Consider the following 141,473-nt stretch of genomic DNA (forward strand, 5'->3'; position numbering starts at 1 on the left):
CATTGAGTGAGGGTAGAGGTGAGAGTGGGGATGATTTTTCCGTTTGGAATGGTTTATTTCTGGAACGCGTTGGAGCGCGTGTTTTATTTTCCCCAGCACGTGCAAGTAGGAAAGTTGAATGCTCAATAATGCAGGAAGAAGTGAGCTAACGTAAAGCGGTATTAAATTTGAAGAGACCACGCGAAAACGTTGCATAGAGGGGGGATGATTTTAGCGAGGAAAAGTGCACTTTTGCTTGTCTATTTATTGATTATCTGGACTTATATTGGATTTTGTTTGCAGGAATATACATAGAAAAGATTTATAGGTGTATTTTTCTATACATTTTCTATAAGATTTTCTTCGTATAAGGTGCTTTTTTTATTCAATTTACATTTACATCAATTTTTTATGTTTATTATGCAGATTCAAACTAAGCCGCTTCTTTTGTGTCGTTTGATTTTTTACATTATTTCCTTATATGAATGGGATATTTCCCTATATGAATTTTCTGTACATGAAAAAGGTTTGTTTTCATGTTATTGCCCGGTTTGGTTTTTTCTTACACTTCAAATAAATGAGTAAAGTTTAATATATTTGTTTTGGATTTTATTTTACTTTCTAATTGTTTGATGGCAACTTTATTTAACTATTTATATCGTTTAGTACTTTAAGTAAAAACATAAATCAAAACCATTCATAAACGATAATTTGAGCGTTTTTTACGTTTTAGCAACAAAACATACTGCTACCATCACTGTTTTGCTGAAATAAAACACAAATCTTCAAAAAAAATCTTCAAAATCTCTACAATCCATCGCTTGTTTCCATTTTAATTGGACCAATGAAGTAGATGGTGAGAAAATCCCTTTCCGTGTTTTTAAACTCTAGAGACTGGAGTGAGAAAAAAGGAAGCACACACACAAACACATACCTAAAAGAAGTGCTAAAAATACTTGGTGCAAAATAAATTACTCGAAAGCGCGAAACGAGGGTTTTCCATTAAATCCTTTAGCGTGAAAGTGGGCAAAAAAAAGAATAACTGGGAAGCTGAAGAGAGAGAAAAAAACACATTCACAGGAGAACGCTTGAAGCCTAGCGCTATCTAATTCCGTACCATGTACCCTGTCCGGCAAGAGGGGATTCTGGTGGGATTTGTTGGAATATTTTCGACATGCTATTGAAGTGGTACCGTCCTTTTTTTTCAAACTTCACTTTTCCTTTTCCTTGTACTCTATCGGGCTTTCGGCTTCCAGTTTAGTGAGTTGCTATTTTAAGGTGGGCGAGAGTTTCAAATGAACAAATGTCCGTTTTGGTAGTGAACAGAAGAGAGGAAAAAACTGCAATGACGTGTACTGCAGGGAAAGTGTCGGAGTGATAAAAGTGAGCAGTAGTAATGGAAGCAAATATCAAGATTAAAATCAGTTCATTTAGCTGACTGGACGGGGGGCTGAAGGTGGATGCAGAGGTAGAAGGTAAAGGAAATAGATCGTCCATCAGTTGCAGCAGCTACTGTGACGGTTGTATTAGTCGGCGCTCTGACAGCTAGCGAACAAGGCATGCAAACAAGACTTTTGTGCGATATGTGCTCATTCATCTGTTTCTTGTCTTATAGAACTGCATTGATGCTATTTAACACACATTTCCGGTGGTTTATGAAAAATTTGCCTGGTTTATACCATCATTCATGTATACCATCATTCGAGTAAATCAACTATAATTCAACAAATAATTTGTTGAATATTGCAAAAAAATTAACAAAGTCACATACACGTGTCAAAATGTGTAAAAAAATATTTAATATAGCACCCAGCTGTAGCTAATCGAAAGTCAAATTATGCTCAGAAAGAGCGATGCCATACTTCACAGACAAATTGACCTATTTGAGACAAGGTTTGTTTTGTTTGTTCAAGATTGTCTGACATAGAGGGCCTTCACGATTCTAGTCAGTTTTTTGTATGGAGTTTGACAGTTGGAGGCTGAAATCATGTAAACACGCCATACAAAACCACACAAAAAACTAGCCTGCAATTTTCAGTCTAGATTATTCTAGCCACAAAGCAAGAATTGGATTCGAGTACCTGCTCAAAAACACGGTGTTGTTTACATTTATCCCAAGGTGCATTAAAGAAATCAGGTGATCGAATCTGGAATCAAAGTGTATGTAGTCCAGGTGGTCTCATAGCATTTTTTTATAACCATATTTGAATATCACTTTTTGACAGAACGAGTGAAAACTTTTGCTCCAACGAGCTTTCTGGAGGCTTGACAAATACACAAAACACTCTTAAAATCTTTAATCAGAAGCAGAAGTGATAAAAAACTTCTCTTCTAAATTCATACACCTTGGGATAAGCCTGTATATGGCCGCGGGGCGATGGGGCTTTCTCAAGCTGAGAAATCATTCTCAAACATTCATTTAAGTTTCTCAAGCACTCAAATCTTGTTCTCAGACGCGAGCCCGTGGCCGTCATCAGTTTTTCTCACTTTGAGAAACTGATATTGCCACTCATGCTTTATTTGGAGCTTTAAATTCAAAAAAAATATATTTTTGATTTTTTTATTTTTGTTTCAATTATAAACATTGAATACATTTTCCAAAGTGTTTACCGAAAAACAAATAGCTCATATTTCAGTTGGCCGATCGCTGCATCGTCAACTTTCTCAAAGATTCTCAAAAATTCTCAAAACCGATTTTGTTCCGATTCGACAAACGCTGAGAACGAGGATTTCTCAAAAGCAGTCATGAGTGCTTGACAAAGTGAGTGTTGAGAATCCTCATGGCCCCGCGGCCTATTATACCCACTTAGATAGTTGCTCGAAAACTGCTATGCAATGCAAACAGCTAACAGGCTGAAATTTCACCCTACGAACTTACAACGGAAAGGGCCCCATAAACGGTTTTCCGGGTAAGTTTATATTGTGAACGGCATTATTCAACAATCGCGAGAGGTTTTTTTAACAGCCTAGCTGTCACAAATAATGACAGCTGATGAAAAACATCTTGCATGTTTTTAATAGTGCTGTTCCCATTGAAAACTGAGCCGAAAAACAGTGTAATACCATACGATTGTTCGAGTCTTATAACTATCGACAGCTGACAGAGCATCGCCTTAGTTACGAAGGGGACGTCAAGGCTAATGGAAGCGGACGAACGAAAAAAAATGTTAAAAATAACACCAAGTTGAAGTTGGAGGAGAGTGCACAAAAAAAAACAACCATTACCGAAAGATCCTGATTCTGGGACAGTTTCTGTTTTCATGAATGCATAGGAATTTAAAGAGAAAACAGAATGAAAAAGCACAACCCATCATGCCATCAGAAAGGGTAGTCTGGATGGAATTTGCTGTGTTCGTTTGGGAGCGATGAAGATCAGAGCAAAAGAGGGTCCAGCCTTTTTTCTTCTTCGATTTTAGTTCCTATCGGGTTTTCTGATGGACAAAAATCGACGCAAAGATTTAGTTCCTCATCAACAGCGGTGGCTAAGGGATGGGAAATGCAGTAGAACGCTGTAAACTTCTCAAGCAAAGGAACCGATAGAATAAAGCATTCCAGGCAAAATAAAGTAAAATGCAAAAAAACCGGTGCCCATTCTATTCCAATCGCTGCATACCGAGAGGAGCGGGCAAAAAGCTCGATAACCGTTGATCGAGGAAAATCGATTCTGTCGTTTTCGGTTAGAGCATAATTTACCGTATCAGATTAGTGAGGGAGAATGAAGGAAAAGAGAGAGAGAGAGGAGAGGCAAATGAAAAAATAAAGGAAGACGAAGAAAATGACATCCAATTCTCTAGTGTTTGGGTCGTCCTTACTTCGGTTTCGGACCTTCGTCGTTGGGAAGAGTACAGCCCAGCCATGTTCAACCATCTACCGCTTCGCTGTAGCCCACTTTGTTGTCAGGATAATTCCTCTTCAACTATATTCCAACATCCAGAGGCCCCGGAGGAGGTTAAAGCCCTCTGCATGCTGCCAGATAATTCCGGGTTTCTGCCCGAACTTCTGTAGCTCCAACCAAAAAAAAAAGGGAATTACCCAATGTGCTACGATGGTGTAATGATGCTGGTGTGCTGGTGATGCCCATTGCAAGGGAGAGCTGCAAAAGGAGGCCCTTTTTTGGGCGTCCCTTCATTTTACGATTTTCATTCGCACGATAATCTCGCCTGCATTGGAAATTCCGGCAGGAGGAGGACGAGTGCATGAGCTGCCGTTATCCATTGGTCATTGAGGAACCGGCCCAAGAACACCAAAAAATACCGATGAGTAACAACATACACACACACACACCCCAAAGTAAATGCAATCAGGAAAAAGTGGACACACACACACATTTGCCTTTCACGTGCAGGAAATGAAAATCCTTTCAAGCCTAGCTTGACCTCAGCCTGTGGTGCGAAGGGCCTGCAGGGATTGAATATTTGGAGCGAGGATATTTGCCGCTTGTTAACAAACGGTTCGACATATGTAAAGTAGAATACCAGTTGATTTAAAGTTATCCCCTAGTGGCGGGGATGCCACTGGCTGACCTCGGGGTCTGAAAGGCTTTCGGATGGACGACAGGATAGGCTTTAAGCATGATCGAATGGTGCACCTAGCCTCAGCTCAGCAGCTCGGAGATACAAGGCTGGTCGATGGTGTAATTAGAGATACAGCTGCAGGTGGAGCAGTGTGGTTGGATGATATGGATGAATGTTCAGATTAGTGGCATGTTTTAAGCAGAAAAGATACATTTTTTACAGAGTTCTTTATTGGATTTATACAACCAGAGATACGAATATTAATTACAAAATACTTTTTTATACATCTTTGTTGCAAGGACTGAGGAAATGAATATCTTCATACACTACTGCTAATACACTGAAGTCGATCTACTCCACAATTTCAACGAAAGCTTCTCGAAACATCAACACCTAACTCGTTTATCAAAACTCATTCCCACCTGTTCCTCCTCAGTGATTAAAATGCTCCCTCCGTCACACTGTGTGATAGTGGCATTAATTTTCGCATTTGTGCTGATTACGCCATTGCTAGATGATGAATTATTCCGTAGCTCATCCATCTAAGGTTGCTTCATTAGAGAGGCACACAACACACACACACAGACAGACACCTGCTCAAACGCAGTCCTTACCGGGTGAAGGATTTCATAAGAAAGGAAAAGACAACCAACACTCTACGCTTTCCCAGATCTGTATCAATGTTTGTGTAATGCAACGCATCACTAATGAATCCAATTTCAAGCTCTACGCTCTTTTGGCTTTGCCGCTTCGGTGTGCTTTCTTGTGCGCAAAACTACATAACCAAATCACAAAACTCCGTTTCCTATTTTGCTTCTCCAGCTTGAAAGGACAGTCTCTTTGCCTCTGCAGTGTTATGCTTTGCTGCAAATGAGAAAAATGCCACAAGAATAGATTGCCATTCATTTTCTTCTCGTTCGTTTAGTCACTGGGCGGTGCTGCGGTGTGATGAAAGCTGTATTACGCTGGACTTAATCCTGTACAAACGCTCTTGCCGACACTTGTGCGCGATGGGCGACGTCTTGAGGGGAGGCGGTTGGTTGCTAAATTGTTTCATCACCTCCGAAAGGCAATGCCGGAAGCCAGTGGGACTTCAAGCTGGTCGAGGACACTGGAACCGTCCACTGGCTTGATAAATTGGTCAACAACCGAAACGACGACCCAAGGGCAGCTTTTCTAGCAGCCTTTCCTACACACTGGACGCACTGAACCTCTCAACTTTTCCAAGTGGAAACGAACAGATAATTGTGTTTGTCTGTTTGTCCCTCGACAGAGCACCAAGGTGGGCAAGTGTGTGCCACTCTTGCACCACACAGCCACTCACACAGGAAACGCTTGACTCATCATGAAAAATGGATCCCATTACGGATCCTGCGGACTGTAGTAGGCCTGCTCGCGGACGCCCCGGCAAAGGTCAACCGTCAAAGGCCGTCCGATAATGATAAGCTATTTGGCCCATGCTGTCAGCTGGTGTGCAAAAGGTTTCAACAACCGGCGGGAGGATGCGAAATTTGTCCCAAAATCAACTGTCCGCCGCTTTTCTTCCCTTATGGGGGGAAGGATAGAAGTCACCATAAAACTTCACGTCAACTTAACGGGTCGGTCGGTGAAATGTGACCAAACAAAAGTACAACTTCCCAACCACCACCTTCACAGCGAAATTAAAGGAAAAGTGAAAAGTTATGAGCCGCAACCCGTCGCCAGTGGCGGTGAAACTGGCAAACTGACTAACAAACCTTTTTGAGGGTCGACACACAGTGCACGGTGTGATAAATGCTACGGTATGATACCGGCAACTTTATCACGTCCTTTGCGATTTGTCGCATCTTTTGCAAAGGAATCCGTTTCGGGGCTTTATTCCTTGACTTGTGATAAGAAAAAGCGCACAACGCAAGGAATTAAATTCACCCGAAAAAGGAAAGGAAGACTAAAAGTGGCCCGCACAAACGTCACACGCATCTCAATTGCAGAGATTCAGGCGCCGACCAACGGAAAAAGGGTAAATCTGTCATCGTTGAGCGTTTTTTCTTCTCTATTTTGAAAGGATTTGCTTTTTTTGTCTGTGTGTTTGAAATATTTACAAACCGACGGAACGGAAGCGGTTTGTAGTTGTGGAATCTTCTCGAGGGATGTTTCGCTTGGAAGAATTCATCCCATCGTCCGGTTCCACTTGAAAACGCTTCTCCAGGCGTGTGTGTGTCAAGTGCAGGTGAATGAAGATGATTCAAGAGATTGGGATTTAACGCGAACGGCACACAAACACACACAGATGATGGGATGGATCCAAAAAGGAAAAAATACCAAAAAAACATCATCACAATCCTTCAAACAGCAGTCTCAAGGTAAGCTATTTTCCTACTTTCCGCTTCCTGTTGCAGGTTTCAGGCTCGGGTTTAATGGCACACCATGTGGATCGTGAACAGATTTGGTTGCCCACGGTGTGTCCGCACGAGTCCCACGAGGGGTTCCACTTCTAGTCCAGGGTCGGAATGCTCATTCTTCTTTCTTGCGTCAGGGAAATGGACCGTAAATTGGATTGGATTTTATACGTTCCGAGTACGGGTTTCGTTCTTGTGTATGGGTGATTTTGGCGATGCCATGCTGTGTGATCCTCGGCAAATGATCGGATGCGAGCAGATAAGGATGGTCCCCCCAAAACGCTGTCCCAGTTCTTGCGCAGCGCGTGATTGTTCGAATGAAATCGATTGAAAATAATGAAGCAATGACCGGTGGCGGTGGCGGAAAGATGAATAACAAAAGCGGAAGGAATGTGTTTTGTTATCGTTTGCTCCTGTCACTGGACATAGCCGTGCTATGCTTATCTGTGGATAGCGGAGAAGGCAAAAGGGCAAACAAAATCGTTCCACTTTCAAAATGACGGGACAAAGAATTGGGCTTTTCTTTAGGAGTAGAGAGCGAGGAATGGGAAAAAAATGGACATGGGCAGAATGGATTTTATTCATTTAGGAAATAAATCGTCAGGTCGAATCAGGTGAATGAATACGAATCAAGCGGATCTGGATGTAAGAAAATAGGAAAATCAAATAGAAAGTTGGAATACTATGGACTGGCTTTTTTTTGGTCTAAAAATTTAACTTTGTTTGCCTTAAATTAGCTCTAATTACTAGAATCTGGAATGCTTTTCTTCGTTAACATCATTTCAACCTACCAGCTCGGACAACGGCTGTCAGTCCGTGCGCTTAATTCACTCAAAACAGCGTTAATCTCATCAGTAATCCAACATAATTCAGTAAACCATCTTGCATCAAACGACGCGTGGACGTTGTTTTCCTTTCTTTCTCTCTCGCGCGCGTTAAATGATTAACGACGTTGCTCACTGCGCCCTACGTGAAACCGTTCGCCTACGCCACTGCATGGAAGGCCCGAAGTTTTTTGATTAATTCAATAAAACGTAAGCTCACCGGTTGCGTACGCATCCGCATTTGTTGTCGGTGCTACGGTGAGAAAATTAAAATTATTCCTACCTTTTCACCCCGGTATTTCCCCTATTTCCGAAGGAACCATGAAAGCTTCTTGAAAGCTTACAGGAGACTTTCGGCATTCTTTTGCTTTTTCCACCACTTTGTTGCCGCCTGTAGGGAAAATCCTTTGTGTACGGTTTTCCCAGCGGTAAATGGCGATGTGGTAAGCAGGGAAGCGCGATGCTCCCTGGGCAGAGCGCGTTGGCGCTAAGCCAGGGGCAAATTAAAACAAAATTAAAGGAACCGTAAACTTGCGCGCATGGTGCGCTTGCTGCTTTCCCGTTTTCTTTTTCGCTCACAACACAGCCTCAACCTACCCCGGGAAAGGGCTTTACTTCCACGAGCTGAATCCTCCGGCCGGGTGGCACAAAGGCCATCGCCGCCAGCTTGCACAACTTCACCAATATTTCAAACCCCCCAGTCTCGGCAGCCGAGGAATGGGGGATGTTTCCTGCTGAGCTGGCTTCTTGCAACGCTTAGCAGAAACAGCAGTAGCCAAGAAGAAGGAGCGCGTGCTGTGTCTTCAGACATTGGTTACCGTCGCTACTCATCGCTCGCACTGCTCGCCGTACACTCTGGACGGATTTCGCGGCCCGGTTACTCGGATTACGGATGATTATCTCCGGGACGCGCGATACGCGATGGCTCATCTGTATGATAATTTAATCATCGTAAGAAAAGATTTTTATCCAACGCCCCGAAGGGAAAGATTTGAGTGAGCAAAGCACTCGGAGCTTCTTGGGGAGAGCACCGGACAGACGACTAGACGCGATTTAGGTATTTATGGGTGGGGTAGCAAGCACGCCATACGCTTCGAGTACAGTAGTGAGTTCAGCAAAAATGCAGAGATTTAATGGTTCTGAGAACGGTTTTGCTGAATTGACGGAATTGCTTCTAATGCTAAACGTATACAAAGTGGATAGTTTACTTGATTTAAAACTCCTTTTCAATTTCAACGTCACATGTAAGTCACATATGTTAAAGCCATCGAAATGTCACACACAGCCAGGCAGCAGTTCTGGGTCATTTACTAGCGTCAACTCCTTCCATACAGGGCGGCAGTATCCTTCCGTCTTCCCGTGAAAAAAAAACGCGATGGATCATGACAGAACGCCCTGAGCAAGTGCTTCAATCTCGTACCGCGAACGACCCAACACATCCGTACCAAACACACACACAAACGCCATTCAACCAAGCACTCCCAGAATGTCGCCCAAAAATAATGCAACGTAACGTTCCGCCATACCTCACACTTCAACCTGGCACACATGTCATGTGCCATCACAGGCACCCTTTTGCTTGTGATAGGTTGCCCTAAAGCAACTGCTTTCCTGCCAGCTCCTGTGCAGCCAATTCGGGCGATAGCTTGTTGTGATACGTGATACGTTGATTTCGTTACACCGAATAAAGACGGAAAGCTGTTTGCCTTGCCCCGGAGGTTTTCGCGCCGTTTTGCCATTTGCCCACCGTTCGTTCCGAAAGCGATCCAGTGCTCCCGAAAGTGCTGCGAGCAAGTCGCAATGATATTGCTTTCCCGCGAGCTTTTCCGCGGGAATGGTTCGAAATTGCAATACCATGTACGGAGCGCGCGCGCGATTTTGGAGACGTCAGGAAACTGAGCGTCTTTACGTTTGTGTAAACGAAATCGTAGATGTGCTTTTTTGTCGTTTTTCCTTTCCGTTGAAGGTGTTTGGAAATGTTGCAATTTGTGATGGTTTTAGAGGGCATTCTGGTTTGGGTTGTATGAGGTACGATTCAATTATGGTTGCAATGTTGTAACTCGATTCAGGTTTGTTGCAACAGATGACACTCGTTGTAAGGACGATGGGGAAATGAATAGGGAAGAGCTAGGGACAATTTGTACAATGGAATCATCTGATTTTGATGTGATCATTTTATCGTTTGGAATTTATTTATAACATGAAAATCGAGGCCTTTCACGATACTAGCCACCTTTTTAATATGAAGTTTGACAGTTGGCGGCTGAAATCATGTAAACATTCCATACAAACCCACACACAAAACTAAACTGCGATTTTCAGCCTAGATTATTTCAGCCTCAAAGCTAGAATTAGATTCGAATACCTGCTCGAAAACATGGCAAAAAGTGTTTTCATTGATCCAAAGGTGCATTAACGAGATTAACGAGGTGGAGGAGTCTAGAATCAATGTGTTTGTAGACTAGGTGATCTCATCCCATATAGTTTAACACCTAATTTCTGAATAAGAAAAGGTCTTTTTGACAAAACGGGTGAAATGAATTTCCATAAGAACGGATCGTGTTTCATAGTACCACATACGTCGCAGAAATTGGTCTCTTCATCGTAGATGTTATATCGAAACAAAAATGAATGTTTAGTCGTTCTGATTTGATGTAGCTCACAATTAGCAGTATTTCAGGCGTTTGAGGAACTTATAATGAATAGAACGAAGGTTTTAAGAGTGTTTTGTGTCTCAAGTTATCAAAGTCGTCAAGTTACCAAAAAGCCTGTTTGAGTAAAAGTTTTCACCCGTCCTTTGCAAAAGGTTACATTAAAATTTGGTTATAAAAAATCACCTGGTCTACATACAATTTGGAAATGTGTATGCATGGAATGACAGATGTCTCCCACAATGTCGTCCAACAGAAGCGTTTAAAATCAACCTTCTACATACCTTGGGATAAGCCAACCTGTATATTATACCCACTTTGATAGCTGCTCGAAAACTGCCGAAAGCTGCACAACAGCTGACAGGCTGATTTGAGCCTACGATTTTAAAAGCGAAAAGGACCCAATAACAGTTTCAAACCTACCTGAATGATCCGAAGTGTTGTCATTTCTTCGCTATACAGGGGATAATTTGTCTACTATCAACCTTAAGCTTAAAACGCTTTAAATATTCCAAATCGCAGGAAAAGATCAACACATTCTCACGCTTTGCCTTGACCATGAAACATGCCAACGTTCTTCGCTGCATTAAAAATGGCACAATAAAAAGGGACGAAAAGCAACTTCCTTCCATTTAGCTTTACACTCGTATCACGAACACAGCTATACTGCATGTAAAGGAGCAATAATTATGTTACAGCGAGAAGCAATCCACACTCCCACACTTTCAGTTCTTTTCAAAGCTTCCGTTCGCACTCGGTTGTTTGTTTTTATTGAAAGCAATTTCATTAACACAACGGCAGCGAAGCGCTCTCTTGCTCTAGAATTAATAGCAATGCGAAAATAAGACTCCCCGCACCACTATCCCCCAAACCAGCCTGCAAGTCCGAGCCAGAGCCATCACCGTCGTTGGCATAAAACCTTATTACCCGTTACGTTACATCGCAATACTTTATCCTGTTTATGTGCCAAACAAAAAACAAACCCCGTGTGTAAAGAAAGAAGTTACGCAGTGGAATGAAACGGAAGCGAGCTTTTCGTGGTCGTGTCATTTGACTCTGGGGGTTGCTTTTTGCTCCCCTCTATGGTAGGAGGGTTTTATTTCAAAAACAAACTGAAAAAGAAGTTGTAATGACGATAATACACATGTTTAGCTGGAGTGCATAAGATTGGGGCGCGAAGTTCTTGCAAGAGCAGAACGAGGAGAAGCGCGACATATGAGCGTAGTAAGTGTGTTAAAAGAGCAGGGAAATTCAGTAAATCTGATAAAACAATCACGTACAGATTTACGTACACACAATGACGTTCTTTTGAAGCAAGTTTCATACCTATATGCCGCTATCCATTTTCAAGTCCCTCAAAGCAACCAAAAGAGCACGAAAGCGTGGAAAGAAGCCAAAAACATTATGTATCGTGATCCCAGAGAGAAAAACTTCCCCAAAAGCCTCCTGTCTCCTTATAGCCTTTGGGTAAGGGGCCCGCAAAACACGTTCCCGAGATTGTTCTCATCAATTATGAGATAATTATGAATTTGTCAGGCGCTAAATGGACAAAAGTGTTGTCCCGCCCTCGTAAGGATGGGTCGTCGGATGGGACGGCCGCAAACTGAGTACTTGTTGTTATATGGTTTTTGCTTTCGTTTTCATTTTTGCCCGTGTTTTCACTTTTGCCCCCTCGGGCGTGACTTCCAAACTGGGATCTTCCAAACCGTTGTGCCTTAAGTAGCACGAAAATGTCGGTTGAAGCTATCGCTTCAAGTAGATGACACTGATAACGTGTTCAAGGAGGGAAGAATTTAATGGGGAAGTGTTTGGGTAAGGAAATTGAACTAGAGGCTGAGGGTGATTTTGTTGTGTAAAGTATACTTTTGATTTGCGATTTACTTCTTCTCCTAAAAACGATTTCAAGGATATTATTCCTTTTTTAGCATTCATTTTTGAATCGTCCATTAACACCAGAAATTGTTTTTCAAGGTGATATAGAGAGCTTTAACTGAAGAAGCAGCATTTCAGTACTTTAAAATGGATAATTAAAACTTTTTCTATCCTGTTCGCTGTATGCTACATCAATACACTTTTCTGTATTTGAAACCAAATACAGCGTTTTATGCTGTTTAATCGTGTCATTTTTACGACACTTTCCATCATAACCTGCTCAACACCCATTTTTATCGTTATCGTTGCCATCGAGCAAAATTTACTTCCAATTTCATTGCAATCGAAATTGATTAACATAAAACTCGGCCGCTCGTAAAACGAGCCAAATTAATTTAAATAACGCAATTCGTTAAGCAACCACTACAACTCAACTCAAAAGTATCGTTTTTTTTGTGTTGTTGTGTTGTTCGTCTACCTCTTAGGCATCATTAATGCGTAACGGTAGCAGATATTGCGGGAGGGTAAAAAATCAATTAATACATTAAATTATTTATCACATTTAGCTTCCGGGACTGATGCTGACCAGCTGACCGACCGGTAGCCGCTCGGCTAACTCAATTAGGCGTATCGAACCTGCAATGACAACCGGAAAACCACGCACACACGCGCGCGTTGTGTCCTTGTTGCCTTTTTGCGTGTTCAACCCATGTTGAAACCTTGCACCCTTTTTCCTGTTTTTTTTATTTAAACCATGTGAGGGTCGGATTTTGTGCCGTTACGTGGTCAGTTTTTACGCTCGAATTAATGTTTCGTTCACATTCCCTTCATCATCCCATTCCAATTGCTTTATCGGGTATGTTTTGAAACAAAACAGCTACGCTGTACTTATTATGTGCTAAGTTTTGAAATGCGATCGTACCAAGTGTGGATTAAACTCCCCAAAAAACCCACTTCTACGAACCTTCCCGCGGCAAAGCGGAATATGGGGAAGGATTTTCGCTGGGAAGCTTTATGAAAGCTTTTGGGAAACTTTCGAAACCACCGCGGGGAAGAGTGGAACAGATCCGTTTTTACCCAACCCCCCCCCCCCCCCCCCGTTGCCGAGCGGGAGATTATGTTTTAATGCACTTTCGATAAATAATTCAGCCAATAATTCAGCGAACCGTGAAATGAGTGCATTTTCATGTTGGTCCCCTGTGCCGCCCTGTCCTGCCATTGCACTCGGTTCGATTCGGTTATCATTTATTTCGGGGATGGTTGAAAATGCATCGAAGTAAGGAAGAGCGGTATGGCTGTCGAAAATACATTTTAAATGCATTTTAAGTGTAGCAATAGTGCAGCTTCCCGAACTGGCTAGGATAAGGTATATTGCTTCTGGGAAGTCTATGTTCAGTCTATTGTTCGGAACAGGAGATCACTGTGTAACGCTATTGCTTTTAGGCCACATTTGCATACAATAGACGATGGCACTTGTTGTTTCATTTCGTCTAAAATTGGCGCTTTGAGCGATATACTCTGTTTCTAAGAATAGAAAATCAATTGATACCATTGCTTTTCTCAGAAAGCGTTTAAAATTCACTTGAAAAGCAAGAGAAGTACCTACAAAATGCTTCCTTCTTCACTTTACTGTTTAACTACTTTGCTCTCTTTTCTGATCGATCAACCGATAATCTCCCCGAATCTTGTTTCGAGCAAATATTTTACGGGTTTGGCTTTCAAAAATTCATCTTCAGCTTGCATTTTCCCGGTGGAGTTTCTATACAAAAAAAAACTAAAAAGGAACTACAGTCCGCAGTACCACAAGCACCACCGAAAAAAGCGCATCTGAAAGCATGAAAAATGCTTCAGAAATAAACGCAAACCACAACCGCAGCCCCGTATTCATGTGGCTGTGGTCGTTGGCGTAAACCGAAACGGTGCAAATACCAAAAGATGATTGGGAAATTTCAATCATTTTTTTCGGGAGAAGCAACAAAAAAATGTATACTGCACCGAAGTGATAGATAAATGCATCTGTCGAATTGGTAACGATAGCTTTGGAAGTTTTTCCTTTGATGCCAATCGACCGAGAGGAAGGAAGTGGTGGAGCAAATCGATCCTAACAGAATGAATGATGAAAGTAAACGATTTATTTATGGTGTAACATTCAACAGAAAATGATGGGAAAGTTTTGATGGATGGATGGATGTATAGTGGAGTGTTTTGTGTATTAATAATTCCTTTTAATGAATAAACTTCTTGTTCGTCTGTTACTGCAGAATAAATACACAATTTCATCAACCATTATGCAATTTGGAACATTTTTTCCACGTACCGTTCCTTTGCTGACCTTTTGAACTTTCCCACCTCATTCGGTCATGGAGGGCCGTACGGAATACCACATGATCAAAGTTATTCCCAAGTGCTCCCAAGTGCTGGTTATGCTATCTCGTACGTTGTTGTTTGCACGTACTTTCGCTCGCGTGAGATAGAGTTTTCATTCAGCAGCAAATATAAAAACAACCAAACACTCCCGCATGTGGTTAGGAAACAGCTCGTGCTGGAATGATTGGAAAGGTGAAAACGTGGCAATGCAGTAGTTTAACATGGCGAAAACAGTCGTACAATTCAATGTTTGTTCTAGCCGCTTCGGTGTTGTTCAACCAGCTGTTAGTAAATGAAACGTTGTGGTGTAGAAAGGTAAAGGAAAACACTTTTCTGGGGTGTTATGCTGTGTTCGGTTGTTGTATGATCTGTTAAATGAATTAAAATGAAACAGCTAGGGAGGATTGTGCATGCTTTTTTTTTACAGTAGATCATACAATTTTTCGTTCGAAATAGTTTGTACAAAATGTGCAAAAATGAGAGACTGAAAAATGCTCTTAACTATAATTTTATCTGAATTTTCTCCAATATTTTAGAGAAAAATACATGACCTGTTTCGCATCCTCCGTGTAGTAAGCTTGCTAACACAGTTTAAATAATCAATTGCATCGTGCTGTGTGCTGTCGCTAATAGCATTACCACCGTTTTGCAAAAGCACACAAAACGCCTCGTCGAAAGTTTTCACTTTTATCTCGTTGAAAGTTTAACATAAACTACCCCCGACACGTGTCTTTTGCAATTTTCCTCGCTTCAAAAACTCTCCACGTTGATGTTGAACTTGACCTCATTACATTAGATTCGTGCGCCTTCTTGCGCCTCCTTGCAAAACATGTAGAAGCTCCCTTTCCACCATTACCGCCCGAGCGATACTATGCTTTTATGAAGATTAAAGTTTCATAAAATTTTAATACCCCCGTCGTAAAAGTACATCGTCATCCAGGTACGTCAATAGCGGGTACTGGACTAGTGAGTGCCGCTTAATACATTACCTATTTGCCTCCCGGGAGTCGTTCCGTGAAGGTGAGCTTAGGTCGACGGGATAATATCTGCACCTGAGAGAGCTGCATTATGTGGCAAAAGGAACAGAAAACAACAACAACAAACAACCTACCTTCCCAAGAATTTACCGAACGAATCTGTCAATCTCCGGGATGCGCCTCGTGCCACGCTGGCATAAGTTAATTATGTTCTCGATTTTAATGTTTAATTTGGCAGTTTAATTAAAATTGTTTCCCGTATCCCTTGTATCGGGCGCTGGGTGTGCGCTGGATGACCTGTTCCGGCCCACCGACCGGAAATCTCCACTTTCATGCGCATTCATCGCACCTCGGCCTGTGCGCTGCTGGTAAAGGTGGAAATACAGCAGCTTCTGGAACGTGGCCAAACTTTTTTTTTAACCCCATCAAACCGATCACAGGGAACCTGTCGTGGTATTTGTTAGCGAGTTTTAGCTTTTCCAGGCCGGACCCATAGCGAGCGGTTTGAACGGAACTGCCCGTTAGCTGTTTGCGATGCTTGTCGCATTTGCGCGGGATTTCGATATTGATTTTGAAGCGGTGAGCTTCGATCTTTCCTATCGAAATTGCCCGGCCCTGGTGCTGACTGGTGGTTGCACCGAATGTACGCGCTGCACATTTGCGTATGAATGCGTGAATTGCGCCAAAGCAAATCGAGTTTGTCAACAGCGGGAAAGTTGCAGAGCGAGCGGGTAGCTGCATCAAATTTGGGTAGCCAGAAGTTTGCCCCATCACCACCACCATCACCACCCACAGCTACACTAACGTCAACCAGCTAACGAATGTTAATGGAATGAACGTCATTTGAATATGAAACAATTTGAAAATTGCCACACCGCAACACAACCACGAGATGTGTGTGTCGTATGGGGGTTAGTCTGGGGCTGCAGGCTCATTAGCGGGATGCTGGGCCGCCGCCCGGTAGCGGCAGTGGTTGCGGTACAAGTAGATGGTGCAGTTTGTGTTGATTTCGCCCTTCTCTTACCCGCATCTCTGTCGTGTTTAGCCGTGTTAGGACAGATTTGGATTGACTGTCAAACAATTTGGGTCGCATTGAAAGGTTAAGCGATCGATTCGGGTTTTGGCAAGCTTGTGGTTATGCTCATTCCTTAATAAGGGTAGCAGCAATGATTAATCCGATTCAAAGTAATGATTGGCAAAAGAAACATGTATGCAGAATAAGGGGAATCAGACTTCAATGAAATTATTTATATAAAGATAATTATGACGAATCAGATCACTAAATTTTAGCCACACCTTCATCAAATCGAAGAGAGTTGAATTATTGAAAATATTGTGTATAAAATAAAAGTGTAGTAGAGATCCCGTGATATCATCATATCATCTGCATGTTGTTAAATGATTGTTGGTTGAGTTAATGATACCAACAATGTTAATGAGGACCACTACTACTTAAAACTTCGCAGGTTTAAGCCTAATATGGACCTTTCTCCCGTACAAGGGCTGCCTATCCGGCTGCGTGGTATTATATATGTCCCGAAAGCCTGTATAATCCAATGAGAAGAAGAAGATTGCAGATGAGAAGAAAAAGAAGAAAAAAATGACGTTGGAGTCTCATGGATTTACTCTGAGATGATTATTTTAACAAAAACCTCAAGAACATATTACTCTCTGGAGTGCCTTGCCATACGTAGATTTTTTTGGGTTAATAAATGAACTTAAAATCCATCAAACCATGGACAGGCAACTTATATCAAACAATTTCAATATCTTAACCGGTTCAAAGTTAGGGGAAAGTGGGGCAAAATGAACCTGTTAAGGATCTGTATCTTATTGATTAAACCCCTTTACACTGTTATTTTGACGGACATGGTCGGAACGGATCTTACACGAAATGTCAAATGGCATCAAAACAAAGGGGCAAAATGGACCACAACATTGGACTTTAGGCTTTGGTTTAAGCTCTTGCATCATGGTAGAATTGTGAGAGTACTGATTTATGTTTAGTATTAAAGCGTTTTGTTGAATTGAACTTATTAAAATGCTGGAATACTTCAATAATTCACGTATGCTTAGAAATTTTTCTTCACAATTGTAAAACCTCGAATTTTATCAATTTGAATTAAACGTTCAAGTTATAACAAAGGCACAAAATCGCAAAGTAGAAGAATAAACAGAAGGCTGAAGGTGTTGTCAGTACAACGATCCGTAAACGAATGATCTTTATTTTGACATTCAGATTATCGCACAGTTGTCACGGTGATGGTCATATTCCGATCCGGCATATTGGGCACTATGGTCTTATCAGGGGTCAAATCTCCAGGATATTACAGCTCGGCTATCCTGACCAACAAATTGACCTCAATTTGAGCGGCTTTACTGTAGAAATCTTCAATACTTATTGAACAGAGCTGAGAATGAGAATAACTCACATACTTTCAATCACAACTGCTTTTCTGACCAACATCTCCTCCGGAAGTCTTGCTGAAGTTTACGAAAGTTACAGCCAAGCATAAGGACGATGATGATATCGAAAGGTGTTGATCCTGAATGATGTCGTCATATGATGCGTAAAGTTGGGTCAATTTCAATCACAGCTGCTTTTCTGACCAACATCTCCTCCGGAAGTCTTGCTGAAGTTTACGGAAGTTACAGCCAAGCATGAGGACGATGCTGATATCGAAAAGAACTGATCCTGAATGATGTCGTCATGTGATGCGTGCGGTTGAATCAATCTCATAGTGGGTGTAAGTACTGCTGCCGCTGATCGGCATCTCCTCCAGAAGTCTTGCTGACGTTTACAGAAGTTACAGCCAAGCATAAGGACAATGTCGATCAGGATGAACCTGAATACTGAACGACACCACGATGATTGTTGTTCAACAGCTCAGCATGCTACAACTGATGCCACAGCACTCGAACATGACGCGGCGGTAGAGGGTGGTAGCGGGGTCAATCCATTAAGTGGCGGAAGGCAATACACACGATGAATCGGAGGCGATGACAACACGGCGTGCGGTGCACATGCAATAACAGAAGTGATGCGCGAAGCTTTTCCAGTATTCCAAGTATGAGCGATGATAAAAGAATAGCCAGCGGCCGTATTCATACTAAATGGCGGTGTCGTCATTGTCGTGCAAGATGAACAAGATGGCGGCCACACTAAATGCAAGGCTGGTGTCTTTGGGGTTGCAGGGATCGATATCGTTGTGGCTGGTGAATCTGGCGTAATCTGGTCTAGCCATGAGGCAAATCGTTGCCTAAACATCGAATTGGCTGCCTATACCGGCAAGCACACACAGAAGCTTCTCGTTTTTGCGCATTGCAATGGCAGGTGGTAGCGTCATCTCACACACAAACAAACAAACTCTTCGATACACAATCTTGTGCCGTGCTGGATTGGACAGCAAAGCAGGTGCAGGCGATAAGACGTATCCCACTTCTGAGATGTAAAACCTCGAATTTTATCAATTTGAATTAAACGTTCAAGTTATAACAAAGGCACAAAATCGCAAAGTAGAAGAATAAACCTTAGCTTATATTACAGCCTCATCGTATTGCTCCTGTCAAAACATAAAGACCATTTTTCCCCAAACTGGCACGACCATTTAGCTCCAAGTGAAACATTTTACAAACTTTAACATTTTTTTATTAATTTTTTTTCACATAAATCGTAGATAAATATCATGTGCTTGGATACACATTCTGTATTGCTCTAATTATATGTAAAAAAAATACAAAAGCTTATTCTGAATAAAATCTTATGTTGTGAAACGTTCATGTTTGGCTTTAAACATTGAATTTGATGTTTTTCAATCATAAGAAATCATTATAAACGTTTTAATATGCCAATAATGCAGGAACCATTTAGCCCCAGGTTTACTTGTATTCAACAACTCGTACAAAATAACAACATCCCCGTCATGGGTTCAAGCCTTGTCATGCGACAGACTATCCTGCTATGGGTAAACCAGTAGATCACTGATAGCAAATCCCATTCATGATATAAACGGGCCTAGACCGACTACGATTGTTACGTCTAATAAGAAAAATCAATATCTATTTCCACAACACGACAACCTCAACCATAAACAAGACCAGTAATGTTACATTTAATAAACGAAAAACTGGTAACGTTATTCATTATCATTCAAAAACTGGTAACGTTATTCATTATCATCTATTGAATTCGTTTGAAACATTGTAATGCTATTCGTTGTCTATACACAAAATTTTAATCAGCAACCATTTGGCTCACGTTCTTCACAAATCGGTGAAACTTAATCGACTACAGACAGTTTAAAATCAATACATAAAATCACCCCAGAAAGGGTATGTTAAGTATTTCCCTCACAAGAGGAACATGTTTCACTAGTTCCCGCATTATAGACCGAACGTCCACCGTATGGTCAAATCACAGCCTCGCTATCGTTTGGTAGAAAGTCAACGATCAATGCTTAGCAGCAGCACCGCTAGTACGGTAACGTTCCACCATTGGACATAAAACCAGAGCAACCTTTTTCCATTCTCGAACACCTACACACAAACGGCAGACGAGCAATCACGCTCTGAACCACGCGGTGCGGTGTGCTGTCTTCAACCATGTTTGGCCGGTAAATCCCTTCTTGTTGCAAAAACCCAACCCAGCCCGGACATGAAACAGGGGCCGATTTTCCCACCGTGAAACTCAAACACAGTCAAATGAGGGGGGGGAGGAGGGGGGGTAGGCAATCCCGTTTAAATTTCGATCGGCAAAAGGTGACAACGCACATAACTAGCTGCCGGAGGTCCGTGTTTCGATGGCGGGTAGGCGGAAACTCCGTGCAAAGGATACTGAAGATCCTTCGCTAAACCACAACCATCCTCTGGCAAAGCGTACGACTTGCTGGCTTATGATAGCGGTGTATCGTTGGACGGTGTTTGGAACGCGTGCCTTTTTTGTCGCCCCTTCTCCACCAGCGGAACAGCTTCGACCAAACGAACAGCTCATTTAAGTTGGGAGGGTTTGTTTCGTGCCAGTTCCACCGGAAGACGATCGACAAGAGCCAATTGTCGCGTCGCAGTGATTCCGTGCAAAACGGGTTGAAACATCCTGCCCATTGGAACTGTCTCCGGGGGGTATGGGGAGGGTTTTTTTTCAGGACAGTGAAATTGCAGTAATCATCGGCGAACGAGCCAAGGTCTGCCCTGGGAGCGTTGTTGGTGTTCCGGGGAAACATTCGACATCCATGTGGCGGGTTTTGGTCGCGCAAGATGACACACAGGTTCTGCGAAATGATGATTGTTCTACAGCATGGTGCACGTCCGGGAAGTTTGCACCATGCAGTTGCTACACCTGTGCTTGCGAGTCATTGCCATTGAGAGCATAGCAGGTTGTACTATCATAAGGTTTTATGGTGGAAAAGATATGCTCCATTTGATGGTATACAACTGCAGCTTTTCATTTCATTCAGCTTGAAAACGGAATTCCTTTAATTTCATTAGATAAATTAGTCATATTTGCTCAACTGATTAAACTCATAATCTATCAAGAAACAAATAACACTCTTTTGCTTTTTCTTAAACTCATTCGGGAACCAATTTTTGAATTTGGACGTATTTATCAGAACGATCCTAAAGTCTTTTTCCGCCTGCTTTATTCCACCGGAAGAGGCAAACAAAAGCCGAACTTAATTTTGCTGACACTTTTCAAAGTTCACCCAAAAGCTAATCGAAGCTAATGCGAAAAGGAAAGGTCGCTGGAAGAAAGGTGGAGCCAGAAAATCAAGTGCTGACAATGACAGGAAAAGCTTCATACACACAAAGACATTTATGAAAAAAATCCCTCCCAAACCGCCATCCCTCCGAAGAAGCTTGCAACGCTCCAGCAAGACGGCATTAGCATAATGATCTGAGAAAATTAAAATAATTAGGCACGAATTTTCCGACAAATCGGTAACACAGGGCACGGTACCGGAACGATCAGCGATTCAAGCAGCGGTAGTTGACTGGCAACACGCCCGCCCTACCCAGGAGTGGGATTGAAAAAGACATTGGCTTGCGTCTTGCGCGTAACACCAAACCATAACGGTAAGAGCAATGAACGCACACCAATGGAATCAGCAAAAGGTTGGCAGTGAAACGTACATAAGCATAGCGGTAGAACGGTGGATGAGTAAGGACGAAAGGCTCCCAACCAGTACCGTCGTCTTCTGCTTCGTGCTTAAGTTTCCGGCCTTCTGTCTGGCTGCCCGACTGTGCCTGCTGCTTGTGTGCTTTCGTGCGTTTTCGTCGCTCTCAGCGGATGCTGTAATGAGTATGCTCCATTTTCAATTGCCGTTATCGTCCCGAGGGGGAAGAAACGATCCTTTTAATACCCGCAGGATGCTTCCAAAACGGGATCCCGTCGGGTGGTGGCACATGGGTGATGATATGTTTATGTTTGTCTTTGATTTCATTTCAACCCGAGCTCGGCAAGTGATGAAATAATTTTGAAGTTTTAAAGGCATGATAGGCGAAAAGTTCAAAGGTTCGCAGATGGTGCGAATAAAATCGGGTGAAATAATGATTTTACTTTGCGAGTCAATTTGACTGTTGTAGAGTCAGTTTAGTATTTCTTTTTATACTGAATAAGTCGACCCGAAACGTTATCGAAATAATTAAAATGTGTTGGTGGCCTGAGATATTTAAATTTTAAATACTAAACCAGCGTTAGTTCCGCTATGAACAAGAAAATACTCCTAAATGTATGCAATCTGTATCACAACCGATCGTTTTCTTACAACTCATTAAAAAACATCCAAGATCCCATAGAATTACTGCAAATATTTATGATCTTAGTTCTTATAAAAGTTACACCATTAAATTATTTATAGTTGTAACCCAATTATTCTCTGCTTCAACTTCTTCCCGCTGCGCGAATACTTGCTAACAAGTCGCCAATGCTTTTATCATCTCTGTGGCCAACAAATAGCCAGCAGCAAACATGTGTACGAAACTTCTAATGGCGAAAAGATCTAACAAAACGCAAAAGCAAATATCGTAACCTTCCGACCCCACAGCATTTGCTTTCCTGATCAAGATTCCTCCTAATCCTTCCCAAACCCCCAAATTCCACGGAAAACGAGCACCCAGCAGCAAGACAAACATCCAGCACAGCGCACACCACACCCTAATGTGGAGAGCAAACTTTTATTAATGATAACTCGTCCCCATTCGTCATTAATGGACTCGAATTGAATAAATATCATTCCGAGAAACTATCGCTGGCACGCTAAACTTTTTCCCAGCGTTACCACATTCTCCTTTTCGTGTATCGATGCAAGGCATATCGAAAACCGATCATCCAAAGCACATTTACTTACATTTACCCTGTGGGAGGGAAACTTTGGCTTTAGCACACACACACAGCATATCCTTCTACTGGATGGGAAAGCACTCTGGGTGGAGAAAGTGCGAAGATGTGGTTGAGAGTGACGTGAATAAAGCGTCGGGTAAACCCCCATGTCCTTGGTTCGAAGGGAGTGGAGGAAGTTTTCCTTCCACCCTTACACTTCTTCGCTAGCAGCATACACAACCGTACGCGTCGGGTTTATCCCATGAGGTAGGCCGGGTCGATGGTGTGGTGGCTTACGCCAAAACTTTGATACTTCATTTACATCATTAGAGTGAATTTTTGGACTATCGCTGGCTAGAACGCTTCATCCATTCGTGTGGGGGAATGAAGATCGCGAGCGCCCCGGCCAGGATGCAAAGCATTTAAACCTACGGAAGGAGACGGAAGGAGGACGTGACGGGTGAAATGGGGAATAGGGGATGAAAAATCGACTCTGTCCGGTTCACCAATCAATCATCTCAAGATGCGTTACGAGAGGGCTTCTGAACGATATGAAGCTACTTAAAGTGGTGGGCCCATCGTTAGCGTTTCGGTCTCCGGTCACGAGAGCGTGCTGTAGCGATTTCCCCGCCAAACGTGGCTCTCTCCGGTTTGCTGGCGTGCGGTATTGTGCTTCTCACGCACCCGCACGAGCGCAATGCCATGAGCGAGAGAACCGGTTCGGCAATCGGAACAACGTCGGGAAAGCATTCGCGTACGAGACCGATTGGCTGAATACCGACTGCATTAGATGATTCGGATTAAAACCGTTTTCTATGATAATTTTGCCGTTTTTTTTAAATTAAATTTACTGTACAACTTCTAGAATGATCTATAAAAACTAGAAATAACAACGTAATCTTAAAATGAGAAAACAAATATTTTAAATGGAAAATTCTGAAAAGGTTTGAGTGTTTAATTAGCATCTAAGGAAAGAACTAAGTATTCCAAAAATAATTTTGTATTTGCCAATCCTATTCACTATTAAATTAACATTTAAAGGATTTTTGGTCCAGAAGTGTAAATAAAATGTAAAACATTTTTTTCTCATTCATTCATTCTCATACCATATTTTTTTAAACTACTTAAGAAACTGTTAAAGCATAATTATGCTTCATAATTATATCATTTAGTTCTTCTAATTAATTATTCAATTCTTACACGTCAAAACACCCGTCAACCCTTATTTCAAAAATGCTCCGTGTACATTACAACCCCAGTGTGTACACTGCCAATCGAGGCAACCGAGCACGAACGCACACAAAACCGGACCGACCGACCGAAATTGCGTCGCTAGTGGTTACACTTAGTGCATCTCTGCGCGTCGTCCCGTACGGCCGTGTCTGTGAAGGTGTGTGCTTTACGTAGCGAAGCGTTTCGCTTTTCGGTGTGTGTTGTAGCGTAGACCGTCTTGGCGTCGCTAACCCATCAGTGTGGCAAAGGTGTGTGTTTCGGTGGGCCATCTAATTAGCTTTGCATTTAATTACAACCTGTAAACAAGTGTTTCCTGCGTACAAAAGCAGGGTGACAGAATCCAGGTGATTTTTAAACCGTTTTATGTAGGAAAAAAGCCACTTCTTTCTGTGTACAGTCAGTCCAGTCAGTACAGAGCAGTCAGTGCCTTTTATGGGAGGATTCGAATGCCAGATGTGACACAACGGTCGGTCGAGAGGCCACCGTAGCCACTCAAGCCGTCCTTGATTGTTTTCTCACAAAACCCGCACAAACGGGCGAACGAAGGAAACCGCGTGCACCGGAAGGAAGCGTCACGCTTCCGGTAACTGTGGAGGAAAATAATAGCACGCGTGCATTGTGCCCGCGAGGACACACACTGAATTCCTTCGACATTTGTGATCGTGTGGTACGTTTTGGTGGGGCGAAACTTTCGGAACTTTGCACCCCCACCACCCCGGTCACGGCTTTATGATTTATTAGACGTTGTGTACTCTGCACTAGTGTGTGTATGTGTGTGTGCGTGAGTGTATGTGTGAAAGGCTGTGTGTGAGCAATGAAGTGCGTGTGCATGATTGTGAGCATTTATTGGCATTGAATTGTGTGTTCCAGCACACAATGGGAATTGATGTTGTTGTGATTGTGTGAGTTCGCGACACCGGTGTAAATAAATAAGCAAGCAGAAGCCAAGTCGCAAGTTGCGAACGGGAATGAAGGTTGGCCCAACTATGCAGGCTATTTGTTGCTGATGCCGTATTGTGCGCCAATGAAAGAAATTACAAACAAGTGGAATATGAAGCGATGAAGCTGCAGTGAATACAATCGGACGCACACTTCTTTTGTAGCAATCACGAGGAATACAAGGGAGTTACAATTGTTACCATTTTTGTTCTGTTTCGTTTTCGTTTCTGTCACAGCTGCATCAGAAGTAAGCGTTTTGGAGTGTGTGTATAGCTGAAAAAATATATAAACAACTTTGAACATTAAGGTAAGCCGAGCAGTCGTTTTAAATTAATAATATTTAAGCTACTCACGAAAGTTGTTCTTCTAGATTTTTAGTCATACTAAACACGCTACAGTTACCAAAAGAATTATTTTTATCATAACACGCATACTTCTACATTGAATCATTTTGAGTAAAAAGTTTTTAAACTTTAAAATAATCTACTACTATCCTACACCAAGTCAAATGAGTTTCGCCATCACCTACAGTGGAAAGTTCCGCATAATCTCTGGCGTGCAGATGTTGGTCTGTTTTTTAGTGTTCTCACTTTCCATTTGTCTGCGCTTCCCCGGTGCACGTGTCTGTTTTGCTCGTCGGGCTTTGCCCTTAATGTGAGTTTGATTTGCATCCTTTTTGGCAGTGTGAAAATACACCGAGACAAACATCCTGTCGTCGGTTACGATATGCTACCACCCCACACGTCATCGCGCATCGTGACACAACGGTCGGTCGAGAGGCCACCGTAGCCACTCAAGCCGTCCTTGATTGTTTTCTCACAAAACCCGCACAAACGGGCGAACGAAGGAAACCGCGTGCACCGGAAGGAAGCGTCACGCTTCCGGTAACTGTGGAGGAAAATAATAGCACGCGTGCATTGTGCCCGCGAGGACACACACTGAATTCCTTCGACATTTGTGATCGTGTGGTACGTTTTGGTGGGGCGAAACTTTCGGAACTTTGCACCCCCACCACCCCGGTCACGGCTTTATGATTTATTAGACGTTGTGTACTCTGCACTAGTGTGTGTATGTGTGTGTGCGTGAGTGTATGTGTGAAAGGCTGTGTGTGAGCAATGAAGTGCGTGTGCATGATTGTGAGCATTTATTGGCATTGAATTGTGTGTTCCAGCACACAATGGGAATTGATGTTGTTGTGATTGTGTGAGTTCGCGACACCGGTGTAAATAAATAAGCAAGCAGAAGCCAAGTCGCAAGTTGCGAACGGGAATGAAGGTTGGCCCAACTATGCAGGCTATTTGTTGCTGATGCCGTATTGTGCGCCAATGAAAGAAATTACAAACAAGTGGAATATGAAGCGATGAAGCTGCAGTGAATACAATCGGACGCACACTTCTTTTGTAGCAATCACGAGGAATACAAGGGAGTTACAATTGTTACCATTTTTGTTCTGTTTCGTTTTCGTTTCTGTCACAGCTGCATCAGAAGTAAGCGTTTTGGAGTGTGTGTATAGCTGAAAAAATATATAAACAACTTTGAACATTAAGGTAAGCCGAGCAGTCGTTTTAAATTAATAATATTTAAGCTACTCACGAAAGTTGTTCTTCTAGATTTTTAGTCATACTAAACACGCTACAGTTACCAAAAGAATTATTTTTATCATAACACGCATACTTCTACATTGAATCATTTTGAGTAAAAAGTTTTTAAACTTTAAAATAATCTACTACTATCCTACACCAAGTCAAATGAGTTTCGCCATCACCTACAGTGGAAAGTTCCGCATAATCTCTGGCGTGCAGATGTTGGTCTGTTTTTAGTGTTCTCACTTTCCATTTGTCTGCGCTTCCCCGGTGCACGTGTCTGTTTTGCTCGTCGGGCTTTGCCCTTAATGTGAGTTTGATTTGCATCCTTTTTGGCAGTGTGAAAATACACCGAGACAAACATCCTGTCGTCGGTTACGATATGCTACCACCCCACACGTCATCGCGCTTATCTAGCGCTCTACACCTGCTCACCGTACTGTGCGCGACAGTTCTCTCTTCACGCTGATATCTGCAAAGAGGACGACTATCACAGAAACATAGATACAGAGAGAGCAAAAAAAACAATTTTGTAATAAATCGCATTCCATCCTATCGCTTGTTCGGGGTCGGTAAATCGAGAATGTCGTAGAAGTTACCGCCGTCGGTCCCATAATTGTCTTGCGATGGCCCGCGGCAGTACGGCAGTACGAAAAAGCACTCGAGGTTATCAACAAACGGGCTCCGTGGTACACCAACACCGATACGATTCAGTGCGCTGTGCTGTGCGTGAGGGCACCAACACCACCACTCTACGCACACCGTATTGAATGTCGATCGGTCGTTTGATCATGCTCGAGCCGTAATCATTGCTGAGGCGAGATGTTGATGGTTAGGAGCTACTAACCCTTGGAGGTGTATCAGCTTCTTTGCTACGTCAATGGTGATAGTTTATGTTGATGTGAAATTGTTCATGCATCATATTATTACTGTTTGTGTTATTTTTATAGATTTTGGATCCTTTGAGTCTCTCATTGCCTCTTAATTGTTGTAGTCGTTTAAAAAATCTTTGTATAAGATGGACAAGGCAGAGACTGAAATTAATGGATGAATTTGCCGAAAATTCTGTTTGTCTGATTAGAATATATATCTGTCATTATATCTGTCAAGTGTAATGTTACTTATGAAATGAGAGCTTCCCTAAGCAAAAGCCTCATCTTTTTTTTGTAACTCAAAGAACTAATATTTTCCAAAATTTTAATGCCTAATTGACAGTTTCTTTGTCGTCATAGATTTCGTTGAATTCGACAATGAAATAACTAAATATTGTCCTATTTTTCGTTTTCCGAGTGTTGTAAAACATAGTTTAAATAGTTTTAACATTTTTTGACATTTAATATTTTAGTAAAAATAATATTGAAAAATGTATCGACAATATATTTGTACTTAAACAGAATATTTATAAACAGAAATTAACTAACCTGATCGAGCACGAAAGGTTCACTGATTTAGGCTGAGATTTTTGACATAGAAATTGTTTGACAGAAGTTCTTCCAATCCTTTCATATCGTAAAAACGTTCAATGGTACATTCAACGTTCATTTTAATTTTAATGATAGTAAAAAGATAATGAATATTAAGTAGTAAAAAGATAGTAAAAAGATAATGAAGCGTTTGAAGTGACACTTACGTTTTAAAAAAATAAGGAAATAAAGTAAAATTATGATTGCCACAAAAGACAAGCGAGCAACTAAAAACACATTTAAAAAATCCAAGCTAATAACGCTCACACATTGTTCGCACAATTGTATTACATATAATTGTTACAATCATCTAATTTTGTATTTTGGATACTTGGTTAAGACTTATTTGCCTTCACAACGATGAAATGACAACGAAGGGTTTATACGAGATTTGTGCATTACTGCTACTTTTAGCCGCTAGGTTCCATCCGAATGAATCGCTCGTTTCTTGGCTCGCGCTCTGTGTTTGTTAGTGTGCGTGTGTATTGAGTGTTGGTGATGGAGATGGCGTTTTATGTTTTTTTTTTGCGCGTTGCCGTTGTCTCTTGCTTTGCCCCCACCATGCCATGTATTCCATTTACGGCCTGATGCGCTCGAAGCTCCGGTAACCTTCCGTAAGGCCCACCTCCCTAACCGGATTCTCCCTCAGGCACTCCTCCCGCACGCCATTAAATCTGAATCGGCGATCGACGTAAAAGCATTCCCTCCACCACCTCCGTCATCATCATCATCATCGTCATCATCCCCTATTCTACCACCTTTGAAATCGAAACGGTCTTCAAAGAGAGACGGACCGAGAGAGCGAGCGCACAGAAGAAAAAAAACGTTGGGGCCGCAATTTTGGGAGTGCGCGAAAATGGTTTGTGCGGTGTTTGTTTGGGTGTTGTTTGTATCCATCATCGGTTGGGGAGTCATCGAGCAGCCGTTGTTTGGGTGGCCCCACCATCACCACCAACGTTTCGACGTTCACCCCCCCCCCCACGCCCGTGTACGCTCTGTGGGCCCGGAACAAGTTTTGGCCCAGGTTTCACGCGCGAATTGTGCGAACGGTAAGGCCTCAACCAAACTGTCAAAAAGTGATTAGCCAGGAAAGTTTAGAAAACCCCAAAAACCACAACCGCGCAGCGAATGAACGGAACAGGGCCGAATGAACGGAAAACTTTATTGCCAACAAGATAAGCAGAAGGGCTGGCAGCAATGAATCACTCAATGAAAATGGTGCATTGCAATAATGGGTTTACGTCATCGAACGCCGCGATCGAATGATCGTATGGTTTGAATTGCTCGGGGGTGTAACGAACGCTTGTTTTGTTCTGATATATTTCAATCGAACGCTTGTCAATGCTTGCAACCAGAATGAAGTAATTTTGCAAAATATCCCTTGTGTGTTATAAGTATTTTTAGTATATTTAGCTTTTTTATAACAACTTGCATACGTATGACTTTAATTTAATTAATTATAACTCCCCCCATTATACTCCCGCGGTTCGCTGTGCTTCGTCTGCAGCCCGCTAGCGAATAATTATTTCATATTTTCTTGTCCAGCCAAACAAAAGCACCTTCCCCGTGGGCAGCCATTTTAATTTATTTGTTTAATATACCAATTAGTGGATTATGGGCTTAAATGAGTAATCATCAAACGGTTCGCTCGGTGGGCGGGTGCCCCTATGCGGCATGGGTAACCTCGAAATTAACACCATGAACTACGGTTATGTTTTACCGCCCGTTTACTGCCTCATCCACCTCAACAGAGTGGGTGGCAACAAAACTAACCCTCCCATCTTGCCGGACTCGAGCGTCATAATTTCATGCCGATCGGTATGGAAAAAAGCGCCCTTTTCACTCTCTCTCTCTCTCTTGTTTCCTATTACACGTTCCCCACCATCCAGGTTGCATATAAAACTGGATTATAAACTTGCCACGTGTTTCTAATTCGATTAGTTCTGGCGGAGCTACTGCATAAGCGTAAACAGCCCCAGTGGGAGAGAGAGTGTATGTGGGTTGAAAAGTTGATCACTCATAAGCGGGAAGCAGATGGGAATGATGATGCAGCGAGAGTAAAATTAGATCGACATTGCATACGATTTTGGGAGAGGGGGGATTGTTTACTCTTCAGTGCGACAGTAAATAAATTTGTACCGATTGGAAAATCGTGGGAAACTGTTTAATAAGTATTTGCATTTTAATGATTCGTAAAACGCTTTTGGCACAGAAATACATAAGTTAGAAAATTGTGCCTGTTATACAGCTTTATAATTCTGATATTTACTTCACAATATCGGAAGGAATATTGTTACTATCAATTTCACTTTAAAATATTTAAATGGCTAATTTTGAACCTGAAACAGTACTAAAAGCATACTCGAACATGTATCTAAAGGTGAAGCATTTAGGTAAAAGTATACTGGAACCATTTCCATCTAACTAAATGCCCCTTTTTGTCTAACGCTTTCATTAGCTTAGCGTTTTTTGTTGTCGTTTGTCTATCTTCCATTGACCAAAACTCTAAACAGCTCACAAAAAAGCCCTGCTCGGTGGAAACTCTGCTCTGCATGGTACACCAGCAAACACCTGCTTCCGAGAGTGTCGCAAGAAAACCGGCGCAAGATTCCTCACCAGAAACCGTGTCCCCTCACCCCATCCGGGTGTGTAGATGCATGCATATTTGATGCACCTTTTTATGAGCACTAGCAGCAGCACTAGCAGCAGTAGCAGCAGAACGAAACCACGTACCTAACAGTGGCAGTCGTCCGTGTCCGTGTGACTGGGGCTGGGGGAAACTTTACTTTTCGGGGCAAAAAGCACAACCACAGCACTGTGGGAGAGCAGCAGAGTTTCGGTACGTCCCACCCGGGTTTCAGTAAACGTGAGAAGTGTTTGCGCTGTGGCTCGAGCGATGCTGTTTGGATGCTTGGCTGGTTGCTTTAAGTGCATTATGCAGGTGTTTAAATGTTTATATTTGTCGAGTGATGATGCTGATGTGCGAGTGATCAAAGAGAGGCAACCAGGACCACCAGGGTGGTGGTTTCTTGTTTGTCTGGGAATGCTTTATAGCACTTGGAAAACGGGGCCGGGCGCGTGGTCCGCTGTCGTCGTAGAAGTATCCTAATGTTTGTAGTCAATTAAATAATCTTGTGCAAATCGGTTACGCGAAGTAGGGTGGATTATTTATGTTTAATAATAACTCAAACTGTAAGGCAGAGCTGTCTGTACACCATCGAAATCGTTTCTTTGTACAACTCTATTATCTTCTTTGTACGAACAATGCCTAACATTTCGAAGCCGTTCGGTCATCCGCTTGTCTGAGGCATTCGCTGTTCACTCGTGACTCCGCTGTGGCTTGAGAAACTTGTGGCTTGAAAGGGTGATGCTTGTGGTGATTACAACGAGCTAGAATTAATTGCGCTTGCAACCAGTCTAGTACAACGCGCTGTCTCACGTGGCTTCGTGTGTTGGGTCATTATGTGATGACGCCTTGGCAATAATTCAGCGCTCTGTCAAGGCTGGAAAGCTGAAGTCATTCAACCGACTCGACTCTCCGCGCTAATTGTATGCTAAACGTTTCGTGAATGCTAAATGCGTTGTGGTGTGGTTTTCAGAGCAGAGGATCTTTAACTGAGAAAATGTTTGGTTTGTGATGATGCTGTGAGTTTAGAAGATGTTTTATAGAATATCTGAATCTGAAAATATTGAACAAAACCTAACAATTTAGACAAGACGTATAAAAATTTGTTGTTCCTTTCATATCCAGTGACTATGTCAATCAAAACTCAAAACATGTTAAAACATTCTTCATCATTTGTTTGACACAGCATTCTCACATTCATGTTCATCACTCCCACACGGTGGTCGGAAATCGTTGGCCGAGCTGACGAGCTGTGGTTCTGTTCGAGCAAAAGTGACACATGAACATCTAAAAATAAAAATAGTGCCACATGTTGTCCACTCCTCAGCACTGCTGCTGTGTGCCATGCCGTTTATGCCGGCCACGTCCCTGGGTGCGACCAAAACCAAGCGTGCAAATAATTAATACACATACTGCGTCAACATTTTCCTTCCTACCCTGAAAAGCAAACGAAAAACAGCAATAAAAACACACAAAATAAGCAGATGTTTGAACTTGAAATTTCATTCCTTGAGCTTGAGCGCGCCTGTCTGTTTCCTTTTCTGTGTTTTACGATACGCAAACATTGCAACCAATCTGCCTCTGCCAGAGACGAGCACCGGAATTTGTGTCTCCAAGCGACATATTGATTTTTCTGTACGCTACGCTGTAATTCTTCTCCCTCTTTTTCAGCTTCCTTCTGTTGATCCAACATCTCTTACTCCAATTCTTTTCCTTTCCACTTCAGGGTCGTCCGAACAAGAGTTCGTTGTCCGAGATGGGCTCACGGTTTACGCTTCCCACCGGTGAGCCGGTGTGTGTTTGTTCCCTTTTTGGCAAAGGTGCACAGTCCCGGAACTGGGTAGTGTCCACATTTAAAACGAATGGAAATGGGCAACGAACTCAATCGATGGGAGAAGACCCATTCTGTACCGCTTTTCAGTGGTGTAGTAGTATGCGTCGTTCCGTCGCACGGCAACGGCCCATCATGGGGCTGAAATTTCCCGGTTACGGGTATTAAATGTGTTTGTGTATCAACAATCGCTGTTGACAGCTGTCATTACCACCATTGCGTGGTTTGATAGAGACGCTGGGCTGGGCTGCATTTGTCTTAATCTCTGGCTAATCGCATCAGTTCGTCTTCTCCAATGGTCGGATTTGTGGCACTGGCTAGAGTGTGTAGCTATTTATTCTAAGCGATTAGCTCGTTCGCCGAATGGAATTCATTGCTATCTCGGGAGATTTTGTTTGCGCTCAGCGCTATGTTTGCCCTTGGGAAAACAGACCCAGCGGCTTATCAACCGTTTGCGGTAGAGATGAACATTCAATGATTACCCCTGTAATGTAGCATTATTTGATTAGTGGATTGATTGAGTTTCTCGTAATCTGTAAGGCGATTCAATGTAAACTTGAAGACAAAATGACAGGCAGTAGTGTAGAAATAGAACTCATGTTCTAATGCTTTCTTAATCATGTTTTATCAACCCTTTCTTTGACGTTGTAACAGCATCAGAGCTCTCCAATTTCACTCTATTAGCAGGCAACAGCATTCCATTTCGATTTCCAGCGTGTTACGTGCTAATGCGTATGTTTACAGCACTGGGCCTCCTTTAGGGCCGTTAAGTTGTTTCCCCCATTCCCGAACTCTAAACCGGACGCAGCTGAACCGGGTGACACATGAATCATATTTATGATACTATAAGCATCCTCAAAATAGCTCACCATTTGCGTTTTGCCCGGGCTGGTGAAATATCTCCTGCTAGAGTTTTCTTTTTTTCCCATTCCCGCTAGTCTCTGTGCACAAAATGTGATGAAATGTGTCAAATAAAGTGTAGCGAGATGCTTAGAGGTATGAAATGTATTATAAACACCGGGTGAAATATGAGACACAATGTTTGCAATTCTCGGGCACGGTTTTCCATATTTTGTTGTTGTTTTCAATGCATTCCCAGCAGCGCATGATGAGCAGCGCTAACACTCTCCCGCTCGATTTTTGCGCAATTTTATTACCATACGGCGTGTCATTAGAATGGAAACACTCCCACCGGTGAGCCATTCATCATCCATCTAATTTATGACACATATCATGGCATATCACAATCTCTATAATGTAGCCTTTTCTAGCTCCAGTTCCAGTAGGCTGACATTTCGGCCGGGGGCAGGGAGGCCTTCGAGAAGCATTATTATTTTCACATACTTCTGTCTGCTGAGCTGATCGGCGATCGAGTCCGTGAGCGATACACAATTGAATGAGTGGTGGGAAGCAGGAAAGGTAGCTGCTCAATTACACGTCCAATCATCATCATCATTCCAACTGGTATCACACAGTACGACCAACCAGACGGATGTTAATATTTATTGTTTCATTTTATTTGCGCTTGTCCTTCGGATGACTTTCGGTTGACACTGAAAAGCGGAAGCTGAATTATTGATTGTGTACGCTTTTTAGCTACAGGGTAGGTGACTTGACTACTCTGAATGACATTTTAAGCTCTGCAACGATAAAGCTATTGATTAGAAATTAATTGGAGATACAGGAAATGGTTAAAGTAGCCTTCAGACTGCTTTAGTTGTAATGAAAAATGTATAAGTTTAGTTATTAGACAATGTATTTTAGAATTGAGGAAATCTCTCATCACAAACTACCTTACGATGGTCTTTCGTTGTGTCCAAATCTGATATCTTTTCGGACATTTTTCTCTTTACAGGGTTTTCCTGGAGTGCTCAAAGCTATAAGACACTTTATTGACTCTGTCATAAGTGATATGAACTTAATGTAAAGGGACTCTATAACACCCTTGTTGAACGAATCCAATAAGTATTTTCCAATAGTAACCTGTCCAAATAGGGTACCATAGAGTCCAATTTCTATGAAATGAAGTTCACTTCTAATCAGAAAGAGTCAAGTATATGTCCTACAATTATGAGAACCCCTGAAAAATTCTGTGTTACTTGAGAATTAAACTCTGTAAGGCATATTGTAATAAATTCAATTATTCATATGTTGCCTGGTACATCAGTACACTTTGACAATGATCACAGCAATACTAACAACCACCCACAATCCATTCCCTTCCATTGGATAGCAATGTCCTCTTTTTTGCAATGTAATAATCTGCGGCAGCCACGGCCGTAACAAAATCCCAGTTTTATTTAACAATTAAACTCAAACAACCCAACGCCAAACATATCGCTTACCTCATCGGACAAACCATCCCAGCATCAAGATTGACACACTCACCACAACCACCCGACACACACACAAATCATTTGTTTGATGTCTTTGTAGTCTGCGGTACAGAGGACAGAGGAAAAATGAGAAGTAAACTCCCAACAAATCCCAACATCCCAGCAAAAAGTTGTCCTTGGTTGCCAAATAATTCGTGTCATGCTGCCTACAAAAGGTGGACCAAACCTTGGCACACACTGTGTGAAGTGAAATTCGAAAAGAGCAAAACTTTTTCCCACAATTTCTCCAACCCACACCACGGGCTGAGTGTGTTCATTCAACGCGCAAAGGGAAGCAACAGCAGTAGCAAAACAACAAGAAAAAATTGGTTCAACAAAGTCAAACAAACGCATGCCGTTCAGTTTGAGGTTTGGCTAAGGTTAAGCTAACAAATCGTTCTGCTAAGGTTTCCTGTCCGTTCGCCCGCCGACAGTTTGCTGTTTACATCGCCTCATCACACATGGGGCGGACTCCCGAGGTTTTTGTGTGTACATGTGTGTATGTTTGCTACCGGAGGAGGAAACAAATGAATCATGCAGACTGGAAGCGCTGAGAAGCAAAATCAACCACTTCCAACCCAAACGCGTTGGGAAAGTGTACATAATTTTCCTACTGGACAAACACACGCATCCGGGGTAGAGGAGTGGACCAACAAATGACCCACCAACACAGAAGAAGAAAAAAACTCACCGCAAAGAACGAAACGCTCGATCCCAAACTGTCTGGCCCGTATGCAGCTGCGTGGTGGTGGTGAGCGCCACCACAAACAATCAAACAGAACTAATGATGTAAACATTCCATCATTTGGAAGGAACGATCGCTTTCCTTTCGTGGCCACGTCTCCACTTGCACAAGGCGAGGCACGGGCACTCGCTCAAAACACACAAAAAAAAACGCCAACACCACTCCTCTTACGTACGTACGATGGGTTCCGGGACGAGCCAAATGAAGAAGATCATCGTTAATTAATGGCAATTGTCGGTTGACATGCGTCACGCGCAAACGTGGGCGTGCGGTGGGTTTTTTCTCTTTATTTCCGTACAAACACTGCGCTGCGCTTTGCCGGTAGAACAACACGGCGTGAAGCGTGGAAAGAGTCGTTCCATGCCTCCATGCCGAAATGGTGTTTGGAAGGCAACAGTTTGTCACATGGTAAGCTCTGTGGGGGAGCTGGTTTTGTTGGTTCGCTTCTTCGCTTGATGTGTGTTTTCTTTTTTGTACGTTAAAAGCATAAAATAATGTCACCGCGTTGTAACGGACAGGATCACACTGATCTGATGCGTTCCTGCTCGGTGGGTAACCAGTGGCTTTCGACTCTGACTGCTCCAGGGTTACCATGTTGAGCACAGCACCACTTCACTCCATTCCACTCCGAAGCCAATTCATGTTTTATTCAGTGTGACCGTTGATATGGTGATGGTGGTGGTACGGCTTGCTTGGATTTGCTTTGTTTCTTTCTTTCCCAGTTGCGCCCAAACACCACGACCACGGTTCGTTTTTATTTACGGTCCCGATGGTGATGGTGGTGATGGTGGTGTCCTGCTAAACATATCCCGTGGAATAATGTTGATGTTAGTTGTTAAATTTAGCCTTGATTTACTCCCGTTCCGTGTGGAGGTTTTGACTTTGTTCCTTCTTTTTTCTCACTCACATTTACATTTTTTGTTTGGTTTATCTCTCCACCGTGCTTTGGACGTTGGACGGTTGCTCCCCAGGTGGACACGAGAATGAATATCCTGACGTAACGCATCCATCGTAACGCCAGGGAAGTCGGGGATGATTTGAAGCGTTGCGTCATATTACAGGAACCCCAAGAGTGTCCTGAACTTTCGTCCGCACAGGCCAATATGTCCTGTGTGGTTGTGTGGTGTATGTGTGCATAATTTAGCAATGCGGGAACGTACGCGTGGCGTCATAATTCGTTCCGACCTTTGCTCCCGGCCCGAACGCTCAGACAACAAACATCAAAAACCACTGCCCTGATCCATCCTGTCGTGTGATCGCTCGACCCCTCGAAAGCCAAAGTGGAATTGCAAACATTGCCCCGCCAGGGGGGGGGGGGGCATTGTGGTGAAACCCGGAAAAGAGCAAACAAAAACTAAGGGAAACGCGACCGGTAAAGATATCCGGAAGTTTATGAAATCATTTCCCCACCGAGGAGGGGAAGCTCTCCCTTTCGCTGTTTGCTATCGGGCGATGGCGTAAAGTGATTCATTAATCTTTTCACACCATTATCAAGAGCGCTCATAATCGTTGCGTTTCATTATTGGCACCTACGAGTTTGGTGGATTTTGCGCGTTTTTTTGCTTGTTGAGAGGATCATTCAATTTCATCCTCCCTGTTTTCTGCTTGATGCTGGTGGTAGTGGTGGGTGATTTAATGTTGGTGCAGGTACGTTTGATTTTTTACCGCAGTGTACACGGGCAGCAACCCCAAAAAAAAAAAACAGTCGAAAACGAAGAAACGGAAAATTCCAATTTTCTCGTCATTATGACTTTGGGCGGTGGGGAACCCTCCGGTAGCGGCGGTTGCCTTAATTTTGATTAATGATGAGTGATTTTATTGGAAAATGAAAATCTTTTCCATCTTTGCACAGTGGGGACGAAATGTGGAGTTCGGCACAAAAAGGAAGCAAATTGGTGGGAAATTAAATGTTTCTTTCCATGGGGGGGTTATGATTTAAAAAAGAGCAATTTGATGAATTTTTATTTTGCTTGAAATTATAAACCGTCGTCTTTGCTTTCGTAATTCCTCATACATGAAACATTTCACAAAATTTGATGTCAAATATGAACTTCAAAATGACCTATAAAATCGGTTTTCCTTTCAAAAGTGCCTTGCTTGAACAGCTGCAGTCGTCGTTTAATCCGTCAGCGCTTATTGCATATACGCGTTTGCCTAGCGATCAATGCCGTTTCTACTAAACACACACACGCTCACATTCCCTCATTCAAATGATGTCCAAAGAGTGGATGCACATTTCACACACTTGCTTGTTCGTTCCGTTTCCTGGGAAAGCAGTGTTTTTATTTACTCTAGCATTTCATAATCCACCACCCAATTTAATCTCAATTTCGGTCCGAATCTAGCCCGTGCGCGCGCGTTCGATCTACTAAACACAACGCCAAATGTACGTGAAACCCCTGGCAACCCTTCCTGGTGTATCTTTGTGTGGGTATGTGAGCCAATCATCCCCCACGGGTAAGATACAAGCGCACGATGCGCGGGAGGGGTCCCTCGGTTTTTATAGTGCCACACGCTCTACGCCACGCTGCGGAACGATGTGCGAGATACATTTTTCATGGCGGCCACTAATAAAAGATCATCGCAAGGGCTTCCGAGTGCGAGGGCTGGCAACCGGCCCGATGATGACGATCATAACGGTTGCGCGTTTGCCTTTTGACGCCAAGACGTCACCGTTTGCGTAAAAGAAAAGGTTAAACTGAACGCTAGAATGGATTTGTTTTCAGTACACACACACACGCTCACATACCCATTCAAATGCTCTCCTCCCATGAGAATTTGGATGGTTTATCGTTTACATTTTCCGGCAGCAACAACGACAAATATTCCCCGACACACAAAATCAGCATCGTAATAATGCATATTTGGTTTTGTTATTACGCATTCCACGCGTTGCTGTTTTTCACGCAACACACTGCTTTCCGCACACAAATGCGCGCACGCTGGAGAACGAGGATAGCCCATGGAAACGGGCCGTATGGTTGTAATTTTTTTATTTTGTTTTGTTTTATTTCGATCCTTATTCGCCATCTTCCGGAGCAGAGGCATACGATAACGGTCGGAGAAGGATCTCAACAGTACGGGAAGGTCGCTGAGGAAGTGACGTGGTGTGTGCGTGTGTGTGTGTGTGCTATGCCTCTAAATTTACAGCGCAAACATGCAAATAAAGATGGATCGCTGTCGACATTACGTGCACGGCCGTATAAACACTAGCGCCGAGTGCCGAATTTGAACGTGAAGGCACACGCACTCTCTCTGTCTCTCTTTCTTTCTACGGTACCAGTTCCGCGTGGACGACAACGACAATGAATGCGTAGGAAATTATGCCACGGATCATGTGTCGCGTGGTGCGTGCGCGGCAAAAACCCCGCGGCAACAACGAGATTCGTACCACTTTATTGCGGTGAATTTGCTGAGGTTATGGTGCCGGTTTTGTTGCGCCCAGCGATGGTGGTGGTGGTGATGGCGGCACAATAATCGTAAATACTGTGAAATTGGTAGCATGGTTTCAAAAAATCCTTCTACGGGCGGCGCTCTCGCGCGCGTAATTGTCAATTTTATGCTGTGGTGCGGCACGGGCGCATGGTTGTCACGCGTGTTTTGTTCTTTTGTTTTGGGGGTGGGACATTTGTTGGTTGAGATGGTGGAAAAGAATGGATTGATTTAACGCTTGCTTACGCAAATTTTCATGGTAATTTTGAAGAGAAGGAGCGTAGGAGTGATTGGCCCAAACATTCAACTATTTGCTGAATTATTGAATTATTTCATACAAAATACAACAGCAACATATTAATTAAATTAACGATGGATGACACAGATTTAATGAAAAATTAAATTTATGGCCGTATTTTTCATCAATTTTTCTTTCTTATCTTTCCCTCCATTAGGTACGTATCATCGTCAGCTTTAAAACATCCACCAACTCTCTGACCCCCATCGTCCTCCCATCAACGAGCCCGCGGACACTCACCATCCAACCAGTAAGAATGAATCATTTTGTCCGTCCCCAAAACCGCTGTCACTTGCAGAACGCCGTAGCGTTAAAATAAATTGTACCATCTTCCTTCCAAACTGTCACTCAGCATTAAAGGGAGTGGCATGATTGAGATTGGAATTTGCGACTTCATCACCAGCAGCACAGTGCGCCTCCATAAGTCGAGCGCGTAATAAGTTTCACCATAGCAACCCGGTGCCCGGTGTACCAGGCGTTTCCATCGCGCGCGAAAAACCACCATCACCACCACCACCACCACGTGGGTTTTCTTTCGGGGGACATTTTGCGCAGATTTGGCCCAGCTTGTGCACGATTGGAATGTGAGCATGTCGCATTTCAGGCTCAAATTTCAAGTCAATTTCGGCCTCAATCGCAAACGAACACAACAGAACCAGTTCGCGTTCGCGTCAAGCGTTGCTCGCTGAGGCTCGCTGTTGACGCTCGAGTCGAACGCGAACTGGAAGCTTGTCGTTATTTTCTCATAATTTCAATTATTCAAATTGCCATCTAAATCTTTTCCCCTGCACCGCACGACACGACTAGTGCTGGCGCAAGAGATTTGCGGCGCGCTCGTGTTACGACCGCTTCGTTATTACGCTTACGCAGACAGTAGTTGTTCCCTTCGCTTTGCATTGGCTGTGTGCTGTGCTTGGTGGGCGGTTGCACTGTTGTGTTGCCGGGATTTAAACGAATCTTCGGCCGTAATCTTCGGCCCAGTTTTGCGCCCATGCTCCACACGTGTACGCGCGGTTCGTGAGCATAAATTGATAAATATGAAAATGAGCTTAAAAATCCTGCTCCAACCACCAGCGCACGGCCGAGGCAGATTGGTCGATTGTGGGGACGTAAGCAAGAAAGAGCGAGAGTAAGAGAGAGAGAACGATGGTGTTAAAGTGGTAGGATAGACTGAACTCGTGTGTAAAGCTCCAACTGATGATAGTTGCTTACTTTTAGCCGGCTTGCTCCCAATCATCAGTATAATCTTCTCAATTGGCACGAGCCGACGATGTTTTCCGAGAATTAAGGTCGTTTGCATGAAGGTCGCGTGTAGCCGCAGACGCTTCGATTTATTTTATGGAAGCGATCAAACATACAACTTTTCAAAACAGTAACATTAAGTTTCTCTTTAAAACTAGTTTACATATTCTAGCCAAATAATGTGAAGGAAAAACCTTTTTCCGTATGAAACGAAATAGGATTTCCGAAACCCATCCATTTGCATCGTTTTCTGTTTGTCGATAGTCCCGATGGAGGAACCAGCTTACCGCTTACCGTCATAAATAGCATTCAATTTAATGAACATGCACGCAATATTCCCACGCTGGAGCCTACATTCCAATGTCCCTGCGCACACACACACACGCACGAACACAGGACAAAGCCATCGGTAGTAGATTCATTAGCAAAATGGACGAATGCCCATAAAATTAGCCAAAGTGAGTCTTGCCCCGCACGCACGCATAGCAAATCCATTTTGTATCTGGGCCTGTGGCCGCTTCCGGGGTCGGTCTCGCTGTTAACCGTCGCCGCCCGGCTGAAATCTGCTCTTTTGCTCTCGTTAGTTTTAAAACTGCAACCATAAAACGACCAACCAACCGACCGACCGGTCCTAGTTTTCGGGTACTCCGGGGAGATACAAATTGCGACCGAACAATGTGCGCCATCGGTGTGTTGTCGGTGGTCGTAAAAAGGGTTTGTTGTTTTGTGGCAGTCTTTTTTTTCAGTCTCTGCCTCTTCTCCCGTTTTATTAGCACAATATATATTTTTGTCATATTTCGCACGGAGACGAAGCATAACAATTGCTCGTATTCTCTTTTAAACGACTTATGCCACACTTATTAAGCGATAAACCCGTGTGTTTATTGTTATCATAAAGCATGCATCTTTTCAAAATTAACGATATACAAGTGTGAGTGGGTTTCTATTGAGTTTTGCGTCGGTTTAAATCGGTAAGGTCGCAGTAAAATATTAAAATATTGCCTCACCATAAACAATTCCAGCGGTGAATGGAAAAAGGGAAGCATTGCATCAAACCAGTTTGTTAATTAAATAAATCAATTAGCGGAAACCATTCATCATCTCCAATGTTTGCAGACGCAAACACGACCGTCTTGTCTCATTTTTCATCAGTCTATTAATCGTTGTAATTAAGAGCGCCCCAAGGTCCAGCGCCGGGAACCACTTTCAACTCGCCAATAAAACTTTTCATCTTCCAATTTTCTTTCATAAAACAACCCCCGTTATAAATAGAACAAACTTTCGAACCAATACCACTTAGGAGACACTTTCCTTCTCACTTGTTGGAAACGTTCTGCCTAGTCTAACACGGCCGCACCAAGATGAGTTAATTTTGCCACGTGGTAAAACTTTTCACCGAAGGTAACCGGAGGCGTTGAAAAGGAACACAACTTTTGTGTGGCAACAACCTCGCAACCCGCAAGGATTAACCTCATCGAACGGAGTGCTGGAGGTGCTGAATTCGGTTAACTTTTCGAGCATCTCCTTTGTACAAAAGGTGACTGCTTAGAGGCGTGCCATACTTTAGCCGGTTACCATGCCTGCGGATCAAATTATGACAACGCCAACGGTAGCAGGCTGAGAGTTTCCAGGGTTTTTCCAATTTTGTGGTCACGTCTCCAGCTAGGTTAAACTTTTCGCTGGCTCGGGAAAAGTTGTCACGCGGGATAGAAATTTTTAGAATATTAGCTTGTACTTGGAGGCTCAATTTTGCTGCTTTGGATGAGAAGCTCAATATTGAATGATTCATTATAATATTTTGGGGCGAAATCATACGATTTAAAAGGGCTTCAGTTTAATTTAAGCTTAAAATCACCAGTATTTGCAATTTATATAGATCTTCTTAGTATCTAACTCATCTTTTCAACTGCAATACACTAAAGCTGCGCCATTTGATGTAAAAGTTTGGGCCTACATCTTATCGAACGGAATCATATTGGAATGTCCAATGTCCAAGTTCATTTCACGTAAGAAAGACTCGAGAAAGTGTCGCAAAATTTTGACAACCTCTGAAATCCCTGTAAGACTCTATTTCAAATCGAATCATAATCAGTAACTTTTTCTTAATCGTTGACAGTAAAACATTGTCCATTTCAACCATTTACATTACCGCACTGTATACAAAGTCTCATGAAGCTCTATACTAAAACCTTGTAACAGAATCTTGTAAATTCCGATATTATTTTCATCGATATGATATACCCCCTATCAAATGATTCATTGCCAGTGAATTGCTAGACACGTTTAACGCACACCATAAATCCTGCAAATTGCCCAACTTACCCCATGCTTCTAATAATCTCAACGCATTCGCATTGGAGTTGTTAAAATATCATTCCAGCAAAACACACACACACACACACACACACACACACTTCACATCTTCACCGTGAGTGTCGTGAAGTTTTCCACTCAATCATCGCTTGCCGCTTCTATATTGGCGGTTCGCTATAAACAACACCCTTTTTTACGATCGTAATTCACGATCCCACCATGAAGAGTATGAAATTTATGATCCATATGTGGCAAAGTTACGTTTCAGTGAGCGGGGTTTTTTTCTTGGCGGCTGCTTAACCCTCTGCTGCCTACCTAAGTATGTACATACATAATCTATGCGAAGGTGGCAATGTTCAAAACTGCACTTTAAACATTGCATACGCGTTTGAATGTTGTATCATTACCAAGCGTTGTTGTGATTCATTTACGATGTCAACCTTTTTTTAGAACCCCGTTTCATGTTGCTTAATGTTTAGACAAAATTCATGAACACTGGTTTCGATTCGCAGTTCAACAAACCGCAGTTCTGTAACCTTCCCTGCGCAGTTCCTTTCATTTTCTTCACAAGCAACCTAACTGGAGTCAACTGGGAATCAACGGACTTATTTCCTTTCGCTTATCTGATGGCTGCTGACTTTTAATGCTGCTGGTTTTAATTCGCTACCATAAAAGTGTGTGTGTTCCGTTGTTATTACATTTCCTTCGCCTACTCAGTGCGTCCCCGACAGAAAAAAAAACCCGACCCCGTTACCCATGTGTATCGCCTATAGTTGGCGCTGCCCCTAAGCAACCTTCCCTAACGACCTATTCATTTGGAGAAGGGAAGAGGCAAGGTAGGCATACGGAGGGTGGAATAAAAAAGTTCCAACAACTACACAACATCCCCGTGATGGGGGAGGGACAGGACAGGCGAAGGTGCTTCTTGCACCCGCCATCAAGCAGCACTGGAATCAAATTAAACTTGACTCTACTCATACTCCGATCCGAAGAAGTTTCGTACGTTCTTTTGCAGAACCTTTCCGTCCCGTGTACCCGTGGCCGCCGGGACCGGACCCGACACCGTTCTTTACGGTGTGCCATTAGTACCACCGCCCAACCATTGCACCGATGGCTCCCTCTAGCGTGATTTGCAGCGAAGCATCTCCCATCTATATGAGGATCCCAGATCCTCATAATGGGGCGAGTTTTCAAACCCCCACCCCCAGGGGGCAGGGGTCCACCGGTGGAACGGAACGGGAAAGTTTTGCAGAAAGCTTCGCCAAGCCCGCGCGTGTGCTCTGGTCGGACTTTCCGAGCTCATAATCGTCTTATCTGCTTTACGGACGTGCTTTAACAGACGGCGAAAGAGAGAGAGAGAGAAAGATAGAGAGAGCAGGAGCGCCCATCACACTGACAGCACGAACGAAGCACGACGCCTCGACACGTGTGTTATTATTTTCCACAACTGAAATAACACAAATAATTAATGCAACATTCTAGCCCACAATCACGCTACCCCCGCTTCACGAGAGGGAGGGGGAGGGGCGAAACACGGAATTGGCCCCACAAAATGTGCAGATAGTTAGTGCGGAACCGTTCTCAGACATTCCGACACAAAGCGGCGGCTAGGACCGCCGTAATGGCCGTAAAGGACTTCCTCCGCCGCAAAACAATAACAAAGTCGTCGCACTAATAATCAACCATTTCGTCGGTTCGAAATAGTAAATCATTTCCCTCTTTCTGGTCTCCCTCCCTTCCCTGCCCGTTTGTTTGATTTGTGCAAGAATGCAGCAAGTTTTTTTTTGCTTCCTCCTTCGGCAAACAATAATATTGGTTCAGGCCTTGCCTGCCTGCCAATTGGAGCTTTAGTTCCGTCGGAGTCTTTTTGCTTTAAAGCTGCACCTTTTTTCGCTGCACGGGCAGGGCACACGGCACAAGTGGACAAGTTTGGTTCCATAATTTTATTACGCCAATTGTACGGAGGTTGAAACCGAGGTTGAAGGGGTTGTTGGCTGCCGTTGTAGTTGCTCTATTGCAATTCTTGGAATAGAGCGGGAGAGAGTTTTCTTTTCTTTTGGTTTTGCCCTTTTTCCCAACTCTCCAAACAAAAAACAACTAAGTTTTCTGACCCCGGACAGGACGGTCCCGGTGACCCGAACACCCTAATCGAAAGGCGCACAATAAAAGTTGACATTTATGGGTTCATCTTTTGTATCGATCCCATCGTCCTTTGGTCTCTTGGGGGAACGGGTCTGTGCGGACCGTTTCTTTCTGGTCTGGAGCTGCGTATGGTTGAATGGTTGTTCACAAGGAAAGCGGTCGAAAGCTTGCTTGCTCACGATAGCCTCCGGACGGCTAGAAAGCTGATTATAGTAAATTTTGAAACATAATGTTGATTCCCACATGTCTCTGTGTGTGCGTGTTTGTTACCCTTCAATGGATGGGTAAGTGTTAGTGTTGGGCCATACGATTCATTTCACAACCCGACCCGGAGTCGGGTGCGAGCCAACCGGAATCGATTCCGATCCGTGGGTGCAGCGGGTGCGCAAGGTCGGAGGCGGAATCAAATCCAACCCGCGGGTGTAACGAGTTCGGGTCGACCCGAAATATCAGTAGGTGCGAGAAAGCATAAGCGACTCCGACCCGTGGGTGCTGCGAGTTCGGGTCGGGTCGGGCCACGGTAGGTTCAGTTTGACCCGTTGGTGCAGCGAGTTCGGGTCGACTCGACTGATGAGTAGGTGCATGAAAGCAAAAGCGACTCGGACCAGCTGGTGCTCCGAGTTCGCGTCGGGTCGGGCCAAAGGGGGTTCATTCCGACCCGTTGGTGCAGCGAGTTCGGGTCGACCTGACTGATGAGTAGGTGCGAGAAAGCATAAGCGACTCTGACCCGTTGGTGCAGCGAGTTCGGGTCGGGTCGGATCAAGATAGGTTCAATATGACCCGACCCGACCCGTACTCGCCGCACCAACGGGTCGGAGTCGCTTATGCTTTCTCGCACCTACTGATCTATCGGGTCGACCCGAACTCGCTGCACCCTCGGGTCAAACTGAACCTACTGTGGCCCGACCCAACCCGAACTCGTTGCACCAACGGGTCGGAGTCGCTTATGCTTTCTCGCACCTACCGGAGTCGTTGCACCCACTAAACCTACTTGTATCTTTCGGGTCGACCTGAACGACTCCGGGTCGCTTACGGATGGCTCCGACCCGATAGGTTCGGGTCGACCCGGCCATCACTAGTAAGTGTGTCCTATGGATCGGTTTAGCACATGGTCTGTTTATCAGTGAACCAGTACTGATGCGTTGATTTACATTGAAAACTGAACACAGGGAGGGAATTAATTTTCAAACTATATTTTAACTAAAATCAACAACACTTACCAAACCAAAAACAACCCACCCAACCAGTAATGCTTCCCGTCCTAGGGATACAAAGCCCAAGAGGGACATCCTCCCAAAGGCGCTTCACACATTGCCACGCATCCATGCTTCCGAAAAAAAACCCATTTTGGCATAAAATTTTATCGCTCTCGAGAATGTTTCTTGAAAGATATGTGTTTTACGACGGGCCGGAATCTTTTACGAAAGCCGACAAACATCGTCCGTCCGTCCCGAAAAAGGTTTCTGCTCCTCCTCGAAGGCGGCAGCAGCACGTGTGTTTTTTTTGTCCTTCCCAAAAGCCCACTCTTTCGATGTGTCTCGAAGAAAAGGGATTTAAAAGACAACCCCCATTCCGGGGGACACGCTCACGCGTGTGTGTGTTTTTGTGTGGTAGTGAGTTGGTTAGTTGTTTATTATTTTTGTTCTTTCATGTGTTTAAAATGCGGAATAAGCTCCCTGCGCGAAGGGAGGAGCATGAGATGCTGGGTAGGGTTCTGTCAGACAGCGAGACACACAGACGTAACACACCACCCCGTAGTGTGCCAATCCGTGCGGCCCGACCAAACCTTAAAAACCCGGCACGGTGTGCTCCCGTGCCTTGTGGAGAGAGAGAGATACTAATTTCGATAAAGCATTGCGTCCCATCGTCAGATCGTTGTAAAGTTGGACGCAAACTTTGACAACCGCTTTGGGGGTTTCGCTTGAGTGAGCAGGAGTGGAGGGGGGGAATGGGAAGCAAAGACGGAACCAGCGACGGAACTCCTTGTGAGGGTTGCAAATTTTTCCATTCCGTTCGCATTTGTCCTAAAGGCCTACTCGGCTAGGTTAGGTGTGTGTCTGTGGGCCACGGGTGATGACAGCAAAGCAAAGCTGGGACAGAAAACGGAGAAATAGGAAGCGACAGGTCCATGGTACCTGTATCTTATCGTAAATCAACTTTTTTTTGTGACTCTCGTTGTCCACGACTTTGCTTATTCTTTGTTCGCTTTTCTTTGCTCGCTCCATCTAATCAACTCTGTTCGTGGGTCTTTGAGTTCATGAGGCTTCCTACTAGGACAGGTCGCATGCAGCAGAAAATTTATTACATTCCACCGGTGCCGCTCACTCTCCGGGGTCAAAGTGCGACGAACAAGACGGCCGCTTGTCCTCTTCTTGAATTTCTGACTCCCTTCCTCCCCCCCCAGACAGAAACTGTAAAACAACTTTCGACAAACTTCTGTTTATGCGTGTAAATAGCTGGGAGCTGGTGTGTGTGTGTGTGTGTATGTGTGTGTGTGTGTGTATGTGTTTGTGTGTGTGTGTGTGTGTGTGTGTGTGTGTGTGCGTGTGTGTGTGTGTGTGTGTGTGTGTGTGTGTGTGTGTGTGTGTGTGTGTGTGTGTGTGTGTGTGTGTGTGTGTGTGTGTGTGTGTGTGTGTGTGTGTGTGTGTGTGTGTGTGTGTGTGTGTGTGTGTGTGTGTGTGTGTGTGTGTGTGTGTGTGTGTGTGTGTGTGTGTGTGTGTGTGTGTGTGTGTGTGTGTGAAACAAAAGGGAACGTGGCACTGTTACTGAGCTTTTCGAGTTTAGATGCGGATGAAGCTTTTCTTTTTACCTTACTGCATTGTGAAATGACAAGAATTTCATACAGATACGTGACAAAGACCGGCTGGAATTTGTCGGGGCTTGGAAAATTTATTAAGAGAAAAGTTACTATGTTGTTTTCCTATGTTTCTATATTTCTATACAATTTTATACAACTTCATGTTATGATAATTATAAACTCATCTTTTTTGTATTACGGATTATCTTTTGTAAATAATTTCTGCATTTTTCCACCCAAATGTATGTGTTCTTTGAATAGTTTTAGGCAACAGAAGTTAAACATATAAAATTCTAAATAAGAATTCAGCCGTACCGGCAAAGTAGTTCGGTCCTGGGAACGTTCGCCGCGACGCTCATTTTCACTCATTTCATAGCCCTCTAGATGAAAAATTAGAAAACCGTATAGAAGTATAGATCTATACTATATCTATAGAACCGTATAGATATAGTATAGAAGGATGCACCTCCACCATAAAAAAAAAACCGTCATGAACCAGCGGTGGATCTAACGGTAGGCGGACTAGGCGGTCACCGATGATCTCTAGTCTTTGATATGCCGTATGTCTACAAGTATTAGCGACAAAGGCCCCCGGAAAGATGATCGTAGGGATCCACCAGAATTCTCTTTTGTATAAATTCAATTCAAGTTTTGTTTCCACTTGCGTCCGCTAGCGGAATTGGAAAGAAATGTGTAACATATCACATGCACGTTTGCTTCGATCGTTTGTCGTTTTAATACCCCCAACAGCAGAACCGGTCGCAAAGATGGTGGTGCCAATTAAATGGTTGTATTGTCTCCTAGGTAGCGGTAATCGACCGGGCGGCGTACAGTGCGTTTTCTGAGAATGCATGGAGTGTGTAGACGCAGCCGGTGACAATGCACGCATCAGAATCAAACAGTTTTGGGGTTCCCGCACGCACACACACACACGCGCAGGCACGCATGCACGCGCGTACGCGAGAACGCACCCCCGAACGCGCGTACACGCACGATCGATTTCCGCTACCTTACAGGGTTTAGAATCATATAATGGACTACTTGATCCACTCGGTGGAATGTTTGAAATGGTAAGCGGATGTTTGCAACGTTGCTATAGAGGTTTGCATGCATATAGGGTAATCTGTCAAACACTTAGGAGAAGTGTGCAAAACAGCTATGGAGTGTTGCATCCAGCTATGGAGCGCTCGGTTGTAGCGCTGTAGAAATGTATTCAAAAAAAAAATTAAAAGCACTGCGTGATGATTTAAATGTTTGGGGTGATTAAACATATGTTAATAAGGCAAGGCAGGGAGGGGAAGGGAGTTAGAGGAAGAGGAGGAGGAGAAGGAATGGGCGCCAATATTTTTGAATTTTTCGGCCGTTTTTTTTTGCTCCACCGTCTGAAATAGTTCATCCATTCCTTCAACAGATGGCGCTCGTTCCGCACCTAAATATAATAATGCAATAAATACGCTGGCTATCGTAGTTTTGGCTGAAGTCTAGCGTATTTTTTGCGTATTTTTTGACACAAAACGACGCAAAAAACTACGCAGAAAACTGCTCGAATTTGCGCAGCGGGAGGCATGATAAAATTCTCTGAACGCCTTGATTTCTTCCGTCGCTTTGCGCAGCGGGTGGCCAACCTAGTGGTACAACCCTGTCCACTCATGAGCGACAAATGTTTCTCGTCGAACGAGTTCGCCGGTACGGCTGAATAAGAATTGAAAGAAACACATTCGGCCGTATCGGGGAGCTCGTTCGTCGAAGAACGTTCGTCGCTCATGAGTGGACAGGGCTGTACCACTAGACTGGGCAGAACATAAACTAGACAGTTTTCTAATGTTTGATCATAGAGGGCTATGAAATGAGTGAAAATGAGCGTCGCGTCGAACGTTCCCGGGAACGAACAAACTCCCCGATACGGCCGATTGAATCACAAAACGATCCTTTTCATTCGCCTACTGCTCGTAAAAGTTAAACTGAACAGGGAAAAGTGTATTATTTTAATTCCCTTTCACATCTTTTGACACCTTAGTGTGGTATTTTCCTTTCATATTTGTTAACTTGATTGTTTTTCTTTAATCCATTCGTTTTGTTGTTCTTTGTTATTACATTTTGTTATTATTTTAAATTTTATGCTTCTTTGTTTCATACTTACTCCTAGTACTTTATAGCAAGAAGATGCTATATGTAATATTTGATAATTTGAGTACAAAATCAAGTAATTTTTTACAAAATTATTATTGCAAGGTTTTTTTACCAATCCTTGTTTCATATTTACTTCCCTTACTCTAAAAAAAACTCGCCCATATTTCCTCTATTCTCAACCTATTTCATTGAAAATCCTTCAAGAACAAGTTTTCACATAACTTTTCCCTATGTTTTGGTCCTCCAAAATAGCACCATGACCATGTTTTGTCCAACCTCCTTCAACTCGCAAAGGGGTACAGGATTGTCAAAAGAGGCACTATCACACGCTACGCTTTCATCGGACGGATGCGACCCCGGAAGCACGGTGTGACAGCTCACTATAAATAAAATTTCCACTACTACTCCATCTTGGCCTCTTGCTTGGGGCACTGCGACACGATGTTGATTGCAATTAGTGCTAAAAGCAATCGATTATTCGACGTTAACCTTTTCCCGGAACCGCCTTTGCTGATGTTCCGTTTTTTTTTGCCTTCTTTTCCCTTTTCTATCATTTCTTACACCGACCGGTCATTGTTCACCGTCGGTCAAGGATGGCAAGAGGGTTGGGTTAATTTGCTGCTGAAATTTAAGATGCGGAACCTGGGCGCCGGGTGGTACAGTTTCCGGTGGTGATAAAAAGAAGGTCCAGGCGATAGAAAATGTATCAAAAGTCAAGTGAAAACTTTACGTCCTAAGAATTTATTCCATGCTATGCTGCTCCTCATGCTATCAATGCCAAATGTCAACGCCATTGTTGTGATCATTTTTCTAGAGTGAGAGAGAAAGAAAAAACATTCTAGGGGTTGAAAAACTCCCAGTGCTTTCGCACATTGAAAAGCACAACGCTTCATTAAGCGTTCCAAGGCCGGAAAATATGCAACCCCCTTTTTTCCCCGATCTTCCTTCTCGCCGTACTCTTCTTTGCCATACGACACTCGGTCACTATCATAATTGGAATTTTTCAACTTTTCACAATAACGTTTTTTTTGCTTCTTCTTCTTCTGCTAGCTCACCACCGTCCCTTCGTGTGAATGTATTAACGTGAAAGCATACACATGCGATGGCTTTCTATCAGGTCTCGGGGCCTTCCTTTCGCATTTATGAGCCTTTCCATTTCCGTTAGGGACGGGGAGGGAGGAAAGTAAAAGGCAAAGAGGCAAGCACGTACCATTCGTTATCCAAATTTGTAGCGGCCGCTTGATGGATTTTTCGTTCGTCTTCAAACGAACCGGTTGACAAACACATCAGCCGAATGGGTTCATTTGTTATCGTCCGTGCAGCTCCTTCACTCACACACGCACACAGACACACACACACGTTCACATCCGATCGGTCCGCGTTGTTACTTTGGCCCATCATTGTCGCCCGACAACTTCTGGAGCGTCGTTTTTCCGTTCGTTTTTTGGGGAGTTCGCGCACTAGTGCCATCATTCTTTTCCTGTTCCAAGGAGTTTTTTACTGTTGTTGTTGTTGTTGTTCTACCCCAGCACGTACTGAAACATTTTATGGCATCGACAACGACCGACCCAAAAATCTTTTTTTCCCTCTTTTTCAAAGGTCCTTCTATTGGTTCTGTAAGACCTATTCCTATTCGACGCGAGGAGAAAAAAAGAATACGCAAGGATTCAACTTTAAGGTTGAGATTTTGCTTGTCAGGAGTTGACTTTTTTTGCTGCTATTTTCCTCTATTTTAGCATTCCCTTCAGTGTGATTTCGTTTACAAAAAAAGGCTTGCTGAAAACGCGTGCTCCCCATATCGATATGCTATCAGCGATTCCTGCCGCGTTCGCAATGCCACGAAGCCACCAAAACAGGGTGGGGAGACAAACGCCCAGACACAGTGGCAGTGGGGATCGTGGATGGTGGAGAATTGGGACAATGGCATACAATGTGGGGTGGTTTGTGGTTTTGAGATTTTCAACCATCCCCATACGCAGCTGTGGTGTACGCGGGCCGCCCCAGCTGTACACGACAGGCACCACCGGGCGAATGATGTCGGTGCCTGTGTGTCCTGCTGATTCGCTTTGCAAACGCGTCCACAAACCGTCCACAAAGTACATTTTTATTGCTTGCCGAGGCAGGAAAACGGCCGCTGTGTTTCCTGCTGCTTTCCCCATAGAAAACAATGTATCATCTGGCCTGGTGATTGGCTTGGTTTTGTCAGAAGGCACACACTCAAACAGTGTGTGTGTGCTGTGTTGTGTTGTGCGTTGCCTAATTATGATACACTTGATTCGAGCACGGGACAGCAGACAGTACTGCATAGCAGGCGGGAAAACAGTGCTGCTCCGTACAGCGGAAAAACTAGGTCTCTCGCTCTCGCTCCCTCTCGCTCTTTTTCATAGACAACCACACACACACGCCATGGGGGGGCTTAATATCTTCCAATTCGCACGCCACCGCAATTCATTGACCCAGTTGCAGACCTGCTTTAAGCGAAACGGCTCCACACCGCCAAACAGACAATCACATACACACACACACACGCACGGCCTTGCCCGTGACAGTTCTTTCACGCTTCCGCCGGCTCATCATGCTGCCCGACGAAAACGGTTTTCAGTTTCGTTGTTTTGAAACCTCAGACGGCTGTGCTATATTTGTGCGCCACAGCACACACACACACACACACACATCACACCGACTGTTTGCTAAATCCGACAGCTTTCCACACGTTTCGGGGTGGGTAGGAAAAGCTCAAGGGCAGAGCAGAGGGATAGTAACCGCATCAAGTGCGGGACGACAGGGTGAAGTTTCCGGAAATCGAAAATCCATCATCCACCCCTATAAGCCTATGACGATGACCCTCACCTAACCTTCCTTGTGCTCGTGCAAAGGGAAGCTATCACCCCAACCCCACCCGGCTGTGCTTTTATAGGCCCCCCCGTACACGTAAAATGAAACCACAACTAATAGTGCACATCATTATTTTATCGCAAAGCGATTCTATTTGCACAGTGCAGCTCTTCCACCTCCGACGAGTCCTTGTGTGGCGGTTTCAGGCAGCTCCTTCTCTACCCAACAGCTGCGTTATTCTGATGAGCCGTTTCGATGATGTCATTCTGGCGAATGGTTCAGGCCTTCATATCTTCCAGCATGCCAGGCCGGAAACGATGAGAAGCCAGTTTTTCCCTGTAGGATCATGTCGCAGGCAGGGGTTGTTGAACGTCACAGCATCGTCACAAGAGTTGTTTCAATCTCGGCACACAATTCTACATGATTGTTTCTGTAATGTTTGCGTAGGACACACGAGATGAGAGGCGAGCTGAGTGTGTCTCAGCGGTTGTTCTCGATTTACATATGCAACTAGCTACTAGTAGTAGAGATGCTTGCTCAGCCAAAACTGTAGTACGATCGATAGCGTAGGCCTTTTGTGTCTGCGTTGCTCCAAAAAGGTTCTCCAAACATTGAACGCGTTCTGTGTGACAACTCTACCCCGTACTTTCCGGCAAGAAGTTTGGCAAGAAGTTCGGTGGAGAGTGCAAATTAGGATATCCACACAGAGTGCAGTGGCCAATAAGGGGCCGATGTCTCCGTTTGACTTGTCGGGGGAAGATCCTGGTTAAAGATAAAGTGTGTCTTCTATCTATACACTCTCCCCCTTCCTGTGTCTTCTTGAGGTTAGGTACACGTCTTACTCCCACTGTCAGACGACCAACCCCTGATAAGAACGTATTCGGTCGCTCCAATCTTCAATAAACATACATATGTTATCATCATCGCTTAGTGCCGTACGAATGGCAATCTCCCCATATGTACTCTCCACCCAGACGGCATGACGTCCCACGGGCTTGTGGGGACAGATTCTGCACAGATAAGCACCACCCAGGATTCGGTAGCAGAAATTGAATATATCCGCCAACCTCCGGTCACCAAGCGAGAATACGTCTCGATGATGATGATGATCGGTTTGGCGAAATTGATTAAACCACACACAGAGACACACAGAGAGGGAGATAGGTAAAATCGATTCCAAACCCACCGCAAAAAGCGATACAACACACAGAGAGCGTACAACATCACTGTCAAGCCCGATAATGAGTGAATGTAGCAGTGGTTTTGTGGTTCCGGTGCTGCTGCTGCTGCTACTGCTGAGCCGTGTGTAATTGGAAAGATGACCGCAAACAGGCTGATTGCGTTCCGCTCGTTACGCCAAAATTTATGCAATGCGCTGCAAACGAAGGTGTCGAGCGCAGAGAGGGAAGCAGCGTATAGTGCGCAAGAAACGGCGTGTCAACTTGTACGGATCTTCGTGTTTTATTTAGCTTCGCTTTGTGTGATGCTGTGTTTTGTTAGAGTATCGTCATCTTACTCTCTCTTCTCTCCCTTTTCACCGCTACTCATCTTCATCGCCAGCGATTCCATCGTCAGTCACAGAAAGCAGCGAGCTGCGAGCTTTAATTAAAATTTGCCATCTCTCACGGCAGCCTTCATCTGAATTTGGGTCGAAATTTGATTTTCTGCCCCGGACTGCCCGGACCCTTCTCGGTGGGGAATCGTCGTCCACTGCAAAGATGCCGGTGTGCCGGTGTGCTGGTGCGAACAGCGGGTGCGACATATTCGGGTCACATCCAAAAGCATTCCCCCCTGTTCCGAATGCTTTACCGATTCTGTCAAAATTCAATTTACTTAGCGCGCGGCGCACCAGTAAAACTTCATGCGCCAGTTCGTGTGATTGGATTAGCTTTCTCCTCCCTCCCTCCCCCGGGTGCTCCGTCCAGACCCAGGGAGTTTTGAGGGGTGTGCTTCTTCCCCCCCATTCGCGAAGCTAAATGTATGCATCGTCACTGTTAAGGGGGGCTGCATCAGGGCGAAACACATCCGGCAAACGAACTGCAATTGCAAAAGCGAAAGCGGCCGATGGAAACGATCGCGTCATGCAAACACCGAGCAAAACGAGCAAACACCAAGATAATGAAGAACAAGGAATCGCGCTGTCCCTTTGTGTGTGTATGTATGTGTGTATCCTTCGAAACCGGCACCGGTTGGGCGAACCGTTCCCAATTCATTCGGTTGCATGTTTACACTGGCGGTAAAATTAATTCAACCCAGTGCTTGTCACCTTCACCCCGCTCTCGCTCTCTCTCTCTCCACTTCCCTTCTATGTTCCTTTGGGTTTTTCTGTGTGCAATAATTCTAATTTGCCAGAACAGCGCCGCATACGAGTGTCGGTGACTGTATCTGTTCGATAATTTGATTGCGTACCGGAAAGCACAAGACGGACGCAAATCGATACACTCGCTCGTACCGTCGTCAGTGGGTCGAATGCTAAATGGCTCGTTAGGTGCTGATAAAGAAAAAAAGCACAATCAAACTCCTCTAGGGCAGAAAATATGGACGGAAAAGAAAGCAAACGTTTGGTCAGGGAAATTCATTCACAATTTTCATCAGACGTTGCAAAAAAAAAGAGGGAAACTTTCAACCCACAAACCCGATTGAAAGAAAATTCGCGTGGTGTTGTTCCCCTTCCCCGAGTGTGGCTAGAGCTGTTGTACGCTGTTCCCAATTTCCGGTCGGTAAACATGCACTGTTTGATTTTGGTGATTTGTGCAAGCATGGGTGCAGACTGGATGCAGACACGGTGAATGTTGTGACATTTTTTTTTGGTTGTAGATTCTTTTAATGTGGACCATGCCCGTTTTCCAATGATTCGTTCAATGCAGTTTTAAGGTGAACCTTTTTTAAATGAAGGTTTAACGTAACTTGGAGATTTTTCACAATACAATTTTTATTCAGTTGAAATTATTTTTAATCTATTTATGTTTTTATTTATTTTTTATGTTTATTTATTTATATTGTTTTTTTGTTCTTTATTTGTTTATTTATGTATTTATTTAAGCGGAAATAATTGTTTGTCTATTTTGGATTTGTATACCATCATTTCCTAACCTATTATGTTCATTCATTTTCATTCTAATCAAGATAAACGTTGTTTGGCATAAAATCATAATTTTTTTACGTTATGTGAGGTGAAAAGTACTTTTTTGTTTTTATACAAATTGCTCTTAATGTTTTTCATTATTGTTATTTTCTATATAGAAAATCTAAGTATTTTTATTTTTACTTTCTTCAGAAAAATAATCCTCTTTTTGTGAGGAAACAACAGCATTCCATCAGCGTAGACGTAAATATAGAAGGAAAAAATATGTTCGGCTATTAGCTGTTGTAAATAAAATGCTTTAAAAATAATAATAATTACTAAACTTATTGTTTTTTCCCACGACCTACAGCAATCTTGAAAGAGCCAGAGCATTTAATTTGTAATTTATAGTCGATTAAAATTAAAATAACAGGTTGCACACAATTTTCTTACTTACCAAAAGTAATGAAAAAATGCAACAATGTTGTTATTTATTATTTTGAAGAACATATGACATTTGACATAGAAAAGCGAGTAACTAACACACATTTTTACTATTTTTATTATTTCTGAAACTACAATCAGACAGTAAAACATGATTGTTGCCTTAAATACGCAATTATTAGTAAGCAACAAATAGAAGCATGCATACAACCAACAACAATACAAAGCAAAAAAAAACAACCTTGCCCTTCATGAGTTGCTACTTTTTCAAGCGACGTAAAAATGTCTAGTTAAACACTCCGTTAAACAACCCCATCCATGGGCAGTATCATTTACTAAGATTTGCCTTTTTGCAACAAGCAGCAAAGCCTGCACTGTCTCGTTAGATAGCATTGCTGACATTCTCATGTCAAGTGTGGGGTACAGTTGCTCCAGCCATTCCCTTCTGTCGGCTGCCTTCTTGCACCCAGCATGTTCAGCATGGCGCTTTCATTCGTTCGTACTCTTTATATCCCAACACCGTTGCTCAATGCAACACAATTTCTGTATGTGCGGCGCGATTAACGTCAGCGGCAACGGGCGGGCACGGTGTGGCTCATAAGCAGAAGCCATAAGCCGTAAGCTTCAACCGCGAAAAGATATTAAAAGTAGCAGTGTGGTGTGTGTGTGTGTGTGTGTGTGTGTGTGTGTGTGTGTGTGTGTGTGTGTGTGTGTGTGTGTGTGTGTGTGTGCTGCACAAGCACGAGAAACACCCTACTCCTTTTGCATCGAGCGCACAATCTTCCACGTGAACGAGTGGCTCTGCTAAATGCTAAGAATCCTTCACCGTCTATGGCATTACGCGACCACCGTGCGGCAAAAGAGCGGCCTACACAGCCACAGCCTACAGAAGAAAGGCAAAAGAGCAGCAGCAATCAGGATGGAGAAGTGCAAAATCGCAATTCGTATATATATATGTGTGTGTGTGTATGTGTTTGTGCTTGCACTAGATGGATGTGAATGAGAGTAAAAATATTTCGCAATACCACGAGCGTGAGCTTGAATACCACCCAAGTGGTGCTAGTGACGGCCACTTCAACCTCAATGCACTCTCCTCCGCTGCGACACAATACGGCGGCAGCAGCAGCAGTGGCGGTGGGCAGCTGGACGAACGAAGATGTAGCGCAGCAACATCTCCAGAGAATCAAGGCAGTAACGACCCAAGAGCACAACAACAAAAAGTGCAACAGACTGTGAATAGCAAGAAAACGCAAGAAAAACCCCCCGGCTCACATGAAAGCTACTTCATCCTGAGATAAGATTACATGAGCAAAAAGAAAGGTATGATATATGCACCGCAGCAGTGGTGTGTGTGTGTATGTGGAGCTTCATTGCTGCACCACTGCCAGCAGACGCAGCCGGTAATGCAGTGAAGGACGAAAAAAGGACACCCGAGCTCCGAGGATGGGTGTGCTAGTTTTGTAAGATTAGATTCTACCACTACTTTCCAAAGGAAAATCCTGTCCCTTTTGCACGACCTCTCACCTCAACCGTGATCCTCCTGATTTATCGCACAAAGTAAATTCACTTTTCGACCTAATTGTGTATATAGAGCGAATAATTTATTCTACACGTGAACCAACCAAAGGTGCTTTCACTCACCACCCGGCTGTACTTTGAATGGCTCCCGCAAGCGTCTGACCCTGACCTTTCTTGGGCTGATTATGATGCAACTTCTTCTTACAGAGAGTGCGAAATTGGAGCGCAAACCCCGAGCAAGCAAAACATAAAAAAACATAAACAAACCTGCAGCTGCATATGCATTAATGGTAAAACATCAGCGCAGGCAGGGGTGAAATGGTGAAAGAAGCTGAAAACAGAAGGCCGCAACATTCCACTCGTGTATGCAAAACGCGTCGTTACCGTGGAAACCGAATCGAAGGGGGGGGGGGTTGAAATAAATCCTTCATCAGGAAGGCAGACCCTTCCGGTCGTTAGCATATTGAAATTGGGGTCGTTTTCACCCACACTTGCCTGCCCGCTGTCCGCTGGTTGCCACCATCTTTAATCATCGTCAGCTGGTCAACGGGGAAAGGGTTGAGAAAATCGAGGGCAAGAGTCACGCTCCTTTTAAAGCCGACAATTTGCATCAACAGCTTAGCCCCTTTTCTTTTTTTGGTTGAAATTCTTATTCTGGAGGTCAAGCAGATGTGTGCCCGTGGAAACGTGGTTCGTTTTTTTGTACCTATTTTAATGTAAAGCAGATATGTGTAATTGTCTACTATGTCTAATGAAACAACACATATTTATTGTTTATATTTAAAAGATTGATACTTGATCTGACGATTGGAGCTTTTTTGATATTAGTCAACTGTTTTACATGGAGTTTGATACTTGGCGGTTGAAATCATGACAACACTTCATACAAAAACACAGGCCAAGCTCAGATTTTCAGGATAGATTATATTAGCCTGAAACATATGAAAATATTATTGGCCGGTGATACAGTCGTCAACTCGTATGACGTAACAACATGCCCGTAATGGGTTCATGTCTCGAATAGACCGTGCCCCCATACATACATAGAACTGACTACCCTGCTATGGTAACAATAAGTCACTGAAAGCCAACCTCACTTCATTAGTGGGTACAGACAGGCCTTGACCGACAACGGTTGTTGTGACAAAGAAGAAGAACAAAAATAAGAAAACAAGCGCCGATTCATCGCAGGTTAGCTCGATCAGGTTAGCATATAAATGATTAGATTTTTATTAGCTAAATCATATTTTTTATCAAGAAATGTAAAAAAACTGCCTGATTTGATATTTTTAAATTTAGTAAAAGTGTTACAACTCATTTTAAACAGGAACGATTTTAAAATACATCCTTGCTCCTTCGCAAGAGATGAAATTCAGTATGGCAGAACGTAACTGTCAAATTGTTACAACCCAGATGATGAATATTGTTCCACTGAAAGGCCGAAATGTCAGCTTACTGACTTAAAATACAAAACAATTATTGAAAATATCACGAGAGAAAAATAAAAAAATTTTTTTAAAGCTACTTTACTTTCAAGTTCATGTGTTATTGTGCTTTATATTAGGAAGTAATACAAAATTAAGCTAAATGACGGAGATGACTCATAGATCACAGCAAAAAAGCATTAAAAGTTAAAAATAATTCAATCTACCTCAATTTAAAAACGAAAACTCGTGACGCTCAAATATTACACATGACTCAAGCAATTCATGCTCCCTTCCGTAAAAAAGCCCCCCCCCCCACCTCAATCCCATTCGCATTGTAGCACAGTTTTCCACCTCGCCGAGCCGCTCAGTATTGCAGTCACAAACAAACCAGCATTAACTGCAAACCGGTGGTGGGAGAGTTTGGGAGTGAAGTCGCTGAAATGGAACCGAATCGGCCGGGAGCTATAAATAAGATTCCGCAACCTTGCTCGGGTGTGCCCGCATGACCATTGGTCAATCCGCTGCGGAATGTAATGTCCGCCTGCACAAATAGTAGTACCCCCGCACACTCCGGACAAACCCATCTCACCCACCCACTCACCCAGCCATGCCGATGCGGGGCACAGAAGGGACACGGAAGTGGTAAAATTTATGCTTACCGCTACTTATCTTTCGACATGCAGAGTGCAACCCATTTTGCATATGTAGAGTGGATGGTGGGAGTGGTGAGAGGGTAGTATGCTGTCGTAACGCCACCGTGTCCACTACTGTCCAGTGCACACGGTTACAGTATGTGGGAATAAAAACCATCCCACTGCCTCGAGGACATCGTGGCAGCGGCGAGTGAGCGGAAGAAATAAAAATACCGCTTCACGAACCTCCCCCCGAGGACAGTGTACTTGCTGTGTGTGCTACCTGAGGCGGAACGACGAGGTGCACTGGTATAGTTTTTTTTGTTGCCCTCCCTAGCGTTCCTTTACCATTTTCCATTTGCCTTCATTCAACTGCAATCCGCAGTTTGGCCCAGCTCGTTTGTCATCGTGTGAAGGTCACATCCGAGAATGCTGGGGAGAGAAAGAGAAAGAGAGAGAGACAGCGGGACATAGAAGAGAAGAATAAGATTCGTATCAGAAGACATGTGGGGGCCGTGTGCATTTAACAAAAAAGGTGCCCTGCATCGGCAGGATACTGCTGACTTGTAACCTTACCACCATTCGTTTGCATACAATCGGGCGGAGAAAGTGTTGGCGTTTGTGGCTTTTCTTCCCTTAAGTTGGTGCGGGTTTTTATTTCTTTTTTCGCTCTCTTTGTAGCATAATGGAAATTTTACAAAGAATTTTTCATTTCATTCTTTGAAAGACCAACCTTATTCTTGACAGCTGTTGAGACGGTATCTCAGAATGGTTCCAAGAATAATGGGTTTGTTGCTTTTATAAACTTGAAAAAGATATAGAAAGCGTATTTGCAAGTTAATCTGACAATTGTTCGTAAAGGTAGCGTTAAGGTAGACAAGGGTTTTTAAGTAGTGTTAAATATGTTATACTATTATAAGCTTCAATCACATAAGCTTTATCTTATACGAAAGAACTGTACATTCTTAAAAATCCAATTGCAATTCCAATAAGACTTTCTTTATGTATCACATTAACAGCTGTATTGCCTTCTTAACAAGACTTTCCTATCCCAAACCACTACTCGCCTACTGCGCTACACTCATACATCATAAGCTACTTCACTTTTATGCCTCTTACAAATTTGCATTTGCGTTCGCCGCTCCATTCATCCCACCTCCCCCCCATTAACAAAGGAATGGAGCAAACGAAACAAATGCAGATAAGCAGACTGCTCGCAGAAGATTTCATTGAAAAGCAGACACTTGCCAGTACTGAAAATCGCGAACGTCTAGCAGACGCTTCTCGGACAATCGTCACCAATCGCATAGCGGGTGGGTTCGAGAGCATCCTTAAGACACATTATGCAGATTTTCCCACGATCGTTCTGCCATATCGTCGTCTGCCAGCCGCCGGTGGAGGGGGGGGGGCGGTGTACTGGTAAAGTGTTGCGAATAAAATATTCATTTGATACTTAATCCGACGCTTAGTTTCAAGTGTGCAAGAGCTGTCTCTCTCTCCATCTCGCTCTTTCTCTACCGGGTGACGAGAGCGATACCATCCAGAGCAGCTGTCTTACTGTTGTTCGGTTGGTTGGTTCGGCTACTATGTTTTCAATCATGTTTAGTTGCTTTCCAAAGGGAATTATTATGTTGTTGTGTTCAATTTTAATCAGTCAAACAACGTGACTCATGTCAAGCAAAATGATTCAATTTTATCCTAAAGGTTTATAGTTTGTATCGGGTATAATTTTGTTCTAAAAAATACATAATAAATAAGCTTTCCCAACCGACGATCGTATAAGTAAACACATGCCATTCCAGCGCCGCAAAGAAGCCGACAACCACCGCAAACAAAGCGCCCCATCGTGTGTGTGTGTGTGTGTGTGTGTGTGTGTAGAGTATTGATTTTATTCTGACCCAATTATCCAATATTTTCTGCAACGCTTCTTCGACATTTCACTTCGCGGCCCAGTTTGAAACGGCGGCGAGAATGTTTGCACGAAAGGAGATCGAATCCAGTCGCTTCACGGTGGATGAAATCCGCCAACTAACTCTGCTATCCCCTCTTTCCCTTCTGCCAACACCCTTTTTGTTCCATGAAATGAAAGCGATTGGGGTTTCTGTGTGTGTGTGTCATCGAAAGGCGAAAGATGAGATGCATAGCGATGATTGATTTTCCCCACTCGAATGAGACGGTTCCCCCTTCGAAAGCCCCGAGCATCCCGAGCTGGCAAAACAGCATGTGAAAGATTTCTTGGCAGACGGCAGACGAGGAGTTTTAGTTTCGCCTTCCCTTCTTCTGACGGCTAATGATAGTATGTTCAAGCGGTTTTGGGATAGCGGTTATTGCTATTCGTCGTCCCATTCGACTGCTGCCCCCCTTTGCATCCTATGTCACTGCCTGAGGAACAGTTTTTCTCCTTACTCATCGTGCACAATCGTTCAAGTCTTGCAAAAGCAAGCATAATGTGCCGAAGCCCTGCCCGAGGACCAAAAGAAAGCACCCGCATCGAATGTCATTCAACCGGAGCGAGAGAGAGAGAGAGAGAGAGATATTGGGAAACTACACTACATCCCCTCACTCTGCTGTATGACGGAAACGGATTTTCCCCGTAGCCCGGAATTGGATGCTTTCCGTAAGCAAGATAACCAGGCAGCCACCCAAACGCCAAAAGTCTTGTTTCGTTTACCTTCAGGCACGAACGCTTTTCTGCCTTTGTGCACTTGATCGACCGCATCGAACGTTACCTGTGGCCGCATTCCCGCATGACATTCTGACCGCGTTCTGACCGACCGACGGGGGAAAAAAACGTTCGAGCTCTGTTTGATGAAAAGCAACGGAACGATTCTCCGTAAAGCTTTCCACCTTTCCACCTTGGGTTTCCGCTTTGTCCGTCGTCCTGATGCGTCGTCGAATGCGTGGAAGATGGAAGCTTGCAGGTGGGGGGAGATCAGGATCTGATTGCTTTAACCTCAAAAAACAACCGGAAACTGCTCGTACGCCGTACGGCAGATATGAATTTATCGCAGAAGCCACATTCCGGGAAACTATGGAAAGGAGGGAAGGTGAGGGACACACTTCCCAAACCACTCCAAGCGCAAGATGGACAGTTATGAAAGCCCACCCATTGCCATTGCCGGCAGCTTCTTGGAAGCTAGCGCCCCCAGGCGGGGAAGGGAAAGGCGACACTTTCACTCGACCCACACCCATTGGCGCTTCTGACATCGAAACAATACTGCGCATGATTGTGTGTCACACACTCACACACACATACACACACACACATGCGTATAGCCAGCGGCCGGCATAAGAATGTCACAATGGGGAGGACACTGGAGGGAAGAAAGTGCATGGAGTTTCCCAACAGGACAAAGAAAAGTCTTTTCGAGCAGCACAACGGCTGGCGGGAACGGTTTGCGTGTGTAGAAAAATGGATCCACACTTCCACCTACCTTCGCGAATGTCTTGGAGAACTCTTCCAGTTCCGCTTCCGGGGGTGGGTTAGATAGCTTTCGCGCAAAGGAAGGAAAAGAAAGAAAGCCAGCAGTTCAAGAACTCTCTTCTACCTTCACCACCACCACCAGTGGGTGGAAAGGACAGTATTTGTTTAGGATTTTACGCTCCGTTAACGTCGGGCATTGTCGGGCAGCGCGAAAAGTTAGTGTGCGCGTCCACCGCCAGGAGTCGCGCTATACGCTTTTGTCTCTTTGCGTGCGAAGCTCGCAGTCCAGCCGGTGTGCGACCTCGCCTACTGAGGGAGCGCATATCCCCACATCGCTTTGTCTTACTCGTTTGGGTCGTTTTGCTTTACGATAAGCCGGGCTAAGCTCGTTAGCTTCTTCGCTAAGGTGGAGGTGGCTTCCCCTTTTGCTAACTTCCGAGGTTTAAACTTCATCCAAGGCCAGTGAATCTTGGCAAAACGGTAGTCGCTCCCTCCCCAACCGAAAGATGAGAATGTTTACACGAACTTTTCACACCGGCAGTCATCCGTTATGGTTGCGTTTTATAAACTTTTACAACGTAACTCAGGGCAGAGATAGAGGTAGTAGCTCCTTTCCCCTTGTGGCTGGTGTGATACTTGCAAAGAATTATATTTCTCATCATTTTCGCCACAAGTCCACACTGTAGGTGCCTGTAGAATCTATCTTCATTTAGCCGCCCCTGAGAGGGGAGGGGGGGGGGAGTGTTTTAATAGTTTCTGTTTTTATTATACTGACAAAAATGGCAAAAGTTGGCATCTTAAGCATTGCCAACGGTTGGGATGAGAAGCAAAAACTTTAAACACTCAAGTTTAACACTTACAGCGTCCTTTCTTTGTGACGCTTTTCACGCTAAAGCACTCAAATTTATAATAATAATTTATGTACATTTTATTACTATTCAAACCCATTTTAAAATGCTTGTCATTGCATTGGACCATAAGATTTTAAATGAAGCGTAAAATGATAATTTCGTAATTTCGCTGCTGCACTAATTAAAAAGATGGTCTCACGAACACTACCAGCGCCAGTTTGGACACAAATATTAGCCCATAAAAATACCTCCACGATTTAAAAGACAAAACAAAGAGCCACTTCCCCACGTTCCCCGCGGAATGAAAACAATAAAACACAATCCTTCGTACGCCATTAAATTTCTCATCGCTCATTTGTGTTTTTCCTATTTTTCCCGGAGCTGCTTCCGGGTGCGAACAATTGTGTGTATGTGTGTCTGTGTGTCTGCAAACAAAACCCACATTGTCGCTATTGTTTCGAGCCCAGCTTCGAAGTTGTGATGGACAGAAAACTAATGGCATTTATATTTTGGCAAAACAAAAGCAAAACTAAAGCAAGATGCCATGACGCTAGACAAAAGCAATTCGCTAGACACTCCAACACTGGTGTGAAGCTTAATTTATACATTTTTTAGTGCGCTACATCGCTCGAAGGGTTTTGTGCTCAAACTAAAAAATAGAAAAAAAAAACCGGCATCCAACTCCACGGATTTTGCACGCCCATTGATTGTCGCACGATGTCACCATGATACCACAATTCGGGGTGTTTTTTTATCGTTTTTGTTGTGCAAAGCTTTTATGAAGGATTCGATTTTCCAACCCAATTTCCTGTCCCACTCTATTTGGGTTTGCTCTGTACAAAGGTAGCGGAAAATAATAGCAAAACCCCAACCAAGAGAGCATCCGCTTGGCGTTCCGGCGTGTGGATTAAGGATACACGACCCGAGAGTACAATGCACCGCACACGATTTGTGTCACCATGAAAAAAGCGATGTCCTACGAGGGGAAGGGGAAGGTTGAACCAAGTGGTAGGACACAATTGTCATTGATGGAAAAGCGGGGCAGCACACAGTGAAGCTAAAAACTATCGTGGAAATCGCAAACAATGAGCCGCAGGACTAGCGTGATGCGAATGGAAACGGAAAAGAAGCACTACCCGTAACCACTCACTGCTCCCTGCCTACTATGAGAGTGAGGCTTACAAAAAAAAAACACCACTGCAAAGGGGTGACAGACCGGAAGAAGTGTCACTTGACGTTTGACAGCAGGGAAATAAATAAACTGGGCGATAGTTTTGCGTGCTTTTTTTTGTTTTTTTTTACCTCACACTTTTCCCTTCTTTTTGTTGTGTTTCGTAGAGCAGCGTTTGTTTTCCCATAACGGGAAAGATATAGTTTCATTTGGTGTGGTGTTTTTTGTGACCGGCCGCTTCCAGTGGTGAACTTTTGATTAATTAATCAGTATCAATGAGCGCGCTGCGCGTAATCCGTCGGTGGTGGCGAAAGGATAAAAGGGAGAATGTAAAAAGGGAAACCAAGCCCTGAGTGATAAATTATTATTAACAACAGAAAGGGGCAGCTAGCGTAAATAACCATTTTCCGAGAAGATAATGATATTTATATTGACTTTACTATTTTTGTAAAAAATGATTATAAAAAATAAATATTTCATTGTCATTTTTGTAAAAGTTTTTAAATGAAAAAAACGCACATTTTACTCTTCTTTTTTTACATAATATAGCATGGCCAATTTTCCCACCATTTTGCAACCGAAAGTTCATTCCATCACTAATTACACAATCGTGCCAGAATGCCCAGAAAAAAAGCCCTGTTTGCTATAGTGGCGTGAACCAAGCAAAAACGGCAAAACGAACTGGACGGAAGCATAATTTTCCAATTTATCAACCTCACATCCCGCACGTGCTGTGTAATCGACGCAGCTGGGACGCCTCAACTCCACCTTCTGTCACCATTTGTCAACGTGCCATTCACCCGCCACCAGGCGTCTCCATTCGTTATTTGGGTCGCACCAACCAACAGCAAAAAAAAAACCTTCCAGCCGCAAGTGGTAGGCTGTGATTTTTTGTATTTGTGCTGCCAAACCTGCTCAGCATCTGAGATCATTCCCCATCGATCATTCCATGTTGCAGGCTGGATTTCTGATACGATTTACAATTTTACCGTTCAATTGAATCGAAACGACCTCCGTTGGCTAAACTGTTACCTTTGGCGTGATGATGGTTGTTTTTGCTCGAATGGCTATAGCAGTAAGAATGAAAGATTTACAATAATTGGGTTCCAGAAACAATCATCGCTTGATTGCAGTAACTGGTGTGTTTGTTTAGCGCTTCACTGGAGCTCCAATAAAACGCTACCGAAACGTGCTGGTCGTGATTTGGCATAAATAATCAAATTGCAATTAGAAGAAAAAAAGAGAGATTTTTTAAATAAAAAATTCTTAACAATTCAATTGAAAGTAACTTGAATCACGTGCACCTGTTTATGAAGGCTGCTTAATCAATTACACTGTGCTTGAGGCACAAAGAAAAAACAATTGCATTAAAAATTACTACTCCTCCTCCTTTCAACAATTTGCAGGCGTTCAGATGAACAACCTGACAACAATTCTTCAAAACATCCTCGAGCGAAGAGTCACTCCAGTCGGGCAGCACATGGGTGGGGGGGACAAAACTCTTAACAAAACCTTGCTTTTCTATCACTCAGAGGGTAGAAAGACGCACACAGCGCGTTCAAGCAGCCTTCTAAATTGAGCACTCTCCATTTCCCTCCGTAAATTCAACAGCATCAAACGAGCGCTTTGTAATATTGCTTTTCATCACTGCTCTATCTCTATCCCTTTTTGCTGTGCAAAATAAAAAGCAGCTCCAGCTTCCTGCAGTTAAAAGTGAATGTATAAAAAAAAAACATAACACAAAAGTCCATGTATTTCCCAACATCCTTCCGGTACGAGCAAAATTTTACAAAAGCTATCAAGATGTTGGCTTTGTGTGCTGCTGTGTGTTTTATGCTGTGTTTTTTTGTGTGTGCCCTTTTTCGTTCTTTTTTGTTCATTTCAATCCTCCCTATCTACCCTAGTATTGTGGTTCAGCAGACTTGGGTCGTATTTTTTTCTTCACTTTTCGTACCGAATTCTTGTACAAGCTTAATGTAACAAAGAACCCAACACTGCAACCGAAGCAGCAGCAGCAGCAGCAACAGCAGCACTGTTGCACTTGCAACTGCTACGCTAGAGTGCACTTCCGGTCGGGAAAGTGTTTCCCTTGCTGCTTTTCCTTTCAAAATTATGGAAACTTGTGTTTCGGGTGTTTTTGCTACGGAATTAATGTGTGTATTTTGTGTGTGTTCTTCCTTGCTTTCAGCAGCGTTCTTGTAGCTGTTAAGCATATGATTATATTTTCGGTACATGGTGGCTTCGTTGTTTTATTCCTTTGAGCATAATTTATGCCGTCTTTTACATCTACGGGATGATAATGCAGAATGTGCATAACAAAAGCATAAAGAAAAATATGATTTACAAAAACAGTTTCCATAGCTTGGTAAAAGGATTTAGTTTTTTTATCTAAATGTATTCCTTTCTGGCGTATTGATTGCGTACATTAATTACTCGCTCCATGAACGAGACGCAACTCTCATTTGTTGCGACCTGCATACATGCTTCTGCCATTAAACAGCCACGACGAATAGACATGCAAGCAGACCGTTTCGGGTGCTTAATAAAATTCCTTATCAATTTATTGACCCCATAAAACAGCTTATCAATAGGCGCTTCAGCTGACGGCACGCAACGTTCGTGCTAGGCATATTAGCCCCGACATCCATTCATCATCGTAACAAGACCTCCCAAAGCATGACCTCGCACTCGCTTCCCCTCTATTTTCCCATTGTAGAGGGGGGGGGGGGCGATAGTACGATCGGAACCCCGTCCTGCAAGTCGGACGGAAAAATATTACCACCAATTTCCGGTCGGCTGTAGCATAAATCACGACCAATCGGGACATGGGACTGCGAGCTGGAGCAAATTCCGGTCATTAAGCTTCCAAATGTCGGTCGCTCATCGCTTCAAAGGAAAATCAATTCCACGCTTGTCACGACGCAAGCGAGCACACATGCGTTTCTGGAGGGGTGATTTTCCTTTGTGTTTCTTACGTGGGTAGAACGCGCCGGTAGAAATCTTATTTAATGTTGAACGAAAAGAACAGCAAAAAGGGGCTCATAACATGCTCACCACATCGCATAGCAACGGGTTGGGGTGAACGCAGAAGGCTACCCTTTTTTGACAATTTCGCCCCTCACGTACGCAGCCACATCTTCGGTGGAGACAACGACCAGGCGCTTCCATTGGGCAGGAAGAACAAACGCGGAACCGATACGTCGTACGCGAACGGACCAAGTAAGGAAGAACGTTCGATCTCATCGATTGGTATTTTAGCGATGCGAGCAGATATTACTACCGGAAGCACTAAAAAAGACGTGGAATGTAATCTTTCAACCCGGAGGAAAATTCCCCAAAAATGCAATGCAATGTTGTGATTGTCCACAGAATTTATGGGCAAAAAACATGCAATTCAATCATTGTATATACTTTTTTCATTAAATTTCTCTAATGAAATCACGTATCCAAGCTACATTACTTATCTTCACTTACACTAACACACTGAGGAATATTTTCCACGCTTCGTCTTAACCACTGATTTTGCCTCCATCGCCAGAACGAACGAAGCGATGATACAAATTATTTCTTATCAAATATCAATTATGTTCACCCTCCCGACCACCACGATCGATTCCATCGAACAGGGCCCACCCCAAGCCCATCCCCACTCATCAATCTCGGTTTACTGGCGCAACGAAACGTGACAAGCGAATGATAGGGCGCGCCTCCATTTAGCCGCTGCCATAATTTTATCGATTTTGGTGGTCTGATGTTGTTGTGTGTGTGTGTTTTTTTTTTCACGAAACAACCATTTGATTTGGGCTATGGGCAGCGGGGTGTGGGACGTAATTCTATCGTAAACATAATCCACCGAAAGCAAACTACATGCACATTAGCGCGAGCTTCATTATTAGTAGTTCAGCGAAGGGAACGGTTTTGCATGACTTGTTTAGTCGCGGATAAGGATTTACACACACACACACACACACACACACACACACACACACACACACAAACGAGAAAATCTCCTAAGCCAAATTTATGATCATTGGTATGCATTTATTCAACCATTCCCTAAAATTACTAATCTGTCAATCGTTCAATTAGTACGCAATAAAACACAAACCATTACAATAATTTTATGCAATTGCTGTGCTTCTTTTACCACCCGCGGTTGTGGGTAATAACAACACCGACCGCTCACCATCGTTTTATTATCCATCAAAATCGCTGCAGGAGAAAAATGGTAAACGAAGCACACAAGAGCACAAAAAACAGTGCTAACGTCGTAATTTTGTCACTTCTTCGTTTAGGAACGTTTTTGCTTCCCTTTTGTGTGTATGTGTGCTTTTTATCTGTGTGCTACTGTTGTGTACACATAAATGCTCATTTTGCCCGGTTTTGCAGTTATTACGTCCCCAGGCGTCGAACCGAAATTGTCGGGTCGAAAGATAAATATTGAACGAAACAAAAGGCAAAAAAGGCCGTTGGTTGCTTTGACGATTTCGTATGACGGTCAGAGGTATAAAAAAGAAGATTGCTGACGGAGGAAGTGAACTGTCACTTCGCTGCGGGCATTTCCCCTCTTTCTTTCTATCTCTATCTCTCTCTCTCTCTGTGTTTTGCTTTCAAATTGCCTTCAATTACATTTTATTTTGAATTTACTTCTGTTTTACAACCGGTCGTCTGCTTTTTCGCGATAATTGAAGGAATAATTTGAGAGCCATTTGTTTCTGACTTGATGTATGATAATTTAACAGATAAATTCATTTATTAGAATCTTAATTCAAACATTTTGAATAAAATTTTTGGAGAGAAAAAATGCCTACAAAATAAGCATTAAAAGTGGCAAAGAAATCCTTGGAAAAGAACATTAAATCATACCGTCTGTACCGCTTTCATAATTGTTGAACCAAATAATAACCCAGCAAAGCTATTCCGGCATACAAACACACACACACAACCTCTAAACTTTTCTCCATACATCATCTGCCGCAGTGTGGTAAATGGTTTCGTAAATCATTCCGAATTGCTTTGTCGTCCAATATTGTCTCGTGCGCAAAGTGCGATCAATATCGTGAAAAAAAACCCTCCAAATCCTCTGTTTTACTCCAAAAAGAGTAGGGGAAAAAATATATAGAAACAACTCAACTTGTATCAACTTGTTGAAAATACGTGCCGCACGAAATCTGTGCCACTTTTGCTACACATACCAGTCTTTGACGCACCATCGTTTCGTGGACGCGCTCTGCTGCACGATTTATGCGTTCGCCACCACCACCACCCAGCACAACAGGGTCGATCATTCGCTCGTCGTTGCCATAAAAACGTAGCAGGATTTCCGCTGTAATTTAATTAATTATATTTTATTACTATCTCTGCTTCCTCTGCCTGCTCTGGCAGCTCCGGTGAAGTCGTTCCGTTGTAATGTGTTGTTGTGTGTGTTGTGTTTTTTTTTTGTTTCTTCTTCTTCAAATGTTTCTTCCTCATCCTTTATCACCGTTTCTCATGTACTCTTATTTTGTCTTCTTTTTACAGAGCTTCACTCCCGTGCGAGCTAGCTGTAGCAAAGCGGAAGGGCAAGAGTTTCCGTCACGGATCGTAGCATCCCGGCAGGGCGGTGTACGGGTGCGTCTTCCGGTCCACGGACTGTCGATTTCGTTATTACACCGGAACCTCCGCTCCGGCAAGGGCAAAAGTAGCAGCAGCGTCAATCAAATCTTCCACTGCGACTTCCGCACGCCATCAATTGAAACTTATCCACACAGCCAGGCGGCACAGCTCCATTGCGGGAGGTGCTGAACCGAGTTCCGGACCGCACGATGGAACTCTCTCGGATAAAAACCCTTTACTGTGGGTTAATATTTCAGCTGCTCTTCACACTAGCCCTACCGCTGCCCTACACAAGTGAGTATTTGTGAACTGGGGAGGGAGGGGGTGTTTTTCTGTCCACTAAGACACAGACAAATACAGCATTTCCCACACCCGGTTTTTGCTTTCAAACTTCCAAATCCAAACTCCATCCATCCTGTGCGGGAGAGGAGGGGTGACACAATTCAATAAAATATAGCAGAAGAAAGTACATTCTAACAACTACCACCTCCCCACTAGCAAACAAACACTATCACACCGTTCCATGTCTAGGGAAACATGACAACATTTTACCCGCCCAATACCGTTCGTGAGGAATCGGACAAATATTTGGGGCGTCGGGTAGCTTACTTTGTAACACGGTTTACTTCACGTAGAATCCTTCCTCCTTACTCGCACACGAAAGGTTGACAGAAATTTGCCACTTTTATTTATTGCCTTCTAATGATCCATGAAATGAGGTTTCCGTGTGGATGGAACTGGGTTGCAACTGGGAAGGGAAGCCGGAGTGGAAGTAAGAGAGAAACTTTCCATACCCATCCCCATCCAAACATCCCCACCGACAGACACACAAACACACACACACACACGCACGGGGTTGAACCATTTCCAGGTTGGAAAGCCAATCAACCTCACAGTTTGATCCATTTTCTGGTCGGCGGGTGGCCCACGGCGGGTTTTTTTTCTCTTTACACCAAAGCTAAAAATCATTTACCATTTACCCCGCCTACACAACCCCCCTCGAGTCATGGACTTGTTTGATATGAAGGAGGGAAAGTTTGTGGCGAAGTTTAACTTGTTTTATTGGCTGCAATGTAACGGCGAACCGGTAACGAATTTCGTGATACCTGTCTGCCTTTCTGTGTCCCATCGGGATAAGGTAGGGGGGGAAATGATGATGGAAATTTATAATTGTTATCATTATTATACATAATTGCTATTATGTTTTAGACTCGTTTGCGTACTGCGTTTTAATGTCAAATGTCGCTAGTTGTTTCTAAAATGTTTGTTTAATCAGGCAACACTTTTATTTTTTGTAGTGTCAGCATACGGATTTCAGTGGTTCATAACTCATTTCGCTACAGTGCACACAAATCTGTTGTTGTAAGCTCCAAGAATTGACAATATGTAGAACACTTCTACCAAAAAGTAATCGAATTTAATGAAAGTCATCATAGTCATGTCGGCCTATGCAGTAGTGATGGGAAAAATGAATCTCAGAAGGGATTCAAATCTTTCCTGGATGGGATTGGAATCTTTGAATCCCAATTGAATCGCAATCAAATCACAATCCCAATCGAATCGCAATCAAATCTCAATCGCAAAGGAAACTTTTAAGGAGTCAAATCCTACAAACGGAATCAGATCCGATCGAATCTTTCTAGGGATTGAATCTTTGAATCTTCCGAATCCTGAATCTTCGAACACTACTCTGCAGGCTTTCGAAATTTATTAGGTACCACACGAAGGCGAAATAATAGATACCGGGGACGATCCAGACGTGACTTGAGCCCATGGCGGGCATGTTTGTATGGCGGGCATATTTGGCTCACCAAACGGTCAGGATTTAAAAGTGGTTATATTCATTAAGAAGACGAGGAGCCACATCAATTTGGGAATGGCAACTAACCACAATGAAGATCCTTTAACAAAAACATAAGCCACTTGAAGCATCTCAGCAAATCGTTTCCAATAAATTAATAGCAATATGGAATTTGCCAAGAGGTGAGAAACGGAGGCCGATAGACGAACAATGCCGTTCGTTCGTTTATTTGTGAACAGCTGACCATGCAGTACCTGTTAGTAAATATTCGATCGATCCGCTTGCCCAGCACAGGCTTCCAGTGAATCCCGATAGAGGACAACATTGTAGTGGTTTCGTGTGGATAGCCGTCCCGATCCCGATCGAGCCAACGATCCTCGATTACACGAAAATTCTCGATCGTGGCAAAGGTGGCGCTTGTGTTTTTATTTAATATGCATATTCCGAGCGAAAGAAAGAGTGCTGTTGACAACGTCTCAACAGCAGCTTTAAAGACGTACTTAGTAGTTCAAAAATCTCGCGTTGTTCAACTCAGACATTGTTGTTTTCAGACATTCTCTCTGTTCTGATCGAATGAAGCATAATCTAGCTAACATCACCTTTAAAGACATTCACCTGAAAGCTGGGAAACATTAATAGAAAACCATAGATGTTGTGCTAAGAATAAGTGGCGAATGGTTGACACAAAATGCGTTAAAATTCGATTGACAATGGTACGAATATTAACCTGGTTGTATTATTTTGAAATTATTTAATGATTCTTCTCATTGCACTTAAAAACATCTTAAAAACGGATTGAATTTCACCGACATGAAATGAATAATTATGTGTAACATAGCTAAACACAAGCTGTAACCAACAAACCACTTCCACCGCATCGCTAATACAGTTATCTCCGTAATTATTCCACTGTCAATTAGTTTCTGTGTGGTCCCGTGGATACACAGCTCTCCAAAATATTTGACAGCATACCGAAAACCCATCTCACATGCAAACATTTTGAACATTTTCCGTCCACTCCGCCATCCAACACCAACCATCTCAACCGTCTGCTGCGTCCCAGACAGAGCGCCTTTACTACACGCCTTTACTAACCCATTTTCCACGGTCAAGCACAAATGGAACGCGCCCGCAAAAAGCCAAAACCAGTGGATAAGAAGGATTTCACCCCGTTTTCCTTTTGGTTAATGTAATGCAAAAAGCAACTACTGACGAACAATCATTCTGCGGTATCATGCCGTTGAGCCGTTAGGTTGGTTGAGCAAAGCAAAAGCGTTCGCTGACAAACGGTTACTGTTGTATTGGTCCCGTACCACACAGATTCGGTCTTGACATGTTCGCTTTTTCGCTTTTTTTTGGCCTGTTCATTGTTCATCTAGAACAGCCATACAACGATATTGATATGGCAGCCAGAAGGGGCATAAAAAGGAATGTGAATAGTAAAGCGATCACGGAGGGGAAGGAAACGCTTACACCAGTCTGACAGCCGTATTCCAAACCATCCCCAAACCCCTCATGCTGTCTGGCCAAAATTTGTATGCACATCCATACATGCAACAGGACAACATTGTGCAGCAATGGCAATCCAAATTCCACCAGCCGGCCGGCGGCGGGTCTATTCGCCGCGTACAAATCCGTAGATGCTGGCAGGCCAAGGGCGCGGATGGGAAGCCTTTCACGCTTCCACCCGCAGACCCATCGCCCACAAACCCCTCGGATCGTAACGAACCGTTTAAGATTCAATGGGACTGCTTCCTATTATTTGCCTGGCTGGGTGAAGCTGCACAAATGTGTGTGGTGTTGTGTTGAGCGTAATTTTTGTCGAATTTTCCTCACCAACCAACCGACCGGGGGGGCGTTAGATGACGCAAAGGGTTGGAAAATTGAGATGGGTTTTTTTGTTTCATTTTCTCTCTATTTGGATTCGGAGGCGGAGAATTTGGCTTCCCGGGCCAGGATCCGGTTTCAGTCCACAAACCAACAGAGACATACAAACATACAGATTCGTTCGAAAAAAAAACCAGCACCAAACGGATCCTCTGAAAAGCATTCGGAAAAGCGAACGAAAAAAGGAGTAGAATTGGTGCCCCAGGCAAGCTCTGTATAATTAAGTATGGAGATATAATGGCATACATTTTCTTCCTCTCCACCATGCCACCCTTTGCCATTCATACACACACATCCAGTGTCACTGTCTTTGCGTACACAGGGAGAGGGGGAGGATGCCTTCAGGGGCCCTGAAAAGCCCAACCCGAAATGTGTACCCCAATGGCGTGGACAAGTGATAATTTATGGTTATGGCTTTTGACATGACATCTGTTTGTGCCACGGTCGTACCAGTACGCTCGCTTGTGTGGTGTACTGGTGACGACTTATTGGACGAGCTCTGTTCGTTTCTGTCGGAAATGCTTTGAAGCACGATCGGAGTGGATTTGGATTGGAGTTGAGTTCGAAAATGGACCAAAGGCACAACAGCAAGCAGTGAAGAAAGAACCACAACATCGACGCTGCCAGTAACAATAAGGAAACGCACAAACGGTTAGATTGGGGTGCGGCGGGCATGGGTTAATCTATGAGAATTGCGACAGCAGTAGCTTTGTGGTGGAATATGTACACAGTGTATTGTACTCTTTATCCCGTGCAGTACTGTGGCTAAGTTCTCACACTACAATTGAGGTTAAATCTTTTGTTTTACTCCTTGCAATCAAACGCAATACGATCGAATGCAATTTAAAGTTATTTTTCTAACCATTCACAATGCGTGTCTTAGTAATTACGCTAGTAAACAAGCAATGACACATGCTTATTCCGCTAGATGGCGCACTCCTCGCAAAAGCGTCAAAGTTTATCGCAGCCGTAGATTACTTTGATCGCTTCAGAAATATAACGGTGTGCATGCAGCAACACGATAAAGCATCACCTTGCTTCATCAATACCTTCCCACAGCAATTTAAAAGATTTGCACTAAAGTGGATAATACGGAAGTACAAAATCAGCTTTGAGCCAAACAATTCTACCTTCCATGTACCCACCTAAAACCCCCGTACCATGGCTTTACAAAAGTCAGCCTACTTCTGTTTGTATTTCTCGCAAACAACAACCAACCGATAGAAACGTCCGTTGACAACAACGTCCATGCTATTTCCCATTTCCTGCTGCTACTGCTGCTGCTAGTTAGTTCACATCGTTTAATGGAAAGTGCTGCCGTAAGCTTGAATAAAGATCCCCATGCCCATTTGGCTACGGTATTGAGTGGCCAGAAAAGTGGCTGGGGATTTGGTAGGGGGGGTTATAAGTAGCAAATGGACCTGGAGATAGGACGGAGCACAGTATCGGTTTAAATTTTCTTCGACGTGTCGGGTGTTTGTAATCTACTCTCGGCCAGGACGTAGACCCAAACGGTTGCGAAAGCATGAAAATTATCTATTCCATTAACACTGCTGCAGAGTCGCCCAAACACACACATACACACATTCGGAACATTAAATCGATGCTTGTCGTAAGAAGCAAAGTCTGCAGCCTGGTTGTGTGGTGATATCGGGGACAGTTTTTTTGTTGTTGTTGTCTGCACACTTCTCCTTGATTATGCTCTCCCCCTTTGCTGTTGTGGGATAATTGGTGCAAGATGTTAAATTAAACCAAAGCATCTCGGATAAAGGGATTTAATCCTGCCTGATGATATGCAAACATTCACCAACATGATGGCACAAACCTTGAGCGTAAGCTAGCTTGATGGTCTGATGAAGACTGAAGCTTAAGTTGGAACTATTCCCAACTCATTGGAATTACTCGTCACGAAAAGGCGTACATGCTTATGAGCATTTTTTTGTTGTAAATTTTAAAATGAGCATTCAGTTTCAGCAATCACTGATTTAAAAAAAAATCTCTTTCATTACGCGTCATCAAATATTTAAACAGTGTACAATTTCAACATCCACCCTACATGACCTACAGTGCGTAAAATTTTAAATTAAAGCTTCACCTCCAACGATATGCAAACAAACAAACAGCACCAGCACCACCAGCATCACTACGAGTACACAATTAAACCTCAAAGGACGCACAAGCGACGTTGACGTAAACAGAAAAGAAAACAAACAAAAAGAGCGAAAGCACGATGGGAAAACAAACTCTGTACATGCATATAATTAATTTTGGCGTATCACGCGCTTACCTGCCTGCCTGATTGAAAGAAGGACGTTGCTGTTTCGCGCACGTTTCTCGCACCTTACCGATTCATTTCCTGTCCATAAGAGCGTACACACACACACGCTGCTCCCGGCAAGTGCAATTAATATAGAATGAGTGGGAAATGGGGTTTTTTCACCGTTGGGTGCATTTTTGTGTGTTTCTGTGGGTAAGCCCCCCTGTGTGGGATAAGTATTGCGAATATGGTGAAGCACACGAAATTGCTGTTCAAAATTTCATACACGGCTTTTTTGCACATATATTGCTGTAGAGTTTTTTGTTTCGAAAAGGAATTTCATTAATAAGTAGAACCTTACTTATTTTAATTTATAAATAAAAAACGCCATTCCCCAATCGGATTAATTTCCCGCCATTGATTGCACATTGCTGCTGCAGGACGTGACCGGCAAATGGACGGTTTTTTTCGCAAAGCAAGCTGCAATCAGCCCATCACCTCAGGATGAAGCACCAACCGTCCGTCCAACAAGCTCGATAACTACGCTGCACGCTGGTTCCATCCAAACGCAAAAACGTGACCGTGAATGGAAAGTGTTCCCCTTTAAAAACTCCCATTCTTTCCCCGTTGTTCCAGCCGAAAAGATGCCATTTTTACACGACAAAACAATGCCCGATTGCAACAAGAAATTGGAGCACGTTTTACACACTCCCTTTACGCCTTCCCCTCTACACGGTATAAATCCCTTCTCCTCGGCTGCTGCAGTGATAGTGTAGGTTCGGTGCGCTCGTTCACTCTGCGCCAACCGTTTGCGCCGTGCGAGATAATACACTATACCCGCACAGTAGTAGTACCAAGAGCCGTGCCATCGCGTCTCAAGATCGTTCGTGCAATCTTAAATCGATTTGACGAAGCAGTGCCAGTGTGCCAGCGTGCGAAAGTGGAAAACAAACCGTTCTATGGGACTTTTTTTGTTGTCTCCCCAGAGCGAATGCGTTTGTAGGGCTGAAAAACGTACCGCTCGTTTGTGGTTGCAATTTGTATCGAATGACTCGAAGTTATGACTCGAGCACATAAGGCGTGTTTTTGCTGCGTTATCTGTGCTGTATTTGCTTAACCCGAGACTGTACGAGACAAAGGGCTCTATTTTGCATATTAGGGGATAAGCAGTTGTACTTCAAGGCTTTTTATATATTTTATAACGTAGTAAAATAATATAATAAAATTGAATTACTCACTTTAATCCATTCAGTAAGTGTTGTTGTTTGAAAAAACATATGTAAAAATTTTAATAAATGAAAAATTCTCTTCTACGTAACAGTCTGTGTGGGAAAACAAAAAGAAAAGCATCAAAAAGTGGCACACTATGTGTAAGAAAAGCATACACCACAATCCCTCTTCCGGTGAAGCTAACAGATGGTTCTGCACATCATATCTAATGCCCTAGCGCCATGCGCCTTCCCTTCCTTAGCTCATTTTCGCTCGGCTGGAAAATATGTTTAATGTACGTAAATTTAAATTTTTGCTTATCTTTGTATGTATGTGTGTGTATTGCTCAGTCACACGGTTATCTTTCTCACGTGCATTTTGGGCTTTCTACTTTTTGTCCCATTCCCAGCCTTCTCCTCCTCCTCCTCCTTGGTTCTTTATCCTTGGCGACCATTTTCCACCCAGTTGCGCTTGTTCACTTTCAAACACACGCGCACACACACACTCGGGATCGAGCGCTCAGTGGGTTAGTTTTTTGCCATGCCACGAAAGTTTGCCGCTACGAACTGGTGGAACCGTTTTTTTCACCCACCAAAAGTGGTTGTGGTGTAATGGTAGAAGGGGCTTTTCACCTCATTTTACGCTCCTCACTTTTAGTGCACTTTTCGCTTGCAATATAAAATGCTGCAAAACCGGGGATTCTACCTTCCCCCTTCGAGCGGTGTGCCGTTGTGTCAGCGCTTTTACCGATGCACCGGTACGTGTGATACGATTGTTTCGGGGACGCGCTTTATTGGCACCATTTCCGGTCAGTCCACGTAGGCAGAACCTGGGAGAGAATACCTCCCAACGCGCCCGTCATGTGGTGCTGTGCACCTTCACTGACACTGGCACATTACATGCTCATTCCCGGTAGAATGCACACAGGCTAGAGTGACGACGAGTGTTAAACGAATTCAAACAACTAGTTAGTGGAACGTGAGGACGAGTTTCTGTCAAACTTCTGCTTCGCCCTCGGGTGCAGACAGAAGAGTTTTTGGGAAAAATGTAACTAAGCCTAGTTGGTCCGTTTTGGTAAGGATAACTTTCGCCCTGTTTCACGTGCTTGAACCAGGAAATGTGTTCGTATTTTGATTCCATTTTAAAAAGCACTGATGCAACTAAAGTTTTTTTTTTGTAGCAAGTTGGTCTTTCAGAATTTGCCACTTTTGCCGTATTGGAGCATTACAGTTTGAAGAGAAAAATACACTGTGTAACTAGAGCTAAATGCTCGACAATGTGCCCCTTATATTATTCATTTTTCACTACTACACCCTTAGAGAGTAAAATAGTAATCAAGCTCCATCTAGCGGCAAAAAATGTCCTTACAGGGTTTTCCAGGAGTTCTCATAGCTGTGGAACACTTTATAGAGTCTTTCTTACTCGAAATGAACTTAATGTTATGGGAATTGGACTCTATAGCACAGTTGGACAAATCTATAGTTGGACAAATCTAATAGGAATTTCATAGGAGCCTTTCCAAAAAGGTTGCCATAGAGTCCAATATCCATCATATGAAGTTCACTTCCAATAAGAAAGGGTCAAGAAAGTGTCCGACAACTATGAGAACCTCTGGAAAACCCTGTAACGTAACATACTTAATCCCTTTAGTTTTGTTTATATTCATCACACACAAACACACTCGATCTACTCAGCGTTTTTTTTTTGACTAACACTTACTTCACATGCTACCCAATTTATTTTGGCATACACAAATTGACGCTCGGGAACGGCCGCTTTTTTACTCCAACCAAGTGTACTGACTCTGCACGACGAAACACGAGATTTATCGGTTACCCTCTATCTGGATCGTTCCATATTTCTCGTTTGGCTTAAACCACCGACCAACGCTTCAAGTTGCGTCTTACGCTCGGGTGTGTGGCCCACATCCCCGTAGCGCCAACATCCCATTACCGAACACTCTGCCGGCACGGTACCGAGCGCACGGTAACTGCACGGACACCCTCCGGGTAGATTGATGCGGTAGAACCATCAGAAGCTTTTCTCGCAGATTATGGTTATGTGCTGCTTGGTAGCTTCTTATATATCCATCCCTGCAAATCCATCGTTTTGTACCTTGCGCACCACTCCGACCGTGTACGCGAGCAGATCGGGCGGTGACGGGTGGGCAAGAAAGGTGGTGGGATGGACCAATTTTACCCCCATCCTTGATGGGCTTATTCCTCTGCAACGGATGGATCATTATTACTACGTTCGTGCATGTTGTGCTAGATGTGGGCTGCATCACTCTGCTGTCGTGTTGTTGCTAGTGCTGCTGCTGGTGCTGGTGCTACTACTTCGAAGCCCTTGTGTTGCAGTCCCAAAAAACCGGTGTTGAGGGAAGATCCCCCAAATTGAGCGTACTACGGACCAGCCTGCACGTACTACGGATAAAAAGCTAAACCATCATCTATCTAGGATCTTTTACATAACCTCCAAACTATCGAATTATCCTCCGGTGTTGTGGCTCGTCCTCTTCCGGCCAGCAAGCCGTTCTTGCCATGCTCTGTGGCTGTTGTAGTCCGGCCCCATTAGTCTAGCTTTTCCTTGAAGTTGATGTTTTTTTGGGGTGGGTTTTGTTGAAACTTTTCCGTGTTTCGTGTCTTTTTGCCTATGTAGATCCTTCACCAAGCATATGCATGCTTGCCACCATCAAAAAGCCACCGGTTTGGGAGATTTCAATTTAGATAAGACCACGTACTACGGCCACTCGCGCGTATTTGTGTGTGTGTGTTGGTACAATTATAAAATATTGCTTCCTTTCTCTTCACGCTGCTTCTTCATGCTGCCCGCTATTCCTTAATCTGACTGTGTACACCTCTTCTCTATCTGGCGATCTCGAAACGTCATTCACGGTACGGCACACTGGCAAACTGACCGTTTTGCTGCTGCTGCTAGCGTGCAATGCTAGATTCAAAAGTGGAAGCGTGGGTCATTATTATGCGACCGAAAATCCCCCATTAAGTCCTAGAGTGGACTGGAACTGGAATGGTAGTAGCTGGCCGCCACGCTACGCCACCACATTAGCTTTTCGTGGCCTTTAGTGAGCGAGTGTGTTATTTGGAGATTAAATTTGTTTTTCCTTTCCTCACCATCACCATAGGCCTTTTCCCATCATCCTCGGCCTTTCCGTTTTGCCACTAGCATATGTCTGTGGGCTTCATTATGGGTTCGTTTTTTTAAAGTACTTCGCTGAAGCTTCCTAATGTCGCGTGTCGCAGACATCGAGCGAAAGCCGTCCAGTGACACGGAAACCACTCTTTCCCGGTTCCATAATATCCTGCCGCCCTGCCGGTGGTCGGTTAGTTTATCTGATGTAGTTTCAGCTTTTAAAATGACCGCCAGCTCTTAAAACGTCGGTTAGGGTATGGGGCTGGTTCGAGAAAACCCCCATGTCCAATTGTGGACGGAACAGAAATAAAAACACGCGCCACTAATGAAGGCGGTAGTGATACGTGAGAACCGTGAATGTTTGTTTTTTTTATTGAAATAAAAAATGGGAAGTCATTAGGAAAATTGCAAAAGAGACGTTCTTTAAGCACAAAACAACGGTAAGGTGAAACCAGTGGCGCCATCTTTTAGGAACTCTCAAAACCATATGTTTGTTCAAGAATAATTTAAGCTAAACTAATAAACTCTTTGGGAAACATAATTCTGTGTCTTAACGGCTGCTACACTTCCGCTCACTGTTTAATTGTACAATAACCAAGATGAGCGTGCGACAGCACAAGTTTAGCCTTCACTTTTCAAACTACCACACACACACAGCCACTCACCTTAAGCAAGCATCTAAAACACTTACGCAAAACTTCCACAATGTCTCCAGTGCCCCGAGCGCGGGCCCAGGTCACGTCGTTCAGCAGCGCAGCTGCCACAAGAAAACACACCAGTGCGCACACCGGTCACAAACAACAGTCCTGCAGCCACAGTCTATTGGCACACGTATACCGCGGCGCTGGAAGTTGTTCCATCACACACATTGCCCTTGAGCACAATATCATATGCTACTGCGATGCGATGCGGCTAAAGGTTTCCCGCCTGCTTCTAAAAAGGGTAGCCCCTGAATGTAGGCTATCGCTATCGCCAGTAGAACTTTCTCGCGGCGACAAGCCACGCAGAGACTTTTGTCTCGCATCGTTTTCTTTTTCCCGTGCCAACCAACGTGCCGTGGCGATTGAGCTCTCAACTCTTTTGCAACGTCTTTTCTCGAAAGTTTGTGTTTGATTTTTCTTATCCAGTTTGCTAGGTTAGCTTTGAGTGTTCATAGTACAAGCGCCTTTGCATGTGCGATGCGTACTGGAGCTCGTACTTGTAGACGATTAGCACTTGCGCCTTTATTTATTTCGTTTATTTCCAACTTTGCTTCCTTTTTTCATGGTTTTGTTTGGTGTTATTAACAAAAAGTTGCACTCTCCTCCAAATGTCAGTGGTGGAGTGCTACCGGATGGCATTAACATGCATGTGTGTATGTGTGTGTGTGCGAGGGCTGTTTATTGCAAGCTACTGTAGCCACCGAAACGGAACGGTTTGGTTCCGGCATGCATAATCATTAGGGTTAATTTGTTTCAAATTTGCTTCGCCAAACTAACGAGGCAGTATGGACAAGGAAAAAGTGCATAATGGTATGCAGTCGGGTCCGGGGGAGTTCGTCCCGTGTTGCCATTAATAGGGTGCTGGGCTCCCCGTGTGGTGAAACTTTGCACACTAAATTCTAATTGCTATTGAGTTTTGGAATTTATAGCTCAACTATTTTCGTAACGTTGGAGTTCCGTTGGTTCGGCACGACACTGCAGAGGAAGAGGAACATTATTGTAATTTACAAATTGTTATTAAAGTTCCAAAAAATGTTTGATATTTCGGAAATATGCTTAAGTACATAGAAAATACAACAATCTTTAAAATTCCTCGCCAACTTTCCCTTCCAATGCGCTTGCTTTCCTCCCAAGAACGATGTGCGGTAAAGCTTACAAACGATATAAATCCACTTCCTGCTACCGAATGCCATCTGAATGCCAGTGCAAAGAATGCCATCCATCTCCCGGGCTGATACTAAACGTTTGCCTCAGGCACGAGCGAAAGTGTGATTTTGATTGATACAGTCAATTAACGACAAAACAGAAACACGATTATACATCGCTCTCTCCCTCTGTGCGTGTGTGCCCTGTGTGTGCCCTGTGTGTTGTTTTCACGTGCCGCGTGGAGTTAATGTTGTGCCCGATGGCTAAACGAAACCATGAGCATGTTGTTGCTCAACCACTCAAACGATTTACCCGTTCCTTTTCTATGTTCTGCTCTTGCTTTAGTATTCTTGTGCTCCGTAAGTTCAATGATTTAGCGGTTTGTGGTGGCTTTTGTGTTTGATGGCGTTGGTTCTCTACAGCAAATCAAGACATTTAAACGATGCCATTGCACTGTTTTTTTGTATTTTCGTGATACTGATTTCTAGACTGCAAGAAAATCTAAAGAAAAATTAAGTTAAATTTCACTTCGTCCCCCATCACTCTCATTCAGTGTAGCGATTAACTTTTTAATTATTTCGGCCTCTTCCTCTCTTTCACCTTTCATCGACGGAGAGAGTATCCTGTGAACCGAAACACCTGCAGGATATTAAAATTTATTCATCCACAAGAAGAGTCTCTTGAAGAAAGTGCCCCAGCTTATGGTAAACTCTCCATGCCAAGAAATCCGTGCCGGATTCCTAGCCCGAGCCGGGATGTTTTGATTGTTTTTTCTTCGCCAACTCTCTCTTTCTCTCTTTAAAGTCTTTGCATTGTTGCTCTTTCGTTTCTTCTTATCCATTTTTCACTTGCTTTTGAGCCGTGTGTCCAATCTCAAACAATCTCCACCTTTAATTCCTTTATCGCCTTCTGTTTGTTCGAACAAAACCCGCATGCTTTATGTCTACGTATGTGTGGTTTTACCCCTTTTCCAACCAGTTGGAGAAACTTAGAAGATGCCTGAGTGGTTCTAGTCAAACATTCCCGGAATGCCATTGCTTAATCGGATATTCTACGTTTCCTCCCGCAAACATCCCTCCACCGGGCAAGGCTTTAACACGGCGGTGGCTTTCAGACACTCACAGGGATGAGAATATTTGGAAAAATTCCATTTTCCTCCTGCTCGCTTCTTCACGTTGGCCCACTTAACCGCCCCACCAACCCTCCACAACTGGGTGAGCTATTTCTCTACCGGTGACGATGAATGCACTCCCGCAGGATCCTTTTCTGTGTGTCTGTGCGGCCAATAGACGCACACAGTCGATGAACGGGCCTGGCACGAGGACGAACGACCCACAAATTGATATGCTAATGCAAGCTAATAATAATAAGGCAATCATAATCTCGAACACACTCGAGCGTGGTTGGAGTGGATTGTGCCGCGGCACTCGAAAAACCCCGGCACCAAGGGGATGAGAGGGAGGTCTCCCACCGTTAGGACACGATTTGTTTTGTTAGCTTGTACCTCGGGTAGGTAGTAGAGAAAACGGCCTCTTCGACTAGCTGTTTTGATACAGCTGCACTAAACGTCTAAAGTACCACCGTTTGGCAAATGGACGATGGCAGGAACACATATCGAAACGGGGGCACCATTCTTGTAGCGTGCACAACACAGCACAGCATAGCCAGTCGGTTCGATTGCGTGCGACGATCGGGAATGAAGTTATCGGGTACTCTACTGCCAAACAGCACTTACGGCTTAACGAATGAAGCAATAACCGTTTTCGATAAATTCATCGCTCCTCCCACCTGACCTCCCACTCCCACCCACGGTAAGTGATCGCAACGACGAAGATGGTTAAAAACAGGTTGAAACCCGGCTTTCAGGCCCTTTCAAAATTAAATAACGCTCCGTTAAATTACTTTCCATTTTTAACCACCAATCTGGTACGAGGCAGGCACAATCTCGAACGCGCTCAGCATAATTGAATTGAAAAGCTTCGCTCGATTTATTTCTCCACCCTTCTGCTAAGGGATATGCTATAACGGGTCGTCTTTTAACTTCGTTCCTTCGGAGGTCTATAATTGATCGATTACAGGTGTGGCTCACTATATCTCAGCTTGGGGCGACTCTTTCCAACCTTCGCCCTCAACCTTTCAACCTGCTGCCCCGTCCAAGGTGAAGTGACTTTCGTGTTTGCGAGGTAAAAGAAGAAGAAAAAAACCCACTTGATCAACTTCTTGGCGCAGGCAGATGACGCAGCATCACTCAGTCCTGCCTTGCTGTCTCGGAGAGGCGAAAATAAATATTCATCACAAGGTGTATTTATGTACCCCCTCCCAAACTAACCTGTATTCACCTGCACTCCGAGACGGACATAATAATTTTCGTCCCAATAGTGGAAAACGATAGCGAACATAACAAATAACCGAACAATGTTCCACACCACGCACTAGAAGGTGAACAGGTTTTGTGCTAACAAAGTACAGAAAAAAGGATCGTTCGGTGTTCTTTTTTTTCTACAATCGATTACGCTGGTCATTTTGCTGACCTTTCGTTGGGGCCAGCGAGGGTGGTGGCAAACAACAATTTCCCAAACTAACGTTGCGAACAGTTGGATTGACCTTTTTCATTCGCACGCTAGACAAGCGAGGTGATTGGAAATCGGTATTTTAGTCGCTTTGTTTCACACGTTTCACACAGCGAGGGAATGTAATCCTTTTTGTGGATGGGTTATATGTGTACATCATTCAATCAACAATGTGTATTGCGGGCATTTTGTTTAGCACTTTGTACTAATGCTTGTATAAAGACGGCTGTGATACGAGTTTTATATGGTTTGCCAACAGATGGCGCTGTAAAGCTAAGTCCTTTCCCGTGACGTAGCAAATTAACTGGCCATTTGTTTTGCGCAGCTTTCGAACACTTAATATGCGATAAAAGTCATAAACTATTCAAAGTCACTTTTAATTGTTTTAGGTAACAAGAACATTCAATAATTGCGTTTTAATTGAGCCTTGGGGTATTCAAACGCTTCAAGCAACACTGAATAATTGTATTAAAATAGTAAAATAAGTAAAATAAGTAACATAAGTAAAACATTTTATTCTAAGCCTTCCCAATGCAATTAGTAAAAATCATTTCCCACCCATATGGCTCTAGAGAGATATGAAGGGGGTGATTGCCATAATTCTGCCGTACAAAATACTGAAATACCGGTAAATACGACACACCGGTGCAGAAAATATGCTTCCCTCTGTGTACTTACCGTACGTGATGGCACGTTGCAATTTCAACTCAAGCCACCCGATGTGTACATGTGTTTTTGTGTCCTTCCTCCTCCGGGCCGGGAAGGCCCAGAACGGCTCAGCGCTGACCTTCTCAAAACAACATGAAACACCAGCCTCAGGCGCCATCGTTCGATTCAGCGTTTTCCGCAGTTGATTAGTAACGCAGGGCACGTACTGCGGACAGGGTTTGAGTTATAATTTGAATTCGAAAAGAAGGAGCGCACCGAAAAGCCCGACCCACACCGACGGGCAAAGCACGAGCGGGCGAAAGGATTGTTCATCACCGCTTCATAATCACGTCATCCGTTCGTTTCCTCTCCCGGTTTTTGCCGCTTGTAGAGGGAGATTTGCAGGGTTGAACATTTCTAAATTCGTGCCCTTTTGCCCCCGGTGCAATGCAAATCTGCTGACTCAAGGCGCACCTTGTGCGGTCGGTGGTCGGTGCACCCGACAGCGTTGGAAGTGACGGAAGACACCAATAAGCGTGCTGTTCGATTTTGATCGTGGGACGTGTTTTTTCCTGCGTGCTGTGACCCTGTTTCGTGCCCCGTAGAGGTGCAGCAGGTTTCGGTACGCAAAGGGCTGGGTCAATGCATGTTTAAACAGCCACAAATCGAAGTGTACGGCACACAAATCACGTTTTCTTTTGTATAAAACGGAAAACAGTAAATTAACAACAGGCGCGAGGTAGTTTAAAGAAATACCCGAAAGAGGTCGCCCCTGGTGTGAGTGTTAGTGTATTATTGTATTTTTCCATTTTCCACTCTCGCGCCAAACAACTCCAGTCTGACGCCGAAACAAATGTCACTGACAAGTTGCTCATTATTCATCTCACACAGAGGATTTCACCACAAAACCGCCCTTGTTTCGTCCATTCGCTTCAAAACACCCCTTCCCCTTTTTGACGCAGCTGACCCACAAAAGAAAACCTCCCATCCCATCAAATGAAAACCGTATTTAGGTTCGTCTGGGTGTGTTTGTGTGTGTGTTTGTGTACATGAATGTTCCGTCCAAAAAGCCCTCCATTGAGGAACTTTTTTGTGTGTGTGTTTAGTTTTTCCACCAATAGTAGTAGTACCATACAAATTCGTGATTCATCAGCATTTATGGGGAGCGGTTTGATTGATTACCGAAAGATGGATGTTTCATCTCGATATGTTGGTGGGAAATAAAATCCCAAAAACCGGAACACACGCCAATAGTGGGCGAAACACATCGCACATCCAACAGTTTCTACTCGTACAAACTACGAACCGTTAGGGGGCCGCTTTTGTGTGTGTGTGCTACCCGCCTCCTCGCCGGCATAGCCATTTTCCCTAGGATGAATCTGTCACCGATTCCGCCGGTTATGAATTCCACAGTTGCTCCAGTTTTCCGCACACCATTTTGGCACAATCCTGCTTGCTTTTGCTGCCCGCTCGTCCGGTGTCATCGAAGATGCATCCCCCGGGAGAATGAGCAGAAAAGCGGCAGGCAGGCAGGATGAAAGTTGTATGATTAAAAGACCAAACCACTTCCAAAATGGCCGAACGAAATGCAGGTCGTGTTTCGTTTTGAGGTCGTCCTGCAGCCCGGGTTCCCCGGTAGTTTTTTGGGCGGGGTGTACAGTACAGCTTTGCGTCACACCCTGTCATACGCCGCTTTACTACTGACGGACGGACATTTGCTTACCCCCTATGGGGGACGAGGGTAATTGAATTAAAATTCATCCTCATCGGTGGTTTGACAGGTTTCGAGCATGCTCGCTTCATGCTCAAACCACCAGCAATTGCATACCCCACCTTTTGCATCCCTCTACTAATTACCCATAATCGATTGGAGCAGCAATCGAATTCCTGCTGATCAAGCAACGGCTCAGCAACGACAAACGAGAGCCAGAATCGCGTGACACACAAACAACCAGATGATCCAGTTGCAACTCAAAGAACCACTCACTCGGGCTGCTGTCAGAAGAAGGTAACAGTACACCCGGGGACCGATGTATGTACATCAATTAGTACATCGATCGGTACTGCAACGTTAGCGGATTGATAGTGCACGCCGCGACAGTAACGGACAGCCCGTTCTCGTTTGGTGGATCATTTTATGTGGGTAATTACGCCGCTGCTGCCAATCCCAAATGCATCCAAAAAAAGGCGTGAAAACACGGCACACCAAGTAGCGGGGTCAGGGGTTTATCATTTATAATTAACGGAACACCGGTACACTGGTCGGGCGGCGTGTGCTCGTGTGTTTGGCCGAGTGTATCAACGCGGATCATTATAATGATTGACAATTAATTATTGATGCATTAGCATAAATTGACACTGTTCATGGGGGAGGCTTTTTTACCACCGGTGATGTTGCTCAATATGTATACACAACCGATCCATATAAAGTGGAGTGTTTGCTACACTGATGCTTTGTTGAGTGATGTTTTAAAATATCAACTTTTAAAAGTTGAATATTTTAAGGTTGAGCTTAAAAAAACATCACTGTGTGTTACTTAAACCCTTTAAATTCTAAACACTTAGCTTATGTTACATCTTTTACGTCTTTCATGTTATATACACCGAAGTTATGGGATTAGTCTGCACTCACAAATACATTTCTCTTCAATACTAACATACACACTCTCTCCTAAGTTTATTAATCCACTGGACGATTCATCATGCCCTCCAGATTGCAAACATGATTTAAAACATTATTTATAGCAAAACCGTCCCTTCCTCTTTTACCCACACAACAAACCCTGTTTTCAACTCATGAGCCAAAACATTATGCTGCCCGAAGTGCGGGAGTAATGTAGCCAACGGCTAGTGCCCGAGCAAAGTGGCCCAAAAGTGCATCGGTCGACAAAAAAGACACCCTCCACCCTGCACACATTAACATAATAAACCTATTTTTGCCCTATGCAAATCGGGCGAATATTTATGCCGTTACGCAGCAACATTTGCAACATGATTCGCTTGGCGTGGCGTGGGAACGTAAATACAACACTAGCAAAAGTCAACCCCAAACTGCAACAAAACTGCAGGAACACCGAACAGACGATATCGTGAATTGTCGTTGGTGCGTTGCGTCAATTTTGGTTTTGTTTTGTTATGTTTTTTTTTTCATTTGCAAGGTGGTTCTATGCTTTCCCTTCCCTATTATAATTTACACTAACAAACGCTCCTCATCCAACTATTACACTAAATTCACCAACACACACACACGCATTTACCCACTTTAGTTGCTTATTCAATTGTTTTGCATCGTTTGTTTTATTGTTTTCGTCTTTTGTCTGCGATCGGACCGCGATCCGCTTTTATTACAGAGTATGGACGTACCTGCGGCGATATCGGTTGCCTGTCTAGCCAGGTGTGCGTGATGGCGTACGAATCCTGCTCGATCGGGCAACGCGAGGGTAACGATTGTGGCCGTTACCCGACCTGCAAAAAGAACACGGATCCGAGCGTCAGTGCCGGCCCGAGCGGTAAATTTTCCAAACCATATATTCTCTTCCATCTTTTTCTCCTCCCTTAGTGTTAGTTACCTTTAAGTACATTTTGAACTTGCTTCCGTGATCTTGCAACGTTACGCATTTGTAACGTGTAACGCTGCGGGCAGGGCAGCTCTTTGGAGTTTGTACAGGCTCGTGGTGTGTCTCTCTTTCTCCCTTTTACCAAGACAGAAACTATTTCGGGCAAGCAAGCGAAAGAACAGGAAGCTTTTTTATAGGTGATTTTACTTTTCCAGATGATACTCTCGCTTTTAAGGATAGTTGGGAGTAGTCTCTTTCCTAAAATGCATGGAACATTACGAGGAAAATTGAGGGAAACTCTCTGTGTTTTGAGCGTAAACCACATACTGCATGGTCTGTAACAGCAACTTTGTTTCGTTGGGAGTTTCTGGGATGCATCTCAAAACCATACAGTGGCAACTTGCATTATACCAATCCCGTTGCCTCCCGCTATCACTATTCCTCCCCGCTTCTACACAATTGCAATCGCAGTGAACATTTCGCGAGCCTCTATCAAAACCCACCCACCCTTTTTGCAGGCGTGCTCAGTCTAAATCCGGCACCGGAAAACACCAAGGTGGTGGGCAGCAAGGACCCGAACTACCCGAACATGCCGATCGACCCGAACTACATCTTTGGCAGCGTGCAGACGACCCGTTCGCCGTTCTTCAGCAGCTACCCGCAGCAGCCCGGCGCTGGCAGTCCGGCCGTCTTCCAGCCGCTCTACCCACCGCTCAACCAGCCCCCAGTCATACCGCAGGCACCGTTCAACTTTGGCGCGTCGCCCCACAATCCGTTCTATCCGCACAACCCGAACCCGAACCCCACCTCGACCGAGCCGAGCCTGTGGAACCAGTTCCTGTACAACAAGCAGCCGGAAAAGCGGCCACGCAATGGAGCAGGCAGTCGGGCACCCAGCCCACTGCTGTTCACTCTTTTTACCCTCCTGTCCATCGCCGTCCCTGTCTTACGATTCCTTTCCTGTAGTAGTACCAGCGGATCCTTATAATTCCCTCATTCCTCCCTCCCTCTATTCCGTTGTTTTGTCCTTCTTAGTATCCTGGTCTGTTCCTTCATGTTGTGTTTCCTCGTCTGTTCTTGATCTTTATCACCTTTACTAATATCTTCATCTTGTGAATAACCGTGATGTTTATTGGGTGGGTGAAAAACAAGTACACAAAGAATGAATTACGTGGGCTACTTTTTCCAATTGTAAATGGATTTTTTGTACATTTTCTAACACAACGACAAACTGGTTCTAATCATTTAAACAAAAGCAATGTGAAACAAACAACAAACACACTCACACATAAACACACTCACACACAAACACACTAAAAGAGCTAATAATTATCGCACTAGGGAAAACAAAACGAATGAAAGATTGATAAAGAAAAGAGGAAAATACGAAGAAAAAAATAAAAATAAATAGTTACACACAAACACACATAGACCTACAGGTGTTAGACACTGTTTGGGTGATGGTGTTCAACGGCTGACTGGTGAAGATGAGGAAGAAATGTAGAAGAGAATGGCCAAACTATGTGTTAGCAATCAACGAACGAGCTGTTTTTAGCTGGAGCGCTTTTACTGTGCCGCTGGAAAGGGGGTTAGCGATCTACGTTAGACGTTGTAAGATATAAACAAGACCGCACACAGACTCACACAGGACACACATTGTTCTTTACCCTCTTTACATCACTTGCATCACCCTTAAGCAACAACAACCGTTGAGCTACGTGCACCCGAATTCAATCTGCAAAGGTATAAACACTTATTCGTAGCAATTGAGTATGAGAGGTATGAGAGGTGACTGTTTAATGCAATCGTTACTTTGTGCTAAGCAAACCAAACCAATGTTAATACTAAAGTCTAACACCAAACCCGTTAAATAGGCACATACACACACACACGGGAACTCTGTTGTAACCGGTAATCAATCGTACACCATCCAGCATGGGAGAAAAAATAAGAAAACAACTAACAAACACACCAATGCAGAGTCTACTAACAGAAGTAAAAGTATAGATTTATGAAATAAACAAAGCTAACACTAAACAGGTGAAGGGTTAGTTCGAACAACTGGGGAATAGATACATAAGGTAAACTCAATTTTACAAAACAACCCAACACAACAGCTATGAGGCAAGAGGTGGTAACATGAAAATAAAAGAATAAAACGAAACAATCTTCCACTAAACGTGAAAGTTCAAATTGCACAACATATTCAGAGTCAGAAACCAAAACTAGTACATGTTGAATGCTGTCCCAGCATAGCCAGCCACCAGACATAAAAAAAACACACACACACACAGCACAAGCAAAAACAACAACAACAACAAAAGAAACGAAAACAAATCGTGACTAAACACTAAAGGAATACAGGAAAACTTTAAATACAAGATTTACAACTTAATGTTTAAATGAAAATAAAACCACACAAACACACAAACACAAAATTATTGACCAGTTGCTGCATGGTTTTGCAAACGAGCACTAGAGAATAGATAACGAATGGAAAGTAATAAAAAATGAGAGAAAAAAAAACTACAAACAAACTGAATGAAGCAAAGCGGACGAGAGGGTGTAATTTGGCAGGCCTTATCACCTGATCCTAAGGCAATGCGAAGCAATCTGAAGGCAAACGGTGGCAGCATACACGCCTGTATGTGTGTACGCAGTGTGTGTTGAGAGTGTGTGTGTATGTGTGTGTGTGTAGGAAAGCTACAAAGAAAGGGCTAACGTTCGTTGACTGGCAGCCATGTTTACACGATGCAATTTTCATGTGAAAAACAAGGAAGAATATGACCTAACACTAAAAGTAAAAAGGGAGAAAAAACACTGCAACACCACACAAATTCTTTAAGAAAGATTATTTGTGACACAAATCTGACGAAGATGGAGTCTTCGCCCATCCCCAGTATGTGGTGTAATGGTATTAAGAAGCTGAGCAGGGGGCAAAGCCACCCACGGCCGGAATACTAAGCTAAGGGGGATAAGTAGAAAAGGCAAGTGGATATAGAAAGAGAGAGAGAAAAAGGAGGAAAAAAGCAAAAAAAAAATGGTAAATCTGAACTGATAGAAACAGTGGTTTGGGAAAAAGCTGTGCTGCTGTGCCGGTCCCAGAGCTTTGCCGAGCCGGACGACTGTGATATCAGAAGCGAACGACATGCATGAAATGGCATGTGGTTTGCATTGCACCGTGTAGCAGGTCAAGAGGACTTTGCCGAGCGTGTGCACCAACCGCTCCTTCTGTGGCTGAACGGATGCTGAAGCTGCTAGACAGCGCGTAATCCCGTCCCCAATCTATGAAGCTTTCGAGCATCGGAATCAGTGGCCCGATAGCAGCCCCGAGTTGTCTGACACGATGACATAATTCTGTAAGACCGCCCTGTAAGCACGCTGCATTAGCTTACTGCCCTACCAAGACCCGGGGAAGGGATGATGTTCCGGTGATGTTCAACAAACGCTGAGCATCTGTTGGCAATTGTTGGGAAGGAAAGTTTTCGCTTTCTTACTTAGCTTTATGCAAATTCGACTAAATTCGACTGAAGTATACTTACCGATTGGATTTCTTTGAAATGGGAAATAATAATGCAACATTGGTTACTTTTCTTTGTATCGTCCACGTTCGCTTCTGATACATGGCGTGCGCTCAATGGGCTCGAACCGTGCAACGCACATCTGTTCCGCAGCTTCCCGTAGTGGAAAAAATAATGATCATGTAAATAAATCCTGTGCGCAGAATGCGAAAATGTGAAAATATTAGTAAATCAAAGCTAAGCCGCTACTGTATTGTGTCTTTCAATTCATCTACTAACCTTTATCCATCTTCATTTCTCTATAGCTTAGTGCTCATGATGTTCGTATATTTATTCTTGGTAGTTATTTTGCAGTTGCCCTTGTCATTTTTCTATAATATTCTAATTGGTTATACCGGTTGTTTCTTCCAATTGGATTCCTTCCGGCGAGAATGCTTGTGCGGACGACTAAAACAATGAACAAAATTTTATGTTAAAAAAGACACTTTTTGTTCTTTTCTGTTGCTCACCATGTATGTTTTCACCTTGATCGCTTTCTGTTCCTTCCTTGCTTTAGTTTCTGTTTTGCGTAACTGTCCCCGTACGCCAGCTGTACCCATTCCCATGTCCCACTAACTGGCTTTTGTTATATTTGTTATGTTTTTCTTTTGTTTTTGTTTTGTTTTATTTTACCTTCTACTTCATTCAACGGTTTGCCTCGTGTGCTTCGGTCCACTTGCCGGCAGAGGGAGTTAGCAATGTGTACAACAACGGTCCGAAGCCTTCCGCACCGGCCGGTCGCCCTGGAGACGACGATGTGCTCGGCACACTCGGTTTGAATCCTAACAATCCGTACGGCCAGCGCCCAACGCCACCACCGGCCCGTCCACCGCAACCAGCTGGGCCCTCACTCTACCCTTCGCTGCCGACGGACAACAACCCGGGCAACCGTTACGGAGGCAATGGCGGAGGTGGCTACAGCGGCGGCGGTGGTTCCTACAACGGAGTTGGTGCAGGAGGAAGCTCTTACAATGGTGGTGGTGGTGCTGGTGGTGGCGGTTCGTACAATGGAGGTGGCCAGTTTGACGGTGCAGGGGGTAACATCGTCGTACCGACACGCAAACCGGCCGCACCCGCCAACAACGGTGGATTCTTCGGCGGCATCCTGAGCGGTGTACAGAACGCAGTCTCGAACGCGGTCAAGCAGCAGATCGGCACCTACATCAATCAGCGGCTGGGCATTGGGCCGGCGGCAGGTGGGGCCGCCGGTGCCGGCGGGCTGGGCGGACTGTTCGATGCACGCAATCTGATCGACAACAAGCGGCTGGGAGGTTTGTTTTCCGAGAATAAGCCGGCGGGCAGTGGAGCAGGAACCGGCTCGTCCGGCACTTCCATCGGGCCGGGGGGATATCCGGTGACGGTGGATCAGCGCACGTCGGCCAGTAGCTACAATCAGCAGTATGCAGCGGCACCGGCACAGTCCGTACCGTATCCGCAGAACTATGGCAGCTATAATGCGGCTGCCCGTACCCGTTCCACCGAACGTCCTGCTTATGGATGGAACCGGGACTAGGTGTGAGATGCGCTCCTGGAAGGAGTTGTCCTCAGCATAGCTACCGTACTAAAATACTCCCCACAATGCACTAAAATAATTACAAATGTAACACATTCCCGCTGTTGAGGAATTGCTTCAGTTTCTCTCTAACGACGTATGCGCCCTCTGTAGGGTTTTACGGGTAACTGCTGACAGCGATCGCCGAGCATTTGAATTCCGATTTTTTCCTTTTTATTTTTTTTTACTGTCATAGTATATTAACCAGATTAAAAGACAAATATCTACACCTTTTTATACCATAATAACACTGTGACTAATAAAATACACTATACACAGAAACACGCGTGAGCAAAACTGTATGGTATGTTAAGCGTTGAGAATGATTTAGCATTTAAGTATTTCGATGAAATGTTCACATGGTAAGTACAATTTAAAAAAACTTGTATATTGAGAGGATTTTTTGTAAGTTGTTGGATGCATTGAAGTAGTTTTTTTTTCTAATAAATTAAATTTAATCTTTTACCTTTTTTTCAAATTACAATCACATAATGGAGCAGCCTGGTACTTTGTATCAAAAATAAAAACCTAGCATAAAAATATAGAGTAATCAACATTGAGAGTGAAGTATGATAGTCTATACAAAATCGTGCTATTTTTGTATGTAATTGTTATGTAGTTATAAATTATATTTTTCCTTTTTCTTGTAAATTGAAACTTTCCAAACTAATGGAGTTGCATGGTATCTCATGCAAAAAATCTTAAATATAAAACTGTAAAGACAAAATACAGAGACAAATCATGCATCGTACTAAAACTATGCTATCTTCAACATCGATGAGATTACTCAATTACTTGCCGCAAAGAAATCAATTAACACTTTGATCGCCGGCCTGACGTCACAGTTTTTGAGTGAGCACGTAGCGCATGGCAAGAGAGCGATGAGAGCGACAGTTTCTCGTGCAATTGTTATCACTCTTTTGTTTCATTGCGATAAGCGGCGTAGCACATGTCGTTCTCGTTCTCTCTTTCCTACCTCTTTCGTTCTCAAGAGAATCACTGAGCGTCAGATAGAGAGCTGAGCGGTGAACAAAGCCGTCATGCGATTTCATATGTCGCGGCGCTTAAAGTGTTAAGAAACTGCTATTGATTCGCTTCATTCTCATACCCTAATACAAATACGCCATTATGCAAGGTAACAAGGGCGTGGTAGCCTTGCCTCGAGCAACTTAAAACTACCAGCACCGTCACAAAACAATGTTCCAACTTTCATACCGGTCATTTGTTCGTTCGTTGTGCGCATTGTTTCCCCCCGCCATTCTTCGTAGCATACCGGTCAGTGCAAAAGGAGGAAGAGAATAGCACAAACAATCCATTCCCGTCCCGTCGCTGCGCCTGCGGATGCATCCGTGCCGAAGCAAAAGGAGGAAACAACAACTTTGACCTCACGGACCAAACGCTCTCAATAATAACGATGGTACCAGCGGGCCCGTTCCTTTTGCCTCCCCACCGTCCAAACAAACCTTCGACCTTCGGTTTAGTTTGTTCATGCACAAATAAAATGCTTTTTCTATCCATTCTGTGCCCTTTCAGCAGGGCAGGACAGAGCAGTCAGAACGCCAACAAAGAGAGGCGGAAAATTGTTCTATTTTGTTTCGTGAGAACTATTTCACTACCGGGCATTCCGTCATAGTTTGCTCGCAGTTGTCCCCTCTTTCGGCATGCCGGCCACAATGCCACCCACTCGTTCCCATATTCTGCACCATCCCAGGCAGCTTGATCGAAAATTGTCTGCTGGAATTAATTAAAAGTTTTTTGATTGCAATACATCGACCATTCGGGCAGGGAGCTGGATGGGTGTTGAAGCGCTCTGGGAGTGGGAAAAAGGGGAAAACTATTTCTACCGGAAACGGGATCCAACTTTGTGGACATTGTTTTACGCGAACCATTACCACACGTACTACCCCACTGTCGCCTCGAGTGCTTTATGATGTAGAGCATGCCGGAATATTTTTTGTGCAGAAGAAGAAAAAACTCCACCAGAGTGTGACCACTCGAACGCGAAACAAAACTATGCTATTTTCATTAAACTTTGCATCTTAAGTCAGTAATTCCTTTCTAGCGCGAAGGGAAACGTCGGAGAGAGCGTGTACAGCGAATGGTTGCGGGGTTTGTGTTTTTCACCACTTCATACCACCACCATTCACTCACTCAAAAGGGTCACAGGTCACAGGTGAGTAACATTCGTGCGCCTTTTCCTTCCCTTTGCTTGTATGTATCTTCAGCGAAAGGAAACGTTTGTAAGCTTCCCTGCTACCTTCTGCCACCTACCTTCATATGCCTTTCATCTACACCTACGCCGGTAAAAGTTGATGAAGATGGAAAGTTACATCGTGTGCCGCAACATCGTGTACACGCGAGTGGAAAAAGGGGTTTCCTGTTTTCCGACAGTGAAAAATGGACAGCAAAAAAGCAGCAGCAAAATGCTTCGGCAGGGCGAAGTATGTGCCGAAGCTTCTCGTACGGATGTGGTTGTGCAGTTGGCTTACAGTTGGGGAAATGGTTTGGTGCTGCTGGAAAATGAAATAACGACGAGCAAACGGACCGACCGACCGGATGCAACGCTGACCCCCTCAAGGGGCACGTGTACGCGAGTCATAAAGCAACTAAACTAACTAAGCCACCCGTAAGGCACTGGTACACCCTCAAACTATAAAAAGGACACGGAGTTCCCCATTACCTTTTTGCTTTGTAAATTGCTAAATGGAAGATAAAAATTAGTTTAGTTGAGAGAGTGAGGTGCAAAAATTTAATGATTTTTTTCAAAAAAAACCTTTTTGATGGAAGAAAATATACATTCAGCACTAGTGATGGGAGCTCCGGATTGGATTGGATTGGATTGGAATCCACTCCTACTCCGACATTCTTAATCCGGATCCGACTCCGAAATAAATATGGCTTCAAATCTGGCTGCGATTGGCTTCGAATCGAATCCCAATGGCTCATGAAATAATTAACCTTACTGTATTCATAGCCACATATATAAGTAAAAATTCGATCGTCTATGTGCGTACCGACAAAACACCGTATCCTAGGTTTTCAATGGTTTTCTGGTTGTTTCGAGATTTTTGTTTTGATAAATCTCCTAATTAACGGTTTACTTCCCTAAAGGCCGGGGTACAATGTCCATACTCGCTAGCGTAATTTCGATTTTCACTAACGCATTTGGCGGCGGCTGATGGAAGCTTGTTTTGATCATCGAGAGAATGATCGTACCGGATCTCAAAATTTAGTCGTTTTTTCATCGTTTTTTTTTATTTGAAAATGGCTGAAATACTTGCACAACATATTTATCTATCAATTGCAAAGCTTTTCCAGTCAAGTTTATGGAAAAAACATGGAAAAATAACATATTTGCTGAAGCGGCTACAAATTGTTTGGCAAAATGCTTCGGCCAGCCAAACATTTGGATTATTTTTTCTAAACATTGTTCAAACAAATAATTCGAACAGCTTTCAACAATTGTTTTGAATAATTGGCATAGGATGGTGAAATTTAACCAACTACTTAAAAAAAGGCTGAACATTATTCCATCCCAAACAGCCATCACCGCCACTAACTCCGGAGTTGATCCGGAATCGAGTCCGAAAGCAGTCGGATACGGATCAATACGAATCCGGCTGCAGACCAATTTTGCCCATCACTAGTCAGTGCCCCGTTTAGCCGATCTCGTGGTAAAGTGGTCAACTCGTACGACTTAACAGCATGCATGTTATGGGTTCAAGTCCCGAATAGACCGTTCCGCCATACGTAGGACTGACTATCCTCCTATGGGTGGGGGGGGAATCAATAAGTCACTAAAACCCAAGGGGGTACAGGCACAAATGGGGTACAGGCATGCTTTGACTAACAACAACGGTTGTTGAACCAAAAAGAAGAAGGCCCAGTACCTAAGAACGTAATTAAAAGTCATCAACAATGAAATAATCACGCAAATAAGTCATGTAAAACACAGCAAAACGACCACTAGAATAAAAAAGTCGTTTACACGTACAAAAGAATAAAGCCAATTTTAAAAGGTACAAAAGCACAGCACTGGAGCTGCATTGTAAGCTAATTTAAACGAGACGTTTCATCACCGCTACCTACACGGAGGGCTTGGCACATGAAAACATTAAGCGCCCACGAAAACAATGCAGTAAAGATACGGTACCGCCCATAAATAATCCAAGCAACCCTTGCACTGTTGATTTTAAATTTCTCTGCCCACCGCTGCTTCAATCCTTTCCGGTCGCTGGTGCACCGTGTATTCCACACTTTTGTATTCACTTTTCCCACTGCCCCCCCCCCCTCCACACATCAGGAGCTCAGCGCGCCCTCAGCGTGGACAAGGGTTTCGGAATAATTAGAAGACATTTTTCATTTCCATTCGTCGCAAAATGAAAGCGGCTCTCGGGAGTTTTTCTCAAAAAAAAAAATGACGCGAAACACACGACCCCTTCTGCGCTCTAAATCATAGTGAGACCCAGAAGTAAAAAGGCATGCCAAGCAATTGAAGCATGCCATCCTTCGCAGTTGCTGCTCTGTTGCTGCTGGTTGACCGGGGAGGCCAGCAACTGCCCGCCAACTGCTGCTAAAACAACAAGAAACGCCACTTAGCGCTGTTTTGCTTTTGTTTGCCAGCCCAGCCCATATAGAGGGGAGGCTTTAATTTGTTCGGGGATTCTTTTCTTTGCTCTTCCTCCCTTTCTTGCTGTAATGCAGCCCATTTTGTTGGGCCTGCCGGTATGCCGGTAGCCCCGGCACACACATTTCACACACAAGTACGCAGTAACAAACGTACGCAGTCGGAGTAGATGTTCATCGATGGTGCAGAAAATGTGTCCGTACAGTGTGTGGCACATTAAACATATTACAGAACAGAGGACATACAGACACGCGCATACACACACACACACCCGTCGAACGATACGGCTCTTTCATGGTACGCAAAACTTCGTCCACAGCCCGCATTGCCCGGACACACACACAGCAAGCCGTGAGCAACACAAAACAAACACAGCGGGCAAATGGCTTTCCCAGTGCCAGAGCCACGAGTACGGGGCACATACGAGCCCTTTTTTCTTTTCTTTTCTTTTCTTTTTTTTATTTTTGGGTTGAGAAGGTAGGTGAAGTTGTTGGCAAAATTTAACCGCAATGCTGACATGCTTTTCAAATGCAAATTACCATGTTTTAGAGGGAGTGAAGGGACGCAAAAAAAAGCTACTACTCACCATCATCACCATCCCACCATCGGCTGGCGGCGGTTGGGGTATAATCCACTTCCTTCTGCTTTTCTTGTTGTAGGGGAACGGGGTGGGGTGGTGCTTCTCCTGGTCGATGCTTTTTCGTGACAATCAAACTTCCCATTCTGTCCACTCCTCTGCCACTTCCGGTGCGTTTGATACATCAGACCGGAACGTATTATGCTCACCAAAAAAGAAGGAAAAGGGACGCCCGGAGTCTTCCGGAGCGGAAAGTTTTTCTAGCGTTGGGGGGTTTTTCCTTCCATTTTGACCCACTGTTTGCGTTTTAATGAACGGTTGCTGAGAGGTGTGTAGTAAGTACGGCTAGCGTACACGGCAAGTGGTGCGAGAATTTTTCACAAATGCGTCGAAGATGATGATGAGACCGAGCCCCCGAAGACCTCGAGCGATTGTCATGGAAACGCACTTGTACCATGGTTGTCCGTCTACTTGCCGGCATGGGTTGCTTAGAGAGTGTATCTCAAGTGTAGCTTGACAAGCAAGAAGATCTTAATATAACCTGATCAGTGTCTTGTCTGCTTCTTTATAAAGGAGTTTTTATTTGCAGGCCTCTTCGTTAAAACATTCCAAAAACTTTGTTAAATGACACTAGTATTTGAATCAATTGCATGCATGCTGTAAAAAGGCATTCATTTTTCATTATTTCATTATTCTTACAGGGTTTCCCACGATTTATTGGTTGGTTCCCATCAATTTTTGGTGGGTTCCCATATTTTTTTGGTGCGTTCCCACGATTTTTTGGTCGTTTCCCAGAATTTGTTGGTCCAATTGTATTGATATCCAATTGGAAAATACCAATAAAATATGGGAACGAACCAAAAATCTATAGGATACGACCAAAAAATCGTGGGAACGCACCAATAAATCATGGGAACTGACCAATAAATCGTGGGAAACCCTGTATTTAATACATAAATAAAAACATCTTTCCTATCGTTCTTCAAAGGAAACCTCAACTGCCATTTCATCCGTCTAATTCAAAAAGACCCAGAAGAAGAACGGCAATTGCACCGAAAATATGTTTACCCAGTTTGGCCGCGTACCGCCTTCCGACACGAGCGTGCAATGATATTCCGAGCACCAACCGACGGCACCCACGGAAAGCCGAACAGGAGAAATACACCACGACAAGATTGTGCACCATTGTGGGCCACAAGCGCAGGACAAATTTGTTAACAACTGGGAGATTTTTTCCCGGATCTTCCCAACTTTGTGCGCACAGAAGGACACGGTTCGTTACTTACCCTCGTTAGGCGATGTTTTGTATTTGAAAGGGCAACAGCATCGATAAAGGTACGGCGTAGCTTCTTCAGATGTAGATAGGAAACCGCAAGTCCACTTTAAGGAAAGGTAAACAAAACATTACCCGTATCCTTTTCCCATGGACGGCTGGAAATTTGCGCAAACGGAAGCTTTTGATGTAAATCGATTTCTTCTAAAAGGCGGGTCAACAAAAGCGATGAAAAAAACATGTTTTACTAAACAAAATGAATCGAGGAAATGGAGATAAACCCCTTCATGTTGGTTTCTTTGTTCATGAATTTTGAAAAAAACGCACCACACAAATGTGCTTTACTGTATGCGACAACATTTATCTATTTTATTTTGTAACGGTTTAGCACGCCCTGCCTAGAAGACAGTTTGGGCCTGTACCGTTTGGACACCGATTAACTTGGAATCACTTTGATAGCTCATTGGAAGACAAATGTTCTCTCATTCACGCTTTACTTAACGTGTTGGTGTGTGTGTTTTTTGTTATACTTTTGTTATATATATTATTTCATTTCCCTCTCTGTCGTACTGGCAGAGTTTCTAATATATAGCTTAGACGATTTCTCAACATGGCAGCTACAAGCATTACTAAATCAAATCCACGGCTGCGCGGTACGCAAACAGGGAAGAACTCTCTGGTCCATCTTATTGTCCCCGTCATGGAAACCGCGCGACCTCCTAACCGGGATCATACCATACCGTAACGAATCTATTAATGTTTGCTTCATTTTGTGCGCAAGTCGCTGTGCTGTGCGTGGAAGATTATTAAACTAATCGGGGCAAATCCATTTCCCATTTTGTCCGCAATCTAGCGTGATTGCTAAATCGCAACATTCCTCAATTCCTATCCATTCATGTAGCAGCTCATCCGCTCATTCTCAGCCGCTTCTGTGCAGTAAGTTAGCTGGCACAGGTGCTGGGCGTTTGGCGTGCGTTTACTTCACCTCCTTCAGCACCTGCCGGAATTTGTCCATGAAGATGTCCACGTGCTTCTCGCCGAAGATCAGTGCCGGGCGGAAGCGAATGCTCTGCTCACCGCAACCACCGGACAGGACACCTGGAACAAGAGAGCACGGAAATGATAAAAAAAATCCCGGAACATCGGAACGACAGAACCATTCCCCACAACCCCCCAAATCCTTACCTTTCTGCTTCAATGCTCCCACAATGTCATCGCGCAGCTTGGGCGTGGCACAGTTGATCGCCAGGAAGGTTCCCCGGCCGCGCGCAGCACTCAGCAGATGAGGGAAGTCTTTCTGGGCCTCCATCAGAACCTGCTTCAGCTTATCACCCGTACGGCGCACATTCTCCAACAACGATTCCTGCTTGATCACGCGCAGGATCGATTCCAGCAGCAGCAGCTTGCCCGGATCGCCCATCCACGTGTTGAACACGCGGTACGGCTGCGACGGTTTCATGTGCGCCCCGTGATAGTATCCTCCCAGCTGCATCTTCTTGCTGAACGTCACCACATCGGGCGGGCTGGGCAGATTGAAGTGCTCGTGGCACCAAATCTTACCGGTCGGCCCCCCGCCCGTCTGCACCTCGTCGATCAGCAGCGCGCTGCCCCGCGCCTTCGCAATCTTCTGCAGCTGCTGGAAGAACTCGGGCGACGCCTCATTGTCCCCTCCCTCGCTCTGAATCGGTTCCACAATAATACCCGCCACCGGGATGCCCCGCTTGCCGTACTGCTCAATCAAGCGCTCCACCTCCGCCAAACAGCGCGCGTCTTCCTGCGCGTTTTCACGCACGTTCTCCTCCAGCGGATAGCGATACTGCGGGAACGGTGCGATCGGCCAATCGAACGACGGCACATCGATCTTGTGGATGTACTTCGAGTGCGTCGTCGACAGGCAGCCGAGCGTGCGGCCGTGGAACGCACCGTGGAAGCTCAGGATGCTCAGCTTCGGCGCGCCCGGGGCCTGATTGATCATGCACGACTGGATCTCCGACTCGGTGAACGGGGTGGCTTCACCGCGCTGCCTCTTCTGGTACCAGATGAAGATGTTTTTGAACGCGTTCTCGTTCGAGCAGGAACCGCACATCATGGTCGTGACGTGATCGAGCCCAACCGGAGCGACCGACATCAGCACGTTCTGGAGCCGGTTTGGCCAATCTTCGCCCGGGAACACGCCGAGCGCCGGGCGATTGATGAGTGCTGGAAAACGTTTGGAAAGTTACCGTTAGTGCGCGTGTGTTGCTGAGATAGTTTGCTATAATTTTTGCCATAATCCAGCCACGGGTGTGTGTCTTGGCTAAAAGGGAATATGTCACAGCTACTTTGACCGATAGAAAAAAAGAAATAAACGGCAGAGAGTAATTTTGTTTGTACTTCAGAATTACTTAAAATATTAAATATCGCAATAAATTCCATGCGACCTACAATATAAATTATAATAATCTAATAATTCAAAATAATTTAACTCTACTTATCATTTCACATTCCCTATACTCTAAATAACCACACGAAAGATAACAGTTTAATTAAGTAATCAAAGCAAATTTTATCTCTTAATTAAATCCCCTCGATGTGTAAGTAACCAAGCTGTATTACACATTCCCACAAAGTTGCATTTCCTCTTTGACATGCATCAAAATGCACCCTTCACCCTTCAATCTGTTGCACATAGAGTGCACCGCTAACTGCCTAACCTTGACAAACAATTTCCAGGTTGTCTCTAACGCGCGCTTTTACGAACCGGTATGATAACGGTTGGTCTCTCCCTTCCCCCACCAACTAAATGATAATCTACCCATTCGCCACGCGACACGTTCAGGGGATTTGATAAGAGGGACATTGCTGTAACGACAGATAATGCATCCAAAAATGCATAACAAAAAACGAACCACGCAGGTGCAACCAATGTGTACCATTGTTTTATGTACACTCCCCTGCAGACACTGCATAAGCAACGAATCTCTTATCTAGCAGTTGACCAGACTGCACACGCCATCTACTTTATTATCTTCCATGAATTTAACGGTCAACAATTGCCATCGTACCGAAATAGCTTATCGGAATGGTTTAAAATAATGTTAAAAATAGCAAACAGATTAGATTTCCAATAAGAAATGTAGAGCCAATTGTAGCGAACCTTTTCAACTGCTTAAATATTATCTAAATTCTTATTAATTTAAAAAACAAAATTGTTTGTTGTTGTCTTAAAATTGTTCACCCAAAAAACACTTACTCGACAGATTGTGCTCATCCCGGAACACGTTCAGCAGCTCCTTATGATTGTAACCGAGCGGGACGGATGAAATTTGCGTGTAAATATCGAGCAGCACGTTGCCGTCCACGTCCTGCAGATAGTTTCCGTACGAGTTGTCATAGTCGACAAACATTTGCACCGAGTTAGCATTCTGTGTGTGGGAGAAGAAGAAAAGGGAAGGGAAAAACGTAAGAAAATAAAGTCAATGGAGCGCCAGTTGTAGGGCCACTGGGAAACGCAAGGTAGCAGATGGACAGGAACGTCCCAAAATAGCGTAACGCGTGGTTCAAAAAGCGCCACAATAATGCGTAGGACAGCAGAAGAATAGATCAAGTTCATGATCAATTGACGTACACTCGCGCAGGGGAGAGTGCGAATAATGGTGAAGGAATGTCTGGCGGCGAGGGAACATCGGTATCGCACGCCGGCTCCGCAATAAATTCACCTCAACATTATAGAGGTCAGGGAACCGCACGAAAAGTGTCCCATCCACACACACACACACACCTCCTACTACAAAGTGGCGTGATGGTTATTTATATAACTTTAATCGCCTCCAAGTGTGACCGGCAACACACCCATTCTTTTTGTTTGCGTTCTACATAAATCACCGCGATCCTCCCAAAAAATCATACGCGTTTAATTTCAGGGACAGTTCATTGACGGACGGAGCCACTACGACGCGGATTGGTCTGTCACAAGGAACGAACGAACCCCCACCGACGGTGTACATCGGAAGAGAAATGAACTTGCAAAAGCGAGGAAAAGGCGAACGAACGCCGCCCTACGCTGGCGGGCGCGTTGTTTTGGAACAACGCAAACAACTGATTGAAAGCAATTCCCTTCAATTGATACCAATTGTGTGTGTGTTTCGCGGCTAGGGCGCGTCCCATCAACACGCGTGTCATGCACCCAATCAACGCGAAGGAAACCGATCCGGGATGCACAATTAACGCCCTTCCGAGGGGTTCTGGGACATTCTCCGAAGTGCTTTTCTTCATGCTCCGCGACTACTTAGATTTGAGCAGCATACCTGCAGTTGATTTAGCTGCTGCAGCAGTGCCCTTGACTTGGGTCCAGGAACTTCGGTTTTCAGCGACGGTGCGGCCGGTTCGGCCAACGGAACGGCGGCAAAGTGGCGGCTCACTGTCGAATGGGGTGAAAAAAAGAAGAACAATTATTATTACTCAATACTAAGCAATGCTTTTTTGCATTCTACGACACAAAAACTCACACTGGAGCAAAGCACGATGACGACGCTGGCATTCTGCACGCGCCAGAACGGTACCGATTTGTTTGAGCAGCATTTTTTATTCACCGGCACGTACTTTTTGCACTCCCTAAAACACTTGCAAACTAAAAACACTTTAAATAACAGCACACAGCGATACACTGCACGGCTTTCCAGCGGTGCGCTAGAATGATGTCTATCTCAGTGCAGCAGTTTTTTGTTGCTTCTTCTTCAACAGCGACAGACCGACCAAGTCACCATCGACCATGCGCGAATCGGCGACCCCGAAACACACACGCCGCACTGGGTTTTTACGTACGTGAAACTCACTACTGCACGACACACAGAGACCGTACGCGTGTTGTATACGGTCAAACGTTTCGCTCTCTGCAACGGACAGATGCGGTTTGTACCCCGATCTCGTGGGAAATGTTCAATTTATCCTCCTGCCGTACACACGATGATGATGTGGTGGAGTCAACGCTTTTTTAAACCACACAGAAGATGCAGTGTTTTTCAAGCAGTACAATCGCTTGCACGGAATTGTCATGTGCTCTAACAATATAAAACTAAAAAAACAGCAGTTTTTCACGTATTTTCCAGCAATTCGTCCACAATGAAGCAGGATGCCTAAATCCTTTTCATACCTGATTGAATGTATCCTTGTTATTTAAATTTAATTCCCCTGAAAACGGGTACCTGCGGCAATGACAGCACAGCCGGCCGGGATTACATCGTTTAGAGGGTGGAGTTGAATACTTTTGTCGCTGAACAGAAGGTCCGTAGACCGTTTGCTTTCAAAGTTCTTTCGTGTTGTGGAAAGGATACAGTTATTCACGAACAAAAGGATTCAAATTCGCTTTTTCAATTAAATTAAATATAAAACCTTAAATTTAAAAAAAAAACTGAAAACTTTTTTATCCAAAAGTTCACAACATAGTAACGAGAGGACAAGATGTGGATAAGGAATTTTTCAAAGCAAAATCAAATCTTATCCTTAAAATGTATATTTTTGGGATTACAAATGTGCAGTAATAGAAATAAGTTTAAAAATACTTTATTTGATGCGATAATATGGAATAATAAGATACTTTCAAAACCTTACGTCCTACGCTCTCAGTTCAACTGATTGGAAGCTTTCCTCCAGGAAACATCTCTGCGCCACATAGCTAAGAAACGAAACAAAATTATGTTATTTTTTCATACGAAAATTCAAATAACCGAGCATACCTTTGATTAACGCCCCAACCGCTATCGATATCATCGTTCTCGACCGGCATCAATTTATCTAAATCATCAAAAATACCATAAACGTTCGACTGGCCCGTAAAAGTGATTTGCTGCAGCCGCTCGGACGGTGGACAGTACACACTGCATCAACAAAAAGAAAACAAACAGAAGGTATTGATTAAAGAAAAAATCGAATAAAAACCCCGTCAATCCCACTTACGTGTCGTAGAGATTTCTCAGCTGCACAAAGTGCTGTCCGTACGCCTTTCGGGACGCACCGTTGTCGTTAATCGTGGCGGACCAGTTCACACAGAGCGTCATGTGGCTGTCCCGTTGGTTGACTATTTGATTGAACTCTTCATTGCTGCCCGGTTCGTACACGCGTATGAATTTGGTTTCGTTCTTGAGCAGAAAACTGCCCGCCGCTTCCAGCGCGGGAAGTGTTGCCTTGGCGGCCGGCTCCGATGCGCGCACCGTCACGGTGGACAGCTTCTGCGAAACGTAACCTTGGAAGTTGCCATCATACGCGACGTCGGCCGTACGACGCTGCAGGTTACAGCGCAGGCTGACGGTTTCATTAGTTTTCAGTCCCCCGCCCGACTGCAGTTTGATGTGGCCGGGTGTTTTAATATCTAAAAGAAAGCAAACAATATCAATTACATTGTCATTGTGTGCTGTTAAGGGCAAAGAAACTTCTTGATACATACAAACCACTCTATTTTTCTGCAGCTCGTACGCAGAACAGTAAAGATACAGCTCGTTGATCACAATTTCCGTCATTAGCGGATGGTGGACTTGGTTTAGATTCTTCACATTCACATCAATACCCAGCTCACGTTTGGTCGGATTGCTCAGATTGCAGTTCGCATCGACGAGCAACGAATCGTTTACGTTAAAATTCCACGTATGTCGCACGAGACGATGCCTGAAAGCAACCAAAATAAGCAACAATTCCTAAAACCATCGATTATTTCCATTGCTTACTTCAACTTTGGATAGTCCTGTGGCATTGCATAGTAAATCATCAGCTTGATGTCTTTCTGGCCCTTCGAGTACGGGGCCTGCAGCCACAGCGTGGCCGTCTTCGTCTCGTTCGGAGCAATGAAGTTGCCTTCCGCCTCCCGGAACGCTCTACACACGTACTGCTTGCGTGCCTCACGATCTCGGCCCACGTTTTCGTTGGCCAGGTTTTGCAAATCGCGCCGTATCGACAGCGGTATGTCCGCTTCGCTCGGATTCAGCAACACATACCGTGGATTGTCGATGCACACGTAAATATCGTTCAGCACACTCACGCCTGCATTTGTCATGTTCATTTTCAGCGGAATAACCTCTCCCGCCAGCACCTCCGACGGTGCGTGGCTGAAGCTGACGTGCAGGGCCGGCGCCGGTGGAAGAATCTCTATCTCCAGCTTGCGATCAAAGGCCGCGGCAGCGGCTGCAGCTACCGGTTTGTTCCCGTCCTTGCCACCGGCACTGCCGACCCGTATCGGTTGCGCTTCGAACAGCTGTTTGCCCCACAGAGACGGAGCTTCGCCCGAACCGGCCGGCTGGGCCGCCGATATCTTTCCCACGATGCCCAGTATCCGCAGCTGGCCGGTACTGCGCGGCGTTAGCTTCAGGACAAGCGTTTTCGTCTCATGCTCGCCGAACGTGACGAGCGCCACAAAGCTGGACGCGACCACGTTCTCAATTTCTGACCGCTCCTCCAAGCTAACGTCGCCGAGAAAGAGCGGCCGGTTGGAGAAAATCTCACCCGTCTCCCGGCGGAACTCCCACAGGAGGTTGATGTTCTCGAACAGCACCGCCGGTTTGATGGTGTTTTCAAGGTTGAACGCCACCTCGATCGGTTCCCCGTGCACGGAGCGGGGGTTTTCCGTGGCCGGCGCCTCGGTGGAGAACAGCGACTTCGAGGGACGGAACACCATCACCGGACGCTCGGCAGCACTCTGCACCAGCATTTCCTCCATCTTGTTCCACACGTTTTCGTCCGTTGGGGTAGCCTAAAAAGAAACAGCATTTTATAAAGATACAGCTGATAGTCAGTCCTACGTGTGCATGGGGGCACGTTCCATGCGGGGCTTGAACCCATGACGGACATGTAGTTAAGTCGTACGAGTTGACGACTGTACCACCAGACCGGCCCAAGCCACAAACTTACCGTAATGTTAATATTCGTTGCCGCCACGTGCAACGGATTCGAAACTGGCGGCGGTGACGTTACCAGCACCTTCGTCATCGTCTGCACAATCTTCGGCAGCGCGATCGATGGAATATCGTTCGCTCCCTCCCCACCCTTCGCCTGCAGTGCCTTTTTCGTGCTGAGATACTCGCGCAAAAACAACGTCTGCTGGGTGGCCGTTTGCATGCTTGAGGGGCGCAACAGATGCTCCAAACAGAGACTCGCTTCGTCCAGCTTCTTCAGGTTCGAAGCCTGCCGACCGATCGTGTACTGGATGTGATCCTCCGCCAAACTCCAGCCACGGTTCTCAAACACCTGGTACGCCTGCTTGTACGTGCGGAACGAATGCTTCCGCTGGCCAACCTTGGAAAATCTATGGCCCGCCAGCACGCAGTGCAGCGCGTACTTACGATACTGGGGCGGATTCGCTAGCAGGAAGCAATACGAGGCCTGCTCGAGCAATAGTGCCGACCGCAGGTCCGAATCTTCACTCGTCATCCGGATCAACTGCTTGGCCGCTTCGTTGTACTGTTTGGCCGCTCGCAAACACTCCATGGACAGCAGGGTGGCACGGGTAGCGAACTGGGGCAGCTTGCAGCTGTTCAGGTAGGTCAGTATTGCTTCCTCCATGTAGTCGTACGTTTTGCGACTCGCCGTACCCTGCATGTGCGCGGCCAGTGCTGCCATCTCGAGCGCACCGGCATAGTACTGCCACGCCGAGTCAGCATTAAAGTCACGCTTGGCCTGATGGTAGGCTTGGAAGGCGAGCGAATAGTGGCTGAACATAAAGTACAGATCGCCCAACTTTCGCGTCTGCAGCTCTGTGGATTCGTTCGTGTAGACGACCGCATTCTGGTTCGTGTTAACTCCCGGCTTGTTCGTGACGAACCATCGCTTGGTTGCGCTTAGCAGCGAGCGGCTCACGCCCTTCTTGTTCGATATCTACAATTAAAGAGAATAATCTCTATGTCGTGAAATAGTTCCCTATCATTTCACGCAAACTCTTACCGAATCGTTCAACACGCCCACCAACCGTTCCACATAGGGAATCAACGCACGCACCGCAAAATCCTGCACAAAGTGTTTCAGGTTGTCCAAATCGCCCGCCGTCAGAAACGACCCATGAGCCACCTCGATGTCACTCTCGATCGGCCACACGTTCGGATTGATCGTTTGCAGCGACAGGCTGTCGATGCTCGACGTCAAGCTCGACGTTTCCTGTAGCTCGATGCCCGTCTCCTGCACCGGACTCAGCGGATGCGCAATCACCTCACCCACCACAATGCCGGAAGGCGGTGTTTCGGACGAAAGGCTACTGCCGCTGCTGCTTATACCGCCACCGTGCACTAGCAGATTGGACGATTGTACCACCGTCGTGGGCATGCCCGTTACCGAGCCCATGTCCTGCGGTGTCTTCGGCGCACTGTCCACATCGCTTGCCGTGCTCGGTTCCGACCGTTGGTGTTTCTTCAGATACCTTACCCACGGGTCGGGACAGTCGGTCGGTGGGCCACCGTGCGAGTTAATCTGCAGCAGGAAGCACTTGTGCTCGCCGTAGGTCGATTTCAGCCCTTCGAACGCTTGCTGAGCCCTGAAAGGAGGTTAAAAATAGGATTAAATACAGCTGCCAAAGCACTCTGCGTCTGCGTCACTCTGTCTTCAACACACTTTCCAATATCCCCAGAGCATCCATCGTGCAGCATAACGTAGCAGTTGAGCGCATCGGAAGCGAACCACTTCGGCAGCCGGGGCGGCGTAATGTTCTGCATCATCTGTATCTTTTTCGTCAGCTGGCTGGCGGTCTCGATCGGGTTCGGATCGATGCTCGAGACGACGATCAACGAGCACAGCAGATGGCGGGTAAACTCGTGGTCCGCCGGGAACTGCACGGTGAGAAACGTTTCACGCCACTGCTCGAACCACGGCTCGGAGACGGGAATGTCCACGAAGCTACCATCATCCAGCTTGATCGCTCGCATCTTATCGCCGCCCGGTGCGGTGGTGACCGCCTCGTTCAGCATCTTTTTCGCCAGTATCGTCTGCGGTGGGCGCCAGTTCACGTCCACCACATTGATCCGCAGCCCCTTGATCGAAACGCTCGTGCCGGCAATGTCGCGAAAGTGTGCTACGAAAATAAGGAAGCAAACAGTACCGGTCAATGCGGATACAATCACCGTTGGAGCATAAATATGTACCGTCGGAGGAAAGCTTCAGGAAGGGCTGCAACATTTCCACAAACGAAAGATTGTTTTTCTGGCACAGCTCCTCGGCCTGCTGGGACACGATGGCTCCCACCATGGGCGAAAATATGTTCTGTATGATCTCCTTGGTGGAGTAGTTCTGTCCGGTGAGGTGAATCATGGTTGTGACGGGTACTTGCAATCCCGTGCGCAAAATTACATTTAACTAATGAACTGATAACAGGAAATAATTCGTCCTCCGAGCTGAAACGTTTATCGATTTCCCTTTTCCTACGTAAACAAACACTACCACACTTTGACAGATGTGTGACAGCAACCAGCAGCTGATCCCGTACAGTGGTTTTCGCACGATCTCGTACGACTATCAAAGGAGTTTGCGCAACGATAAAAATATTCGATAATTTGCATTAAAAAAAATATTGATATTTTCACGTTACAAAACTTTCATCTAAACCGATCCGCTTCTTTTTTCTTTTCTTTTTCACTTCAGTGCATCATTAAATTAGTTTATACTTTTTTAGATTTGTTTCGGGAAGCATTTCTCCATCACGCAACATTTGCAACATTGTAGCACAATTTAAAACTTTATCGTTAACGGTTTCTTATCATAAATGCTTTCTTATCTACGCATCCACTAAAAAAGCGGCCTGTGATTTGTGCCCAATTTATCTTCGCGCTAATTCGATACGCACAGTCTCACGCGCAATCATCTGTGCGTGACAGATTCCGTGACAGATGCAAACGTAAATATTTACCCTCTGCATTATCTCACTCGCAACAACAAAAAGGAGGTGTTTCGTCCAGCTCCCAATCTAGTCGGCTCAGTGCAGCTTGCGGGAACATGCCAGAGAAGATTATCATCGTTACCGGATTCGGCCCGTTCGCAGGGCACGAGGAGCGTAATGCGAGCTGGGAAGCGGTAAAGCTGCTGCCCGATGTGTTCCACTTCCGGAAGGATGCGTACCAGCTGCGAAAGTATCAAGTACCCGTTATATACGAAGAGGTGAATCGTATCTTGCCACAGATTTGGAACCAAAACCCGGACGTAAGTTTTTCCTCCTTGGCATTGTTGCTCGTTCGAAATGATCGATAATTGTACTCATAAAACCGAAAATGTTTGTCGATGGTTACCTGTTGATCCATTCCAGCTGGTAGTGCACGTGGGCGTCAATGGTACGATCAACACAATCAACCTGGAGCATTTCTCCTACACGTTCGGCTACAGTAAGCCCGATTTCGCGCAGCATTATTTGCCCAGCGATAAGATAACACTCAACGGAAAGCATGCAAACGAAAAAGAGTGCGCGATGCTTAAAACGAATCTTAATGTCGAACGCTTGGTCAAGGAGCTGAACCTCGAAACGAATGTAGCATGCTGTTGCTCGACGAATGTGGGAAAGTAATAGCAAAGCAGATGTTTTTTTTTTTTTTTGTTTACTGTGATCGTTTCAATAACGGAATGTAAATACTCGCTTCTGTTGCAGCTACCTTTGCGGCTACATATATGTGAAATCGCTCGATGTGAACCAGGACAGGACGCTGTTTGTGCATGTGCCTGAAGTGAACGAACCGTACACCTCGGAGCAGACGATGACGACAATCTATAATGTGATAGGCAAATGCTTGGAGCAACTTGCCGCTGAACATAAGCTGTCCTAAGATGCTGCTCACCCCCTAACTACCTCTAATGCGGATTAACCCGGTAGAGCTTCACCTCAATGATAATTATCATCGGTTTCTGTATCTATAAAATCAAAAGGCCATATTTACACTACATTATACTGTGTAACGCAAGCGAATCGTACAGTATTGACTAACAATTATATTATATACCAACGGGAATTAATATATATCTTGCATAACTCAAACAGTTTTTTGGAATTCTTATCTTTGTGTTTGCATACAGCCATAGAGAAAAGGTAAGATAGGTAAGATAAAATACCGATAAGGTTTTATGACGATTGATGGTCTGGCAATTTGTAGAAAAGTGCGTGAAGTTGAAAATATATTAAAAATCAACGTGTGCGATATTGACGTTATAACCTGATGTGTATTTAAACTATTTAAATGGCACAGAACATATTGTTATGTGTCTTCCTATATCCGGCCAATATTTAGTATTTCCTAATTATTTTAAGCAACATACTGAGGAAACATTTTGTGCATTTAAAAAGTCAGTAACGGTCCGTTCAAATCACTGCCTTGAATTATCCTGTCAACACATTTGCTGCACACTGGGAGTTTCATATCTGTGTTTTATCGTAAAAAAAGACAAATTTAATCAATGATTCGATGTTATTTCTATGAAGAAATTTATCAAATACATTTTAAACCAATTTAAGCTCGTTTCTCTCTTTGAAATAGTGAAATAATAATATTCAAAGCACAATATGCCACCTTGCTGTCTTGCTCGATGACCGCCGGCTGCTAAATGTCGTGTGTGTTCACTTCGAGGAACAAAAAAAACACCGATACATCATCGTAACATTGTTGTTCTCTGTGCCGTGCAGGAGTTTAGTCAACTAAATATCGCCCAGGAAAGTACGATAAGTTGTAGAGTAACATGCACGCTCTCGATCCCGAAACGGCAAGAATTGTTGGCTTACCGACGGGAAACGACGAACGGAAGGAGGATGAAATCGAACCGGCACTAAGATTTGGCTTTCGGCTCGTCTGCTCGACGGCCCTGTATCCGCTGGAGTATGCCAAAACGCTCATCCAGGTACGTGGTGCGCGCCGGACCGTGGCTAATCCTCCGCCGCTAACCAGCTAAATCCTTATCGCAATCCGCATGTCTTATCGCCTTCCCGCAGCTCGGTTACGAACCGATCGCACCACGCCCCGGTAGGACGCTCTTTGGTGCGAAGCGTTTGATGCTGCCGAACATTTTCCAATACGGTACGTGTGTTGTTTCGTTCAAGCGGTCCCTAGTCCACGGAAATCGCCTGAGCTGGGAAGGCTTTTTCACGTATACTTTCCTTTAACTTCGCCAGCTGCATACATCAAGAGCGTGGATGGATTTTTCGGATGCTTCCGGGGGCTAAGCGCCCGACTGCTGGGCAATGTGCTCAGCTCGTACTACAGCGAAAGGATGGCCGTGGTGGTGATTGGCAAGGCACCGAACCGTTTCGATGACTTCGATTGGTTCGAGGCGACGTACGAAGACGTCGATGAGTACATGGTCACGAAGGACGGCAAAGTCCAGACCCGGCCGGCTGGCCTGGTGCGCAAAGCGGTAACGCACGTTTGCGGCATACTCATCTCCCATCCATTCCACGTGGTGTCCATCCGGATGATGGCCCAGTTCATTGGCCGGGAGCACATGTACGATGGGTTGTTCGGTTCGATCAGGGAAATCTGGGCGCACGAAGGTATTGGCGGATTCTTTTCGGGGCTTATTCCCCGCATGGTTATGGAATTGTCCTGCATGGCATTAACCAGCTCGATCACCTACCTGTTCGCCAAGTATTCCGGGGCGAACAAAACAACCTGTGGCCACGTGAACACTATCGCTCACTTTTCGGTTACAAGCGTTTTCTACCCGTACCATGTCGTGTCGACCTGCATGGCCGTCCAGGGATCCAGGTAACAATCGACGCTCTTGCTGGATGCCATCGTTATAATAAGTTAACCGTTAATTGTAACTTTTTTTTATGCAGATTGAAGGCCGGTAACCCGCCCATGATGGATCATTACATTAACTGGCGCGATTGCTACGCCCGGCTGCTGCTGGATAGGCAGCACAAGCGTGGATCGTCGTTCTTCTTCCGGTAAGTGGCCTCTAAGTGCCGTATGTTTGCTTAGTCATTCAATAATGCATCCTTTTCATCTTTCTCCGCAGAACGGTGGCCAGAGTAACTGGCAAGCATAGCGATTCATTCGCTCCGTACCCGGAATTGAAGTAAACACGCACGGAACAAGACACGCTGTGCTTGCTGTGCTTCACACGGACGGTATGCACGACTTTCCTTTCACATTAGATATCGTAGATTTCGTACCCTATTTCCCTATTTGCCCTATTTCCCCTGTTCAAAGGATGCAGTTTATATGGACACTGGTTCAAAGATTGTAGCTCCGTTGCTTGCATTTTCCATATTGTTCAATTTAAATCTGCATTTAGTTGTTGTGTTTTCATCAATTGGTTTCGACAATCGTGCGCAATATGCAGCATTTATCGCCTCGGAAGCAAAAAAGTTATGTTAACTATAAAATAAACAAACAAACCCTACCCGTTTGCATTCACGAACCAAACACGAGACACTATAGAAGTGAGCGAATTTTCGTAGAGGCAAATCTATACTAATTAATACATCCTGCAAACACACACAAACCAGTTTAAAACGTTGGATACCTCTTCGAACAAGTCAGTAGTCAGTCAGTAAAGTGATAAGTAAATTTAACCACAGAAAAACAAATCCCCATAGTGTGTTGTTAAAGAAAGCATACATTTTCTCTCATATGTATGTTTAAATTCACACGCCCAACCGATGACAAACGTTTATAAACTGCTTAACAATAGGTTTCACTTTTGCCCCACGTGTTACAAGATAATACTTTAGTGCAGGGAGGTCAACCGTCGCAGCACGGCCAACAGTAGTAGAGGGGCAACGCCAAAAGCGATGCGGCCGGCTAAATGCATCCCAGCTGCCCCGTTGCTCTGGCAGTACGTCCGATCGCAATTGCCCTCGGTGAATCTTTGGTACTTCTGCTTAACGTCCGACCAGTTGCACAGTCCCACGCTGCACCAGTCAAGCATGAGCGGTTTTTCGTTGAGGAAAAATATCACCCTTTCAGGTTCGCGCTGCTCGGCACACCTGCAAAAAAGGGGAAAACCCCAAAAAGATCATTAATTAAAACTAGTTTACATAGCGACAAACAATTGGGCGACTTACTGATACTTCACCGCAGCAACGTTCGCCGCGAACGGAATATCACTCGTCGTGTACTTTCGGTTGCGCATGAACGGAAAATTGTCCGCCCGCAACGGCATCTCGTCACGCTTCGCCCCGAGCGCGGCCAGGAAGAGCTGTATCTCCGTATCGTGCGTAAAGTACGCTACCACCGATGGATCATCGCGGGACGACAGTTGCAGCAGCATATCCGCCATAGCGTGGCAGGCAAGCTCCGTACTCGGCCCATATCCATAGCTCTGGCGGTAGTAGTACGCCAGATCTTCCTTGTACTCCAGCACCCGCACCTGATCCTCCGTGAAGGCGGCACAAAACGGACTGGGGCGGGAAATCTTCCACGCCTGCTCATACCGGCACGCATCCCACAACGTCTCCACCTGCTCCACGCTCAGATTGTGCCGGAAGCCGAGCCGCTGCGAAATGTCCCACACCGTGCCGGTAAACAGGGCCGAGCGAAGGAATTTGTTCACCTCCGAGTTTTCGTCCCGCTTGTTCCGATCCTTGTTCGCGTCAAAGTCCGGACAGTCGTCGTACGGTTTGAGCAGGCGGTCCGGTTCCGTCGCGGGCGTCGGTTTCACGCGCTGCGCCTCCTCCCGGCCGAACAGCCCCTCCACGAACGCTTTGAAGCTTGCCTCCGTGCGCTGCGTTTTCGTGTGGCGGAACATAAACTTGGCCGGCTGGTAGCCGCTGCCAAACACCTGCCAGTACTTCTCCTTCGCCCGCAGTGCAATGTACTTCAGATCCTCCCAGCCCTGGTCGGTGAGAAACGAATCGTACTGCTCGGTTATGTTCGGATCCCAGTGCCACTGCCGCAGCAGCTCCAAATCCTCCTCACACATGCGGCCATTGTCGGGCGGTGTGCGGCGCGTAAAGTAATTATCCATGATCGCGTCTTGTAGCTTTAATGAAAGGCAACCATTTTAGGGCAAATCGCAACTTCGAGCGACAGCAGCACTGACACTTACCAATTTCAACTGCTTCGGCAACTCATTGATTTCGCTCTTTCCCGGTAGTCTCGTGCCGTGGCGACTGAGCAGCCAAAATTTCACCGGTACACAGTCTGTTAAAAAGGAGGAAAACTTACTAAATAAATCAAAACTATAAATAATAGACTAAAATGCACTTACTCGGCACAATATGCTGTCGATCCGTGTCCGGTGCGCGTACCAGCTCGTACATCGTTTTGGTGGCAAAATGCTTCACCTGCTTGCGCTCGGGATCATCGTTGTAGCAGTACGACTCGCAGCACGTGCTGCGTTGCGCAGCGATCAACTGCACTGCGCAGTGGAGTAGCAGGATCGCCTGCCAGATTCGTGGTATCATTTTTTAAAGCTTCTGCAAAGAAATAGGAAAAAGACTTATTGAAATGATAATGGGAAAACATTTAAAGGGCGGCTTATCATGCACTATCAATGAATGACAATCGCTACGCGCGAGCATGGATGGTCGCCGTGCTTATCGAACGTGTACTGCACATGTTGATCACGCTCACCTGGCCACACAGCAGCCAACCCATCACGCTTAATTGCAAAACCGAATCGATTGATACACAAATGTGTCCATACGTAATCTGTTTAAAAACAATTAGCCACCTCCCTCCTATACTTTAGTAGCAGTTGGACCTTTCGTCATCCAGAAGCAAACGAAAGCCAAATATCAACATCACATTTGTTTGTTGATTGATCATTCTCGAGTGGTGTAAATGATCTTTGTTTGATCAATTACGATATCTACATGCATTGCTGAGCGGTTTGAAGTAGTGGTGGAAGCTCGGAATCGGACCTTCCCGATTCCGATTCCGTTTTCAATGCCGGAATCAATTTCGGAGCCGATTGCGATGCTGGAATCGATTCCGATTCCGGAATTGACTCCTGGAACGAGAATCAGTTCTTGAATTGAAATAAGAAGTTCCAGATGCGAAATCAGTCCAGAAGCCTATTCTTTTGGAAATGCCGAAATCGACTCCGATTGTGAAGCCGATTCTGATTTCAGATCCAATTCCAATGTCAGGGCCAATTTCGATTCCAGAGCCGATTCTGATTCCGATTCCGGAACCAATTCCGGAGCCGTTTCCGGAGCTGATTCCCGAAACTGATTCCGGATCTACTATCCGGAATCGATTACAGAAAACTTAGGAGCTAGCCGGAATCGATTTCGACGAAATCTTCTTTTTCCCCTTCACTAGTTTGAACACATAATTCTTCCGAACTTTCTATGATTTAGAAAATTTAGAAGAAATTCATTTTAGATAATTTATACCAAACTACTACCTAAAAACAGATTTATGGTGCTTTTTTTACCCCTACAACTCAAGCAATTCGGCTACCATTTATGGTACCACTTTTCGGCGTTCAGTGACCCCTCTAATAGGGACGTCTACTATTGTCACCCCTGTTTTCTGCTGGTGCTCTTTCAATCGGAACCACATTTTATCGGCCAGAAGTTGTTGAACCACAACCACACACACACACACACTCACACACAGCTCATTAATTGAACGTCCATGGGAAACGCATGCCGGCATTCATCATAATTTGATCAAACGATTGTAACTTCTTACTGGGCCGCAGCAACAGTTTAAACGATATGATCCAACATGACCTTCGGGGATCGCCCGCCATGGCCGTTATCACTATAGATCAATATTTATTTCTTATTCTAGTTGCAAAGCGCAAACACTCCGGTGTAGAACAGCGCATGCAAAAGGGGCAAACATTTACTAAGTGCTTTAAACTTGTATGTATGTACGTTAGTCACCTGTGTTCCACTCTGGTTGCGTTGTTTTGCGGTTTTATCGGTGTACTGAGGCCCTTAGCGCCTTTACCACAACGCATTACATCATATTTGAATTGCATTAGCGTGCAGCATAAACCGGTTTTCAACCGAATTGTATGCAGAAACGCTCCAAATTCCATCGCCCTTTTACGTTCAAAAACGCGCGATTTGTTTTCGAGCTACGATCATCATCATCATCATCGACCTTGAGTAACTGATGCTGCTGCTGCTGCTGCTGCTACTGCTGCTGGGTCAGAGCCTACTATGCCGGTCAGCCAGCAACGAGATGGTTCACGATGACATAATGCCGGTGGTTGTTGTGTAAACGCGCCTCATATGTATGTGCCATCATGATCGACGATGACGATCACTCAACCTCACATGGGTGGGAAAAGTGGCTCCCACCACAGTGAACCGATCGAAACCATCCCCACCAACAGGGACAGGTGATGTGTTTAGTTTAATCATCATCGTAGGGAGTGGCTCCAGCATAATGGAGAAAAAATATATGCGCTCTCCTAGAAAGTGCAGCCCCTCTTTCACAGTCCACAGTCCCAGCACCAACCCCCCAGACGACACACCAAACGAAATACATTCCATCGCGCTCGCTTCTTTGGCATTCCTTTTGAACTTCTTTTCCAGGCACCTTTTTTAACCGGTTTATTCTATTTCGTCGTTCGTCTCTGCTTTACCTGCCCGCATAGCTTAGCCGAGCAGCATAGTCGGCCCGGGGTAGAATCATCTTTCTTCTTTTCCTTCCCTCTCCCTTCTTCCCGCCATCCGCCTGGACTGCTTTTATTTCTTTTTAATGCTTGTTCTGCACTTATGCTCAATTCTATTGTAATGCATTCGACCCCGCGTCCAAATGGTGGTAGTGCATTTCTTCCAACTGTGTAGTTAAATCGGTCGCTTTTTTCTTCTATCTATACGCCTGTTAGTTACCGGTATGAACTTACGAAGCACTTTTTTTCCGTCACTGTCTGTAACCATCAAACGGGTAATAATTAGACCCCGTTTCCCTAACAACCTAACAACAGCAGCTTGACACACCTGCGAATACTTTTTTAGTAACCTTTGGTTACTGCGCACACAAACGGGCCACTACCCGTACACCGTTTAAAGTACCCCAAGGGACGAGCACGTACACACCGAAAAATTGCGATTGCCTCTTTGAACGTGTTTAATTGCTCCTTAGCTCCTAAAACGCATCACTTGAGATCACTGTGTTGGTAAGGGCTGATAATGCAATAATTGTCTCACAAGCAGCAGCAAACCCCTTAGAACAACGAACGGTGGTGTCACTGAAGATGAGTTGCACCCTTACCAGATCGATTGATGGGGTACACGGGCAACGGCCGTTCACACCACCGTGCAGCAAGATTTTCTCCCGACACAATGAGCACAGCAGGCCGTAGTAGCGAGGACCGGACGCGCACAACAGACAGGTTTAACAGACGGGCGTGAACTGAGACATAACTGCGCCGACCCGCTAAACCTCACCATGAACATCGCCCACAGACTGATGATGGCGATGATGGTGATGATGATGATGATAGGTTGACGCATATGCCCCGCGGGTTGTTGGTGCGTGATCGTGACCGCGGTTGTGCTCCCGCGCGTTTTATTCATTCGCTGCGCCGGTGATCGAGTGAACCTTTCAGCACGTTTAAACCACGCGGGAGTTCATTTGGTTGTAATAAAATTTAAAAGTGTTTTAGTTTCAGTTTTGATTAATAAAAAGAAGAAAAATTAAAGTTGGTTGCCAGTATGTAACCTTATTTCCTTTAAATATTTGTTTTAATTATAATAACATACGCTCTTCAAAGTTTTAGAACCGCTTGAGCACGACATTCTTCGCGTATTCATTAGCACATGGTATTTGAATCCTAGCAAGCGTTTCCTAATCTATTCCCCCCTCGGAACGTGTGGCACTCAAGTCAAGTCGGTGTCGTTTTAAGAATAATACTTTAATCCAAGCAACCATAGAGACATTCCAGCATTAAGTCCATGTGTCCACTCTCTTCCTGAAAAGTCAATTGCTATATAAAAGAGATACGAAGAATAATTTTATACAATTAATAGTAAAAAATTAAAAGAACCAGAGATATACATTTGTTATAAACTTTGTTTTTATTTCCTTATTAATCTTTGTTCATTCCATACTTCAATAATTGAGATTATGGCGTAACTCGAGGAACGCATTTATCCAACCTAACGAGATCTTGTAACGTAACAACTTAAAACATGCACACAACTCCTGCGCTATACCCGATTTCATTCTCTTTCTCTAAAAAGCTAGTCTGTCTGCAGTATGCAAACACAACATACCCAAAAAAGAAAAGCAGTTGTGCTGGAGTGTTGTGCGTGAGGATTAATTGTACCGTACAAAAGATAACCTAGTATGGGGGGTCATGATAACTCCTTCCTGGAATACAAGTACGTAAGCTTAATTTGTACACAATTCGATTTAATCGACCTCCTCCATGTGCGACAGATCCTCCGAGTCGTCCACCAGCGGCGGAGCATCACCCGATGCCGGGGCCGCCGCCGCAGCACCGCTGCTGCCCTCATCCGTCGTCATCGGCTCGTCCTCGTCGATGCCCAGACCCAGCTTGATCATGCGGTAGATGCGGGACGCATGGGTTCCGGGCTCGTCCAGCGAGAAGCCGGAGGACAGCAGCGCCGTCTCGAACAGCAGAATCACCAGATCCTTCACCGCCTTATCGTTCTTGTCCGCCTCGGCGCGCTGGCGCAGCGTCTCGATGATGGCATGGTCCGGGTTGATCTCGAGATGCTTCTTGCCCGCCATGTAGCCCATGGCCGACGAGTCACGCAGCGCCTGCGCCTTCATGATGCGCTCCATGTTGGCCGACCAGCCGTACTGCGACGTCACGATGCAGCAGGGCGAGTCCACCAGACGGTTCGACACCATCACCTTCTCCACCTTGCTCTCCAGCACCGACTTCATCACCTTGCACAGGTTCTCGAACTTGGCCTTGTCCTCCTCGCGCTTCTTCTTCTCGGCCTCGTCCTCCGGCAGCTCCAGACCCTCCTTCGTCACCGACACCAGCTGCTTGCCCTTGTACTCCTTCAGCTGCTGGATCACGTACTCGTCGATCGGTTCCGTCATGTAGATCACCTCGAAGCCGCGCTTCTTCACGCGCTCCACGAACGCCGAGTTCTTCACCTGGTCGATGCTCTCGCCCGTGATGAAGTAGATCTGCGTCTGGTTCTCCTTCATGCGGCCCACGTAGTCGTTCAGCGAGCAGTACTCGTCCCCGGACGCGGACGTGTTGAAGCGCAGCAGATCGGCCAGCTTCTGCCGGTTCTGGCTGTCCTCGTGCACGCCCAGCTTCAGGTTCTTGCTGAACTGGTCGTAGAACTTCTTGTACGTCTCCTTGTCCTCGGCCAGCTCCTCGAACAGCTCCAGACACTTCTTCACCAGGTTCTTGCGGATCACCTTCAGGATCTTGTTCTGCTGCAGCATCTCGCGGGAAATGTTCAGCGGCAGGTCCTCCGAGTCGACCACGCCCTTGATGAAGTTCAGGTAGTCCGGGATCAGCTCCTCGCAGTTGTCCATGATGAACACACGGCGCACGTACAGCTTGATGTTGTTCTTCTTCTTCTTGTTCTCGAACAGATCGAACGGCATGCGGCGGGGCACGAACAGAAGCGCGCGGAAGTCCAGCTGGCCCTCCACCGAGAAGTGCTTCACCGCCAGATGGTCCTCCCAGTCGTTGGTGAGCGATTTGTAGAACTCGCCGTACTCCTCCTGCGAGATGTCGTCCGCGTTGCGCGTCCAGATCGGCTTCGTCTTGTTCAGCTCCTCGTCCTCGGTGTACTTCACCTTCACGGTCTTCTTCTTCTTGTCCTTCTTGTCCTCATCGTCCTCGGCGTCCTCTAGCTTCGGCTCGTCGTCCTTCTTCTCCTCCTTCTCTTCCTTCTTCTCCTCCTCGGCCTCGTCGTCGCTCACCTCCTTCTCGCGCTCCTTCTCCACCAGCAGCTTGATCGGGTAGCCGATGAACTGCGAGTGCTTGTTCACGATCTGCTTGATCTTGCTCTCCTCCAGGTACTCCAGCTGGTCCTCCTTGATGTGCAGCACGATCTTGGTACCGCGGCCCAGCGGCTCCCCGCTGTCCGGGCGCACCGTGAACGAGCCGCCGGCCGACGACTCCCACACGTACTGCTCGTCGTCGTTGTTCTTCGACGTCACCACCACCTTGTCGGCGACCAGGTACGCCGAGTAGAAACCGACACCGAACTGGCCGATCATGCTGATGTCTGCGCCGGCCTGCAGCGCCTCCATGAACGCCTTCGTGCCCGACTTGGCAATCGTACCGAGGTTGTTCACCAGGTCGGCCTTCGTCATGCCGATACCGGTATCGATCAGCGTCAGTGTGCCGGCCTCCTTGTTCGGGATGATCTTGATGAACAGCTCCTTGCCCGACTCCAGCTTTGAGGGATCCGTCAGCGATTCATAGCGGATCTTGTCCAGCGCATCGGACGAGTTCGAGATCAACTCACGCAGGAAGATTTCCTTGTTCGAGTAGAACGTGTTGATGATCAGGGACATCAGCTGAGCAATCTCAGCCTGGAATGCGAAGGTCTCGCCCTCTTGTGGTTCCGGCATCTGCAAAAGAACGAAAAGAACGAATCAGATAAAGTTGAAGGATTATGGGGGAGGGCGAGGCCAATTCCTCTTTGACATGAGTCAGCAACAAAGAAACACATGGAGCCGCATTTCCGCTCAGATTAATGCCGTTTGCAGGTGCTTCCCGGCTTTCTTCTAGCAATTGCATTCTACTTTTCAGCGACAAAAAGTAATTCTAGAATCATTTCCTCTTCTATTGATCTTTTCAACCACCAATTGTGCAATCATGATGTGCTCATTATCAAAAGAACGGGTAACGGACACTTCGCGGAAATCTTTCGCTCTCTTCCTTCGCTTGGCAACACGCACAGCAAGCCTCGACCGCCACACTTACCTTGAATGAGTTTTGTGGATTTTCCTACGGTAGAACTGAGACCAATTTCACTTTCACATGGATGTGACTCGTTCAGCAATTCTGCGTTATGCACTGCACTGCCTTTTTCTCTATTCTTTTCGACACGTGCTTTGCGCCACCAGATTTTATACAGTATCAAACCGCTTCTGGAAACTTCAACCGCAAGACTACTGAGACAACGTTCATCGGCTCGGCAAATTGCCGTCCCGAACGCCCGGCCGAATTGGAGTGGGGATAGCATGAACACACACTGCTCGACCGCACACCTCGAGCAGTATCGCGCACTTTGGTGGTGGAATTTGAATTCACCGTTTAACGCGAGCAATTTCTGAATTGAGCTGAAACAAGCTTTTACCCATGAAAGTTCTGGTAATTGATCATGAAGAATATTAATTATGTGATTGTTCACACTTTGGACGAACAAATTGAGCATTTTATTTTCAGCACCATCCTCCGGTTTGGCTGTTTGATTGCAAGGAGTGTTGTACGATTCTATGGAAAACTTTTAATTAAAATCAATTATCGGTACAAGCACTGTAGTCGATTTACAAGCTCATATTAACTGCTTATTCAAGAAGTGGAACGAACAAATAAGATTATTCTGGAACGTTCAGTAACACCGAAAATCGATAAACTCAATGTTGGTAAAGGGTCTTACAATTTCACTTGGTGGAGCTTCATGGATCCATCATGTGATGTTCTGTGGAATACGGTATACATTAGAAAAATGTACCACCATTTGCCTTAATTAAAACTTAGTTTATTGATTAAAATAGTGCAGAAAATGGATAATTATTTCTTCATCCGGAGAAATTTCCAGTACAACAGAAAAGCTAGGTTAGGGCTGCCGGCGCCAAAATCGTTTGCCGGCGTTTTGTCAAGCAACTCGCATTGCTCGAATATGAGGGGAGGTACAGGAGTAATCTCTTCCCCTAACGAATGAACACGGTGCGTGTGGAGGAGAAATCATCCCGCTCATCGCTTCGGCTTGTTCCTGTTCATGGCTCGCAGTTGCTATGCATTTGTAAGGGGAATGGTCTAGAATGTTCTAGAACATTCTAGAAGCATCTCGAAAGATCCGAGGCGCGGCTTCCGTTACCGGTCTCGTTCACTCCTACTGACAGCTTCTATTAGCGGAACTGTGTGCATTGATAATTAAATTTTGTCATTTGGAGTTGGTGTTAAAACGAATATTGTAAAATTTAAATAATTTTGTGATAATGTGAGAAATTGCTGCTGATTTTCTGTGAATATACAAAAACTTCCACTTCCCCAAAATTTCTTCTTCACTCGCTCGTTTGACAGTTCTTTGTTTACAAACAAGAAATTCAAATATCACCGGTACCGTCCGTTTTTTTTGCTGGTAGAACGGTGGTAGAGAGAGAGTAGAGATGTTTATTGTGGATATAAAGAAAAAAAAAAAAATACATATAGAATCGAACGTTCTTTAACATTGGGTACGCAATGTGCTCTCCTCAATAATCGGGAATTTTTATAGCATAGCTGAGTAGAATATATGTTGTTTGCTGATTTTAAATCTGAGTATATGGGAAAAGTGCAAAAAAAAACCCATGCAATTTTAGACTTAACCTAAACACATATATATCTAACCTATATCTTAACCTACATTTTCTTAGACCTAATCCTTAACTAGATAGAGAAGAGGAGAGCTTTGTACAGAAAATTATAAACTCATATTTTATGCTTAGATACGTTGTTCAACTAGTTGATTAATTATGCTACTTGAGCTCTGGCGACATTTGTTTGCGTAATTTACATTTAAATTTCCTATAAATTCCTCCATTTTTACTAAATTACTTCTTTTGTGTAAATCGTTTGTGTTATGCCAAGGTGGTAAGTTCATGATCATTTTTAATATTTTGTTTTGTCTAACTTGAAGTTTTTTTCTATGAGAGTACGCACAACTAATCCATGCCGGCGCTGCGTACGTCAGAATCGGGCGTATATAAGCCGTAAACAAATTTTTTGTTTTGCAAATTTAGTTTTGATTTCCTATTTAGGAAAGGATATAAAATTTTTAGTAATTTGTCTACTTTTTCTAATTGTTTTTCTATGTGGGTTTTAAATGTCATGCGTTTTTCTAAATGTACTCCAAGGTATTTAACTTGATCTTTCCATGTAATATTTCCTTGCATAAAGCTAACTTCATTACTAGGTAATTTGCGTAAACTAGTGTTTCTCGTGAAGAAGATTGCCTCAGATTTATTTGCGTTTGTTTTAAGCTTCCATCTATTGCAGAACTTGGCGTATGCTTTTAATGTGCCATTTAAGGCTTTGATTATTGAGCTCGGACTTCTGGCCGTAGCCGCGATTGCTAGGTCGTCTGCATATAGATAATTTGTACAGTTGTTTGTAGAGGGAATGTCAGAAATAAATATATTAAATAGTATTGGCGATAATATACTACCTTGTGGTACTCCCGCTATGGGTTTAAAGAAATTTGATTTAGTGTGCCCAATATGAACTGAGCTTTTTCGATTGCTGAGAAAGGACTGAATTATTTTTATAATATACGTAGGAAAATTATATTGAATTAATTTATATAACAGGCCGTCATGCCAAATGGAATCGAAAGCTTTCTCAGTATCTAACAAAACTAAACCAGTAGATCTTTTTCTATTCCGATTTTCTATGATATAATTTTTGAGTCTATGTATCTGATGAGTTGTTGATTTTTCGGGTTGAAAACCAAATTGTGACTGTGGGATGATATTGTTAATGTCTGTATGAGAACGTATATTGCGTGCAATAATTTTCTCAAAAAGTTTACCTATGCAGCTCAGAAGGGATATTGGTCTGTAGTTTCCAGGATTAGAATGATCTTTTCCGGGTTTTGGAATAGCCACTCTTTTTGCTTTTTTCCATTGTGAAGGAAAGTAACCTAGTTTAAGACAACTATCAAATATTATTTTGAGGTAGAGTACTGCCTTTTTAGGAAGCATTTTAATCTCTGTGTTGTTAATTTCGTCACAGCCTGCTGATTTTTTATTTTTAAGATTTTTGATTATGTTCATGAGTAATTTTGGTTTAACCAAGTAACCTGGATCCAAGGAGTGATTTTGGTTTCTCGCAAAGAAAAATTCTATTGTTTTTGTAACTTTCCTTTCCATTGGACTATTTGTGTTGTAAGTTAAGTAATGAGAGTTTTCAAAATGTGTTTTGAGGGCGTTACATTTTTCAGTGGCTGTTAGGAAGATGTTGTTTCCTAGCTTTAGCGTTTGAATAGTATGTTGCTTGTTTTTAACTATTTTTACAAATTTGAATAGGTTATTTGTATTATTTTGTTGTGTATTTATACTTTTTAATGTATCAGACCAAGCTCTGTTACGGGCTAGTGACATTTGCTGCTCTATCTCTGTTTTAAGTGCATGATAATAATTCCGAAAGGTAATATTACGTCTGTGTCTTTGCCATTTCTTCCTGTATTTATTTCTTAGTTTAATTAGAGCAATAATGTAATCTGGAATGATAATGTTATATTTTCCCGGAATTGCTTTTGGAATGGCACTTTGTTTAGCTGTTGTAATAAGTGAGGTTAAGTTATGTAGCATATCATCGATTTGTGTAGCGTTAATTATGTCATTTGGGTGTATTGTGGTCAAGTCGATACTATTATTTATAATATTTTTGAAAATATTCCAGTCTGCTTTTTTGTAATTATAAATACCTTTGTTGGAAACAAAATTAGCTGATGAATGTTTTATACTGAATGTAACTGGCAAATGATCCGAAGTGAGAGCAGTGATAGTTCGTAATTTCGATATTGAATACAGATTTTTTGTTAGCATTAAGTCCAACGTTGAAGTATTTCTTGTGGGGTCGATAGGAATGTATGTTGGTTTATCTGGGAAATGTATAGAAAATTTACCTTTTTGTGCTTCAGCAAAAAGGAGTTTTCCGGCTGCATTTGTAGAGACACAATTCCATGATTTATGTCGCGCATTAAAATCGCCACAGATGAAATAGTTGTCGTTTCGCGCTGAAAGTTTCTTGATATCTTGTTGAAATGTAACTAAGTTGGTATTTTTACCTGGGTGATATGCTGCTATTAAAGTAAATTCTCCTAGTCTAGTGAGCACTTTAACACTTAATGTTTCGATTATCCCTAGTTTATTATGTTTTAGCAATTGGTGTCTAAAATTGCATTTGATCGCTATTAGAACACCACCTTTTGGTCCCGATAATCTATCAACTCTGTATACTATATAATTCGGAATAGAAAAAGCGTGCACTGGTTTCAGAAATGTCTCAACAATCAATACAGCATCAATATCATATCGGCTTAAATAGTAGATTAAATCCATCTTTTTGTTGGCAATGCCATTAGCATTCCAGTAGGAAATATTAAAATTGTCTGCGCAATCCATCACGGGAAACAAAATTTAGCAACTACCTCAAAGATCACTGTTATTTGATCCTGCTTTGTTTTGCACTTTTGTAGCTTCTGAAAAACTTCGCCTACAATTGGAATTATTTCCGAAGAATTAAAAAGTTCGCCTGACGCGGTTTCATTTTGTCTGAAATTTACAAATTTGACTGGGTTTTGTTCAAGTTGTTTCCATCCCTGAATTGTTTTTGTCTGTGGTAGAGCAGGAAAGCTATTTTTTTCCATGTTGAAAGAAGTTGTACGTTTCGGTTCTTTAGGTAGATTGGTAGCGGGACGTTTAGGACATCCGCTGAAAGTAGCTGTATGGTTACCGCCGCAATTCGCGCATTTCAGTTTGTGCTCTGGCACTTTGCCATCACTTGAAGATGACCCAGCTGTGAGTGGGCACACTGACGAATTATGATCGTCAGCACATTTGTTGCATCTAGCAACGCGATTACAATTATTCGCACCGTGCCCGTACAGTTGGCAACGTTTACACTGCATGTAGAACGGTGGTAAATCAAGATCCATTCAAAGCTACAAATTCAAAATAATTTTTTTAGTCTATGTAAATTACACAAACAATACTACAAGATGTAGTGTATATAATAACATGTTAAATAACATGAAACATTACGCCATAGCTTGTTTTTCTTCTTCATCGCACCCATCGTTTTCGTTTATGTTGAGAATTCGTTCCAATAAAAATGTTAATACAAAACGTTATTTATTTATTGTTATAAAAATGATCAATAAAACGTACCAACTTCAAAGTAAAAAATAGGTCTCACATTAGAGGTAAGACATGGAATGGTGCTCTACAGTACAGAACTGGACGGAATTAAGTTGCATTTCTCGAAAATACTGTTCACGGACTGACTCCCCCCCTCATGGGCCGTTCATTCAGATGCTGCCTCGAGGTGCGGTAAGTACGGTGGTAGCTGCACATTCTGCTTGCGCTCAAACGACAGCAGATACCGGAGCATCGGTAGCGTTTGTCGCAGATAGCGCCGTAAATCGTCAAAGCTGGGCCTATCGCTAGCGTCCAGATCCCAGCAATTCAGGCACAGCTGGTACAGATCCTCGTACATAAAGCTGGGCCGTTCCGGCTTTTGGCCGGCACGTATCGCCGCAAAGAGATTGTCCGTCGTCGTGGTGCCGTACGGCGTTGCCCCGAGACAGCAGCACTCCCAGATTAGCAACCCGAACGACCACACGTCGCTTTTGGTGGAGTGGTTTTGGAATTTGATCACCTCGGGCGCGTGCCAGCGGCTAATTGCAATCGGGCTGCCGGTATCCTCCGCATTAAGCGGTGGCCCGAAGGCACTGACCTTTACCTCGAATTTGGTATTTACGTACACGGTGCGGGCGCACAGCTTTTTGCTTACAACCTGCAAAGAAATATAAAGAAATAAAAACATGTACCAAACGTTTAGCAAGTCGAGGCGCAAAAATCGCTTACATTGTTGTCGGCTAAGAACTGCATTCCATCGCACACCAAACAGAGGATGTTCACCACTATCTCTTCCGAGATGGTCGAAAACTTCACACTGTTCGCACTGGCCGGTACGCGTGCGTTCAGCAGCGTCTGCTTGAGCGTGGTTTGCATCTGCTCGAACAGCAGATAGCACCAGTCGGGCGTAACGCAAACACCGTAGAACAGAATCACGTTCGCGTGGCCCTCGAGCGCAGTTAGGCGTCGGAACTCGTTCAGAAACGCTATCTGATCGACGCTCTCCATGTCGTCCGTAATGACGTGCACCTGGGCCGGCATATCGCCGTCCTGCTCCTGGGACAGCTGCAACGCTCCCAGCAGTACGTCGCCATACTTCCCGCTGCCCAGCACCCGGTTAATGTCCAGGCTCAGGTACTTCCGGGCGTGGTTTTTCGCCGGCTCCAGCCCCTCGATGATGTCGCGCAGTTCCGCCTCGAAGCCGCGCTGCTCGTAAATGTCCGGCATGTAGCCATTGTTCTCCACCTCAAGTATGGGGCCCTGCAGCGTCAGCTCGTGATGATCTCCGAAGGGGCGCGTGTTGGCAGCGGGCGTTTTAAAGTGCAAGTACACGTACAGAATGATCGCACCGGTCAGTACGACGCCGAACAGGATGCAGGCAGTGGTGAGGATCGCGATAAGTGTTTCATTTCGTTCTGAACAAACAAAGAAACATAAACATTCGAATTTAAAATAACTGCAGTGCGGGTTTAAACACGACAACCGGTCCTTACCAATTTCAACCGTTTTCAAATTCACATGATGATGGTCCGGATACTGATGCTGCTCGTGCGTGGTCGTGGCGTACCGCACCTTCACCACATGGTTCAGTATGCTCACCACACCGATCGAGATGTGCACGTGCGTGCGGGCTGTTATCGGCGGGTTGAAGTAGCTGCGATACTCGCGCCCATCGCCCACGGTGAACTGTAGCGACTCGTCGTCCTTCATCTCCAGCTCGGCCGCGATGTAGTACGGGACCTTGTTTTCCTTCGACTGCTGGAACGTGCCGAGCTGGCTTTCGTCTATCTGCTGTATCAGCTCGCTGTTGACGTAATGCACCACCACGCGGTAGTAATTGACCGGTCCGTTATCATTCACTGCCCGCGGGATCTGTATCAGTATGGTCGATTCGAACCGGCGCAGAATGATCGGCTCCTCAGGTTCCGGATCCGGGTGGCCGATCTCCGTGCTGCCGGCAATGCTGGCCCGTCCACCGGCCCCTCGAGCCGACACCGACACCACCGTAACGTTGTAGTCCGTGCCGGGCTGCAGGTTGGACAGCTCGAACCCGGTCGAGGTGTTGTGTACGGACCATCGTACCGGATATATCCGGAAACTGGCGTACGTGCGTGTCGCCTCGGCAACGATCTCAAACTCCTCCACCATCACACCGTCGTCGGCCGGCAGATCCCACCGGATGGCGATCGTGTCCTCCTTCTGCTCACCCTCGACGCGTAGATTACGCACCGGTCCGGCCACATCGATGCCCGTCTCGTACACCGCCTGCGCATTGACTCCGCCACAGTTTGCGTCCGGCTGCTTGCCACACTTCAGATCGCACTCCCGGTCCTCCACGATGCGGGTTTGGATGGTGTTGGTGCAGCTACACCGGGAGCCGGACAGTTCGGCATACCTTAAACAAAATGAGCCAGGTAAGTGTACCAGCAACAAAGCCCTATTAATGCCCACCACCACCACCACCACACACAAAGCACAAAGGCTTCCCGGGCATGGCCTACCTGTGGAAGCTGTTCGCACAGCTATCGACGCATTCGTCCAGATGTTCCGTCGTCAGGGCCAACCTGGCAAAGCGATCCCGTTCGTAGCAACCAAAGTATGCTCGCTTTTCTGCTCCCGCCAGGCCACCGCAGATGCTGAGCAGTGTAAGCACGCACAGCGACAAGCTTTGCCAGCGATGAAAATGGACCACCACCGACGGAGGGTTGATTGCTGGGCGTGCAGATGACATCGTTTACTGTTGTGACACACTTTTATGCTGCCATCCCGCAATGAAGAAAACCCTCGCGCTTTACTGTAACACTACAACGCGCTCGCTGACCACTGCTGCTGCTGCTGCTGCTGCTGCTGAATCCACGAGTGCACCACGCGTTTTAATTGTTACACCCAGTGATCACACCCTGGCGAATGTAATCAGAGCGGTTTGCTCTGCAGCGAGATGCACTTTGTTTATAGGCTGCAATGACGAATCGTGTGAGATCGCGCACAGAGCAGATCGGACGAGAGGGAGGTACAGACACACGATACACGCACACCTGACGGGTGTGTAACCGTTCTGCCTGTGTATTGACTATAGCAACCGTTGCTATCCCCCACCTTTCTCGCCGCGTCGGCTCGCTCGAGCGACGGCAAACATTCTTCCACGCGGAATGGGGGAGAAAGAACGTCGTGGAAAACAAAAGACCGATCAACAGCAACGCGTCAACAATGTTTGACTGTGTGCGTGTGCGATGGGAGCGGGCGTGCCAAGATCACTAGAGATCGTGCTGTGATCGCAAACCAAGCGATAGATGGTCTATGCTGTGGATGATGTGAAGAGCGGAAGACTCATTTTTGGTCAGTATTTACAGTACTTTTACAAGAAAATTCATACGAATGAAGTGATGTGCGTTCGTATCTTAACACCATTTTAAAAGAATGATAAGTTCGCGTTAATGTATGCATCTTAACTCATCCAAGATCTCAATAACGATTCATCTAAATTTATACCATATTGCTTAGGTGCGGCCCGGTGGTATGTTCGTTACCTGCGTCGGCTCCTGCAAGGCTGGATATCATCTGTCCCCAACCGGACAACCCTCCCGTAGAAAGGACTTGACCGACAAAAATCCGTATTGGTCGATCTACACTTGTAAAGAATGTGTGTTGAAATTACAAATTCTAGACTAAAGCTAGATACAGATAAGTAATAACAACAGCGCATATATGTTTGTTAATGACTCGAAACGTTTATTAATTCCATGGTCTTATGTTCCACTATAACGCGGTTAGAACTTCGATTTCATTTCAACAATCAAGGGTACAGCTGTGGTCAATCAGATGCTAACGTATGAGTTGGGACAGCAATTGAGGGATAAGGAATAAATGGAAAATATTGTGCTCTACTCCTCAGTCACAAGAGATAGGACACAGAAACTATGCTATTTTATGGCTTCCCCTCAATACTGATTTCAACCGTAATGTTGTGCAACCTCTGACAGCGCTCTCCTATCCTATCGGTAATCTTATCAAAACCTATGCGACCTATCTGCATTAATTCAAATATCAGCCTTTGGAATCGATTTACATAAATATAGTTTTAAAATCTAGAGACTGGCGTGTGTGGCTTCCTTAACGGTTGTGTGGCGAATTGTAAAGCTCTACTAAAGCTTCTTTACCACCTTAATCGACCTCCTCCATGTGCGACAGATCCTCCGAGTCGTCCACCAGCGGCGGAGCATCACCCGATGCCGGGGCCGCCGCCGCAGCACCGCTGCTGCCCTCGTCCGTCGTCATCGGCTCGTCCTCGTCGATGCCCAGACCCAGCTTGATCATGCGGTAGATGCGGGACGCATGGGTTCCGGGCTCGTCCAGCGAGAAGCCGGAGGACAGCAGCGCCGTCTCGAACAGCAGAATCACCAGATCCTTCACCGCCTTATCGTTCTTGTCGGCCTCGGCGCGCTGGCGCAGCGTCTCGATGATGGCATGGTCCGGGTTGATCTCGAGATGCTTCTTGCCCGCCATGTAGCCCATGGCCGACGAGTCACGCAGCGCCTGCGCCTTCATGATGCGCTCCATGTTGGCCGACCAGCCGTACTGCGACGTCACGATGCAGCAGGGCGAGTCCACCAGACGGTTCGACACCATCACCTTCTCCACCTTGCTCTCCAGCACCGACTTCATCACCTTGCACAGGTTCTCGAACTTGGCCTTGTCCTCCTCGCGCTTCTTCTTCTCGGCCTCGTCCTCCGGCAGCTCCAGACCCTCCTTCGTCACCGACACCAGCTGCTTGCCCTTGTACTCCTTCAGCTGCTGGATCACGTACTCGTCGATCGGTTCCGTCATGTAGATCACCTCGAAGCCGCGCTTCTTCACGCGCTCCACGAACGCCGAGTTCTTCACCTGGTCGATGCTCTCGCCCGTGATGAAGTAGATCTGCGTCTGGTTCTCCTTCATGCGGCCCACGTAGTCGTTCAGCGAGCAGTACTCGTCCCCGGACGCGGACGTGTTGAAGCGCAGCAGATCGGCCAGCTTCTGCCGGTTCTGGCTGTCCTCGTGCACGCCCAGCTTCAGGTTCTTGCTGAACTGGTCGTAGAACTTCTTGTACGTCTCCTTGTCCTCGGCCAGCTCCTCGAACAGCTCCAGACACTTCTTCACCAGGTTCTTGCGGATCACCTTCAGGATCTTGTTCTGCTGCAGCATCTCGCGGGAAATGTTCAGCGGCAGATCCTCCGAGTCGACCACGCCCTTGATGAAGTTCAGGTAGTCCGGGATCAGCTCCTCGCAGTTGTCCATGATGAACACACGGCGCACGTACAGCTTGATGTTGTTCTTCTTCTTCTTGTTCTCGAACAGATCGAACGGCATGCGGCGGGGCACGAACAGCAGCGCGCGGAAGTCCAGCTGGCCCTCCACCGAGAAGTGCTTCACCGCCAGATGGTCCTCCCAGTCGTTGGTGAGCGATTTGTAGAACTCGCCGTACTCCTCCTGCGAGATGTCGTCCGCGTTGCGCGTCCAGATCGGCTTCGTCTTGTTCAGCTCCTCGTCCTCGGTGTACTTCACCTTCACGGTCTTCTTCTTCTTGTCCTTCTTGTCCTCATCGTCCTCGGCGTCCTCTAGCTTCGGCTCGTCGTCCTTCTTCTCCTCCTTCTCTTCCTTCTTCTCCTCCTCGGCCTCGTCGTCGCTCACCTCCTTCTCGCGCTCCTTCTCCACCAGCAGCTTGATCGGGTAGCCGATGAACTGCGAGTGCTTGTTCACGATCTGCTTGATCTTGCTCTCCTCCAGGTACTCCAGCTGGTCCTCCTTGATGTGCAGCACGATCTTGGTACCGCGGCCCAGCGGCTCCCCGCTGTCCGGGCGCACCGTGAACGAGCCGCCGGCCGACGACTCCCACACGTACTGCTCGTCGTCGTTGTTCTTCGACGTCACCACCACCTTGTCGGCGACCAGGTACGCCGAGTAGAAACCGACACCGAACTGGCCGATCATGCTGATGTCTGCGCCGGCCTGCAGCGCCTCCATGAACGCCTTCGTGCCCGACTTGGCAATCGTACCGAGGTTGTTCACCAGGTCGGCCTTCGTCATGCCGATACCGGTATCGATCAGCGTCAGTGTGCCGGCCTCCTTGTTCGGGATGATCTTGATGAACAGCTCCTTGCCCGACTCCAGCTTCGAGGGATCCGTCAGCGATTCATAGCGGATCTTGTCCAGCGCATCGGACGAGTTCGAGATCAACTCACGCAGGAAGATTTCCTTGTTCGAGTAGAACGTGTTGATGATCAGGGACATCAGCTGAGCAATCTCAGCCTGGAATGCGAAGGTCTCGGCTTCTGGTCCTTCCGGCATCTGGAATGGAAAAAAGACGATTGTTATTTAATTTTCAAATTCAACAGCCAGATGCGCTAGTAAAAATCTATACTACACTAGCGAGTACGGACAATGTCCCCCGACCTTAAAGTGGGCCCTCAAATTTACTTTCTCTGTAAGAAGTGGATAATTGTGGAGAATAGAATGCCCCCACTGAACATATACAGTTTAAGCACGCCGAAAGCATCAGGTCTCGTTTGTAACGATCGAAGATAGCATTGAGCTCACGACACGTAACAAGAAATGGATCAGAGTAGCCGATAGCATAGCAGTGCTCCTCCACGTTAAGAGTAATGGCCTCGCGTGGGGTGATTTAAGCATTGAAAATGAAGAGTAAATGACTGATAAAACTAACATTATGCGGGGTGCATAAAGCATGCATCTCGCTGGAGAACTTTTATTAAATTTAATGGCAAGTATTAGAGAAACAGAAGAAAATAAATAGAACTAGAGACGTTTATGCATCGATGATAATCATTACAACATGTATTACTAGCTGCAATCCGTAGGTTTCGATTTAGAAGCACACTTCGAGAAAATCGAGAGCATCACTAATCGATATTTAGTCCTCCTTCAATCAAGTTACGTTCTTTACACTTCTTCAATATAAATTATGGTATAAAATAAAATGCTCGTTCTGACTCCTAAATTTATTATATAGCCTTGGTCAGACTTATCTACCTACATCCAGACCACATATTTAACGAACATTGAAATAATTAACTCACGTTCTGGAAATCTATTATTTAACAAAGTAAGTGAGAGACCACTGGAGAAGATGCAGTCAAAACAAGTGATTAGCAGCTCTCTGAAGCTTAAAACACAAAAATTTAAGCTACTTTCAATGGTATATTCTCAAATTATGTATTAGCAGAAAGAGTTTCCGTGGAATACTAAAGTCTCCTTATTGAACACCAATTCAATTTCGATAACCCATACATACCTTGATAGCTATTTGTGAACTCTTTCTTTAAAATCAACGAAACTTCTAAACTCTGTTAATTAACTGCACAGAACAGTTCTTTAAACTTTTCTCTTTGGTTACAGGGCTTTCACACACTTCCCGGAATACACTGGCTCTCGAATCGCTTTGATCTGAACGCGACAACAATTTCCTTGTGAATGAACAAAATCCACATGCGGCGCGCGGTTTTAGTACGAATGTTCACTTTGTTCTCTGGCAAACGCTAGACCTTTCTCGAAATTGAACAGCTTGCTATAGATGTTGCTCATCACTCTCTCACTCAAACTGTCAGTGCGAGCGAACGAGACGGGTAACGGAAGCAGCAACTCGGATCTTTCGAGATCCTTCTAGAATGTTCCAGATGATTGTAGAGCATTCCCCTGACAAAAGCATAGCAACTGCGTGCCATGAACAGGAACAAGCCGAAGCGATGAGCGGGATGATTTCTCCTCCACACGCACCGTGTTCATTCGTTAGGGGAAGAGATTACTCCTGTACCTCCCCTCATATTCGAGCAATGCGAGTTGCTTGACAAAACGCCGGCAAACGATTTTGGCGCCGGCAGCCCTAACCTAGCTTTTCTGTTGTACTGGAAATTTCTCCGGATGAAGAAATAATTATCCATTTTCTGCACTATTTTAATCAATAAACTAAGTTTTAATTAAGGCAAATGGTGGTACATTTTTCTAATGTATACCGTATTCCACAGAACATCACATGATGGATCCATGAAGCTCCACCAAGTGAAATTGTAAGACCCTTTACCAACATTGAGTTTATCGATTTTCGGTGTTACTGAACGTTCCAGAATAATCTTATTTGTTCGTTCCACTTCTTGAATAAGCAGTTAATATGAGCTTGTAAATCGACTACAGTGCTTGTACCGATAATTGATTTTAATTAAAAGTTTTCCATAGAATCGTACAACACTCCTTGCAATCAAACAGCCAATCCGGAGGATGGTGCTGAAAATAAAATGCTCAATTTATTCGTCCAAAGTGTGAACAATCACATAATTAATATTCTTCATGATCAATTACCAGAACTTTCATGGGTAAAAGTTTGTTTCAGCTCAATATAGAAATTGCTCGCGTTAAACGGTGAATTCAAATTCCACCACCAAAGTGCGCGATACTGCTCGAGGTGTGCGGTCGAGCAGTGTGTGTTCATGCTATCCCCACTCCAATTCGGCCGGGCGCTCGGGACGGCAATTTGCCGAGCCGATGAACGTTGTCTCAGTAGTCTTGCGGTTGAAGTTTCCAGAAGCGGTTTGATACTGTATAAAATCTGGTGGCGCAAAGCACGTGTCGAAAAGAATAGAGAAAAAGGCAGTGCAGTGCATAACGCAGAATTGCTGAACGAGTCACATCCGTGTGAAAGTGAAATTGGTCTCAGTTCTACCGTAGGAAAATCCACAAAACTCATTCAAGGTAAGTGTGGCGGTCGAGGCTTGCTGTGCGTGTTGCCAAGCGAAGGAAGAGAGCGAAAGATTTCCGCGAAGTGTCCGTTACCCGTTCTTTTGATAATGAGCACATCATGATTGCACAATTGGTGGTTGAAAAGATCAATAGAAGAGGAAATGATTCTAGAATTACTTTTTGTCGCTGAAAAGTAGAATGCAATTGCTAGAAGAAAGCCGGGAAGCACCTGCAAACGGCATTAATCTGAGCGGAAATGCGGCTCCATGTGTTTCTTTGTTGCTGACTCATGTCAAAGAGGAATTGGCCTCGCCCTCCCCCATAATCCTTCAACTTTATCTGATTCGTTCTTTTCGTTCTTTTGCAGATGCCGGAACCACAAGAGGGCGAGACCTTCGCATTCCAGGCTGAGATTGCTCAGCTGATGTCCCTGATCATCAACACGTTCTACTCGAACAAGGAAATCTTCCTGCGTGAGTTGATCTCGAACTCGTCCGATGCGCTGGACAAGATCCGCTACGAGTCGCTGACGGATCCCTCGAAGCTGGAGTCGGGCAAGGAGCTGTTCATCAAGATCATCCCGAACAAGGAGGCCGGCACACTGACGCTGATCGATACCGGTATCGGCATGACGAAGGCCGACCTGGTGAACAACCTCGGTACGATTGCCAAGTCGGGCACGAAGGCGTTCATGGAGGCGCTGCAGGCCGGCGCAGACATCAGCATGATCGGCCAGTTCGGTGTCGGTTTCTACTCGGCGTACCTGGTCGCCGACAAGGTGGTGGTGACGTCGAAGAACAACGACGACGAGCAGTACGTGTGGGAGTCGTCGGCCGGCGGCTCGTTCACGGTGCGCCCGGACAGCGGGGAGCCGCTGGGCCGCGGTACCAAGATCGTGCTGCACATCAAGGAGGACCAGCTGGAGTACCTGGAGGAGAGCAAGATCAAGCAGATCGTGAACAAGCACTCGCAGTTCATCGGCTACCCGATCAAGCTGCTGGTGGAGAAGGAGCGCGAGAAGGAGGTGAGCGACGACGAGGCCGAGGAGGAGAAGAAGGAAGAGAAGGAGGAGAAGAAGGACGACGAGCCGAAGCTAGAGGACGCCGAGGACGATGAGGACAAGAAGGACAAGAAGAAGAAGACCGTGAAGGTGAAGTACACCGAGGACGAGGAGCTGAACAAGACGAAGCCGATCTGGACGCGCAACGCGGACGACATCTCGCAGGAGGAGTACGGCGAGTTCTACAAATCGCTCACCAACGACTGGGAGGACCATCTGGCGGTGAAGCACTTCTCGGTGGAGGGCCAGCTGGACTTCCGCGCGCTGCTGTTCGTGCCCCGCCGCATGCCGTTCGATCTGTTCGAGAACAAGAAGAAGAAGAACAACATCAAGCTGTACGTGCGCCGTGTGTTCATCATGGACAACTGCGAGGAGCTGATCCCGGACTACCTGAACTTCATCAAGGGCGTGGTCGACTCGGAGGACCTGCCGCTGAACATTTCCCGCGAGATGCTGCAGCAGAACAAGATCCTGAAGGTGATCCGCAAGAACCTGGTGAAGAAGTGTCTGGAGCTGTTCGAGGAGCTGGCCGAGGACAAGGAGACGTACAAGAAGTTCTACGACCAGTTCAGCAAGAACCTGAAGCTGGGCGTGCACGAGGACAGCCAGAACCGGCAGAAGCTGGCCGATCTGCTGCGCTTCAACACGTCCGCGTCCGGGGACGAGTACTGCTCGCTGAACGACTACGTGGGCCGCATGAAGGAGAACCAGACGCAGATCTACTTCATCACGGGCGAGAGCATCGACCAGGTGAAGAACTCGGCGTTCGTGGAGCGCGTGAAGAAGCGCGGCTTCGAGGTGATCTACATGACGGAACCGATCGACGAGTACGTGATCCAGCAGCTGAAGGAGTACAAGGGCAAGCAGCTGGTGTCGGTGACGAAGGAGGGTCTGGAGCTGCCGGAGGACGAGGCCGAGAAGAAGAAGCGCGAGGAGGACAAGGCCAAGTTCGAGAACCTGTGCAAGGTGATGAAGTCGGTGCTGGAGAGCAAGGTGGAGAAGGTGATGGTGTCGAACCGTCTGGTGGACTCGCCCTGCTGCATCGTGACGTCGCAGTACGGCTGGTCGGCCAACATGGAGCGCATCATGAAGGCGCAGGCGCTGCGTGACTCGTCGGCCATGGGCTACATGGCGGGCAAGAAGCATCTCGAGATCAACCCGGACCATGCCATCATCGAGACGCTGCGCCAGCGCGCCGAGGCCGACAAGAACGATAAGGCGGTGAAGGATCTGGTGATTCTGCTGTTCGAGACGGCGCTGCTGTCCTCCGGCTTCTCGCTGGACGAGCCCGGAACCCATGCGTCCCGCATCTACCGCATGATCAAGCTGGGTCTGGGCATCGACGAGGACGAGCCGATGACGACGGACGAGGGCAGCAGCGGTGCTGCGGCCGCGGCCCCAGCGTCGGGCGATGCTCCGCCGCTGGTGGACGACTCGGAGGATCTGTCGCACATGGAGGAGGTCGATTAAATCTAGGGGCTGCTATGAGCTTTCGGGGGTTCCGTGGTTAATCAACCATCTCAAGTGTTCAGGGTAAATTACACATGCCAGATTTTAGGTTATATTTACGTGAAGCGATTCTTAATGGTGATATCTAATGCAGTTAGGTCATGCAGGTCTGAAGGAGAGCAGGGTTTAAAATAGAATTTTATTTTCAGGGATGTGCGTTAATGGAAGAGTGCGATGTATAATGGATGTTCAGGAGAGAATGCAGTACAGGATTTTTGAAATATTTTTGTTCCATGCGATAATTAGTTCATTCAATAGCGTTGCGACAATTTTGATCAGTTCTGTATACTAATCCTTGCTATTTTGTGTTATACTTTACATTTGTGCATATCCTGATAAATTCAACCGCGTTTTAGCGGAGGACTCTACAATAAAAAACAATGAATTGTACTGTTTAAAACTGTTTCTATCTATTTCGATATTTGTACATGAACGAAGCTAACCTTTATTTGAATCATCAGTTCCGAGAGATAATTTATTTGGTGGACTTATTGACTTTATATCATCTAGAAATGAATTGCGAGTGGAAAATGTATGTTATTTTTAAAATGTCTACATTTTTATCTTGCAATGTTACGAAATGGGAAAAGTGCAAAATTTTCACAACAATGTTTGACACCCCTGCCCGTATAAGCATTTCAACTGCGCGCTACATGTGTATGTGTATTGGTGCAATCACGCGTTGTTTACGCTTCCGAAACGTCATCCAGCAACTCGTTCGCATCAAAACAAACCCGCCTCCAGCCACCGCATAGCCATTGGAA

At 44.9% G+C, this 141,473-nt stretch overlaps 10 protein-coding genes and 1 long non-coding RNA gene across 14 annotated transcripts; 5 read left to right on the forward strand and 6 right to left on the reverse strand.

Moving 5' to 3' along the window:
• Positions 1 to 24,217: 24,217 nt before the first annotated feature.
• Positions 24,218 to 95,307, forward strand: LOC120895746 (PE-PGRS family protein PE_PGRS16-like). Of its 3 annotated transcripts, none has more exons than XM_040299334.1 (6): positions 24,218 to 24,454; positions 25,286 to 25,356; positions 26,526 to 26,596; positions 70,913 to 71,281; positions 89,707 to 89,865; positions 94,160 to 95,307. In XM_040299334.1, exons 4-6 carry the CDS (start codon positions 71,197 to 71,199, stop codon positions 94,984 to 94,986), a joined length of 1,071 nt encoding a protein of 356 aa, XP_040155268.1. In that variant the 5' UTR covers positions 24,218 to 24,454; positions 25,286 to 25,356; positions 26,526 to 26,596; positions 70,913 to 71,196; the 3' UTR covers positions 94,987 to 95,307. The 3 variants fall into 3 exon arrangements, with proteins under 3 accessions (XP_040155268.1, XP_040155267.1, XP_040155269.1); XM_040299333.1 differs by having other exon boundaries at positions 24,218 to 24,358; XM_040299335.1 differs by lacking the exons at positions 24,218 to 24,454; positions 25,286 to 25,356 and having other exon boundaries at positions 25,831 to 26,596.
• Positions 95,308 to 101,839: 6,532 nt separating this feature from the next.
• Positions 101,840 to 106,484, reverse strand: LOC120908630 (4-aminobutyrate aminotransferase, mitochondrial). Its single transcript, XM_040319839.1, has 5 exons — positions 105,990 to 106,484; positions 105,789 to 105,901; positions 104,735 to 104,906; positions 102,688 to 103,701; positions 101,840 to 102,600 (listed from the first exon to the last, which is right to left on the reverse strand). Exons 1-5 carry the CDS (start codon positions 106,060 to 106,062, stop codon positions 102,479 to 102,481), a joined length of 1,494 nt encoding a protein of 497 aa, XP_040175773.1. The 5' UTR covers positions 106,063 to 106,484; the 3' UTR covers positions 101,840 to 102,478.
• Positions 106,485 to 107,027: 543 nt separating this feature from the next.
• On the reverse strand, positions 107,028 to 111,987 carry LOC120908629 (trafficking protein particle complex subunit 8). Its single transcript, XM_040319838.1, has 9 exons — positions 111,594 to 111,987; positions 111,067 to 111,523; positions 110,407 to 110,989; positions 109,378 to 110,340; positions 108,201 to 109,219; positions 107,924 to 108,141; positions 107,437 to 107,848; positions 107,217 to 107,357; positions 107,028 to 107,155 (listed from the first exon to the last, which is right to left on the reverse strand). The coding sequence occupies exons 1-9, from the start codon at positions 111,757 to 111,759 to the stop codon at positions 107,095 to 107,097; spliced, it is 4,020 nt and encodes a 1,339-aa protein (XP_040175772.1). The 5' UTR covers positions 111,760 to 111,987; the 3' UTR covers positions 107,028 to 107,094.
• Positions 111,988 to 112,346: 359 nt separating this feature from the next.
• LOC120908631 (pyroglutamyl-peptidase 1) lies at positions 112,347 to 113,467 on the forward strand. Its single transcript, XM_040319840.1, has 3 exons — positions 112,347 to 112,644; positions 112,748 to 112,998; positions 113,084 to 113,467. The coding sequence occupies exons 1-3, from the start codon at positions 112,441 to 112,443 to the stop codon at positions 113,256 to 113,258; spliced, it is 630 nt and encodes a 209-aa protein (XP_040175774.1). The 5' UTR covers positions 112,347 to 112,440; the 3' UTR covers positions 113,259 to 113,467.
• Positions 113,468 to 114,044: 577 nt separating this feature from the next.
• LOC120896247 (mitochondrial carrier homolog 2-like) lies at positions 114,045 to 116,012 on the forward strand. Its single transcript, XM_040300233.1, has 5 exons — positions 114,045 to 114,321; positions 114,413 to 114,497; positions 114,593 to 115,184; positions 115,259 to 115,369; positions 115,441 to 116,012. The coding sequence occupies exons 1-5, from the start codon at positions 114,163 to 114,165 to the stop codon at positions 115,502 to 115,504; spliced, it is 1,011 nt and encodes a 336-aa protein (XP_040156167.1). The 5' UTR covers positions 114,045 to 114,162; the 3' UTR covers positions 115,505 to 116,012.
• Positions 116,013 to 116,023: 11 nt separating this feature from the next.
• LOC120896246 (multiple inositol polyphosphate phosphatase 1) lies at positions 116,024 to 120,789 on the reverse strand. 2 transcript variants are annotated; one of them, XM_040300231.1, is made up of 5 exons: positions 120,609 to 120,789; positions 117,637 to 117,844; positions 117,475 to 117,569; positions 116,492 to 117,408; positions 116,024 to 116,413 (listed from the first exon to the last, which is right to left on the reverse strand). In XM_040300231.1, the coding sequence occupies exons 2-5, from the start codon at positions 117,830 to 117,832 to the stop codon at positions 116,155 to 116,157; spliced, it is 1,467 nt and encodes a 488-aa protein (XP_040156165.1). In that variant the 5' UTR covers positions 117,833 to 117,844; positions 120,609 to 120,789; the 3' UTR covers positions 116,024 to 116,154. The 2 variants fall into 2 exon arrangements, with proteins under 2 accessions (XP_040156165.1, XP_040156166.1); XM_040300232.1 differs by lacking the exon at positions 120,609 to 120,789 and adding an exon at positions 120,241 to 120,580.
• Positions 120,790 to 121,399: 610 nt separating this feature from the next.
• On the reverse strand, positions 121,400 to 124,457 carry LOC120896245 (heat shock protein 83). The gene is made up of 2 exons (XM_040300230.1): positions 124,270 to 124,457; positions 121,400 to 123,914 (listed from the first exon to the last, which is right to left on the reverse strand). Exon 2 carries the CDS (start codon positions 123,912 to 123,914, stop codon positions 121,752 to 121,754), a length of 2,163 nt encoding a protein of 720 aa, XP_040156164.1. The 5' UTR covers positions 124,270 to 124,457; the 3' UTR covers positions 121,400 to 121,751.
• Positions 124,458 to 129,382: 4,925 nt separating this feature from the next.
• Positions 129,383 to 132,520, reverse strand: LOC120896243 (putative tyrosine-protein kinase Wsck). The gene is made up of 4 exons (XM_040300227.1): positions 131,915 to 132,520; positions 130,907 to 131,808; positions 130,143 to 130,828; positions 129,383 to 130,071 (listed from the first exon to the last, which is right to left on the reverse strand). The coding sequence occupies exons 1-4, from the start codon at positions 132,142 to 132,144 to the stop codon at positions 129,580 to 129,582; spliced, it is 2,310 nt and encodes a 769-aa protein (XP_040156161.1). The 5' UTR covers positions 132,145 to 132,520; the 3' UTR covers positions 129,383 to 129,579.
• A 160-nt stretch (positions 132,521 to 132,680) lies between these two features.
• On the forward strand, positions 132,681 to 133,815 carry LOC120896248. The gene is made up of 2 exons (XR_005738412.1): positions 132,681 to 132,749; positions 132,915 to 133,815. It is a non-coding gene; the product is annotated as an uncharacterized LOC120896248 (long non-coding RNA).
• Positions 133,118 to 136,899, reverse strand: LOC120896244 (heat shock protein 83-like). Its single transcript, XM_040300228.1, has 2 exons — positions 136,702 to 136,899; positions 133,118 to 135,737 (listed from the first exon to the last, which is right to left on the reverse strand). Exon 2 carries the CDS (start codon positions 135,735 to 135,737, stop codon positions 133,575 to 133,577), a length of 2,163 nt encoding a protein of 720 aa, XP_040156162.1. The 5' UTR covers positions 136,702 to 136,899; the 3' UTR covers positions 133,118 to 133,574.
• Positions 136,900 to 137,953: 1,054 nt separating this feature from the next.
• Positions 137,954 to 141,076, forward strand: LOC120893239 (heat shock protein 83). The gene is made up of 2 exons (XM_040295011.1): positions 137,954 to 138,152; positions 138,508 to 141,076. The coding sequence occupies exon 2, from the start codon at positions 138,508 to 138,510 to the stop codon at positions 140,668 to 140,670; it is 2,163 nt and encodes a 720-aa protein (XP_040150945.1). The 5' UTR covers positions 137,954 to 138,152; the 3' UTR covers positions 140,671 to 141,076.
• The last annotated feature ends 397 nt before the right edge of the window (positions 141,077 to 141,473 follow it).

Source organism: Anopheles arabiensis, chromosome 2 (genome assembly GCF_016920715.1).
Source record: "Anopheles arabiensis isolate DONGOLA chromosome 2, AaraD3, whole genome shotgun sequence".
In the NCBI taxonomy this organism is placed as follows: domain Eukaryota; kingdom Metazoa; phylum Arthropoda; class Insecta; order Diptera; family Culicidae; genus Anopheles; species Anopheles arabiensis.

Bases quoted from the DNA above. Each gene is read 5' to 3' on its own strand.
- LOC120895746 (XM_040299334.1), top strand. From the start codon at position 71,197: ATGGAACTCTCTCGGATAAAAACCCTTTACTGTGGGTTAATATTTCAG. The intron at 71,282-89,706 runs GTGAGTATTTGT...CTTTTATTACAG, and splicing joins CCTACCGCTGCCCTACACAA to AGTATGGACGTACCTGCGGC. The intron at 89,866-94,159 runs GTAAATTTTCCA...ACTTGCCGGCAG, and splicing joins CGTCAGTGCCGGCCCGAGCG to AGGGAGTTAGCAATGTGTAC.
- LOC120908630 (XM_040319839.1), bottom strand. From the start codon at position 106,062: ATGCTGCTCAAACAAATCGGTACCGTTCTGGCGCGTGCAGAATGCCAG. The intron at 105,902-105,989 runs GTGAGTTTTTGT...CCCATTCGACAG, and splicing joins TCATCGTGCTTTGCTCCAGT to TGAGCCGCCACTTTGCCGCC. The intron at 103,702-104,734 runs GTAAGTGTTTTT...AACGTTTTCCAG, and splicing joins GGATGAGCACAATCTGTCGA to CACTCATCAATCGCCCGGCG.
- LOC120908629 (XM_040319838.1), bottom strand. From the start codon at position 111,759: ATGATTCACCTCACCGGACAGAACTACTCCACCAAGGAGATCATACAG. The intron at 107,358-107,436 runs GTAAGTGGGATT...TTGTTGATGCAG, and splicing joins CTGAGAAATCTCTACGACAC to TGTGTACTGTCCACCGTCCG. The intron at 107,156-107,216 runs GTATGCTCGGTT...TTCGTTTCTTAG, and splicing joins GGTTGGGGCGTTAATCAAAG to CTATGTGGCGCAGAGATGTT.
- LOC120908631 (XM_040319840.1), top strand. From the start codon at position 112,441: ATGCCAGAGAAGATTATCATCGTTACCGGATTCGGCCCGTTCGCAGGG. The intron at 112,645-112,747 runs GTAAGTTTTTCC...GATCCATTCCAG, and splicing joins TTTGGAACCAAAACCCGGAC to CTGGTAGTGCACGTGGGCGT. The intron at 112,999-113,083 runs GTAATAGCAAAG...CTTCTGTTGCAG, and splicing joins TGCTCGACGAATGTGGGAAA to CTACCTTTGCGGCTACATAT.
- LOC120896247 (XM_040300233.1), top strand. From the start codon at position 114,163: ATGCACGCTCTCGATCCCGAAACGGCAAGAATTGTTGGCTTACCGACG. The intron at 114,322-114,412 runs GTACGTGGTGCG...GCCTTCCCGCAG, and splicing joins ATGCCAAAACGCTCATCCAG to CTCGGTTACGAACCGATCGC. The intron at 115,370-115,440 runs GTAAGTGGCCTC...CTTTCTCCGCAG, and splicing joins GGATCGTCGTTCTTCTTCCG to AACGGTGGCCAGAGTAACTG.
- LOC120896246 (XM_040300231.1), bottom strand. From the start codon at position 117,832: ATGATACCACGAATCTGGCAGGCGATCCTGCTACTCCACTGCGCAGTG. The intron at 117,570-117,636 runs GTAAGTGCATTT...CCTTTTTAACAG, and splicing joins TCGACAGCATATTGTGCCGA to ACTGTGTACCGGTGAAATTT. The intron at 116,414-116,491 runs GTAAGTCGCCCA...CCTTTTTTGCAG, and splicing joins GTTGCTGCGGTGAAGTATCA to GTGTGCCGAGCAGCGCGAAC.
- LOC120896245 (XM_040300230.1), bottom strand. From the start codon at position 123,914: ATGCCGGAACCACAAGAGGGCGAGACCTTCGCATTCCAGGCTGAGATT.
- LOC120896243 (XM_040300227.1), bottom strand. From the start codon at position 132,144: ATGTCATCTGCACGCCCAGCAATCAACCCTCCGTCGGTGGTGGTCCAT. The intron at 131,809-131,914 runs GTAGGCCATGCC...ATTTTGTTTAAG, and splicing joins TGTGCGAACAGCTTCCACAG to GTATGCCGAACTGTCCGGCT. The intron at 130,829-130,906 runs GTAAGGACCGGT...TTGTTTGTTCAG, and splicing joins TTTGAAAACGGTTGAAATTG to AACGAAATGAAACACTTATC.
- LOC120896244 (XM_040300228.1), bottom strand. From the start codon at position 135,737: ATGCCGGAAGGACCAGAAGCCGAGACCTTCGCATTCCAGGCTGAGATT.
- LOC120893239 (XM_040295011.1), top strand. From the start codon at position 138,508: ATGCCGGAACCACAAGAGGGCGAGACCTTCGCATTCCAGGCTGAGATT.